General features: G+C 42.6%; 4 protein-coding genes and 1 long non-coding RNA gene across 8 annotated transcripts; 4 read left to right on the forward strand and 1 right to left on the reverse strand.

Moving 5' to 3' along the window:
* Window positions 1-3,382: 3,382 nt before the first annotated feature.
* LOC127545837 (zinc finger protein 665-like) lies at window positions 3,383-23,358 on the forward strand. Of its 2 annotated transcripts, none has more exons than XM_051973330.1 (4): window positions 3,383-5,692; window positions 7,284-7,363; window positions 15,554-16,273; window positions 20,531-23,358. In XM_051973330.1, exons 3-4 carry the CDS (start codon window positions 16,240-16,242, stop codon window positions 23,272-23,274), a joined length of 2,778 nt encoding a protein of 925 aa, XP_051829290.1. In that variant the 5' UTR covers window positions 3,383-5,692; window positions 7,284-7,363; window positions 15,554-16,239; the 3' UTR covers window positions 23,275-23,358. The 2 variants fall into 2 exon arrangements, with proteins under 2 accessions (XP_051829290.1, XP_051829289.1); XM_051973329.1 differs by having other exon boundaries at window positions 7,287-7,363.
* Window positions 23,359-25,987: 2,629 nt separating this feature from the next.
* On the forward strand, window positions 25,988-81,103 carry LOC127545840 (zinc finger protein 420-like). 3 transcript variants are annotated; one of them, XM_051973335.1, is made up of 5 exons: window positions 25,988-28,576; window positions 29,177-29,245; window positions 33,065-33,191; window positions 33,696-33,788; window positions 72,541-81,103. In XM_051973335.1, exons 2-5 carry the CDS (start codon window positions 29,210-29,212, stop codon window positions 74,727-74,729), a joined length of 2,445 nt encoding a protein of 814 aa, XP_051829295.1. In that variant the 5' UTR covers window positions 25,988-28,576; window positions 29,177-29,209; the 3' UTR covers window positions 74,730-81,103. The 3 variants fall into 3 exon arrangements, with proteins under 3 accessions (XP_051829295.1, XP_051829293.1, XP_051829294.1); XM_051973333.1 differs by lacking the exon at window positions 72,541-81,103 and adding an exon at window positions 41,860-44,522 and having other exon boundaries at window positions 26,877-28,576; XM_051973334.1 differs by lacking the exons at window positions 25,988-28,576; window positions 72,541-81,103 and adding exons at window positions 28,590-29,039; window positions 41,860-44,522.
* On the forward strand, window positions 52,124-68,567 carry LOC127545845 (KRAB domain-containing protein 5-like). The gene is made up of 4 exons (XM_051973339.1): window positions 52,124-56,973; window positions 65,865-65,991; window positions 66,459-66,551; window positions 67,467-68,567. Exons 1-4 carry the CDS (start codon window positions 56,926-56,928, stop codon window positions 67,493-67,495), a joined length of 297 nt encoding a protein of 98 aa, XP_051829299.1. The 5' UTR covers window positions 52,124-56,925; the 3' UTR covers window positions 67,496-68,567.
* LOC127545846 (uncharacterized) lies at window positions 79,161-92,176 on the reverse strand. The gene is made up of 2 exons (XR_007949843.1): window positions 86,506-92,176; window positions 79,161-85,228 (listed from the first exon to the last, which is right to left on the reverse strand). It is a non-coding gene; the product is annotated as an uncharacterized LOC127545846 (long non-coding RNA).
* Window positions 92,177-109,725: 17,549 nt separating this feature from the next.
* LOC127545838 (zinc finger protein 184-like) lies at window positions 109,726-139,024 on the forward strand. The gene is made up of 6 exons (XM_051973331.1): window positions 109,726-111,740; window positions 114,324-114,417; window positions 119,480-119,606; window positions 120,059-120,154; window positions 122,401-122,565; window positions 124,404-139,024. The coding sequence occupies exons 2-6, from the start codon at window positions 114,382-114,384 to the stop codon at window positions 126,761-126,763; spliced, it is 2,784 nt and encodes a 927-aa protein (XP_051829291.1). The 5' UTR covers window positions 109,726-111,740; window positions 114,324-114,381; the 3' UTR covers window positions 126,764-139,024.
* The last annotated feature ends 4,368 nt before the right edge of the window (window positions 139,025-143,392 follow it).

The raw sequence follows: 143,392 nt of genomic DNA on the forward strand, positions 1-143,392 counted from the left end.
GGTTTGTTTTGATAGGTATACTTTCAGGTATTTCATATACTCTACAATTATTTTAAATGGGGCATCTCTTACTGTATGTTCTTGAAGAGTTTTGTTGGTGCTATATAGGAATGCTGATGATTTATGTAGATTTATTTTATATCCTGCTATATTGTTTAAAAATTATTTCAAGTAATTAATTTTTAATTGAATTTCTAGGATTTTTGAGTATATCATCATATCATTTGCAAAAGGAGATAGTCATTACTCATTGTCCATTCTGATTTTTTAAATTTCTTTATCTTCTCCAATTACTATTGCTAGAATTTCTAATACAATATTCAAAAATGATGATATCAATGGGCATCCTTGTTTGACTTCTGTTCTTATTGGGAAGGCTTCTAGCTTGACTCAATAACAAATAAGTAGGTGCTTCTTATTTTAAGGAAAAATCCATTTATACATAGATTCTACTTCAATCCTTTATTTTTACTCTATGTGTATTTCTTGTTTTTAAAAATGATTCTTATTTTAAAAAATATTGTGGAAAGATGTGCGAAATAATGAAAAGTGAAATAAGGAGAAGACAAAATAAGCAAGAATATATCACATAGAAGTTTTTATTTTAAGAATATTTTTAAGAAATATTGGGTTTTTGTTTTTATTATTTGAAGAATATTTTTAAATTTTATTTTAAGAATAATTTTGCACACACAGTAATTACATACATACACAAATATATGTTCTTACATCTGAAACATCTTCAGGTTTTTTTTTTACTTGCCAATTAACTATATGTGTATTTGTGTGTGGGTGTAAAATTTTTCCCTGATTACATGTTCAATTAATTTTTAACATTAAGTTATATGTGTAATTCCTCTTCTTTTCTCTTCTCTCTTCCTTCCTTCCAGAGATAGTAATCAAGCAGATATAGGTTATACATGTGCAATCACATAAAACATTTCCTTATTAGCCATTTTGTATAAGAAGACTCAAATAAAAGAAAAAGAAAGGAAGAAAGTGGAAAAAAGCATGCTTCAGATTGTATTCAGATAGTATCAGTTGTTTCCTTGGAAGCAGAGTGCTCTGTGTCTGTCCCAGAGTGCTCCGTGTCTATCCCAGAATGCCTGTGTGTTTGTCCCAGAGTGCTCTCTGGCCTAAGAGCTTCTTACTTATATGAGCTCTGTAAAGGTGTGAACACAAGCTTTCTTTCTCAGTTCCACTTAGTATCTTGTTTCAAGTTCTGGCCCATAATATCTCCTTGAAAGATCAGATCAATGATACTGAACCATGTAAATTAGATACTTATTGTCTCTAGCAACTCTAATGACTTGACAGTTTGTAAGGATTCCAACAACCTTGTGAGGACATTCCCTGTGAGTTCTCCATAAAAGTCTTTGGCAAGCATATATTTGGCATTTGAATAATGTGGTCAACCCAACAGAGTTATGCTCAACCTTGGCCTGATTACCACAACAGGAGGGGATCCCACCCTGCAGTCCAAACAGTAAAAACTACACAAAAACTTATACAAAGATGATTCCACTCACCATCAATACATGGAATGGGCACATAGAATAGACAACACAATCCCATAGACCTGAGAGATAAACTGCTCTTGTTGCAAGAAAACTCAACAAGTGTCCCATCCAAATAGCAGCCCTCAGTGAAACAAGGTTGGCAGATGAAGATCAGCTTACTGAAGTCAGAGCTGGATATACATTTTTCTGGAGTGGCCACAGTAAAAGGGAGCGCATTGAAGTTGGTGTAGGTTTTGCGATTAAAACTAATATAGTAAAAAAGCTCATGTGCCTTCCCAAAGGAGTGAATGCCAGGCTTATAACAATGTGATTGCCACTTGCAGGAAAACGCCTGCTACCATCCTCAGTGCCTATGCTTCCACCCAGACAAATCCTGATGAGGCCAAAGAAGAAAAAGTTCGCATACCTGGAGACCCTTATGATCAATATGCCAAGAAAAGACAAACTAATAATTCTGGATGATTTTAATTCTAGAGGAGGATCAGACTACTAGACGTAGCAGGGAGGGATGGAGTTGGAAACAGCAACAGCAATTGTGACTTATTACCGAAGACTTGTGCATCATTTTATTTCTGAGAATAGCTAAGTCATTCATCAAACACTACAGCTGTTGCTGTGGACAATATTTGTCTGGTTCTGCCTATATCACTTTGCATCAGCTGATGGGTTTCCATGTTTTTCTGCTTGTCATTTCTTATGGCACAACATTATTCCCTCACAATCATTTACCACTGTGTGTTTAACCACTCCCCAAGTGATGAGCATCCTCTCGATTTCCAATTCTTAGCCACTGCTATAATTTTTTAAAATCCTTTTCACTCCTTTTTTATGTCTTTGGAATATAGTCTAACATTGGTATCACTGGACCAAATGGATAACTCTTTGGTCAAAGTTCCAAATTGTTCTTCAGAATAATGGATCAATTCACAACTTCACCAAAAATGAATTAGTGACCCCATTTTCCCCTCCCATGTTTATCATTTTCCCTTTTTGTCATATTAGCCAATCTGATAGGTGTGAAGTAATACTGCAGAGTTGTTTAATCTGCATTTTTCTAACCAATAGTCATTTAGAGCACTTTTATATGACTAGAGGTTGCTTTGATTTCTTTATCTGAAAACTACCTGCTCATATCCTTTGTCTAGACAAAGGATATGAGCAGGTAGTTTTATATGAGCAGGTAGTTTTCAGATAAAGAAATCAAAGCAACCTCTAGTTGCTTTTTCAATAGGGAAATGACATATGTTTTTTTATAAATTTTACTCCATTCTCTATATATTTAAGAAGTGAGGCCTTTATCAGGTCTCATTTTTACATTTAAAAGAAATTTTTATTATTTTACTACAAAAATTTCCCCCAGTTTTTTCATTTTGATTGCATTTGTTTTGTTTTTGCAAATCTTTTTACTTTTGTATAATCAAAATGATGTTTTACATTTTGTACCATTCTCTATATTTTCTTTGGTCTTAAATTCTTCCTTTATTCATAGATTTAATAGATTATTCCATGCTCTTCTAATTTGCCTATAGGTTACTCTTCATGTGCAAATCATGTACTCACTTTGACCTTATCTTGGTATAAGGTATAAGACGTCAGTCTATACCTAATTTCTGCCATACTGTTTTCCCAGCAGTTTTAGTGAAATAAATGTGTTTTTGCTCCAAAAGTTGGATCTTTGGATTTATCATATACAAGATTATGGCCATTTACTATAATGCAATATGCATCTAATCTATTCTACTGACTAGACCATCTTGATTATTACTGCTTTATAATACAGTTGATCTGGTATGGCTAGACCACCTTCCTTCACATTCTTTTCATTGATTCCCTTTTTATCATGGACCTTTTGTTCTTCTGGATGAAATGTTATTTTCTAGCTCTACAAAAATCATTTTTGATAGTTTTATTGGCATGGAACTGAATAGATTTAAGTAGAATTATCTGTTTTATTTTAAAGAAAAGGATTAATCTTAAAGGAAAATAATTTATGGAATATCTTGTGCTGCCTCAAAGGTTATTCCAATTGATTAGGTTTATTATTTAATATGAGATTAACACTTTATATAGAGCATGCTCTGAAATACAGTTTGTACACCGATTTTAAAAGATTTGAAAGTGACGGTCTATGTGGGTATAATATCCAGTTCATTTGAGTATGGTTAGTAACTAAATATATGTTGCTATAAACAGCTCAGTTGATCTTAAACTTTGGTATAGAAGTCACCCACTTATAGTGTTATTAGATCCTTAGCATATCATTCTTCTTGGGGGTGAATGAGTTTACATAAGCTTTACAGATATTTTGGATTTTTGTGCTCTTGGCATTCAAATGTTATTATAACTCTTTTATTCTCTTTCACTGCCACCAGGTGCTTTCCATTAATATTTTGTTCGCATCTTCATACAAGGTGACTTCTGTCAGATCCAGCTTTGATAAGGCACCCTCTGGCTTTCCTTTTTCTTTCCTCTCTGAAAGATCAGACCTCTAAGTCTTCTCCAGTCCTGAATTACAGAGAAGCAGCCCTGGTAGTATGTATACCTGCATGAGACATTTCTGGTGATTACTGTGACAGTTAATTTCTAATGCAAATGTAAAAAGATGCTGCTAAAATCGTTATATTTAGTTAAATCAAGATGCCTAATGAGATTTCACCTCTGCTCAATATTCACCAATGCCAAATTTTTTACAAGCCATCAAAACATTTTAATCGGTATGAAAACTTTTAGCCTCCATAGGCAAAAAGCGCCTTCAAATGCATGCCTTTTATTGCCGACAACATGGATCACTTAGGTTCACTGAGTGTCTCATAACAATTTAAAATCGAGAGCATATATTTAAGATTGGGGAGTTCAATATTTTTATAATTAAAAAAAAATTTAATATTTTATTTTCCCCCAATTACAGGCAAAGACGGGTTTTAACAAAAGTTCACTTTTGTTTTAGTTTTTGCGTCCCCTTTGCTTTCCCTCCTCGGAGAACAGAACCGCCTCCGGCTGCCGCAGCCCCTTCGCCGCCTAATTCCCTAACGTCGGGGCTAACGTGCCGGGCAATTCTTTGATTCTCCCGCCTGCTTCCCCCGCACCGTGACCCACGGTTCCTTTGGCAGCGCCCCCTTTTCTCTGGACGCCCAGCTGCGGTTCAGAATCCAAGTCTTTGGTTTGTTTCACAGAACGTGTAACTGTGGCTTGCTGAGCCGGGAGCTCCTGGGCGGCCGCGCTCGAGGCTCCTTCCGATGCCGTCGGCGCCTCCCCTCGGTTCCCGGATCGGTTTCCAGGCCGCCCCGTCGGTGTCCGGTTCTCTGCCCCCGCAGGCGGGAAGCAGCTCTTCTCCCTTCTTGGATCCCTCAGGGTACAGAGCCGGGCCGACCTGCAGACACAGCCCAGGAGTCACACTCTGCGGGGGCAACAGCCGGCGCCCGGCCCGGCTGCTCCCAGATCCGCTCCTCCTCCGGCACGGGCCGGGGGCCAGGGGGGGCCTCAGAGCCGCCTTCATCTGCATTTCTCTAAGGAGACGGTTTAACAAGCTTCAGAGAGCTCTGGGCAGCGCGGCTTCCTAAATCAGAAATCCTTAATCGTTTCTCCTCCCGGGAACGGCTCTAGAGCGTAAACGTTCCAACGCGTCCTCAGACAGCTCAGAGGCGAGCCCGCTAGCGAGCAGAAAAACTCCGTTTCCCAGAAGTCTCTGCAAGCCTCCAGGAGCCGCCTACAGCGAGGCTCCACCGCGGTAGCTATGGAAACGGAGACAAGCCCGCTCCACCGAGAAGAGCCTTCAGGGGATTGGTGGAGAGAGAGAGGCGCGGCCGGAACAGGCGGAATTAAGACAGTCTGTTGATGCGTCACTTCCGCACCTTCGCGGGCTCTCCCGTTGTTCAGGGGGCGTGTTCGGAAACGTCTTAACTCCTCTCCCAGTTTGGCCTCCTCCTCCGCCGCCGCCGCTGACGGGGCCCGAGTTCCGCTCCTCCGCGGAGGCGGGGCAGGGGCTGAAACAGGGAGGAGCTGGGAGCCTGCTTTCGGCGCTTCTGGGAAAGGGGCGGGGTCGAGAGAAGGCGGTGCTGGAGCTGCTCTGAGAGCCGCGCGTGCGCAGTTCCCTTCTCTCCTAAGCACCTCCCCGGCTCCCAGTTGCCCCCCTGCGGCGAGATCCGCTCTGCTCTCGCATCTCGCCTGCGTGGGTACGTATGTGCGCGCGTGTGTGTACGTAACATGTGCGTCTGTCAGTATTCGGGAAGCCGTGCGTCTGCGCGCCTGTGTGCGTGCGGGTCCATCGCACAGCGCTAGCAGGGGCTGTCTGGGCTTCTGTGGGGATGTACCCCCGCGCGTGGGCTGCTGCGACACTGGGGCGGGGCCCCGGGGGCCAGCGCGCCGCCCTGAAGGGAGACGGGCCCAGCCACGCGGAGGAGGAGGAGCCTGGAAGGAGCGCTGGCCTGGGAGAGAAAGGCTGGGAGGGGGCAGGCGAGGTGGGCAGGAGTCCTTCCGATGGCAACAAGCCTAGAGGAGAGAGGCAGGAGTTTGCTCAGGGTCTTGAGCAGAGAAGCGGCTCCCTTCTCCTTCCCCAGCGCGGCAGCAGAAAACAGTCCCTTCGTTGTTCCAGGGATTCCAGACCAAGTCCTGACGCACTTGTCCAAGTCAGCTGCAGTGTCCCCCAGGCCTGGACCTCCCTCCCTCATCGGGACTTTTTGAGATCCTTTCTTCTTCCAGGCTCAGCTCAAGTGCCTCCTTCACTGCAGTAACCCCCCTACTCTTGTACTTTATCTCACAATCCTTGCCTTCAGGGGTTCCACCGTATTGCTTGCATATTATAGGCGCTGATCAATTTATTCAAAAGAAATGCATTCTGGGAAAAGCTCATTAGCTCCTTTTTTAAAAATCACCACCTCAAGTATGTAATATTCTCTCTAAAATGTAACGTTCTCCACTGGGAAATGAATGTAAACTGCTTGCATTTGGGGTTTTCTTCCCGGGTCATCTTTACCTTCTGAAGTCAATTCTCCCCGTGCCACAAGAAAACTGTTCGGTTCTGCACACATATATTGTATCTAGGTTATACTGTGACATATTTAACATGTAAAGGACTGCTTGCCATCTGGGGGAGGGTTTGAGGGAGGGAGGGGAAAAAATCGGAACAGAAGTGAATGCAAGGGATAATCCTGTAGAAAATTACCCTGGCGTGGGTTCTGTCAATAAAAAGTTATTAAAAAAAAAGGGAAACTGTTAAGACTCTGAGAAAGATTAGACTTCATTAACAAATAAATGACAGTGAAAAAAAAAATGTAACGTTCTCTTGTTGGGGTATTCTTGAGGTCTCTGGAGGCAGCCTTCCTTCCAGTTCAGTAATCACCACAAGGGCAGCCAGGGATAAAGTCCAGATCCTTATTGTCTCTTTCCAAGTCTTGTCTCCTTTCCTGTGGCCCAGTCAGCTTTCTTAGAGGCCTTCTGTAGTCTTGGTTCCAAGAGCTTGAGCTCCCGCCTGCCTTCTCTCCTTCTGAATCTCCTTGACTGAATCCTGGTTGAGGCTCCTAGCTTATATGTGCCCTCTTAAAGGTGTGAATCTTGTAGAACTATAGTAAGTACTAAGTACGTTAGTGAACTAGAGAACTGTTAAGCACCAGGCTAAATAACCACTGTATCAATTCCCCTGAGTTAGTACCTTGTTTCAAGTTCTGGCCCATAACAAAGTAGAAAGGCGTATGGGACTTCCTAGCCTTTGGGTAGGGGATCTATAGGAGAGGGCCAATGTCTTCCTCATGCTTTTTTTTCCTTCAGCAGTTCTGCCTTCTGACAACCTGATTCTTAACCAAACGCAAAGCATGGCCCCTGTGTTCCTGACTGCCAGGACCCGTCCGGTGAGTGGCAGTTTGCTCTTTCTTGAGATGCCATCCTAGCATTTTATACTATGTCTGCTTATTTCCCTTTTCTTTAAGATGATTTTTATTGTTTCTGTGATTGTTTTTCCTTTGGGTTCCCTCTTAGAGTATATCTTTTATTCATATTTCTTTCATTACAGTTTTTGTATGTTTTGGTATCTAAAAGTTCAGCTCTAAGAGTTCTTTGTTTCCTAACAAGTCAATAGTTTGTGTTTGAGTACCGTGACAGCCTGAGAAGTTTTTGTGCTAATAAAAAGTCTCTTTCAGAAGTCTCCTTTAGTCTATTTATTTCTCTAACATTTTATTTAAATCCACAATCTCCTCCTTTAACTTACTTTTTGGTTTGTCAAGTCTGGCGGGTTACTAGTCTCAGAGGGTCAAAAACATGAGTCCCTGCCCATAAGGAGCTCACAATCTAATATGGGATGACAGCATGTAAACAAATATATATAAACAGAGCTATATATAAGATAAGTAGGAAATAATTAATAATTAATTGAGATAAGGCATTAAAATTAAGAGGGATTGATAGAACCTTAGAATTTCTTTAATTATTAGTGATTTAGAGTACTTTTTTCTTGCTCTGAAACCTGCTTTTCGTTTCCTTTGATTTATCAGTTGGAAGATAGCTGTTATTCTTAAGAATCTGAATCAATTCCTAATATGTCTTAAAATTGAGTACTTAATGAAAGAAATGATTATTTCCCCTCTTGTATTAATAACTAGTTATTGAATCAGGACCAAAGTTTTCGCCCTTTTCTATTTCTTCCTCCAGAAATAACTGGGGGATGAGGGGGAAATCTTTCTCAAATATTTGCCTAAGCCAAGATCTAATCAAAAATAAGGAAGAGAAAGAAATAAGCATTTATATAGTGTCTACTATGTGCTAGGCACACAGGGTATCCAATTTGGGATACAAACAAGTTATGTTAGCTGGAGTAAGGGAGGAAAGGTCATCCTTGCCACATTCAGAGCCTCCATTGTGCTCTGGGCCCGGTGTTTCTGGGAAATTTGGCACCTCAGAAAGACAACTTTAGGGGACCCCTTAACATGAATCTTTCTCCTATTCAGAGATCTAACAAGGACAATTTCCTTGCTCCTCTAATTTGTTTATGATGTCACCTTTCACCCTCCTTGGTTAGAATTTCTTTTGCTTAGAACTAATCCTTCCTTCATTGTACCTTCCCTCTCCTTTCTCCTTTTTCACTCCTGTCCCCATCTTGAATAAACTATTTGTGTACCCAGCTCTATGCGTGTATTTGTACATGTATATTGTCAAGTGACATGACATCTGTAAAGCGCTTCCTTGGCACAGTGCCTAGTGCATATAGACATTCTATAAATGCTTCTTTCCTCCTCTCTCCTTCGCACACCGCCCATTCCCCCCCAAACAGTGCCAACCCTTCTTTCCTTTTACCAGCTTAAATGTAGCCTACTTCCTCGCCCACTCTCTCCTCCTCGTTGTATAAACTTCTGCTTGCATGTCTTGTTTATGGGTGTCTAGAGGGTGCAGTGTATTGAGCACTGAGCCTGGAGTCAGGAAGACAAGGTCAAAACCAGCCTCAGACGCTCACAAGTTGTGTGACCCTGGGCAAGTGACAATCTCTGCTTGCTTCTGTTTCCCTATCTGTAAAATAGTGTTAATAATAGCACCTGCCTTGGAGGGTTTATATACTATTTGCAAAAAGCATTTATCATAGTGCCTGGCACAAAGTATATGCTATGTAAACCACCACCATCATCTTCATCACAGATGATTTCCCCTAAGCTTTCTCTGTCTCCCTTTCTTTCTCAATGTATTCTTCTTCTCTCTCTTTCTAGTTAAGAACTATAACAGAGCTACTCCCAGGCCTTTTCTAATTAGATTGTTTCTATTTTTTTTTCAGTCATTTGACTTTGTTTCACTCTTTCTTGTCTTATTGAATAATTTTCATTTATTGGGTCCATTCTAATTTTCAGGAAATTTCTCAGATAAAATTTTGTACTTCTTATGCCAAACTGTGGATTCCCTTTACAATTTTTTCTTCCATAGCCCTCATTTCTTTTTAGTTTTTCTTCTTTTACTGTCATTTCATTTATAAAAACTCTCCCCCCCCCCCCCCAGGCAAGTGACTTGCCCAGAATCACACAGCTAGGAAGTGTTAAGTGTCTGAGGTCACATTTCAACTCAGGTCCTCCTAAACTTCAGGGCCAGGGCTCTATTCACTGCACCCCCTAGCTGCCCCTATAAAAACATTTTTAACCCTTGCTATACCTCTTCCAGGAATGAACTTGTCCCCAAGTTGTATTTTCCCTTGAGTCTTTGCTTATAAATATTTTGTACTCGTTCTTATCCTGGATTTGTTTCTTGAGTGTTCCTGTCACCATACTAGCTTTTTATGGTAGGGTTTGGTTTTTTGTTTGCTTATTCTTCCTTGACTCGATTTTATGACTAGAGGCCGAACATTTCTGGCAAGAAGGTCTGAGGTGATTCTTTTGTTGCTTTCTCGGGGTTGTGTTATTCCATCCTTTCAGAGTTTGCTCAGGCTGGGGACTAGCACTCCCCAAATGGTCTAACCGGGACCGGGGATGATGGCCGTCCTCCTGAGCTGAGCTTTGCAGGCTCCCGGGCTGTGTTCTGGTATGAGCGACATACCTGTGGGCTTGCCCTGGTCGGAGTTCCAGGAAACTGTTGCTGGTCTCACGCCCAGCGTCAGCCAGCAGGGATGCTCTCTCCCCTTTGATCTGGGATTCCGGCCCTGGTTATTCCACTGCGGGTTTCCACCGGGGCTGGAGCTGGACCTGAAGACATCTCTGGGCCCCTGGGTTCAGAGCCACATTGCTGCCGCCTGTTTCTGAGCTTAACTCCTTGCTCAGGACACAGGTTGGACCACACTTTCTCCTTACCTGATCACCACTCGGAGGCTAAGGCCTCTTCTCAGAGCCCTCCGAGTCTCGGCCCTGGCCTGGGTAATGAGTAGGAGAACGACCACTAGACCCATTTCCAGACTCAGAGAGGTCAGGCCCTTTTTGCTGGTTGCAGCCTCCTGGCCCTGGTGTCCAGCTACCGGCTGCCCTGGATGCTGACCCTGGTGTCCACACACCTGTGTCTCCATGCCAGACCTGACTGGAAAAAAGACTTGCTGGGTGATGGTCTTTTTTCCTCGATTCCCCAATCAGGCTTTCTGCATCTTGTGAGGGAGAGGAGTGGGGTACTCTGCCTTCTTCCTGCTGCTACGCCAGCTACCACCAGGATCAGACCCTGCCCCTCAGTGATTCCCACAGGTTCTCGGGAGGAACCCTGTAATTTTAGGACAGGCCCTGGATCACAGAGGTCTCTAGCAGAGGCTTCCTGGAGTCAACAAGAGCCTTCTCCACTCACACACTTCATACTGTGCCTTCTCAGCGGGGGTGCCCATAGATGTTGGCAAAAACGTTTGCCCGTCTCCTCAGGGCTACCGGCATCCATGAGCACGCTCGTTGTGTGTCACACTGAGGCAGCCTGGCCACATTCGGATCTCCTTCGCCTGGGCTCCTTGAATGTCTTTGTAAAGAAAGGAGGAGCTGACGGCAGCGTTCCTTTAGCTAATGTTGGGGCCTGCGGGCGGGCTTGGGAACAAAACCCTTGTTCATTTCTGTGGCCCACACAGCTTTGCTCAGCTTATGTGCTTTAGAGCGTTCTCTTTGGGCACCGGCCACGGTCACACTGTGTCTAAAAGGGGGAAGCTCGTTGGCTTTTAGAACTGCCGTCTTACTGCCCACACACAGCCACCACACAGCCTCCTCCCCGACACCACATTCTTCTTTAAAACTCCGGCTTTTATCAGCCTAAGACTTTTTTTTGGCCAGGATTGTGATAGAATTTTAACTAAAGTGTAAACTGAGGCAGATCTCCACAATAAATAGATCCATGGCTAGCCTCCTTTAATACCAGACCCCAAGCAAGAGGAGTTCCCCTTCTATAGGGCTTTAGGAAGTAGATAACAAAAAAACAGAGCAGAAAAGATGACATCGTGCAATTTAGGGCAGCATGATTGGTTATAGAGCCGAGGCTCAAGGAACAACCTGATTGGTAGAAAGTTTAGAAAGGGACACTAGCAGTGAACCCCCTTCTTCTCTCTAGAGATCAAGAAGTGCACACTGCGAACAGGTGTGGCGTAGTGGCCCAGACCTTGGGCAGCAAACCAAACATCCTCGAAGGATAGCTTGGTGGAATAAAGATGTCGGGTACAAGTGCCCTCACTTTCTCACACATTGTCCGAGGTCAGTTAAACTCCCTGGGGCTGGATTTTTAAACTCAGCCCATGACAAGTCAAGTCCAGAATCAATTACTTGAAGCAGTTACAGGAAAATAGCCGGAAAATACCGGAAAAATCGCCGGAAAATACCGGAAAAATCGCTTATAAATAGGAGTAATAAAATGATATGGGATCAGTCATCATCTTCTCACCAGTAGCACACACAGATCCTCCATTCAGCATTAATTGACATCATCTTTTAGGATTTATGTTCAGTGTGTTTACCTGATCATACATATGAGCAGGGTTTAAGAATGATCCATCGTACATTGTTGCCACTTCTTTACCACAACAAAAAGTGAAGCGGCTGCTAGCACAACGGACAGCGCGCTAGAGCTGGTGGGAGGAAGCTCGGAGCTCTAATGTGGACTCAGATGCTTATTAGCTCTGTGACCCTGAGTATGTAACTGAACTTCTGTGCATCTCAGTTTTCTCATCTGTAAAGTGGGAATAACACCTCCTGTCTTGAGGGTGGTTCTGACGGTAAAATAAGATATTTGTTTAAAAAGTGTTTACACAGTGCCTTGCACATAGTAGGTACCATAGAAATGCTTCTTCTTTTCCCTATAGATATTTTGGTTTCTCTGCAGTCATTCTTTTGACTCTAGACCTCCTTGGGGTATATATTTAGCAGTGGGGTCTCTGGGTTCAAGAACACAAACACTTTATTTGCCTAATTCCACATTGCTTGCCAGAAGGGCCATTGTAGTTCACTGCTCCACCAGAAATGTATTTTTGTTCCAGTATTTCCACAATTCTCCTACACTGACTATTCTCATTTTTGCCAGTTTCCAGGTAAGAAGTAAAACCCTGGGGTTGTTTTGATACTGGTTTCTTTTATCAGTGTTTTGGAGCATATTTTTTATATGGCTGCTAATATTAGCTTAGCAGTTAAAGCCATTAACATCTGAATCCAATCAAAATACATAGTCCCTATGTGATGATTCCTTTGACCCAGAAACCCTGTTCTCTGGCCTTCTTATCTCAAGGAGGTCAGTGAAAAAAAGAAAAGTTCTGGAGTATTTTCAGCAGCAATTACTGTGATGGGAACAAACTGGAAAAAAGTACAAATCCATCTACTGGAATGACTAAACAAATTGTGGTCTGAGAATGGCATGGGATATGTGCTATAAGAAACAATGTATATGATGGAATACAGAAAAACATACAAAGATCTCCATAAACTGATGCAGATGGAAGTAAGCAAAGGCAGGAAAACTATCTACAGAGTACCTACAATAATAGAAATGGAAAGATCCACCACAGAATAGTCAACAGTGACATTTGGAAAATATAAAGAATAGGCTTGGTTCCAGAGAATTTTGAGAAACCACTTTCCTCTTCCTCCTCTGTAGAAGTCAGGCTCCTCCCATTTGGAATATTGAACATAACATCTGGGTTGTTTGTTTTTTTTTAAATATGGTATTGGTCTTTCTGAATTTGTTTATTCTCTTCCTCTTTTTCTTTTTTGGAGAAATTCTTTGTTAAAGATGGCTCTGTGAAAGAAGGGAAAGTTGGAAGGAGATAGAGAAATTCTCGTTATATAAACACAGAATTTTATCAATAAAAATACATTACCTAAAAAAGAATGACCCATTGTTTCTCTGCTCCATCCAGCTCCTAGCTTTCCATTGTGGAGGCCAAATGTTAAATATTCCAAACATGTCATTTCATTTCTCCTGCTTAACTGCTTCTTTTTATAGGATTTACCATATCAAAGTCCTAGTTTTGGGGTTGTGGAAGGAATGGTGGGAGGATATGGGACAGATGCTAGATTCCCTTACCCAAATTGACTACCCAGAGGCATTTTTAAGATACAAGCAACATTTATTCATTCCTCACAAGGAGAGGTCCACGCAACCAGACACAGAGACTCTCGGCTCCCATCTCCCAGCATTGTACCTGGCCTGGTGAGCTGGAAATGTTGAATAGGTTAAATAGCAAAAGACTTAGGTTCAATGGATGGACTAAAAAGGAAGCAGCCATTGAGCCATGGTCAGCAATGCTGTCTAGTTCCTGTGGGTCACATAACTTCCTGAAGCTTAGACCTAGGGTCTTACCTATTCTGCCCTATAGCCCTCTGAGAATAGGGATCATGTGACTTCCTGAAACTTAGACTTAGGGTCTGATCCCCTCCATCTCAGAGACTTTTTGAGAAATCTTCACCTGACCCCATTCAGAAGTAATTGATATATTTTGTTGCGATACTTCAGTCACTTATAAATACCTCCTTAAAACCAAAAAAGTTTTCATTTTTAAAAAGTTAAGTAAAACCACTTAATGAAATTCAGGTTATATCTAATAACAGTTCGTTTTTCTTTTAATATATAATTCTAATAAAATGAGCAAGTTGCCCTTGCCCTGTAGGAACTTATTATCTTGTAGCCGGGGGAAATGATACCTGTTTCTCTTGGGTTCTTCCCTCACATCCCTGGGAGCCTATGAATGTATTTCTGGGAGTTTGTGAATATAACTGGGGGGGAAATTACATCTTTATTTTCATTACCCTCTAACTTCCTTTAATTATTCATAAACATTCCAAAACCAAAGTAAGTCTATTTCCCCAGACTGCTGCCCAAGGGCTTCGAGTAGAAGATGACACATAATGAGACTTGAAACTGAACAGTGGAGGTGAGGAAGGCACATGTGGCAGACTCAGGAAACCAGATGCAAGGAACTGTATCTATACAATAAGGCCAGTTTGCCCGAACCATAGTGGATATGATCAGCCTGGAAGGGGAGGCTAGGACCACCTTGTGAGGGAGTTTAAACATTCAAGCACTAATTTGACATTTAGAACACACTATTCAATGCTTCCTGTGTGTCAGGCATTGCTAAGTAGTGGCAACACACCTGCAAGCAACAAGAAAGCCCCTTGCCCTCCAGAAGCTTCCACTCTCATGAGAAAGATCTTTCCTAATAGGGGCCGATAGGCTAATGTTGGGGAGAAGAGGTGGTTGAAGGACAGTGGAGTATTCTGGGACTCAGAAGAGAGACTAGGGCTAGATATACAAAGCTGGAAATCGTCAGAATAATGATGATCAAGTAATGGGATGAGGTACCCAAAAGGAATATGGCTCCGAGCTTTGGATAGACCCTCGGCTGTGGGTGAGATAAGATTGATCCAGGAGACTGGGAATGAGTTGTCAGGCAAGTTGGATGGAGGAATAGGAGATGCCTCATTTCGATGAACTGTCAAGTAGTAGGTAACATGATGTATATAAAATGGCAGGACTGGAGTTCTGGGCTTGTTTCTGGTACTTATTAACTATGCAAATTCACTCCCTCTGCATTTCTGGGCTTGTTTCTGGTACTTATTAGCTATGCAAATTCACTCCCTCTGCGCCTCCTCCTCTTAGAATCCCCAACTTCCTTCATATCTCTACTCAGTCCCCACCTGAGACATGATGCCTTTCAGGATCTTCCCACCCCATCCCCTAACTTTAAAAAAATTTTGTATCTATTCGTTCAGATGCATGTTCTTTCCCCTATTGGAATATCGGTTCCACAAATACAGGGACTATTTTTTACTTTGTGTTGGTAGCCAAGCCTCTCCCAGTGATGTATGCTATAAAGAAGCACTTAAGTGCTTGAGGATTGTGGCCCATACTGTCTTTTTCTAGTCTTTTCTAGATTGAGCTTTTAAAAATAGAGATAATGAATCATCATATATTCCATACAACCATATGGTCCTGGGTTAAGTCCTTTGCAGAACAAAAAGGGAAACTGTTGTCTCCCCCATTTAGAATATAAAATACCGATCCTGACCCTTGTATTCCCTTCAGCACTTAACCCAGTGTTGGACACATAGGAAACATTACATACATCTTAGTTACAGAGCTCAAAATCTAGAATTGGTTCATGATCAAGCACAAATTTATTCTCTTTTCAGGAATCGGTGACATTCAAGGATATTGTTGTGGAATTCACCCAGACAGAGTGGCAATACCTAACCTCTTCTCAGAAGGAGCTGTACAGAGACGTGATGCTAGAAAACTATGGAAATCTGGTCTACCTGGGTAAAGATCACTTCCTGCAATGATTCAGATTCTGCCATCTTGGGATGGAGGCAGTGGGCTCTTCCTCAATAAATGTCGAGGACTATCTCTAATGTTGGACAAGTATTGTTTGGAACACAGAGACCAGAAATTATTAATCCTTTTCTAAGAGATAGAATAATTATGAGATTTTTGCTTTACACTAGTTGAAACTGGATTCTGGATTTGTTGCTACCAAAGCTGTATCTCTCCATTCTCTGTTCCCTATAATGCATAGTCCACTGACTGAAAATGTGAAAAGTTCTCTCCTTTTAACAGGTCAAAGGAAGTAGGAAATGACTTTTTTCTGAGACCAATTCTACCATGTGACCCACTTCCCACATCCAATTGACCTTTGAAGGTCAATTATGGTACTGCCTGCGCCTTAAGATGCCTGTTTTTCTCCCAGAGGTAAAGGGAGGAGGGGGAAATAGGATTAAATTCTGGAATGTCTCCAGTAATTTCCCTTTTCCAATGAATAGGACTCGCAGTTTCCAAACCAGATGTGATCTCCCATTTGGAGCAAAGGGAAGCACCATGGATGCCAGGAGGAGCCCAGAAAAGTAACTGTCCAGGTGAGTGGATCATTGTAAACAGCAGTTCACTGGACAAACATCAAGAAAGCTTTGAATGTAGATATCTCCTATTGGCTGCCCAGGCCTTGGGAGAAGAGCTGGGATTGCCTGGCATTAGCTCCCTCCCGGAAACTCATGTTGACATCAACCACTCAGTGTCCTGACGTCTCTCCCCTCTTCCCGCTTCCAAAGAAGGGAATGCCTCGGCGAGGCACAGGACTCCTTCTGGTCTCCTGACCCCTCTCCTAAAATCCTGCTGTTTTCACGAACAAGTGAAAAGAAGGCGATCCATTGTGTATTTTCTAATTTTTGAGGGGGAGCACTGCCATAGCCAATTAGGTCATGATCAAGTAGTCACTCTCATGGTGACCAGCTTCTCAGTACTTAGATAGGTTCATCCCAAGGCCTCTCATTGCACCTGATCTCTGGAGAATGGTCGTAATTGCCGGGAAGTCTTCTGTAATGTCAGGCCCTGATCTGTCTCTAAGTCCTCTCCGTATTAGGGCCAAACAACACATTCAGCTCATCTCCCTGTAGTGTGTCAGCCTATCACAGACTCAACAACATGATGTTCTCACCTGCCCCAGATCTTCTTTTTCCATTGAACACCCCCTTTCAATGCGGATGGCATTTCTTATCCAAAGTTTATTGGGATTGCCTTGGATAATTGAACTGCTGAGAAGAACCAAGTCTCTCAGTTGATCATCACACAATCTTGCTGTTGCTGTGTATGATGTTTTCCTGGTTCTGTTTGTTTCACTTAGTATCAGTCCATGTAAATCTTTCCAGGTCTTTCTAAAATCGGCTTGTTCATCATTTTTTATAGAACAATAATATTCTATTACCTTCATATATCACAACTTAATCAGCCATTCCCCAATTGATGGGCATCTGCTCATTTTCCAATTCTTCACTACCACAAAAAGAGCTGCTACAAACATTTTTGCATATATGGTCCTTTTCCCTCTTTTATGATTTATTTGGGGTACAGACCCAGTAGTGTCACTGCTGGATTAAAGGGAATGCACAGTTTTATATCCCTTTGGACATACATTTCAAATTGCTATCCAGAATGACTGGATCATTTCACAACTCTACCAATAATGCATTGGTGTCCCAATTTTCCCACATCCCCTCCAACATTTATCATTATCTTTTCCTGTCATCTTAGCCAGTCTGAGAGGTGTGAGGTGGTATGTATCTCAGTGTTATTTTAGTTTGCATTTATCTAATCAATAGAGATTTAGAGCATTTTTTCATGAGTATAGATAGCTTTAATTTCTTCATCTGAAAATTGTCTATTCTATCCTTTGACCATTTATCAATTAGAGAATGACTTGTATCCTTTTTTAAATAATAGTTTTTTATTTTTCTTAATACACACAAAGATAGTTTTCAATATTCACCCTTGAAAAATCTTATGTTCCAAATTTTTCTCCTTTCCTCCCCTTTTCTCCCCTCTTCTAGACAGCAAGTAAAACAAATTAAACATGTACAGTTTTTATCAATTGGAGAGTGGTTGTGTTCTTATTTAAGTCAATTCTCTACATATTTTAGAAATCAAAATCACTAGCTGTAAAAATTTTTTTTTTCTTAGCTTTCTGCTTTACTTCAAATCTTGGCTGCACTGGTTTTGTTTGCACAAAATCTTTTTAATTTAATATAATCAAAATTATCCATCTTGCATTTCATAATGTTCTCTAGTTCTTCTTTGGCCATAAATTCCTCCCCCACAAATCTGAGAGATAGGCTATCCTTTGTTCTCCTAATTTGTTTATAGTATCACTCTTTACACCTAAATTATGGTACCTCCACATTTTGAAGGACCAAAATATTGATGAACTTTTACTGTTCTGTTTTAGAAGTCAGAAGGGATTTATTAAGTGCCCATTATGTACAAACAACTGTGCTAAATGCTAGGGATACAAAGAAAGGCAAAAGACAGCCCCTGCCCTTGAGGGATTCACAGTTTAATGAAAAAGTGAGGAAGAGAAATAGGAGGAGGCATAAGAAAATCCAGAATGGAGCCAGTCAGAAAATGAAAAGTAACTTCTCTGGGCATACTTCTGGAGTGAAAGATCCTGGAAAAGCTTTCCGCTGTCCACCCTAGTCAGAGGGAGAAAGGGCCCCAAGGAAGGGGGTGCTGATGAGAGATGTGAGTTTCAGATTTAATGTGATCTTGCAATATCATGAGGTACTGTTAAACACAATAAAAGTCCAGAAAAGTAAATACAGCTGAACAGGAAATGAAGAGGTGGCTATTCTAGGCACCCTTCTTATGGAAAATGTAATTTTTTTTGGTTCCTCTGAACTTTCAAAATAGTAACAATCTTAAGCACTTCCATATACATGGAAGAATAGAAAGAGAATTCTATATGAAACCTTAAATTTTTATTATACCCCAGGAAATCTTTCATTTCAAAGTAATATTCAGGTTTCAAAGTTGTCTTGTCTGTGCTTTCCTTTCTATCTCTTTTCTTCTATGTCTTATAGAAAATAAAGCTGAGCAAAATATTCAAACTTCAGACCATGTCTAAAAGCATATGTATTACTATACTTTGAGTACCCAGTAGCTCTGTCAGGCTTTAGGTAGCCATTTTATCTTTTATTGTCAATTACTCATTTATGTCTTCCCAGATTTCTCATGTTCCATCCTTTTCTTCATTTCTTACGGAACATATTTCATTATTTCAGATATCATTTATTCATACATCCTCAGTTGATTCACATGTTATTGTATTTCTACATAAAAAGTGATATTAATATTTTTTGTACTTGTAGATCCTTTCTCTTTAATCTCTTTGTGATATAAGCCAATTACTCTGTTAGAGGATTATGCCTATTTTAATGATTTTTTGGCTATAGTGCCAAATTGTCTTTCAAAATGGCAGATGGTTTCACAGCTCTGCTTCCAATGCATTAATGTACCTGTTCTCCTTTGGCTTCTCCAACAAATGAAATTCTCCATTTTTGTAAGCTTTCTTGCCCGAGAAGAGATGTAGCCTTAGAATTCTTTAAATTTGTTTTTCCAATTATTTGTGATATGCAGCATTTTTTTTCATAGGGTTGTTAATAGTTTGGACTTTCAGGGGCTCTTTTTCTTATAAATTTGAACTAGTTCTTTTTCTGTCTTAGATCCTTTTCAAAAGAAATTTACTACAGAGATTTTGCCCCAGTTAACTAATTCCCTTCTGAGTTTACCTGCGTTGATTTTATTTACAAGGAAGCTTTTCAGTGTTATTTAATCAAAATTATCCATTTTATATTCTGTTATCTTTAGTTAGCCTTTCTCCATAGTTAGGAGAAGAATCTCGATCCTTGTTTCTCTAATTTGTTTATCATATGACTGTTTTAATCTTAAGTCATGTATTCATTTGCAGCTTGTTGTGGCATATGATCTGAGATATTAGTCTGCTTTTTATGGGATTGCTTTTAGAAGTTCCCTCTAAGGGACCACAGCCTATCCATACCAGTCCATCCATTTCAACTTTTCTTCCTGTCTTCGCAAATGTTTACTATTACAGGTTCTCAACATTATGAAGATATATCAGTAGAACACAATAGGTATTGAAATCTGGTATGGACAGGCCAAACATGCTTGAAAGATTATATCTCTCCTCTAAGAGGCTCTGCAATATCTTGGAACTTGATATTGTCATCTGCAAATAGTAACATCTGGAATATGTGAATTAAATTAAAAAATTTATAAGTAAACTCATCAAAACATATGTAAGACTTGTAATTAAGAGTAAAAAAGAAAAGAAAAGAAAAGAATTAAATGTGTACATGGATGCTATATGCCAGCATAATACAAATAGTAATACTTTCAAATTAATCTTCAGATTTGATCATTTAAATTACCAATGGAATATATATATTTAATTAGACTAATACCAATTCATATGGAGGTGAAAATGTTTTTAAGATTGTCGATGGAAATAATGACTAAAAAGGGTCTAGTGCTGAAAAATCTCAAAATCTTATTTTCAAATAGTAATCAGACAATTTAATATTTATTCAAAAGCAGAAAAGCAAATAAGTGGAAGGGATTAAATAAAACCCAGAACCATAATCTTTGACAAATCAAAGAACACACCTGCTTCTGAGATTTTATTTGATAAGTAATGCTAAGAAAAATAAAAAGCAGCTTAATAGAAAATAACTTTTCCTGATAGGGAATATAGAGAATATTACACATATGTCTACCATGAGTAAAAAAGAAGATGTATGTATATATATATTTTTATCTCATTTCAGATTGGGAGGCTACTCCAAAAACCAAGCAATCACTTCAGAAGTTGGGCATTTCAGTAAAATATTTATGGCAAGAAAAAGGCACAAGGAAAAATCTCTGTTTCTCCACATTAAAAAAAGCCTGGGGTTGTGATGCCATATTAGAGAGGCATCAGAGCAATTTAGAAAAACATTCTCAAAAAGAAAAAATAACTGAAAATAAACCTACAAATAAATCTAGAAGCCACAAATATAATAAATGTTATAGAAGCATCACTCAAGGGCAAGTTTTTTTGGCACCACAAATATTATCCCTAAAAACAAATTTTTGTAAACGTGAGGCCCAAAGAAAGAGCATGATACAATCTAAAGAACTGATGAAATGTAAGAAAACATATTCAAAAAAAATATTTTCCAAGTATAATGAATATGGGAAATGTTTTAAGTATAATTCCTACCTTACTGAAAACCACAGACTACAAAATGGAGAGAAACATTATCAATGTAATGAATGTGATAAAGCCTTCAGCAAAAGGGTCAGTCTTATTCAACATCATAGAATTCACACCGGAGAGAAACCTTATGAATGTGATATAAGCAAGAAGACTTTCCGTCAGAGCACAGGACTTACTCAGCACCAAACAATTCATACAGGGGAAAAATATTATGAATGTAATGAATGTAAAAAAACCTTTTGTCTGAGATCACAACTTATTCAACATTGTAGAATTCATACCGGAGAGAAACCTTATGAATGCAATGAATGTAGAAAGACATTCTGCCAAAATTCACAGCTTATTCAACATCGGACAGTTCATACTGGAGAGAAACCTTATGAATGTACTGAATGTGGAAAGACCTTCCGTCTGAGAATAGAACTTAATCAACATCATAATATTCATACTGGAAAGAAACCTTACAGGTGTAATGAATGTGGAAAGGTCTTCCGACTCAGTTCTCAACTTATTCAACATCAGACAATGCACAGTGGGGAGAAGCCTTATGAATGCAATCAGTGTGGGAAAGCTTTCTGCCAGAGCACAGGACTTACTCAACATCAGACGATCCATACTGGAGAGAAATGTTATAAGTGTGATGAGTGTGAGAAAACCTTCCGCCTCAGAACACAACTTATTCAACATTACAGAATTCATACTGAAGAGAAACCTTATGAATGCAATGAATGTGGGAAGGCTTTCCGCCAGAACTCACAGCTTATTCAACATCAGACAATTCATACTGGAGACAAACCATATGAGTGTAATGAATGTGGAAAAGCCTTCCGCCTGAGAATAGAGCTTACTCAACATTGTAATATTCATACTGGAAAGAAACCTTTTAGATGTAATGAATGTGGAAAGGTCTTCCGCCTCAGTTCACAGCTTATTCGCCATCAAACAATTCATAGTGGGGAGAAGCCTTATGAATGTAATGAATGTGGTAAGACTTTCCGCCAGAACACAGGACTTAATCAACACCAAACAATCCATACTAGAGAGAAACATTATGAGTGTAATGAGTGTAAAAAAGCCTTTCGCTTGAGATCACAACTTATTCAACATTATAGAATTCATTCTGGAGAAAAACCTTATGAATGCGGTGAATGTGGGAAGGCTTTCCGCCAGAACTCACAGCTAACTCAGCATCATACTGTTCATACTAGAGAGAAACCTTATGAATGTATTGAATGTAGAAAGTCCTTCCATCTAAGAATAGAGCTTACTCAACATCATAAAATTCATACTGGAAAAAAATCTTACGGGTGTAACGAATGTGGAAAGGCCTTCCGCCTGAATTCACAGCTTATTCAGCATCAGATAATCCATAGTGGAGAGAAGCCTTATGAATGTAATGAATGTGGGAAGACCTTCTGTAAGAGTGCATATCTTACTCAACATCAAAAAATTCATACTGGAGAAAAACATTTCAAGTGTAATGAATGTGGAAAAACATTTGTTCAGAAGGCAGTTCTTACTCAACATTATAGGATTCATACTGGTGAAAAACCTTATGAATGTAATGAATGTGGGAAGGCATTCCGCCAGAGCACAGGACTTGCTCAACATCAGGCAGTTCATACTGGAAGAAAACAGTATGAGTGCAATGAATGTGAGAGTGCCTTTAGTCAGAGAGCAGATCTTATTCGACATCATAGAATTCACACCGGTGAGAAACCTTATGAGTGTAACGAATGCGGGAAAGCTTTCCGTCTGAGTACACAGCTTACTCGGCATCAAAGAATTCATACCGGAAAGAAACCTTATGAGTGTAATGAATGTGGGAAAGCCTTTCGCTTAAAGACACGTCTGAATGAACACCAGACAGTTCACACGGGTGAGAAACGCTTTGAATGTGCTGAGTGTGGGAAGGCCTTCCGCCAGAAGACACATCTTACTGAACATCTCTCAGTTCACAGTGGTGAGAAGCCCTTTGAATGCAGTGACTGTGGGAAGGCCTTCCGCTTGAGAACACAGCTTACTCAGCATCACATAATTCACACTGGGGAGAAGCCATACGAATGTACCGTATGTGGGAAGGCCTTCAGTCAAAGGACAGAACGCAATCGGCATTATAGGATTCACACTGGAGAGAAACGTTATGAATGTAATGAGTGCGGGAGGGCCTTCCGCTTGAGCACACACCTTACACGGCACAAGAGGATTCACACTGGGGAGAAACCCTATGAATGTGGCGAATGTGAGCTGGCATTCCGCCTGAGGGCACAGCTTACTCATCATCAGAGAATTCATAGGAGAGAAAACAGTTAAGAGAATTATCATTGAGGGGAGGGTGTTCTCCGGAACAACTGCATCATTTACTAGCAAATAAATAAAACTTGACTATGTACTAAATATGTAATGACTTTTACAGGACTTTTATGAAATGCCAAGTAATAAATACCAAGAAGCCATAGGTATAACTACTCCAAGGATCATTGCCAGATATATGCTCTAAAGAATTTGAACTAAAGGGAAAGCCCACATCTGAAGCAGCTATTCCAAACCTTTTTTTCAGATTTCCTCTTCTTCCTCTTCAGATTCCCTGTTTTTCCTCCCCAGACTCCAGTATTTATTGAGATTGACACAGTTCTATAAGATTTTTAAAAATCCAGTTTCAACCTAATGGACACATCAATAAGTGTGGGCTTTTTCCTTGTTTATTCTAATTTATTTAACTTCAGAGTGGTTTTAGGCTAAAAGAAGCTTTTTCCAAATACATTGTAATAACCTTCAGTCTGAAAACTTTGGTTTATTAATTGAGCTTTACCACCTTCTAAGAAGAACCTACTTCTTTAAGTCTTTAATTGTAAATGCTGACCCTAGAGGAATTTCTTCTCCATCTTCCCTTATGGGGCAGACTAACAACTTTGTCTCCTTAACTCTCACTTTTACCCATTTTACATATGATGATAGATAGATAGATCCTTTTATAGACTTAGGCTACAGATACCAATTTCCTGGAAAGGATATGGAAAAGAATAAAAGACAGGGTTATCTATCCCTACCTTAGGAGCTGTAGAAAACTCAGCTTTTGGGGATATCTTCCTCCAGCCTAGCTTTTCCTCATGCTTTTTACTGTATATGAGATATAAATTCTCACGGTCACAAGGGGAAAGCCCTATAAGATTTACACTTTGTATTGTCCCTGTTTCTTCCTTAAGTGAGTTAAGGGTTGACAAGATGTCCTTTGACACCATTGAGGAAAACTCACGTTTGAAAAAATTATTTTCCTTATGGGCAAAACCCTGCCCAGATCTCTGCATTAAGTGGAAGAAGTCCAAATGCAGACCTTGGCCTCTGGGTGTCCCAGCTTCATGGTGGACATAAAAATAAAGACCATTCTTCTTGGTGCAGGGCAGAGCTGTATCCTGGCTGAGGGATGGAAAGAGGGGTAAGAAGAAAAAATGTATTGGCAGATAACGTGGTTAAGAAGTCAAGTAACAAAAGATTTGTGGAGTAGCTGACTTGGTAAGGGTTATTATAGATAATGAAAAAATTCAACGAATGGTCATGATTGGCCAAGTTCGAACAGAGAGGCCAAGGTTAGAATTTCAGGGTGATTAGGGTAGTAAGGAACCAGACTTCTTGTTGTATGCAGGATGTATTCAAGACAGACCCCACAGGGAAAGCTAGAATGACACTGGCTTCAATGTAATTCAAAAATGGCTGTGAACACAGTTCTATGAATCAAGACGGGTACTCTGATACCATAATGGTCAACTCATACTTGAACAACAGTCTCATACCACAACCCACAGCAAGGAATTGTCTAACTTTTGCTTGAAGACATACTTTGAGTATTAGCCCATCCCATTTTTCAACAGTTCTTTTTTAGGAAGTTTTTTCTTCCATCAAACTAAAGCTGCCTCTGAAGTTTCCTTTCATTGTTACTATCTGGGCCTTTTTAGGACTATTCTGGGACAGACCTAGGGAGAATCCAGTGATTCTGTCTTGGGAATGGAATGCAATGAGAGGTTCAGGGACTATATAATGCAGTCAGGCATACAACTAAAGAGAAAACATTATTCCTTTCCTCTATGCCTTAACCATGGCAACAGCCAGACAATCTGGGAGATATAAATCTGGTAGATGTCCTTGCAGAGTTAAAATAAAACTTTTACACCAACTCCCAGTAAGGTAAACCTTTTAAGCTTCAGGTACCTAAGGATTCCAAGTCAATGATAATCCTCAGAATAGCCTTCTTTTCTCCCAAAGGGAAACCAACCCAGCCTACATAAATTAGATGCTGCTCCTACTACATCCCCCCTTTTTCCACCACTAAATCTTCAAACAGTTCTGACCTCAGAAGGAACGCTACTATAACATTGGAGGGGGCACTTTAGAAATGATAGTACAATTTTCTAAAAAGTATAATTACCACAATGTGTATAAGGGAACCTCAGAGTATGTTGCTAAAAAAGCATGGGTGATCCAGAGCAGCATCAGCATCATTGGGTGAGTGATATAATGAACCTGGGTAATGGGCACAAATACCCCACAGGCCACTGAAAAATAAGCATAGCCCTTCACAGTGAGTGGATAGTATTGCTGCAAGTGTTCACTGATAAGACTGTAATTCTGCTCAAAGCATAAGCCTCCAGTTCTGTCCCAGTATCCTACCTCCTTTTGTAATCGGCTCTAAGTCTACAAGGATCCAGTTCCTGAAGATCAAAGTTTTGCTCAGTTCATCCAGATCTTCACTCTAAATGTACATTCAACTGGTTCTAGCAGTCTTTGAATCTTAACAGATTCTTTGGGACTGTCAAAATCATAAGTGGATATGGTCTTATGACTATAAATTACATAATAATGCCTTACCATCTTTTTTTGCCACTGCATGGGACCTTGCAATTGAAACATTTCTGTGTGCTACTCAGGAAGCTAACTTTTTTTGAAAAATGGAATAGGCTCTTTAAATAATCGTTTCAGTATCATGGCCAGATACTGGGACTGCCTCTTTTCCTAGAATTGCCATCTCTGTAGTGACTTAACATTCCAGGAATGGGGAAAGTTGTCAGTTCCAGTTGATTTTTGGATATGGTTTTTAAAATTTATCTGACAGTTAGGGACTGTGAGACATAATTCCATCAACAATGCAGAGTCCTAATCTTTGAGGTCTCTGCTCCCTAAAAGAGCTCTTCATACCCCAAGAAATGGCTCAGGTACCTTATCTCCACTGGCAAGTTTTCTCCTAGGAAGTGGTTTGGACAGCTCCCCAGAGAGACTTTGAAGACCCAAGGGATTGATTTTTCTTTTCCTTTTGAGGCTTGGAAAGTAAAATGGGGGAAGATGAGAGGTGAAGCATTCTAACCAGATGAGTTTTTTGCATATTTAGCAGTAAGATGTCATTTCATAACTAAAGTGAATTTATCCTGAAGAGATACTGTAGGCAATTTGGTGGTAATGACCCTTCATACATAACAAACTAAGGGGGCTCCCAGGGACTAAGAGGTTCTGGCTACTAGGCTCTAGAACACTACATGATCTTCAGGCTCAACTTGGGCCACAGCATGAGTTGTATGCAGAGAATGTATGTTATTATAAATCAGCCAGCAAATTCTGACCTGTCGGAAAACCATTCTTAGCTAATTCTGTAAAAATAGGTGGCAGATTTAGCCCATGAACTATAATTCATGACCTCTGTTATAATGGTGACCCAAGATTAGGATCAGTGATGATTTAGAAAGTATCAGTGTTGCACCCCAATTAACCCAAGCTCATGATTTTGAATCAGTAAATCATATGTGAATCATGATTTTGTATCAGTAAATCATATGCGAACTGCCCTTTACATCTCTCTCACACACGCAGCATTAAGATCCAGGACATAGTCCTTCAGAAGTGGCAATAACTGCTGGTCTATGTGGTCTTTAAGGGTCCATTCTGTACTTTTTTCCTCCATTGATATCTACATCAGACTCTACATCCCAGAAGTCAGGGTACCTATTAAATACCATACAATCAGGCTTTGCGAGGATAAATGTTGAAAACTATCTTTGCATATATTTTGAAAATAAAAAGCTATCATTTAAAATCAATACAACACAAATCCCCTTAATACAATATAAGCTTATTGTCAGCAGGGACTACCAAATGGTAGACTCCATAAATGTTTGACTAGATGACTGCTAAGGGAACTTCCAGTTCTAAATGTCATATGGAACGATTAATGTGAATTCCAATTCAGTTATTTTTCAGTAGTATCCAATTCTTTGTAACCCTATTTAGAGTTTTCTTGGCAGAGATGCTGGAATGGTTTCTCCATTTTAAATCTCCAATTTACACATAAGGAAACTGAGGCAAACTGAAGAAAGAAGTGTCTGCAGCCAGATTTGAACTCATGAGTCATCTGATTCTAATCCCAATGCTCTGCACCATCTAGCTGTTCCCAATATGAGTTCCATCTACTTTTCAGAACATTTCCCACCACAACTTAATAGCTCTGTGATCCTGGACAAGTCAAGTATCTTCTCTTCATTGGTTTCCCCGACTGTTGAGCTGTTTTATTCTCCCCAGTAGCAATGTGTGGCTGTGAGAGCTGAGCCCCACAGAATCAATGCTTTCCAGGTGTGGTCCTGGAGAACACTTTGGAGAGTCCCTTGGACAGCAAGGAGCTGTTAATACTTAAGTTCATTCAGACTAATCACTGGAAGGAGAAGGCAGGGCTCCTTGTGGGGGAGAAGCCTCTGATTCTGGTTAGGATTGAAGGCAAAAGGAAACTGGGATGGCCGAGAAAGAGATGAATGGCGGGTGTCGTGGAAACAACGACCATGACCCTGGCCTGACTTCCCATGGGGTCCATGAGGTCGGCAAGAGTCAGACGCCACTTGAGAACAACAAAGGTGCATTAATGATACCGCCCACTTTGCAGGGGACAGAATTTGACCCTTAAGCAGAACCTCAAAGAAAGGGCCGCGAGTGACCACGGGGAATAAGAGCATGGCGAGCCTGGAGAAAGCCGGGGGGCTGGGGGTCATTTCTAAGGCCACGGGTGAAACGAGCCTAGAAAGACGGGCTGGTTGCACATTAGGAAGAAGAGCTTGCAGCTGATGCCGAAGCTTCCTCGGCCGGGCTCAGAAACCCCCAGGTCCCGATTCTGGTAGGCGGGGATTTGGGGCGGAGTGAGGGTGGGGGGCACCAGACACGGGGATCGCAGTTCCAGAGCTGGGGACGCGACGGCCTCGCTCGGAGCGGGTCTCGGGGTGCTCTGGAAGACCCTTTTCCTTACAAACCACGCCAGGAGCTTTGCGTTCGGTGTGCCGAGAAAACTCACCACAGGACCCAGAAACCTTGCTCTGCAGGCAAACTACATTTCCCAGGAATCTCTGCGGCGGACAGGCTCTACCTGTAACCATGGAAACGGGAACAGACGGACCCAGCAAAAGAGACTTCAGAGGATTGGTGAGGAGAGAGAGGCGAGGCCGGAAGAGGAAGGGCCAAGTCAAGCAGGTACTTAGTGTCACTTCCGCTTCCACGTGATGCTCGTGTCTCAGACGCGCCTCTATCTGCTTCGGGCTTACCTCTGATTTTTAGCGACCACCGGGATTGGAGCCGCGCATTCCCGGTCGGAGTAAGACCCGAAAGACGGGGAGGGATGGGTCGGGGTGGACAAATGGGAGACCAGAATACGTTTGCGGCCAGTGTCGGAACCCCTGGGGATGTGTCTAGGGAAGGCGAAAAAGAAGGGGGAGCGGCCCAGAAGCGTCGCGCATGCGCAGATCCCCGGCGCCTTTAGATAGCCACGCCCCATACGCAAGGGGACGCTCCGATAGGCGAGATTCGAGCCGCAGCCCCGCCCCTCCCGCCCTGCCTCCCTCCTCCAGCTCCCCCTACCACGGGTCTGTCTAACCCTGTCTCACGACCCCCGGTTCCTACCTGCCTCCACGAGCATTCATCGAGCACCTACTGTGTGCCTGGCAGACGATTCAGTGCCCACTGTGGACCCTGCCACCCTCCTGGAGCGCACGGTCTAATGGGTGCAGGACAGTCCTAAGCCTGCCTCGGACCCTCGGTGGCCCTGCCGCCCTGAGCCGGTCAGTTCCCCCCTGTGTCCCTCCAAAGGCCCGTTATTTGTGGGGCTCGAATCCGGGACCAGAGTGCTCTTTGGGGCCATCGCCTGTGGGCTCCCCACGCTTCTCCCCCCCAGCTCACAGCCCCCCTTTTTCTGCAGCTCCGCCTTCCTGCTCCTTCTCTGCCGCAGAGCATGGCCCCGGTGCTGCTGACCGCTCAGACCCCGCAGGTGAGTGTGCAGCTTTCGTGGTCCCGGAGCTGCTGGGTTCCGTCCTCGGAAGGTTCCCTTTCCAGGCTCTTTGCTCCTCGCCCGGCAGGTCCCCGGCCTGGGAAGCGCCGGTTGCCGCCCCTGCCCCCCTTGTCTGACGGCTGAAGCTCTGTGGTCAGGAGCTTCCTTTTGGGGTTGAGTCTGACTGGGAGGCCTAGCGGGGGGGCTCGGGTCTGGCCATTTCCTTACTGGTCCGGCCAAGAAGCCCCATTCCGCCTCCGCCTCCCCGCCTTGAGGGCCTGCCTGGCTGCCCTGTGGTAACGACTAATAAAGTCTTATTATCAGTTGGCTGATTTGTCTTTGACTTTAATGTACTTGCCTTGCTCTTAAGAGGAGATCCGGCATTCTGGTGCTACCTGGCCCACTGCTTGTCAGGACTGGGCTAATTCAGAGTGGGATTGATTCCAGCCTTTCCCTTTTCATTTGTATGGAACCTTGAGCTTTAAATAGGTTTTTTCTTAAGGAAAAAAAAAGGTTTGATTTGGTTTTATCTTTCATTCTCTTATCTACTCTGTATTTATGATGTTGCCCCTTTTGTTTCTACTTTATTACACATTTATTTGCTTGTAGAAATCTTATTTGCTCCGATCTGTAATAATTTTCCCAGGGATCTCTTTGGTTGCTAATGGCTTGTTATTGTTACAACTTCAGTGAGAGTGATAGTTCACATGAGTAACATTTTATATTATATATATATATACATATATATAAAACATGTTACATAATATATGTAATATAAACACAATATATATAAATATATGTTAAGTTCCTTCTTTGTGGCAGTCACTCTTCTAAGCACTGAGGATTGAGAAAGAAGAAAAAGAAGATCCCAACCTTCAAAGACCTCAGTCTAATGAGGAGATCACAAGGAAATAAATTATGTGCCAGTAGATCTTATGCAGACTAGATAGGAAATAATTGAGAGATAAGGCACTGGTATTAAGGGAGTTTAAGAAAGAGGATTTTAGCTGGGACATGAGAGAAACCAGGAGGCAGAAATGAGGAGGAGCACATTATATGAATTTGTCATTTCTTGTAGCACATTAGCGTTACGTTCATATTCCGTAATTTGTTTAGCGAGTCTCCAGGCATTGAACACATAATATGTTCCCAGCTTTTTGTTGTTGCAAATGCTATTTTTTAAAAATTTGGGGTATTTGTTGAATTTCTCTGTTCTTAATGTACTTTGAGAATAAATCTAAGAATGGATTCCTGGATGAAGGAAATAAGCATTTATTGGCACAACTACTATGTGCCAAACACTGTCCTAAGTACTTTATAAATATTATCTCATTTGATCTTTCAACAACCCTAGGAGAGAGATGCTCCCTTTTTCACAATCAAGAAAACTGAGGCAAAGGTCAAACAGCTTGACTCAGGGTCCCATAGCTGGTATGTGTGTAAGGCTGGATTTGGACTTTGTCTTGATCCCAGACTGAAGGCTCTCTGCACTGAACCACCTTAATGCCAGAGAATCTGATATGTGAGTGATTTGCATTTCAGAATGTTAAATTGCTTCCCAAATGAATGACTCACAGGGCCTCCTACAAAAAGGAGCGGGTTCCTGATTATGTCCAGGTTCTTCCCCTTCCAATCCAAGATCAGATGGGAAAAAGAATAATGGATGAATATTTGTTGGTCTTGTATTTCTGAATATTAATTTCCCAAATTAGTATGTATTAGAAGTGATTTCTAATTTGTTTATGCCCAGTTTCTCTTTCTTCCCAGCCCAACCTAGAGGAAACAAGAACTAATGAATGTTTGTTAGTCCTCAATGTATGAATTATCCATATGAATCACTATAAGAAATACAGTGTGTGTCAAGAGAAAGATGTGTATAGAATCTTATCTTCTCTAACTTTGTCGCTCTTTGCTCTTGGGATCCCTCAGGGTTAGCTTAGGCTTGCTGAGAGACTGTGGGGAGAACTGCAGTTGGAAGGAGTGATCAGGCCTTTTAGAAAGATTCTTTGACAACCAAATGGAGGCTGGACCAGCCCAAAGAGAGGCCGGCTGCAGGGAGGACAGCCCAAGAGAGAGGTCCAGTCACAGGGAGGACAGCCTAAGAGAGAGAGGGGCTGGCCACAGGGAGGACAGCCCGAGAGAGAGAGAGAGAGGGGCTGGCCACAAGGAGGACAGCCCGAGAGAGAAAGGGGCCATCCACAGGGAGGACAGCCCGAGGTGGGGGGGGGCACCCACAGGGAGGACAGCCCGAGAGAGAGAGGGACCAGCTACAGGGGGACAGTTCAAAAGCTGTTGCACACGTGGGCGGGATCCTTCATGCAAGAGGTGTCACGATTGGGCAGAGGAGAGGAGGATGACTCCAAGATTCAAGCCCAAGGGACCAGGAAGATGGCAGTGCCCTCAGCATTGGGGGGGAGAGGAAGAGAAGAGGAGGGAGTGAGTCCACCTTTGGACCGAGGAATTTTAAGAAATCTGTGGGTCATCCCATTGGAGCTGCCATGTGCACTTGAAGGCTTGACACTAGAGAGATAGACACGATAATTGGATCTGTGGGAGATCACTGAGTGAAGTAGGACGGAGGGAGAAGAGAGGAGGGCTCAGACCTGAGAAGGGCAGGAATGGTTAAAGGTTCTCATCTGGAAGAGGATTCTCCAAAGAAGGCAGAAAAGGAGGATGGAGAAGAGCTGGGAGAGAAGGGTATCACAATAGCCTACAGAACAAAGGGTGATCATAGGGTTACAGCTTATTTTTGTTTGTCCTCCATTCTCCAAGAGGACCATGATGTCAGGGAGGAGATGCTGTGACATGTAAGGGAGGGAGGACTGGGCAGGGTCATCAGCCTCACTTTCCCCTCTGGAGCCATCGGGGTCCAATAGCCAGATATGAATCACAATGATTGGAGATGGCCCAAATGCTCTGGGAGACCTCCGCCTTTGTAAGCTGAGGTCCTCAACAGGGCTCAGTTTGACTGAGGTCACATTCTCAGTGAGTAAGGCTGAGGAGCAATTGAGACAGAATTTCGTCTTTCACCTAGTCACAGGTCTCTGTGAATACAAGAAGATGCAAAGAAGAAGAAAGAAAAAGGTTTAAGATGAAAGCTTGTTTGCTACTTGGGCTAGGTGGAAGAGACGGGCCACTTTAGAGGGGGACGTTGGGGGCAGGGTGGGCATGAAGAAATATGGGAGGGGACAGGGACCCCAGTTAGAACGCACCGGCCGGCCAGTCAGGATTCCTGGGTGAGGCAGGTGTGAATTTGTTAATCTACCTGAACTTCATTTCTCATCATCATCCCAATGAATTTGGATGGAATGAGTGGAATAGCCCCCAGGACATCAAGGTACAGTTTTTAGCTGAGAAGTTGGGAGGGGAAGAGAAAGGCTGGCCCAGGAAAGCTGTAAGACCCCTGCTCCCACTGTATAATGTCATATTTTGAGGGCCAGCAGAGTTCTCCTTGGTGAGGTCCATTATAGCACAGAAGTACAACTGATTATGAATCATAATCACATTGATTGTATGTTACTCATGAGAAGTATTAGAATTAGGAGCATTAAAAGGTGGATTCCTTGAAGGGAGTGACTTTTCAATTCTTGTTTGGATCCAGTATTTAACAGTGTCTGGTACATAGGAAACACTTATAAATATCTGTTGCAGTGTTGACGGTTTCATAACCGAAGGTCCCACAGTTGTTATTCTGCTATTCTGGATTCTGCTGAAAGCCAAATCCTCTTGAGAATTCTACCCTCCGGTTGCTGAGCAACCCCCAGAGCTGGTGTTTAAGGGCTGCTCCTGCGACACACATCCATTTGTTTTCTCTTTAAGGAATCACTTACATTCAGTGATGTCGCGGTGGAATTTACGTGTGAGGAATGGAGACACCTGGCCCCCCCTCAGAAAGAGCTGTACCGGGAGGTGATGCTGGAGAACTATAGGAACTTGGTCCGCCTCGGTAAGGACAGCTTTCTGCAGCGATTCCGAATCTGCTCTCTGGAGCAGTGGTGCTGGGGAGGAAGAGGCGGGGAGTGTTCTCCGTAAACGATCGCTGTTCTCTTGGGCAGCTAGTGCTTATAGTGCAGAGAACAGAATTATTAAACCTTTTGGAGCCAAGAAGGGATAGATTTGTGAAATGTTTTGCTTTGGATAACTAGAAACTGGCCCCGTGGGTATGTTGTCCCTGAGGTTTTATCTCCTGTCTTTCTATTCCCTGAAGTCTTAAGGTCAGACAGTTGTATGAAAGGTTCCATGCATTTAACTTGGGTCAAAGGAAATTATTTTTTGAGGTCAGATCCACTGTGTTGTCTATTTCCCTCAAATTCATCATGTTTTGAAGAGTTTTTTGTATAGAACTTTCTGGACCTTACTAGCTAGCACACCTGCTTTTTTGCAAAGGGCAGGGACAGTGATTAAAGTCGGGGATGGCTCTGCCCCTGATCATTTCTTTGTTCCAACACAGGACTTACGGTTTCCAAGCCAGAGGTGATCTCCCAGTTGGAGCGAAGGGAAGCACCCTGGACACCAGGAGGGATCCCGAGGAGTAGCCGCCCAGGTGAGTGGTCACTGTAACCAGCCATTCACTTGGTCATTCTAGGCAGACATTGGTAAACTCTGAACCTTGAGGTCCCCATCGGCTGCCCTTGGGAGCAGCTGGGCTTGCCTGGCCTTGGCTGATGCTGCAGACTCACGGTCATCGGCCCCCGGCGTCCTGACGTCTCTCCCCTCCTAACGTCCCTCCAGCGCCAGTGAAGGGCCAGCCCGCAAGACTAGGGCCTTTCTCCTCCACCTTGTGCCCCTCCCCCAGATGCTCTGCTCTGGTCACTGAACGAGCCGAGGAGGCCCCCGGGGTTGTCTCCGCTTCCTTCGGCGCGGGCTGCCACGGCCGACTAATTCATGACCGATGGGCAGCCTGGTGGTGACCAGCCTCTCACCGCCTCTGACCTCCCTGGGGATGGTTGTGATCCTTAGGAAGTTTTCTGTAATATCAAGCCTCGGTTTGCCTCTTTCCCCAAATACTCATTGCTCTTCCTTACGCCCCTGAGGCCAAACAGAACAGGGCAGTTAAGCTCTCTGATGACCTGATGTTGTCACCAGCCCCAGATCTCTTCCCACTAAACACCCCCACTTCCTTCATCGAGTTGTGTGATGGCAGGAACTTAAGCCCCTGGGGCCCCCCAACATCCTGGTTTCCCAGCTCTGGGTGCTTCTTGGCTGAACATGCACACGGACAGCAACTTCCCTGATATCAGAAAATAATTGGGAAATGATCCAGGGCTTTGAGTGGATGCAAGCTCAGCACAGTCAGCATTAAGGAAGCACAGAGCTGAGAAAGGGGAGGTGAAAGTCTCCTTGTATCCAGCCCTGACCAGATCACATCGGGGGGTGTGTTCTGTTTGCAGGATTCAGAGGTAAGTCCCTGCCCTAAAGTTTGCAGCATCCATTCGCTTCCTTTTTTGTTCCTTAGATTGGGATAACATTCATGTGACCAAGTGACGTCTCTCCCCTTCACCCTGGTCTCAGAGGTCACTGGCAGTGGTTCAGGAATGACCCCTGCCGGCCCTTTCTGTCTTTAAGGATGTCCTGCACCTGAGTACTCATCGAGGCAGATGGGGCCTCTCTTAAGAGCTCCGTAATTAAATATCCCTTCCTTCTGTTCCCTCTCATTCAATCCTTTCCAGCGCCGAGGTCATGCTGAGCTGCTTTATCTTTTTCCCGTCCAACTTTGGAATAGTCTTAGCTCCTTCTGGATCTCCTTTGCCCTGAGCTAGTCTGAAACAGGCCCCTGGTTGTTACTCTGTATTTAGCAGCACGCAGGACATTCTGAGCTTTAGCATCCTCCTGCTTCCCTTTTTGGTGCATGTGTTTTAACTGCCTCCATTGAGGGTGAATTCTTGTGCATACAGTTCTGTCTCTTGAGAAAGCTCCTCCCCACACTTGTTCACTTGTAATAAATAATAACCATTAGCACTAATGCTTTGAGGTTTGCAGAATCCTTATCGGTAGGACAAATAGCTGTATCCATGTTACAGGTGGGGAAACTAAAGCACACACAGGCTAAATGACTTACCCAGATTCACATAGCTAGGAAATGTTTGAAGCCAGATTTGAATCCACATCTTTTTTATACCACATCCAGCAGTGACTAGACCACCTAGATATGCCTTGAGAATGTCATCCTTGAAAGCTTTTTAACTTTAACGGATTGATAACTTCATCTTGGAGAATTTTGGTTCGTGTAATCCTTTTTTTGGCTCATGTAATCCTTTTTTTTTTTTTTTTCTGAATCCCTTAAAATCTGCTCTCCTGAAGTCTACGGTTCTTAAAAGGCAGAAGTAGCCTTTTCAGTTACAATTTGCAAGGCAGAGTATTCTTGTCGTCCCAAAATCTTCATCATTTCTATCCCAGCAACCAGTTCTGCTTCTTGGCCAGAAGTTTTGTTGGTATAGCCACATTTTGAAAGATGGAATTTTTAAAGTAGTCAGGAAACCATTAGTTATATTCTCTTTGGGGTAGGGAGAAAATACCAGCAGATGTCTAGATAATTAAAGTTTTTTTTTTTCATTGCCTGTATCATGCTCTGTGTCAGGCTTGCCTTTGTTTACTTTTTTTAAATATAGTTTTTAGTTTGTTATTTTTAACATGATAAACATGATCATTTCTCCACAGACCCATCAGGAGAAATAAGTTCATACTCAGCTCTGGTCTTTTCATGAATAGTGTTTGCCAGTCTTCCATTTTATTTTTCCCCCTGTAGATTTATATCCATCTTTACTGCAGGATAAGTTATTCTTGGTAATAATATTCCACCTTTGGTCTTTTGTGCATATATATTACATGATCTCTTCTCATAGTCATATTAGAAGTTAACAGAGCTTTTAATCTTAACTTTAGTTCTTAGGTAATTGAATTCCTTCATTCACAATATATGTCAATTTTTTAGATCTTAGTAGTGCCATTTCTGAGATTTTGATGGCTTATTGAAGGAGATGATTGTTGAATCCTATCTTTATTTTGCCTGTAGTTTTAATGGATGTGGGCAGTTTTTTTCATGATGTCTTAAAATAATAGCCAGGTTTTTGTTTTGTTTTGTTTTTTTCCAGGGACTCCAACAGTTTTAAAATTCCCTCTCTTTAACCTATTTCCTGGGTCATTTTTTTTTTTTTTTTAAGAATCAGCTTACATTTGTTATTTTTTCAATGTTTTAATTTTTTTTAATTTCTTACTATTCCTAAGAAGCCATTGATTTGTATTTGTGCTATTCTTGTTTTCAGGGCATCTATTACTTTTCTAAGCTATTTTCTTTTCCTTTAATTCTTTTCATCAGAGCTTTTATTTCATCTTTTTTAACCTATGGCATAATTTCTAGATATTCATATAATCTTTGTGGAAAATTCATTTTTAAAATATCTACTTTTTTAAATTTTTGAAAAGATCAATGAGTAATAGCATTTATTTGGCATTTTTTATGGTTTCCCAAGTACTTTACAAATATATTTATCCTCACAAAAACACTGAGAAGTAGGCTCTGTTATTATCCCCATTTTGCAAGTGAAGAAATTGAGGCAGAAAGAGTTTAAGTGATTAGCCTAATTTCACACAGATAATTGTTATCTCAGATTGGATTCAAACTTTAGTCTTCCTCTCTTCAGGTCCAGTGTTCTAGCACTACATCACTTTGCCTGTTCAGACCCTTTGATTATTTCTCTGTTGGTTAATGGTCTTAGATATTTGATCACTTCACTATATATCTTGGATGAAACTTTTATTAATGAAATTTGCTACAGATTTTTTCTCAGTAAACTTTCTAAGTTTAATTGTATTGGTTTTGTTTCTGTAGAAGCTTTTCAATTTTATATAATTAGAATTGCTAGTTTTATCTTCTGTGAACTATATGGTCCTCCTAGCCATAATTGATATGAATATTCCTGTCATTGCTCCTCTAATTTGTTTATGAAATTACCTATTCGGATAATAGATCTTCATCTAAATATAATTTTTGTTAGACTACATTTCCAGTTTTCCTGGCATTTTTGCAAATCATCCTTCCAACAATGTAGAACATAACTAATTTATTTCTACTTATAGTCTTCTCTCTAAAATGTATTATTCTCTGTTGAGGTTTTCTTGGGGTGTCTGGAGGCAGTCTTCATTTCAGTTCAGTAATCACCACGTGGGTAGCCGGGTTTTAAAGTCCAAATCCTTTATTGTCTCTTTCAAAGTCACTTCACTTGGAGCTCAGCTAGCTTTCTTAAAGGCTTTGTTTCGAGAGCTTGAGCTCCTGCTTTCTTCTCTGGCTTCTGAATCTCTCCAAATTCTAAGGGTTTGTGCTTCAGCCTCCAGCCACCACAAGGTGGATGATGGAATGAATCTGTCTCAGCTTCTGAGAGCTTCTAGTGCGCTTGTCTTCTTTGGCCCTGAGAGCTTCTCCCTTATATGCTCACACTGAGTATACACCAATCATTATATCACTAGAAAACCATTATTTGTTGTACGATTAAATTAATGCTAAACTACATTTAAATTAAATTAAATTAAATACAATTAAATTAATGCTAAACCCATCGTCTCCTCAATTCTACTTTGTGCCTTGTTTCAAGTTCTGGCCCATCACATCTCCTTGTAGGATTAAATCAATCATACTGAATCATGCTAAATGAGATAACTATTGTCTCTATCAATTCCACTGACTTAGTACTGTGTAAGAATTCTTTGTTTCAAGTTCAGAGTTCTGGCCCATAACATCTACTCACTATGTGAAACTATGGTACATGTTCTTTGATATGTTTACCACCTAATGCTCCCAAAATGCCTTGTTTTTCTCCCAGCACCAGTAGAGTATTCTGTCTCTGTCATATTTACTCTTGCCATGTGGTTAACCTATGATAAAATATAGGTTTTTGTTGTTTTTTATTACATATATATATATATGTATATATATATGAAGAGCTTTTATATATATATATATATATGAAGAAGAATATATATATATTCTTCAGAGTTCTTCTTTGGTTTTATATTGCATGTTCCTCTGCATTGTTCTTTGGGTGATATTCACCTTTAGTTACTCAGAGGCAACGGTGGCCCATAATTCCCTGCCATAAAGGAATAGCAACAAAATGCTTGTATTTTTTAAAAGTGCCTTTGTTTTAATAGGACATTAGGGTCACTCAGCCGACTTGTTTTCCAAAGATCATCCATATTGTTCACCTTTTCAATTGAGGAATCAGCTCATTGTCAGTATAGTCTGTCACTGATATATATCCTTTTGGATACATTCTATAAGGCACCATCCAAATGCATGCTATTTTTTTCCTAGCTTTTTTAGTTGTATGCCCAATTCATTGATCTCCTCTTTATTTTATTCATATAAGTAGTTAAAAATAGAAAAATTTTTCCTAAGAACTGCTTTGGCTGCATCCCATAGGTTTTGGTATGTTGTCTCATTATTGTCATTCTCTTGGATAAATTATTGTTTTTATGATTTATTGCTTAACCCATTTATTCTTTAGCATTAGAGTATTTAATTTCCAATTGGTCATCTATCTTTCCTTGACCCTTTATTGAGTTTAATTTTTGTTGTATCTTGATCTGAAAGGGATGCATTTACTATTTCTGCCTTTCTGCATTTGATGTGAAGTTTTTATGCTCTAATAAATGATCAGTTTTTATGTAGGTATCGATGTACTGCTGAGAAAAAGATATATTCCTTTCTGTCCCCTTTCTATTTTCTTCAGATGTCTGTCATATCGAATTTTTCTAAAATTCTATTAACTACTCTAATTTCTTTCTTATTTATTTTGTGGTTAGATTTATCTAATTCTGAGAGGGGGAGGTCAGAATTCCAAGTATAGTTTTACTATCTATTTATTCCTGTAACTGTCTTGACTTCTCTAAGAATTTGGATGCTGTATCCTTTGGTGCATATGTATTTAGTATTGAAATATATTGTCTATGGTACTTTTTAACAAGATAGCTTCCTTTCCTATCTCTTTTAAGTATATCTATTTTTGCTTTTGTTTTGTCTGAGATCAGAATTGCTACCTGCTTTGTTTGCTTCAGCTGAGCATCATATATTCCATTCCAGCCTTTTACCATTATTTTGTATCTGTCTTTTATTTTATGTGTTTCTTGTAAACAACATATTGTAGGATTCTGTTAATTCACTTCTATTTTATGGGAGAGTTCATCCCATTGATATTTATAGTTGTGATTACCAGCTGTGTATTTCCCTCCATTCTATTTTCTCCTCTATATATTTTTTCTTTCTTTTCACTCTGTCTCTCCTCTCTCAACCTTCCTTTCTGTCACTCCTCTTCTTTTTCCATACCTCTTTCTCCTCCCACTTCTTTATAGGGGAAGATAAGTTTCTATACATAATTGAAAGTTCCTTCCTTCATTGAAGGTCCATCTCCTCTCCTGAAAAATGATGCTCAGTCTCTCTGAATACTTGATTCTTGGTTGTAACCCAAGGTTCTTTGCCTTCCAGGATATGGTATTCCAGGCCGTCCGATCCTTTATTATAGAAGCTGCCAAATCCTGAGTAATCCTCGTAGCTCCTCAGTACTTGAATTTTTTTTTTTCTGGCAGCCTGCAGTATTTTTTTCCTTGAGATTATAGTTTTGGAATTTTGCAACAATGTTTCTTGGAATTTTCTTTTTGGAATCTCTTTCTGGAGGCGATCAGTGGAGTCTTTCAATGTCTGTTTTGCCCTCTGGTTTTAATATATCAGGGCAGTTTTCCTTGATGATCTCTTGAAGAATACTGTCCAGGCTCTTTTTTGGTGGTGGCCTTCAGGTGGTCTGTTAATTTTTAAATTGTCTCTCCTAGATCTGTTTTCCAGGTCAGTTGTTTTTCCAATGAGATATTTTATATTTTCTTCCATTTTTTCCCAGTCTTTTTAGTTTAACTGATTCTTGATATCTCATAGAGTCATTAGCTTCCTTTTGTCCAGTTCTAGTTTTTAATCTGTGATTTTCTTCAGTTAGTTTTTCTCTCCTTTTCCATTTGATTATATCTTTTAAAGATGTTGTTTTCTTCAGTGGATATATATAATCTTTTGCATTTGGCCAATTGTATTTTTTAAGGAAATGTTTCCCTTTTCTAAGCTATTGACTCTCTCTTGCATATCTCTACTTTCTTTTCCCAATTTTTTTCCTACATTTCTATTTGATCTTTAAAATTATTTATGAGCTCTTCCAAGAAAGCTTTTTGGGCTTGAGATCAATTCATATCCTTCTTTGAGATTTTGCATGTGGGCATTTTGTCCTCTTCTGAATTGGTGTTTTGGTCTTCTCTGTTATCATGGTAGCTTTCTGTGGTTAGGGTTCTTCTTTCTTTTTTTCTATTTTGCAACTTTTAAAGTTGAGCTCTGCTCCTGGGCACAAGGGGTGCTGTCCCAAGCTTCTTGTGCTGCTCTGAACTTTGGCTTTGAGCAAAGGCGCCCCTTGTGTTGGGTGGCTTGCTCACAGCAGGGGTTAGCCCAACCTAATCCTGCCTGTTGTTGCCTGGTTTCCATGGCTGGCAATTTGCCTTCTGCACTGGGAGTGGAGGCTGCCCCACTGTCTGCTCTGCTACCATTTTACTGAATTAGGAATGAGGTTCTTGGTTGCTGTTCTACTGTGATTAAGTCCCTCCCACTGGCTTTCCCAAACATAGTCTGTGATGTTGGCTGCACACCCCTTTCACCCCAATGAGATGAAGTCCTTCCAACCTATCTTGAGTTGGAAAATTGTTTCGTTCCATCTCTACGTAGGCATTGTGATTTCAGAATCTGTTCAGAGGCTTGGTTTCATGTGATTTTCACGGGAGACTGGGATACCTCAAGGAACTTCCTGGCTTCATGTTTCAGTCACTTCTCTTGATGACTAAAGACCCATATGCATATTAGATCTGGGCAATATACCTTCATTCATTCACTTGGGTCTTTCTTTTGTGGATGAACAGGTCAAACTTCTTTAAGTGATTTTAAATCTCTTCCACAAGGCTTGATACTATCATCACAAATGTTACTTCCACAATTCTTAAAATAATTAGATGTGAACATATCAAGATATATGTAGATCTCATAATTAAGACTTGAAAATGATTTTGGCAGAAATAAAAAAAGACTCAAATATTCAGGAGTGGGAATAAATTTTTGTGGATAGGATATATCAGCATAGTAAAAATGACAATACTTTCTAAAATAATTTATAGAGTTGATGTTATACAGTCATTTTATTTATAAGATATATAGATTTAAATAAAACAATCAAAAATGATACTTGGAAGAACAAAGGAGTAAGAGAAAAAATCAAGATTTTAATAAATGGGGTCTAGCATTATCATATCACAAAATTATTTTGTAAAAAATATATCTCAAAATTTCCAGCTGCTTGAAATAAAATAATGAAATCCAGTAAATGGGCCTAAAAAAGTAACACTCAAAAGCCAATGTGTAAGAAGCTGAAGAACACAAACTCCTACGGGAGGGACTTTATTTTTAGAGGGAATACTGGGGGACAAAATAGATTGACAAAGAATATTTAGAAAGTAATTTTTCTTAATAGGGAATATTAAAGGCAGGTCTGCATGTATAGCAAAAGTAACAAAGAGCAAAATTACATTTTTGTTTTCTCATTCAGATTGGGAGGCTGCTCATGAAACTAAGGAGTTTTCTCTAAGGCTGGGGATTTCAGTAGAAGAATCATCCCAAGAAAAAGGCATGGAAGAAGATCTCCATTTATCTACCTTACAAGAAGCTTGGGAACATGGTGGTGCTATATTAGAAAGGGAAGAGAACAGTGAGGGAAAACATTCTTGGAAAGTAAAAATAACTCAAAAGAAAAGTGCATATAAGTCAAGAAGCCATAAATATGACAGAAGCTTCAGTCTGGGGCACATTTCTTTTGTGCGACAGAGATCTTCTTTAGGAATGAGCCTCCTGAAACGAGATACAAGTAGAAAACACTTCAAAATTTCTACAGACCTAAGGAAATATAATAGAATGTATTCAAAGAAGATATTTTCTAAATATAATGACTATGGGAAATTTTTTAAGCATAATTCAGACTTTATGGAAAATCATAGTCTGCATAATGAAGAGAAACGTTATCAATGTAATGAATGTGGGAAAGCCTTCAGCCAGAGGGCCAGTCTTATTCAACATCATAGAATTCATACTGGAGAGAAACCTTTTGAATGTAATGTATGTGGAAAGGCTTTCCGCCAGAGCACTGGACTTAATCAACACCAGACAGTTCATACTGGAGAGAAACGTTATGAGTGTAACGAATGTGGAAAGGCCTTCCGCCTGAGAAAACAGCTAATTCAGCATTACAGAATTCATACTGGAGAGAAACCATATGAATGTAATGACTGCGGAAAAGCCTTCCGCCAGAGTTCACAACTTACTCAACATCAGACAATTCATACTGGAGAGAAACCTTATGAATGTGCTGAATGTGGAAAGGCCTTCCGCCTGAGAACATTACTTATTCAGCATCATAAAATTCACACTGGAAAGAAACCTTATCGATGTAATGATTGTGGAAAGGCTTTCCGCCTCAGTTCACAGCTTATTCAACATCATACGGTTCATAATGGAAAGGAACCTTATGGATGCAATGTATGTGGAAAGGCCTTTCATCAAAGAGCTCAACTTAATCAACACCAGGCGGTCCATTTTGGTGAAAAACCTTATGAATGTAATGAATGTGGGAAGACCTTTCGCAACAGTACTTGCCTTATTCAACATCAGACGATTCATACTGGAGAGAAACCTTATGAATGTCGGGAGTGTGGGAAAGCCTTCAGGTTGAGCTCTTATCTTACAAGGCATCAGAGAATTCATACTGGAGAGAAGCCTTATAAATGTGATCAATGTGGGAAGGCCTTCTGCCAGAGCTCACAGCTTACTCAACATCAGACAATTCATACTGGTGAGAAGCCTTTTGCGTGTAATGAATGTGGGAAGGCCTTTAGTCAGAAAACAGAACTTACTCGGCATCAGACAATTCATACTGGAGAGAAACCTTATGAATGCAATGAATGTGGGAAGGCTTTCCGCCGGAAAGCAGGACTTGTTGAACATAAGATAATTCACACTGGAGAGAAAACTCATAGGTGTAATGAATGTGGGAAGGCTTTTCGCTGGAAGACAGGACTTACGATTCATCAGAAAATTCATAGTGGAGAAAAACAGTATGAATGTAATGAATGTGGCAATGCCTTCCGCCTGAAAAGACAGCTTACTCAACATCAGAGGCTTCATACTGGTGACAAACTTTGTGAATGTGACCAATGTGGGATGGTTTTTAGCCAGAGTAGAAATCTTATTCGACATCAACGAATCCATAGTGGAGAAAAACCTTATGAATGTAATGAATGTGGGAAAGCCTTCCGTTTGAAGGCACGTCTTACTAAACATCTGACAGTTCATACTGGTGAGAAACATTTTGAATGTGGTGAGTGTGGGAAGGCCTTCCGCCAGAAGACACATCTTACTGAACATCAGACAATTCACAGTGGCGAGAAACCCTTTGAATGTAATGAATGTGGGAAGGCCTTCCGCTTGAGAACACAACTTATTCAACATCATAGAATTCATACTGGTGAGAAACCATTTGAGTGTAATGTATGTGGGAAGGCTTTCAGTCACAGGACAGAACGCAATCGGCATTATAGGATTCATACTGGAGAGAAACGTTACGAATGTATTGAGTGCGGGAGGGCCTTCCGTTTGAGCACACACCTTACACGGCACAAGAGGATTCACACTGGGGAGAAACCCTATGAATGTAATGAATGTGAGATGGCATTCCGCCTGAAAGCACAACTTACTCATCATCAGAGAATTCATACAAGAGAGAACCTTTAAGAGGGTTGTCATATAGGAAAGGCTTTCTTCTGGAACAATCAATATAAATATGGAACAAAAAAGTTTGCATTACAAATATAGAATGAATTTTAGTTAAACCAAATTATGAAATACTAAGAATTTTTTGCTAAGGGGCTATGTGAATAAAAGGAAAGGAATAAAATTAAAGAATTGAACAAAAGGAAAACCCCATATGTGAAGCATTGTTTTATTTTTTCCTACCAAACACCTTTTTCTTTCTCTTCAAAGCCCTCTCCAACTTCTTCCCCAAGTTCCCAACACTTAAATGATTTAGATTTTTAATTGTCTTAGACATTTATATTTTGGAACCTCAGCTTTATCTACAACTCAGCAAGTATGGATTCTTTCATTCTGTCAAACTCCCTAAAAACATTAGTTTAGAATAAAAAAACCATTTTCCATTGGAAATAGTTTGTTATTGTTGTTCAGTCATATTAGACTCTTCATTACTCCTTTTGGTAGTTTCTTGGCAAACATACTAGAGTGGATTATTGTTTCCTTCTCCAGTTTATTTTACAGAAGAGGAAACTGAGGTAAACAGGGCTAAGTGACTTGCCAGGGTCACACAGCTAGTTTCTGTAGCCTGATTTGAAATCAGTTCTTCCTGACTTCAGGCCTGGCATTATCCCCTGAAACATTTCGCTTTCCTGAAAATATTGTGTGTATAAAATTCAATCAGAAAACATTTTCAACAAATATTGATATGTTTGCTCATAAGTCAAACTTTGTTTCAGGACAGTGATACTATGCCTTGACCTTGGAAAATAGTAGTTAGATAAGTATATGGCAAAATGAGTTCTTCATCTGCCAGTGTGGGGGAAAATAGAGATGGGTAGAAACCTCCAAGTAGATCCTAGTTCTCTGGGCCCTTTATTGTGAACACTGGACTCAATACTGTTTCTTCTCTCCCCCCTCCTTTGGGCCATACACAAAGTTTTGCTCATTCTGATTTATGACTGGCCTTTATGATTCTGCTTCTGACCTTAATTATATGAAGGTATGTGGAGAGGGAAAAGAGACCCAAGAATTCCCAGCACTTCCTTTGTGACCATAGAAAGCTGAACTCTTAGAAACATGTACCCCAGCCTATCCTCTTCCTCCAACTCTAAACTGCGAGTAAGACACAAGTTTTCATGGTCTCAAGGAAAGGGCTTCTCAAAGTCCATGTTTTCTACTGACTTCTTTTTCCTTAGCTCAGGAATAGGTGGGAATGGCTTGCCCAGTTCACTGATCTAAGCATATAGAGATATAAAATTTCCCCTAAATACTGCTTTGGCTGCATCCCATAAATTTTGGTATATTGTGCTTCATTGTCATTCTCTTTAATGAAATTATTTGTTTGTTTTTGTTCTTTGACCCACTCATTCTATAGGATTATTTAGTTTTCAGCTATTTGTAATCTGTGTCCATGGCCCTTTTTAATTTAGTTTTTATTGTATCATAGTTCCAAAAGGATGCAATTAATATTACTGCTTTTCTGCATTTGATTATGAAGTTTTTATGTCTAATATCCAATCAGCTTTTGTGAAGATGCCATGTACAACTGAGAAGAAATTAACACTCTTTTTTTTTTCTCATTCAATTTTCCAACTTTTCTAAATTTCTATTCATCTCCTTAATTGCTTTCTTGCTTACTTTATAGTTAGATTTATCTAATTATGAGAGGGGAACGTTTTTACTAGTAGTAGGTTTACTATTTTATAACTCATTTAAACTTTTCCTTTAAGAATTTGGATGCTATTCCATTTGGTGTATATATTTTGTACTGATATTACTTCATCTTGTAAGTTACTATTCAGCAAAATATAGTTTCCTGCTTATCTCTTTTAATTAAGCCTTTGTGTAAGGCCTTGCTTGCTAACCCCTTTTTTTAAAATCTCACCCAAAGCATAATAGATTCTGTTTCAACCCCTTAGTTTTATTCTGCATATCCCTATTTCAAGTGTGTTTTTTGCAAACAACATAGTGTTGAATTGTAATCCATTTCGCTATCCTCTTCTGTTTTATGGGAGAGTTCATCCCATTCATATTCAGTTATAATTACTGTCTTTCTCTCAATCCTATTTTTTCCTCTGTTTATCTTTTCTTTTTCTATCCTATCCCTCTTAAAAAGTCTGTTTTGCTTCTGACTAATCTACCTTAATCTATGCTCTATTCTATCAACCTTCCTTCTTTTCTCTTATCCCCTTTTCCTACTTCCTGTTGGGAAATGCCAATTCTGATGAGAAAAATGTAAACATTGACTGCCACTCCTCCTTCATCTTTCTCTCCATTGTAAAAGCTCCCAACTGTTCTGCCTCTTTTATGTCCATTCTTCCTTCCTTTTCTCCCAATACATCTCTTTCTTATTCCTTAATTTTGCTTTTTGAAATCCCATCATGTTCAACTCACACTCATGCCCTTCATCTATGTATGGTTTATATATTTTTTTCTGGCCAATGTAGGAATATAAATAATTTAATCTTATTGATTCCCTTATTTCCTTTTTGTTTACAATTTTATGTTTTTCTCATATTTTCTATTCATCTCTGGCCTTTTCACCAGGAATGCTTGAAAGTCTACAATTTCACTGAATGTCCATTTTTCTTTCATAAGGATTATACTCAATTTTGCTAGATAGTTTATTCTAAATTATAATCCTAGCTCTTTTACCTTCCAGAATATATTCCAAGCCCTCTGATCCTTTAATTTGGAAACTGCTAAATCTTGTGTGATCCTGCCATTGACTTACAATATTTGAATTTTTTTCTGACTGCTTCAGTATTTTCTCCTTGACCTGAGAGCTCTGGAATTTGGCTATAATATTCTTGGGAGTTTTGATTTATGGATTTCCTTCAGGTGATGATCAGTGGATTCTTTCAGTTTCTATTTTACTCTCTGGTTCTAGAATATCAGGACATTTTCCTTGATAATCTCTTGAAAGATAATGTCTAGGTTCTTTTTTTGATCAGGGGTTTTAGGTAGTCCAATAATACTTAAATTTATCTTTTCTATTTTCCAAGACAGTTGTTTTTTCATTGAGGTATTTCACATATTTTTCTATTTTTGTCTGTTTTTATTTTATTGGATTTTGGGGGGTTAAAGGGGGATTAGTTTGTTGGGGGGGGGGGTTTGGTTTGTTTGTTCATGTCATAAAATCATTAACTTCCACATGTCCAATTCTAATTTTTAATGAGCTCTTTTCTTCATTGGACTTTTGTGCCTCTTTTACTATTTGGCCAGTTCTGGGGTTTATGATGTTATTTTCACCAGTATTTTTTGTGCCTCTTTTTACCAACCTGTTTATTCTTTTCATAATTTTCTTATATCACTCATCTTTTCTCCCAATTTTTCTTCTCCCTCTCCTATTTGATTTATAAAATCCTATTTGAGCTCTTTAAGGCATTCTTGTATCCAATTAATAAGTTTTTTTTTTTTCCTTTGAGGCTTTGACATTGCCTACTAGATTCAGTGTTCCCTGTCATAGTAATTTGTTATGGTTAAGTTCTTTTTTATTGTTTGTTCTTTTTCCAGCCTTTGATGTTCAAGTTGGGTTGTGTTCCTGGGTTGGAGGAGCCACTGTCCCAAGCTTCAGGCCTTTTATGCTACTGTTTCCAAAGCTAGCTTGGGAGTCTGTAAGTTTTCAGTGCTTTCAAGGTGATGTGATCTTAGGAAATGGTCTGATATTGGTGGTAAGTTTCCAAAAATAAATTAAGACTGGGCCCATCTTTAAGTTTGGCTTGGGTGGCAAGATGACTTTGAATCATAAAACCAAGGTTTGAATCCCTGGGGTATAACTTAGTACCTATGTAACCCTGAATAGATCTTCACCTCTCAAGATCCCAATTAATTGTTTTTGCACTAAACTCTATTAATAAATGGATTCAATTATTTAAAAAAAAAAAAAAAGAGTAAGGGCTAGTTTAGTCCAAGCACCCCTGGGATTAGAATAAGATGAAAAACTTAGGGACCATAGAATGCAATTAAAATTTTTAGATTTAAAAGGCTGCAGTTCAAAGAAAACACTACTCTCTGCCTCTGTATCCATCATGGCAGTGGTCATGCTAAGTCAAAAAGATGTCTGAGAAAGTAAGAATTCTCTTAAATTTTTGCTTTATCTGAAAGCAAAACCAGTGACCCACAACACACTTCTTTTGTTGATAAGGTCAGAAAAATTCTGCACAGAATCTCTCCCACTAAACATTACTTTGACTCCAGGATGAAACCTAGTGTAAGCGGCATTGGACGTAATGAGACAAATAGTCATCTAGTGTAAAGGGCTGAAACTCTTGAGTTGATACACTGAGGTCAAACAACAGAGCACTTAAGGCTAATTACCAATTGGACAATATTAGCATATGCTTGAAAAATGGCCCTTCCCACTATTCTGTGCTGGCTCAATAATTATTTCAGGAAGCCCAAGAATCTCATTTTAAATATCATCAGGCTGCTCGAGCTTTACGTTTACAATTTGGAATAATAAGAGAGGAAGCTAGGAGCATAGTAAAAGTCTGTACGGCTTGCATTGGGTGGGAGATGAAGAGGAGAGGTCATGGAGATCCTGCGTCCATCCAATTCACTTCTACCCCTAAAGACCAAGAGTAAAGACCAAGGACTTTTGCTTATCCCGACTCCGGCTGATTCTAAGCCAGCCAGGGTGCTAATTCGGTCTTCACAATCTAGAAAGTAAGATTCCTAGAGTGGAGACAATGTGAAGGGCAATTAAAAGAATGTCTCTTCTTACAATAGTAGTGATGACCAGGAGCAACACCGAAAATAACAGGCTCACAGCCACTTAAGGTGTGGTGTTCTTTTTTATAATATAATCATTCTCTCTGGGAGCAGGTTTCTTGGGGAGGTTTTCGGAGGCAGCCTTAGTTTCAGTTCAAAGTAATAATCACCTCAAATGCAAACAGCTGATAAAATCCAAACGTTTATTTTCTCCTTCTGAGTCTTGTCTCCTTGCCTGGGGCTGGGCAGCTTTCTGGAGAGCCTTTCAGACCAGCCTTGGTCTCAGTGGGGGAAGTGCAGGAGGCCAGCCACCCCGGTGGTATGAGACGAAGTGAATGAATCTGGTTCCACCTTTGAGAGTAGGCTTCTTCTGAACTGACTTACACTCCCCTCTCAATCTTTTCAACTGGCCCTGCTGACTGAGCTCAGCTGTTTTTATGCTCTCACAAAGGTTGACTCCTCCTCTGAGAGAGTGGGATTGTGGGTTTCTGACTTGTGAATCTCATACTGAATACTGACTTGTGAATCTCCCAAAAGTGTGACCTCCAATGAGTACTTAAATACTTTAGTGAGCTAGAGAATTTGCTAAGTACCGTGCTAAATTAGGCAACTGACTTATCACTTTGTAAGGATTTTAACATTAAGGACCATAACTTGAGTGCTATAACTTCCCTCATTTATGTCATGAATCTCATAAATGCAATCTGATTTGAGATGGTACCAGCATTAAACCCCTACTTATTAATACATGTTCCCTGCCTCACCAGCCAACCATCCCTGCTTGGAAGACCCATTATGGAGGAGATAACAAATTAGATTTTATATTCTCCTGGGGCAGTTGTAGAAGTCTAATAATCCTAATCATTTTTACAGGTCATTTCCTAATATGATTATAAAAAGAATTTCATCTCATAGCATTAAAAAGCAAGGCAGCTTCCAATAATTACATGCCTCTGTTGTCCAGAAGGCTATTCTATGAAGTCTAAACTACCATTTAGGGGAGAAAAGAGGCCAAACACATATGAAAGTTAAAGGGGGAGGACCAACCTTTTCCATAGGAATTTAAAACTTTTGAGATGACTGTAGCCTCAAACCTGAGTAACTGCACAGGAATGAGTAAGGAAGAGATAGAAAGAGTTAGGTGACTTCATATCTAAAAAATAAAAATTAAAAATTAAAAAACCTTGTTAGGTGACCTCCTGGATCAGAAAGCTCTCCTCCCTCTGGATGTTGAGACACCCAGCCCTGGTGTTATCAGAAAATGGGTTATCATGTTATCAGAAAAGGGTTCATCACATTTACTAGCTTCCAACTTTCATACTATCCTTCAGGTGGTTGATTTTAGCATTCCATTCTGATAACATGAGTGCCCTGATGAAAGGTAATAGGATCCACATGGTGCCAAATTCGGGCTCATAACAGATCCTAAAGAACAAGGATGTTAACATCCTTGTTCATGACTCCAGTCTGAGCCTTCCATGTAGCTTGTGACTGCAGGAGCCTAGGAAAAGAGCATTCTCAAGGTAAAGTGGGACGGGTCCACTATATCACTTGTGGAGGTCAACAGCTCTTGAAATAGCTAGTTTAAGCTTTCACCTAACCAGAGAGAGAAGCTCTGGGGCAATATTATGGTTCAGGTAAACTCAGAAAAACAATCAACCATCATTTCAGATAAAGCAACAGTAAATAGAGACAAGATAAAGTGATAAGGGGGGAATTTGCATTATGCTTGAAAGGCAGTAGATAATGAATCAAAGTATTTTCATCTAATAACACTGAATCTAAATACTCAAAGGAAAAATCAAATTGTAGGGAGAAATAGCACAACTATAACTGGTGGGACTTTTAATATATTCCTTCCAGATCTAGACAAATTAACCAAACTAAAAAACCTGAATAGAAAAATTAGAGATGATAAGACTTCTGGTAATTAATGAGAAAAGAAAGACATTTACATCTTAGGGGCTTATGGTACCTTTGTCATGTATTGGGACATACCTCATCAAAAATCTTTCCCTCCAAAATGTAGAAAAACAGAAATACATATTTACAGATCCCAATCTAAGTGGCCAGCACATAATAGGTGCTTAATAAATGCTCATTAATTGACATTCAGTAACAGGCCTTTAAAGAATTTAAAAGTAGTGGGAGAATAACAATTCAAAAATCTGATGAATTAAAGAACAAATTATAGGAACAATAGAAAATTTCATAAAAGAAATAAGATAGCTTATCAAACCTTTTGAGATGCAACTAGCATAGTTTTGAAGAGTAAATAATAGAGAATAAATCAAATTGAGTGTAGTTTTTAAAAGGTGAACAGCATCAAATTGAAAGCTCCCGACTGAGTAATAAAGAAATCCTGAAAATTTAATAAAAAATGAAAGCAAAAAGACTATTGAGTTGATAAAACTAGGAGCATTTTTTTTAACTAATATAGTTAAACTGCTTTAAGAAAAGGATGGAAAATCAAATTGGTAATATCAAAATGATAAAGGAGGACCCAAAACAATATAGTAGAGATGACGTAAAAAACAATAAAAAGCACTTCTCCATTACATTTAATGTTTGCTCTGGATTTTAGATAGATACTATTTATATTAAGGAAAACCCATTTTAAACAGAAATGGGTCTTAGATTTTTCCAAAATTAATTGAAGCATTTATTGATATATTTGTAGCAAAGCACAGCAGATACTAAGAGATTTTTTTCAAAATATCTTTCTGGTCATATCAAACACTTTTTCTTGTCCTTTTTTTCCCTCAAACATTCTTTTTCAACAGTCCAAAAGGTGAGTCTTCACATGGACATCATCAGATAGTCAAATACATGGTCAATATATAATCAGATTTTGTTATATATTTTACAGTCAAAGGTGGCTAAACTATACAGTCAGTTAAAAAAAAGACCCAGAGTTCACTGTAGCTCAGAGCTTGAGTTTCTTTTTACAAAATTCAGACTTAAATTGAAAAAAGTAGGGAAAACCATCAGACCATATAAGTATAATCCAATTATTATCCCTTATGAATATGAAATAGAGGTAATGAGCAAAATTAAGAAATGAGGTCTGGTATATAGAGTGCACATGTGGGTCCCTTTCCCTCCTTTCCAGTTAGCTTTTTTCCCTGTTTTTGCATTTGGCCAATTGTACTTTTCTTTTTCTTTTTTTTTTTTTTTTAAATTTTATTTTATTTAATAATAACTTTGTATTGACAGAATCCATGCCAGGATAATTTTTACACGACATTATCCCTTGCAATCACTTATGTTTCGTTTTTTTCCCCTCCCTCCCTCCTCCCCCCCCCCCCAGGATGGCAAGCAGTCCTAGATATGTTAAATATGTTGCAGTATATCTAGATACAATACATATTTGCAGAACCGAACAGTTCTCTTGTTGCACAGGGAGAATTGGATTCAGAAGGTAAAAATAACTCGGGAAGAAAATCAAAAATGCAAATAATTCACATTCATTTCCCAGTGTTCCTTCTTTGGGTGTAGCTGTTTCTGTCCATCATTTCTCCAATGAAACTCAGTTAAGTCTCTTTGTCAGAGAAATCCACTTCCATCAGAATACATCCTCACACAATATCATTGTCGAAGTGTATAATGATCTCCTGGTTCTGCTCATCTCACTCAGCATCAGTCCATGTAGGTCTCTCCAAGCCTCTCTGTATTCATCCTGCTGGTCATTCCTTACAGAGCAATAATATTCCATAACATTCATATACCACAATTTACCCAGCCATTCTCCAATTGATGGGCATCCTTTCATTTTCCAGCTTCTAGCCACTACAAACAGGGCTGCTGCAAACATTTTGGCACATACAGGTCCCCTTCCCTTTTTTAGTATCTCTTTGGGGTATAAGCCCAATAGAAACACTGCTGGATCAAAGGGTATGCACAGGGCCAATTGTACTTTTCAAGGAATTGTTCTGTTCGATGAATTTTCCCCCCAATTTTGCTACTTCTATTTTTTAATTTTCTTTTTCCATTCTGCCAATTCTATTTTTTAAGGAGTTTCTTTTTTCAGTATTTTTTTTTCCATTTCATCAAGTTTATTTTTTAAGTTGTTTTCTTCAATTTCCAAGATGTTGGCTTTCCCCAAAAAACTTTCATAATTCTCCTGCATAGCTCTCATTTCTTTTCCCATTTTTCTTCTCTTTTAAAATCCTTTTTGAGCTCTTCTAAGAGAGCCTTTTGAGCCTGAGACCAGTGTTAGAAACTTTCCTTCTGAGAATTACCATGTATGTCAGCTGGTAGGGTGGCCCCAGGAGGTAAAAAAGGGGCTTGGCCTCTGAAACAGGAGGTTGTCTTTTACAGGTATTTCCTTGAGAAGTCGAGGGGTGTTGTCCTGTTGCTAGATCTCCACCTAGGATGCAGCTCTAACTCTAGGTGTCTTCCTTCTGCGGACCCACCCACCCAGCACTGAGTGGGCTGGGCATGATGCAGTCCCAGAGGAGAGTGAATATAAATGGCCAGCTTTGCCATAGAAGAAAGAGAAGGATGTGGAGAGAAGTAGAGTGAGGCAGAGATGTAGAGAGATTCAGAGAAGCAGAGACAAAGACACAGAGATATACATACACTTGCTCTTCCTTCCTGCTAATCCCTACTGACACTATCAATAAAGAAAGGCTATTTGGCACTTTTACATTAGTATCATCTTCATGTCTTTCCGGGGAAGATTAGTATGTATGACCCTGGCAATCAGTAACCCCTTGGTGGGAGCTTACTAACCAGTTCACATCTCCCTTTGAGACTTCACCTGTAGGCATTTTGCCCTTGCTGTCCTCTTCTGGGTTTGTGTTCTGAACTTCCCTGTCACCATAGTAGCTTTCTGTAGTCAAAGCTCTTTTTGCTTTTTAATTCATTTTTAAAAGTTGAGCTCTGCTCCTAAAGTACAGGGGAAATTTTCCCAAGCTTCTCTCCCTCCTCCTCTTCCTCCTCTTCTTGTTCCTCCTTTTTTTCTTTCTCCTCCTTCTTCTCCTTTTGTTTTTTGCTTTTGCAGGGGGACAGGGGCCTCTCACTGACTTTTCTCTGTTCTGGGGCTGGCTGTATTGAAGGTTTCCTCATTGTTCTGGGTTGGTTTGGCCTAAGCCTGCCTGTGATACTGGGATTTAGGTATTTACAATTAGCCATCTGTGGTTGCACTGGTGGTCTGCTCTGATGATTCAGTGGCCCTCTGGACTAGGACAGAGGCCTGGGCCTCCCCACACTACAGCTGTGCTGAGCTGCATTCTCCCCTGTCCAATTTAGATAGAGCTTTCCTGAAGTCCTCCCAAGATATTTTAAGCTAGAAAAGTATTACTCTCTGAGTGATTGTGTGTTGTCACTCCAAAATCCCTTCAGAGGCTTGATCTAGCATTGATTCTGAGAGAAGGTGGGGAGAGCTCAGGTGATGTCCTGGCTTCTCTCCAACACATTGACTCCGCCCCCTCAGAACAAGCTGGTTTTCAAAAAGGCAGAGGAAGATCTTGTCAGTTGGTCCCATCCTTAGCTGGCAAATAGAGGGAGAAATGGAAGCAATGGCCTGTTCTAGATGCTTGGGCTCAAAGAGCTCTGCAAACCGAGAATGAAGCTATGAAATTAAAAGAAATGGCCATGAAACTGAAAGATGTTGCTCCTTGGAAGGAAAACTTGACTAGTCTGGACAGCATACTAAAGCAGAGACATCCTTTTGCCAACAAACATCTATGTAGTCAATGTAATATATGATTGTGAGGGTTGGATTGTAAGAAAGCTAAACACCACTGAATTGATGGTTTTGATTTGTGAGACTGGAGAAGATTTTTGAGGGTCTCTTGGACAGCAAGTAGGTTGTTCATTAGAAGATCAAATACTGAAGCTGAAGCTTAAATATATTGGCCATATAAAGAGAAGATGGGACTCACTGGAAAAGACCCTAATGTTGGAAAAGATCAAAGGCAAAAGGAAAATGGGATGACAGAGGATTAGAGGGATAGATAGTATCATAGAAACGGCAAACATGAAGATGGATAGACTTGGAGACTGGAGGATAGAAGATGTGTTATGGTCCATAGGGTCACTGATTGACCGAACAACCATCACAACAAGGAGAACTTTAATTACCCTGGCCTCCACTGGCTGAAAGCCAGATATATTACAATTCATACCTTCTCCAGACTTAGTACTTCTTTCTAATTGACTCTAGATCCCATCAATGGCATATCCTTGAATTCTAGCTTTCCTGCATTTCAGTTTCATTTAACTACTTCATGGATTAACTTTTACAAAAAAAAATTTGCTTCAAAAACCTAACAAGACCTCAGTTTCTAGAAAAGAGAAAATTCAGCTCACTGCTTAGCTCATTTCCTGAATAGGAACTTCCAGCTCCCTGGTTTCTCAGGGTCTTCCCCCTGACCTGACTGCAACATCTGACCTGGAATCCTGCTTCCAAAATCTCTAAGGTCCAGGAATTCCCAGAACGTACCAAGACAAAACCCAAAGCCTGACTCTATAGGGTAAAAGGAAGAAACCCAAGTGTAGCCTTTCCTCCCTGCCTCTGATACATGGGTGAATTAGACTTTCGCATCTCTGAGCACTGAGGGGGGAAAAACATATCTGAGTCTTGTATATCATAAAAGGTTTTTATTATTTTTAAAATTACCTTTTCTATTGACTCATTCAAGGAAATTTAATTTGTGAGGAAAAAACATGTACTATTTAGCTAAATTTAACTGAAACTTCCAATAATTAACTCAACATGATTGAACTGGTTAAGAGTGGGGAAAAAAAGTTTTGTCTCTGGTTTCAGATGATGAACTTTTGTGAGACTAAGTTTTGTATCCGTTCACCAGGTGCCTTTTCCCCCTTATGTTTGGTATGTAAAACCCCTTCTCCCCACTTGCTGCTGTACATTTAAAAGCTATCTCTGTACGGAAATCCTAGCTGCATTTTTCTTCCAGATGGTGTAACTTTAGCTCTGGAAGGATTCTGTATGTTGCTTAGGGAACCCGCGGCTGTGTTTAGAGAACACAATAAATCTGGTTTTAAACCGTCTCGGGCTTGATAAACAGGCTCGGTGGCGGTCCGAATCCGGGAGTCCTCGCGTGGTTCCGTGCCCGGGGGTTTTACGGCACAGCCGCCGGCAGTCGCGGCAGGGAAAGGCCGGCTGCCTTCTCCCAGAAGCACGGCCCCAGTTCCCTTCCACGGTCCCCGCTGTAACGCGCTGCTCTGCCCTCCCGGGGGCGACCACTTTCCCGTACTGTGCCCCGTTCGCTCTCCGGGGTCCTTCCCCGCTCTCGCCGCCCAGACCGCGCCTGCAGCACAGAAACGCGCTGTCCCTTCTCCTTTGCTTTCCAATCCCTTGTGCCCTTGAGGCTTAGGAGAATTCCCTCGAGCATCCATCCATCCCATCGCGGGGCAGCCTCGCCGCCAAGCACCGGCGGTTAGGGCGGAGCTGATCGGTCGTGGAACTGGGGGACGGCCGGGAGCCCCAAGCTCCAAGGTCTTCCTTTTCCTCCGGGACCACGTGCGAGAGCCGGGTCAGGATCCAGAGGGCAGAGCAGAGGGCCGGCCGGGCATGCGCAGACATCGAGCTCCATTGGCGAACTACGTTTCCCAGCTGGCTCTGCAACGTCTAGGAACAGCTGTCACCTCAGCCGGTGGCCATGGAGACAGGACCGGTTTGTAAAATGAAGGGGCGCGCGCAACATCTCTCGGGGATTGGTGGGGAGGGGGAGGCGGGGCCGGAAAGGGCGAGCCCCGGCGGCCCCGGCGGCCCCTTCCGAACTGTCCGGGCTGCCCTGTTGCTGTCCTGAGCTGGCGCGCTCCTTGGTGCCGGCTTCCTCCTGAGCCCGGCTCCTGCCTGACCATCGCGGTGAACGCGCTCGACCAGGTCCCGGATGGGCCTTAGCGCCACGGACATGGACGAGGAGCGCTGACCGGGGCCGCTCGGAGACCCGCCGTGGCTCCCCGGGACCAGGCCGCCTTCCAGCTTAGCCCAGCCCAGCCCAGCCCAGCGGGCTGTGGGTCCGGAGTGCGAATCCTCCCTCTGTGAGCCTGGCCTAGTGTTTCGAGCCCTTGGCCCCCGGGACTGGGTTCTCGACTCCATGCCCGAGCCTTCCGCTCCTGCGGGCCGACCATGGACCCTCGGCCCTGGGCGGGCACTGCCCTAGGGCCCCGCCTGCAGGTGAGGGCGGGGCCAGGATAGGCGTGTCCTCTAGTCAGCGCTTTGCCCCGCCCCTCCAGGTGAGGAGGGGGCGGGGCATCCACCAAGCTCCCCAGCCCCTTGGGCCCTCAGCTCCTGAGACTAGGGGTGTCCCAGTCCCATTTCTAGAATCCTTTCTGAAAATGAAGGTGACCCCCAATTCGGGATGCCCCCGAGGCCCTCTGTGACCTCTTACATAGGATAGGGGCGCTTCCGTGGATCATGCAGAGCAGTCACGAGAGGAGCCCCCCTAATGGGAAGCACCGCCCAGCACCCCCAACACCCCAGCCTCAGATCCTCACCCCGACCCATGGAATGCCCTGCCTCCAGCCCAGCCCCTCCCAGGAGCCCTACTTGCTGGAGCAGGCTGTCCCTGCTTTAGAACTGGGCTGGAGGAGGCTGACCCTGGCGCCCCTTTGTCTTTTTGTCTTCAGCGCTCGCTGGCGCGTGAGTAACCGCTTCTTGGAGGTGTTTGCTCGGCGGCTGCTGCGCAAGAAAATTCTATTCTAGCTTTTCCCTGGAGTTTGTGGGAAACCCGGACCCCATTGTTGGGCTGGCTTTGGAATTATTTCTGACTTGCTTTCTTTACCAGTAAATTCAGCCCGTTAACATTCAGCCTTATCCTTTTAAAATATTTTAACATCATAGAGGCTAGAAGTCAGATATTCCAGAATGTGTTTTCTTTTCTCTCCTTTCACCTCTAGCCTTTTTTAAATGGGAATTTCCTCCCAATAACTTAGCTCTGGTAGTGTTGAAGGTGTCTGCTGGTATTAATTGCTACATTTTGTTTTTATATTTCATTCACTTAGAGGTGCTAGTCTTCCCCATTTTACTCCCCCCCTCCTCCATTTTTAAAGTTTAATAATACTGCCTAACATGTTGATTACAAATAATAGTACATTTTTGTAGTTTATTGCTTAACTGGAAAAATGTTTTAAGTTTGTTTTTTAACTTTGTAAAACTGGTGAATTTGATCTCAGTTTTCTGGCCTTTTGCAGTTTGCTTCCATTTCCATTTATTTCCATTGTTTTTGTTGGGGATGGTGTTCTTTTGCTTTCAGTTCTGAACACACATTTATTTATACCGGCTTCTGTCAGGCATTCTGATAAGCTTAAGAATGAAGACAACATTGAACCCATCTGGCTAGCAAGGGCATGTGAAGGAGGCATAGACAAAATAGTTGCAAGGCTGCTGGGGAGGGGGACTTTTTGACCTGAGCCTGAAAGGAAACTAGGGAGTCTGATCCTTGAAGGTAAAGAGAGTTCATGATCTAAGAATATGGGCGGTGAAGGTAGGAAGTGGAGTATTGCATGTAGGGAACGGAAAGAAAACCAGTCTGGCTGGACTGTAGTGTCCCTGATGGAGAAGAATATGTAACAAAGTTGGAGAGTGAGCTCAGGGAATTGGAGAGCCCAGGGCTTTAAATGCCAGAGAAAAGAGTTTGTATTTCATCTTTCAAATAATGAGACCACTGGAATTTAGGAGTTTGCTTTCAGAAAAAAAATCACTCCACTTAGCTTCAATTCTGAAGGTCTGGAAAACCAATGAGAACTTTATTGCAATAACCCAAAGGGATAGTGCATAATTGTATCAGATAATAGCTCTTTGAATGAAGAGGACAGATGTAAAGGATGCTGTGGAAGGATTTTAGACTATCTGGGCTATGTGGGATAAGTAAGAAATTAAAGGGTGCAGTGGATAGAGCACCAGCCCTGAAGTCAGGAGAACCTGAGTTCAAATTTGATCTCAGATGCTTAACACTTCCTAGCTGTGTGACCCTGAGCAAATCTCCTAAACCCAATTGCCCCAGCTCCCCCCCCCAAAAAAAAGAAACTAAGAATGATCTGAGTTTGAGAACCTGGATGACTAGTATCTTCAAGAGAAATTAGGGAAGTTGGGGGAAAGGGTGGGAGTATTGGAAAAGATGCTGAATTCTGTTCTGGTTGTGTTATTTTAAACACCTTAAGCAATATCCACTTTGAAATGGCCAGTGAACATTTAATGATGTGGAACTGAGCTCAGGGAAGAGGCTGAGGCTATATTTATTGATCTGTCATCATAGAGATAATTACTAAACCCAGACCGGAAAGGATGGTGAGGTCACAGAGATAATAGAGAATGAAAAGGGAAAGAGTCTAAGGTAAGGCTTTAGGATACATCCAGAGTCGGGTTGGGGGAAGGTAAGTGTTGATGATATATTGAAGGAATCCAGAAGGAGGATTGGGAGAAAAGAGAATCAAGAAAAGATCCTGAGAGTTTGGTGTTCAGTGTTAAATGCTATAAAGTGAAGGAAGCCATTATTAAATTTGGTGATTATGAGAGAGATCATTTGTGACTGAAAAGAATGTTTTCAATTGAGAGGAATTGTAGCCCAAAAGTAGAAACAGCTTCTTCTAGTTCTCAATAAAGCCATGTAAGTCTTCTCTTTCAGAATTTTCTAAATTTGTTGTTCTTTACAATGCAGGATACTTTCTCTTCCACCCTTCCTGGAGTCATGTTACTGCTCTGTCATTCCTAAAGGCCACTTTGGTCTGTCACAGATAGAGTAGGGGTCTTGGAATCAGAAAGCATTAGTTCAAATCTGGCCTCAGACACTTGTGAGCTATGATTACTAGCTAGCTGTGATTAATTTTTAAAATTTTTTTACTTATTGGATATAATTTGCTTTCAGCCTTTTACTTAAATCTGTGGTGGTAATTTGGGTATTGTGGACTTTTCTGCCATAATATTTCTTACATAGCACCATTATACCATATATTTTTACATACACATTCTATAAAGGAATCACTGAATGATGGGGTATAATCAAGTTAATAAAATTACTTTTTATGGAAAATAATTTGATTTTTGATAACTTTTTGTTTTAATACCTTATTTTTAAAAGGAAGTTAAGTAAAACCATTTAATTTAGCATTTGTGATTGATAGCAGCTATAAAAAGCTATAAAAGAACCTTTGTTCTCTCATTCCTTATATAAAGGAAAAAAACTTGGTCGGACCTCAGTTATCTGAACCCTGAATTTTTGCTGTTTTGGTTCAGTCTGGTTCAACTTTTTGTGGCCCCATTGGAGTTTTCTTGGCAAAGATACTGAAGTAGTTTGCCATTTGTTTCTTTAGCTCATTTTACAAGTGGAGGGAATTGAGGCAAACAGTTAAGTGACTTGTCCAGAATCCCACAGCTAGTAAGTGTCTGAATGATTGAACTTAGGAAAAGAATTCTTCCTGACTCTAGGGTCCACATTCTATCCACAGAGCCACCTCAAACCCTTGATGACCCCACATTAGCCTATGTTTTTGTCCTGAAGCTGATTGTCTCTTGGAAGTGTATTCATTTATGTCGCGGTGGATATAATATATTTCTTTCTTTTGCTCCTTCTATCACTTCATATAGTTTTTTCCTGGTCCTCTGAAAATTTTTTTATTTATATTTCTTATAGCATAGATTTTTGTATTCATATGTATTCTATAATTTCTTAAGTCATTACCAGTCATTGGTAATCTTTGTCAGCCATTGTTGTAAAGTTGAAAGATTTGCCCCGATATTTTGGTACATCTGGAACCTTTCCTAGATGGCCTTACAGAAAAAAAAAAAAAAAAACAACCCACTCAGTAAATAAATTGCTACATGCTAAATCGTTCCTGAATGAATGAATCAGTTCGCAGCTCCACCAATCATATATTGCCACAAAAACTTTTTCAACTTGGTCATTGAAATTATCTGTTTGAGCTTTAGTGATCACACCACACCTGATTTCTCTAAGAATTCTCCCCCTACCTGTCAAAGATACCTCTATCCACTTTCTGCCAACATGTAATGATATGACCTTTAATGTTTAGATTGTTTATATTTCAAGATATGTTATGAGATGCTAATTATAACTTACCTTTTGTCAAACTGTTTTCCAGTTTACTTATCAGTTTTTGTCAAATAGAGGTCTTGGATTTCTGGAATCTGCAGTAATGTGTTTATTTGTTTCTTATTCTTATTGATCTACTTTGTTCTCCTGATTTATGTTTCTTGGTTTTCACCAATATAAAATAGTTTTGATAACAACAGTTGTGCATATAATGTAGTTTGGGTCCTGGAAGAAGGCATCTCAGCTTTACCCAGATCATATTGGAAGAGCTTCTTATTGAAAGTCCAGCCCTCACAGCTCTTCTGAGCTGTTATGTTAAATCTCTTTTATCTGTTACAAAGAAAGCTACTTTTTATTACATTTATTACATTAAGGAAAAGGCATTCCTATACTTTTTAGTGTTAAACATAAATGAAGTGTTTTCTGCATCTTGATATGTGGTTTTTAATTATCTTTGTTATTAATGTCTTTGTAGTTCCTTCTACTCTATATCCCCAATCCTATTAATAGTATGAATGTACTTAGTATATTATGATGTACTTAGAATGTACAGAGTAAGAATACCTATTTTTTCATCATTTTGAATACCACTCATGTCTGATAGAATAAAAGGTTAGGCATAGTGATTTGTCTTTGTCACCTCATTCCTAATGATATTTCATAATTTTGCATCAAACTTGGTTATTTTGTCTCTCATTTCCTTTCTCTGCTTTATTTTTGTTTGTTTTGCCTATCAGGCAAATGTTTGTAAAGAGTCTGAAATGCCTTTCTCATTTTCACCAGCACTTTATGTACCTATGTGTTCTTTGAATACTTGATAGAATTCATTTATAAAACTTTGTACTTCAGAGGAATACAGCTTTAGGATTTCGCTTATGGATTGCACAGTTTTTTTTTCATCATAATATTTGTCTATTCTGTTCATCTTTCCACCAATCATTTATTCCACTGCATATGTGAAAAGCATCAAGATTCCTTGAAAGTTACACCCCAATGGGTCAGCTAGGCAGCACAAAGGATAGAGCACCAGCCCTGAAGTCGACCTGAGTTCAAATTTGACCTCAGACACTGAACACTTCCTAGCCGTGTGACTCTAGGCAAGTCACTTAACCCCAGTTGCCTCAGCAAAAACAAAAAAGAAGAAAGAAAGAAGGAAGGAAGGAAGGAAGGAGGAAGGAGGAAGGAAAAGAGAGAGGGAGGGAGGGAGGGAGGAAGGAAAAGAGAGAGGGAGAGAGAGAGAAAGAAAGAAAGAAAGAAAGAAAAAGAAAAGAAAAGAAAGTTACACCCCTACCTCCAAAAAAATAAAATTAATGACTTTGTTCTGTGACTCTGGGTTTATGAGCAATCATTAAAGATAAAAAGGGAGGTGAATGCTTACCTGAACTATTTGCCACCATCTTGGCAGATGCCCAGTAGAATCTTGGTAGAATTCTGCCCTGCAAAAAGTGAGGTCCTCCCAATGCACCTTGTTTGCACATGATCTTATGCTGAATGCATCCACATCAAAAATCTTGAAGATCTCCTGAATGAGATCTTCAGTCATGCAAAAGGATTTGACTGAACTCTATGCATAAGAGGGGAAAAAATTTATGAAGAACACCTGTTTAGATGCGATTAGATGAACAGTCCTTAGAAATTGCCCATCAGTTGAGGTATAGATGAATGGGTAGATATTGCAGATGGCGAATGAGCTAAGCACAGAATTGTACAGGAAGGCTGTAGTGGGTTTGGTTGACTTTGGGAAAGGGAGCTGGTTTTTTAGCATCCATACACCTTCAGTGACACATGGCAACAAATCGCGGAATGCTACTGAAGAATTGAAGTTGAGAATGTCTTACAGTACAGTGGAGGCACACATGACAAATGAGAACCAGGATGTCTTCAAAAAATGTGTAACCCCCCAAAAAAGGGAAAGGAGGTTCTTGGAACACCTAGTTCCCCCTCCACATTTCTGTTGGGTAGCAACATTGGTGGAGCCCTCCATCTATGGTTCTGGAACCATATGGTTCTCCCCTGTGCTCCCCTACTAGATTCGTTTTGTTTGTTGTTGTAGTGCCTAAGCTAGGACTTGTTTCTCTGTCCCCTTAATGACTCTTAAACAAGAAAGGTGTTGGAAAGAACCAAATCATCACTCAGCCCATTAAACTTTTCAGAGTTGTTTATTAGGTTTATTTTATTTTCTGGGTTTCCATCCATTGTTCTCCCCTCTGATACGCGGTTGTTGTTTTATTTATTACGTTTATCATTGTTTGGGGGGTAGAACATTGGGCAGGATGGGGGTGTTGGGAGTGTTGGTCATAAATACACAAACATTTTGCTTAAAGTCCCAGTGCCAAAGAAAGGCATTGACAGGGAAGAACCAGAGGCAGGAAGTTAGGTGCAGAAACCACAGTTCAGAAAGACCAAAGGAGACAAAGAATCACTGAAGAACATTTGTTAAATTTGGCAGTTCTGTATGGATTTCCTAAAGAAATCAATAAAGGAAGTATTTTACATGCTCAGAGAGACAAAGTACAGAGTGTATAATCGATCTCTCATTTATCCCGTCCATCAACCTTTTCTCCTTGGACTAATTTAGTGCTTAGGGAGAATGTGGGGAGATTGAGCCACATATCAAGGCTCTTTTTAAAAGACAACAACAAGCAAGCCTTAAATTCTCAGCAGTCTGAGAGGTCAGGTAAGATCTAGGTGGAACAAGAACTAGAATTATGTCTTGCCTCTGAGGTAAGAGTGGAAAGAAAGGCAAATTACAGCAAAACAAGCTGTTCTGCAGGAAGGAGGTCTGTCCCTGAGTTCTGGCTAGTGCTGTGTACTTGAAAAGTTTCGAGGTAAAGTGTGAAGGAAGAGTTTGAAAACCAAGTATCTATAGCAGAGCTGTCATCCAGAATAAAATGTAGGGGTTGGGCAGCTAGATGACCCAGTGGATAGTCAGGAGGACACGAGTTCAAATGTGTCCTCAGACACTTAATACTTACTTGCTACATGACCCTGAGCAAACCATTTAACCCCCCACCCAAAAAATATAATTGCAAAATGTTTGACAAAATAAGTAACAACACTGCACAATATAGCTCATGTTAAGGCATGGTTTTCTAAGTCAGTGTGCGGCCAGAGGCACTGGGCCTGAAATTATGTTTACGATGACCTTTGTCTGAAATCCATCTCAGATACTCCCAGAACAGGTGATCTTGGGCCTCAGTTTCCTCATCTGTAAAATATACTCTCGTTCTTTTCTTCAGTGGATTTTTGTGCCTCTTTTTCCATTTGGCCAATTTTGCTTTTTTAAGGAGTTCTCAAGTGAATTTTTGTATGTAATTTTCCATTGTAATTTCCAGTTCTGCTTTTCAAGACATTCTAATCTTCATTGAATTTTTGTATCTCTCTTACCAATTGGCCTGTTCTGGTTTTTAAGGTGTTGTTTTCTTCAGTATTTTTTGTGCCTTCTTTACCAAGCTTGGTGATACTTTTTTCATGATTTTCTTGCATCACTTTCATTTCTCTTCCCAGTTTTTCTTCCACCTCTCTTATTTGATTTTTTAAAATCCTTTTTGAGCTCTCCCATGGCCTGGGGCCAAATCATAGTTTTTCAAAACTTAGAGGCTTTGGATGTAGGAGTTTTAACTTTGTTGTCTTCTGAGTTTATATTGTGGTCGTCCTTGTCACAATAGTATCTTTCTATAATCAGGAACTTTTTCTGCTGTTTGAAGCTTATTTCTTGACTTTTAATTTAATTTAAATTTAAATTAATTTAATTCTGAAGTGGGGCTCTGCTTTTGGAATGGAGAGGCACCATCTCAAGCTTCAGAATTTTAGTGCAGTTGTTTTCAGAGATAATTCTGAGGACTTTTCAATTCTTCCAAGTCTGTATGATCTAGGGAGAGGTATATTTATGATTCTTGTATTGAGTCACTGGAATTTGTGACCAGAACCCCTGCCCCCCTATAGCTAGCTATAAGCTCTGCTGTGCTAATGCTCCTCCCCACACTGAGACTGAGATCCAGGACTGTGCACCAGACCCATGACTAGGCAGTGCCAGAGTCTTGCCCCTGTTCCAGAGAAGGGCGTCCTGACATCTCTTTCTGGCCACTTACTGTCCATGGACTGAAATCGCTGCCCCAAGGCCTGCTCCTGAATTGCTAGGGCCCAGCCTGTTGTGGACTGTGCTCCTTCTAGAACTTGTTTTGAGGCATTCTTTTAAAGGTGTTTAGATGGATTTGGGGAGCAGCTCAGGCAAGTCTATGCCTTTTCTCTGCCTCCCTGGATCTGTTCCCTGTTTTTTATTTTAGATGAATGATGTGTTTGCATGTTTGTACATGTATAAAAAGGAAGATCCTTTTCCTCCTTTTTTTTCTTGTAAGTCTCATTTGAGGTCCAAGTAGTGCTGTAAGAGGATCAGAGACGAAGCACAGTTTGGGCACATAGACCCAAGCACTTTCCAGAATGGCTAAACTGACTGGCAGCAATACAACAATATGCCCATTTCCTGTAGCCCCTCCAGTATTCACCCTTTTACTTTTCTGTCAATTTTGCCACCCTGATGTGGGAGGTTGAACCATAAGTGTCCCTTTGATTGGTATTTCTCTGTGATTTGAAATATTTTTTCGTGTGGCTTTTGATCATTTGGATTTCCTTCTTTGAAAACTGACCCCTCTCTTTCCCTGTTTCTCATTTAAGATTTAGATTTAGCAGCAATTGTTTTCATCTTTTCTTTTTATTCCCATTATTTAATAGTGTCTGGTGTATAAAAAGCACTTAACAAATGCCTACCCATTGTTCAAATGATTTGTAAAACACTTTGTAAAGTGTTTAGCAAGTGCTTTGTACATAGTAGGCACTTAATCAGTGCTTGTCCACTCAGTCATTGTCTGACTCTAGTACAGTTCATCTGTGCAGCAGTTGCTCAGACAATGGACCTGGAGCACAGCTCAGGCTGCGGGTGTCTTGAGAAACTCTCCTTCACTGACCCTCTCAGGCCTTTAGGAGGATGGAATAAGCACAGATTCATTTTCTGCTTCAGGTTTCAGTGACGTTTAAGGATGTCGCTGTGGAATTCACCCGGACGGAATGGCAGCACTTGGTCCCTTTTCAGAAGGAGCTGTACCGGGATGTGATGCTGGAGACCTACGAGAACCTGGTCTGTCTGGGTAAGGACGGGCTCCTGGGGGATTCAGAACCGACTTTCTAGGGGAGGGGGTTCACATCTGTAATTGTTGGGGCTTGTTTGCAAAGGAAAGCAGCTAGTTTAGTTTGCAAAGGAAAGCCTGGGAGGCTTAGCCCATTTGTGCTCAAGAGATGGGAGTCCAGGGACTTGTTTTGCTTCATACAATTAGAAACTGGCAGCTGAATTGCGTTGCCCTCGAGGTTATACTTTCTTGTTGTTTGTACTCTAAAAACAAAGATCAGATGATATAAGAGGTTCCCATCTCATAACTGGAAATGAATCTTTTTTTCTGACACTAAATCTATTATGTGACTCAATTCCCTCATTAGCTTCCTTCAGAGATCATTTGTAGTGCTGTCCTGAGCTTCACCTGCATTTCCTCCAAAAAGAAGGAATGAGATTAAAGTCGGGGATGGCTCTGCCCCTGATCATTTCTTTGTTCCAACACAGGACTTACAGTTTCCAAGCCAGAGGTGATCTCCCAGTTGGAGCGAAGGGAAGCACCCTGGACGCCAGGAGGGATCCCGAGGAGTAGCTGCCCAGGTGAGTGGTCACTGTAACCAGCCGTTCACTTGGTCATTCTAGGCAGACATTGGTAAACTCTGAACCTAGAGGTCCCCATCGGCTGCCCTTGGGAGCAGCTGGGCTTGCCTGGCCTTGGCTGATGCTGCAGACTCACGGTCATCGACCCCCGGCGTCCTGATGTCTCTCCCCTCCTAATGTCCTTCCAGCGCCAGAGAAGGGCCAGCCGAGCAAGACTAGGGCCTTTCTCCTCCACCTTGTGCCCCTCCCCCAGATGCTCTGCTCTGGTCACTGAACGAGCCGAGGGGGTCCCCGGGATTGTCTCCGCTTCCTTCGGCGCGGGCTGCCACGGCCGACTAATTCATGACCGATGGGCAGCCTGGTGGTGACCAGCCTCTCACCGCCTCTGACCTCCCTGGGGATGGTTGTGATCCTTAGGAAGTTTTCTGTAATGTCAAGCCTCGGTTTGCCTCTTTCCCCAAATACTCATTGCTCCTCCTTACGCCCCTGAGGCCAAACAGAACAGGGCAGTTAAGCTCTCTGATGACCTGATGTTGTCACCAGCCCCAGATCTTCTCTTCCCACTAGACACCCCCACTTCCTTCATCAAGTTGTGTGATGGCAGGAACTTAAGCCCCCGGGACCCCCCAACATCCTGGTTTCCCAGCTCTGGGTGCTTCTTGGCTGAACATGCACACGGACAGCAACTTCCCTGATATCAGAAGATAATTGGGAAATGATCCAGGGCTTTGAGTGGACGCCATCTCAGCACAGTCAGCGTTAAGGAAGCACAGAGCTGAGAAAGGGGAGGTGAAAGTCTCCTTGTATCCAGCCTGACCAGATCACATCGGGGGGTGTGTTCTGTTTGTAGGATTCAGAGGCAAGTCCCTGCCCTAAAGTTTGCAGCATCCATTCGCTTCCTTTTTTGTTCCTTAGATTGGGATAACATTCATGCGACCAAGTGACATCTCTCCCCTTTACCCTGGTCTCAGAAGTCACTGGCAGTGGTTCAGGAATGACCCTGCCGGCCCTTTCTGTCTTTAAGGATGTTCTGTACCTGAGCACTCATCGAGGCAGCCGGAGCCTCTCTTAAGAGCTCCGTGATTGGACATAAGCAGCTACACCCAAAGAACGAACACTGGGAAACAAATGTGAACTATCTGCATTTTAGTTTTTCTTTCCGGGTTATTTATACCTTCTGAATCCAATTCTCCCTATGCAACAAGAGAACTGTTCGGTTCTGCAAACATATATTGTATCTAGGATATACTGCAACATATCCAACATATAAAGGACTGCTTGCCATCTAGGGGAGGGGGTGGAGGGAGGGAGGGGGAAAAAAATCAGAAAAGAAACGAGTGCAAGGAATAATGTTGTCATTATAAAGTAATCATTAAATTTAAAAAAAAAAAAAAAAAGAGCTCCGTGATTAAATATCCCTTCCTTCTGTTCCCTCTCGTTCAGTCCTTTCCAGCGTCAAGGTCATGCTAAGCTGTTTGATCTTTTTCCTGTCCAACTTTGGAATAGTCTTAGCTCCTTCTGGATCTCCTTTTCCCTGAGCTAGTTTGAAACAGGCCCCTGGTTGTTACTCTGTATTTAGCAGCACGCAGGACACCATTTTGTGTCAGTGTCACAGGTCCATGAAAATCAGAGGTAGTCGGACTTCTCTTTACAAACTCTTAATTGGAGTACTCTCTTCTTCTTGCTGTTTCCACTTTTTCTACCCCAACAGTTTGTTCTGCCTTCTTGGTGGGAATCAGTTCCAGAGTAGCATTTCCCTTGATGGGGGAAGCATAAAATTACCAAGATAAGTCAGGACATCACTAGCGCCTTCCTTTCAGCGAGAGTGCTGGCAGAAGCCTCATTACTAGATCGGGCTTTTGCCAGGCTTATGTTCATTTTTAAAATATATAGAATTTTAATTTTTAAATTATTCCAACTTTGAGAAACAGAAACAAACACAAGTATTTCAGAATTCAAAGAAAAAATGTAAAGCTTGCATCAAATACCCCGTATGTTTCTTGACAAAATTAGCAAATAAATTCAAAGTATTAATTTTTCCTTTATTTTTAGGCTCTTTTTTTTCTTTTTTTTATATTTTCTTTTATTTTATAATAATTTTATATTGACAGAATCCATGCCAGGGTAATTTTTTTACATTATCCCTTGCACTCGTTACTGTTCCGATTTTTCCCCTCCCTCCCCGCACCCCCTCCCCTATTTGGCAAGCAGTTCTATATATGTTAGATATGTTGCAGTATATCCTAGATACAATATATGTTTGGAGAACCAAATCGTTCTCTTTTTGCACAGAGAGAATTGGATTCAGAAGGTAAAAATAACTCGGGAAGAAAAACAAAAATGCAAATAGTTCACATTCATTTCCCAGTGTTCTTTCTTTGGATGTAGCTGTTTCTGTCCATCATTTATCAGTTGAAACTGAGTTAGGTCTCTTTGTCAAAGAAATCCACTTCCGTCAGAATACATCTTCATACAGTATCGTTGTTGAGGTATATAATGATCTCCTGGTTCTGCTCATTTCACTTAGCATCAGTTCATGTAAATCTCTCCAAGCCTCTCTGTATTCATCCTGCTGGTCATTCCTTACAGAACAATAATATTCCATAACATTCATATACCACAATTTACTCAGCCATTCTCCAATCGAGGGGCATCCATTCATTTTCCAGTTTCTAGCCACTACAAACAGGGCTGCCACAAACATTTTGCCACATACAGGTCCCTTTCCCTTCTTTAGTATTTCTCAAAGTATTAATTTTAAAGCTATCCCGTGCTTACTTTCTGAATCTTTTTCTGCTCACTCTTATTCCCTCTTTTGGCATCACTTGCAATTCTCACCCTCTCTTCTGACATTCCTCCTCAGTTAAAAACAAAGCACTCGTACCTAGTAACCATAATTAAGTAGAACATCCATTTGTTCATCATATCTGGAATCAGTGTCTGAATTTATACTTCTAGTTCTTTATCTTTGTCTCAGAAGCAGGCTTCTTTACCTGTTTTACATAGTTGTTTTCCTAAATGTCTCTGAATGCGTCCTCTTTCATCTTAAGATTCTTATGGTGTAACATGTACTATTCAACAATAATATACTATAATTTGTCTAACCATTCCTTAGTTGAGGGGTACAATGTTATTTATAGATCTTTGCTATAACAAAAAAAGTGTTTCTGTACATATTTTTCTAAAATAAGTCCTTTCCCTTTTTCTTTGATTTTTTTTAGTAGTATCTCTTGGGCAGAGGCCATGTCAAATTTAGTGACACCTTGAACATATTTCCATATTGCTTTCCATAATGGCTTGGCCACGGTATAATTCCATTGTCATTATATCTGTGAGCCTGTACTCCTGAAGGCTCTTTGTCAATTGTCATTTCCCTTTCTGCCATTCTTATTATGAGGTAGAACCTCAGAGTTGCTTTAATTCATGTTTTCTAGTTCTTTGTTGGAGCGAGTTCTTTGTGATGTTGAACATTTTTTTTGTCTCTTAAGAGATTTTTTTTTCCTTTGGGAAAAGATTCCTCAACAATTTATCTACTGAAATGTAGCTCTTGTTCTCAAAACTTGAATCATTTTCTGGTTTATTAGATATAAGAAGTTTATCTGCAAAGACTTTTTTTTCCTCCAGTTGTTTCCCTTTGTAGTTACTATCAGTGATTTTTTTTTTTTTTGCAAAAACATTTCAGTTTATATGGTCATAATTGTCCATTTTATTTTTTGTATTCCTCAGCATCTGTAGTCACAGGAAATATTTTCTTCCTTATTCCTTTAGTTTGTTTATAATGTCACTTTTTATATCTAATTCCTAAACACTTTGGGGGCTTCTTGTGGTATATGTGAGAGATATTGATCTAAACATGATTTCTACCCAGTTCCTTTCAGGAATTTCTTCTCTTGACATAAATGCCTGCTCATGCTGTTCAACTCTTGTCCATGTTCTCCCAAATGTTCACCACAGAGTGTCATTTGAACATGTTAGAGGCCTTCCTTGCTTTTTCCTAATATCTCAAGGTTACCATTAAAGGTATCTTGCTGTCCATTTGTCATGTCTTGTTATGTAACCTGTGTATGTGTGTGTCTCAGTCCTTGACAAAGACCTTTACTCACTAAAGTACCTTGTTGGGTCTATGTCATAGCCTAATTGCATATGCCTTTTCATTACCTTCAGGGTGATATTGGTTTCTGCTTCTTCACAGCTACTTCTAATATCCACTTAAAAATACTAGGAAATTGTTACCTTTGCAGCTTCCTCAGAGCAATCCCACTTCCCTCCTTTTTAAGTCAATGCCAACCTCATTATTTTCTCTGCTGTCTATCCCCAATGTAGATACTGTTCAGCAAGCTTTCTGGGACAGTTTCAAGATATACAATGACATCTGGATGATAGACATTGTTTATGCTCTCGATGTTTTTTTACAAGGTGGATGGGCCAAACTCTTGAGATTTACATAGATTTCTTTATGGTCATCAGCATTGTCAGGAGGCTTTGATGTAATGTGTAAATGAAGTATCTGGAGGACATTAAATAATTAGAGAATTCTAAAAAATATCTGAAAATGAGTAAATCCCAAGATATATAGAGGACCTACATAACGCAAAAAAATTTGAATGTGGTGCTAGGTGAATAGAATACCAGCAAGTCAGGAGGACCTGAGTTCAAATCTGGTCTCAGACACTTAATACTTCCTAGCTGTGTGGCCCTAGACAAGTCACTTAACCCCAATTGCCTCAGGAAAAAAAAAAAAGAAAGAAAGAAAGAAAAAGTTGAATGAAATGAAAAAAGACCTAAATAATTAAGAGACAAGTAAAACATTTACAGATGAGATAGACCATTACAATAAAGAAGACAATACTTCATAGATTCATTCTCATACTTGATATTGTACCAATTTAATCATAAAGGGGGATATTTTATGGATTGATATAATAATAACCAAATTCATAGAGTAACAAGGTGAAGATTGTGGTATTCTCTTCTTTAAAATATAATGGTTCTCTCTGGGAGCAGGTTTCTTGGGGAGGTTTTCTGGAGGCAGCCTTAGTTTCAGTTCAGATTAATAATCACTCTAAAATGCAGCCAGCTGATAAAATCCAAACATTTATTTTCTCCTTCCAAAATAACCTAGTTAGTTTTCTTAGAGGCCTATCTCTCTGCTTGGTTCCAAGAGGTCTTGCCACTAATCTTTTGCCTCTGCCAGCTTCTGCTTCTCTTCTTCCAAATATCTCCAGCCAGCACCAAGGTGAAAGTTGGAATGAATCTGTCTTGCCTCCAAGAGAGGGCTTGTGGGCTTCTGTATCTCCCAGAGTGCCCTCTTGGCAATGTTCCGAACTGAACTGACTTTGACTGACTCACTGAAGCTCTTTTTATGCTCGGTATAAAAGGTTGATTCCTCCTCCGAGAGTGGGATTGTGGGCTTCCTCCCAGAGTGCTCTTTGGCCCTAGAGCTTCTTGCTTATATGAGCTCTTTAAAGGTGTGAACACAAGCATTGTTTCTATCAGTTCCGCTTAGTACCTTGTTTCAAGTTCTGGACCATAACATCTCCTTGTAAGATCAGATCAATCACACTGAACCATGCTAAATTAGATAATTATTGTCTCTATCAACTCTAATGAGTTAACACTTTGTAAGGATTCCAACAGAAGATTATCAAGGGAAATAGTGAATGAACATTTTAATAAAAGGAATATACCATTATAAAACATCAGTTAAATTGCAAAGCAATAATTATCAAAAAAAAAAATTTAGTACCAGTTAACAAATAGAAAAGTCAGTAAATAGATTCAGAACCCTGATTTTTGATAAACCCAGAAATATAAACTCCTGAGAGGGGGGCTAATTATTTAGAAAAGAATTCTGAGAAAAATATAGGCACTTTGGTAGAAATAGATTTATTAAATTATTTTTTCTTGATGGAGAATCCAAAAAGCAGGAAGATGTGTGTGTACAACAGAAATAACAAAAGAGGACATTGATTTTTTTTATTTCATTCAGATTGGGAAACTGCTCATGGAACCAAGGAGACAGCTCTAAAACTGGACATGTCAGTAGAAGAATCATCCTGGGAATGTAATGCCATGTTAAAGAGGCACCATAACAGTGAGGAAAAAAATCCTCAGAAAGGAAAAATAACCCAAAAAAAACCTGCAATTAAGTTGAGAGGCTGCAAATATAACAATCATGACAGTAGCTTCAGTCTGGAGCACATCCCTTTTGCCCAACAGAAATTATCTGTTAGAATGATTCTCCATAAATGTGATAAAAACAAAAGGCACTTCAGACTGTCTACAGACTTAAGAAAACATAAGAGAATACATTCAAAGAAGATATTTTCCAAGTATAGTGAATATATGAAATTCTTTAAGTACAACTCACACTTTATTGAAAATGGTAGGCTACAAAATAGAGAGAAGCATTATCTCTGTAATGAATGTGGGAAGGCCTTCAGCCAGAAAGCCAGTCTTACTCAACATCATAGAATTCATACTGGAGAGAAACCTTATGAATGTAATGTATGTGCGAAGACTTTCCGCCAGAGCACAGGACTTAAGCAACACTGGACGATCCACACTGGGGAGAAATGTTATAAATGTAATGAATGTGGGAAGGCCTTTCGTCTGAGAGCACAGCTTATTCAACATTATCGAATTCACACTGGAGAGAAACCATATGAATGCAATAAATGTGGGAAGACTTTCCGCCAGAGCGCACAACTAACTCAACATCAGACCATTCATACCGGAGAGAAACCTTATGAATGTGCTGAATGTGGGAAGACCTTCCGCCTGAGAACGTTACTTATCCAACATCATAAAATTCATATTGGAAAGAAACCTTATCGATGTAACGACTGTGGGAAGGCTTTCCGCCTCAGTTCACAGCTTATACAACATCAGACAATCCATACTGAAAAGAAACCTTATGGATGTACAATATGTGGAAAGTCTTTTCATCAGAGAGCCTTACTTACTCAACATCAGACAATTCACAGTGGGGAGAAGCCTTATGAATGTAATGAATGTGGGAAGGCCTTCCGAAATAGCACATGCCTTACTCAGCATCAGACAATTCATACTGGAGAGAAACCCTATGAATGTCATGAGTGTGGGAAGGCCTTCCGATTGAGTGCTTATCTAATACGGCATCAGAGAATTCACACCGGAGAAAAACCTTTTATGTGTAATGACTGTGGGAAGGCCTTTACTCATAATGCAGGACTTTCATTGCATAAAAGAATTCATGCTGGAGAGAAACCATATGAATGTGATGAATGTGGAAAGGCCTTCCGCCGAAGATCGGGGGTTGTTGAACATAAGATAATTCATACTGGAGAGAAAACTTATAGCTGTAATGAATGTGGCAAGGCTTTCCGCTGGAGAACAGGACTCATCCAACACCAGAGAATTCATACTGGAGAGAAACCTTATAAATGTGATATATGTGGGAAGGCCTATCGCTTAAGCAAAGGACTTACTCAACATCAGAAAATTCACACCGGAGAAAAACACTGTGTGTGTACTGAATGTGGGAGTGCCTTCCGCCTGAAAAGACAACTTACTCAGCATCAAAAGCTGCACAGTGGGGAGAAGCGTTACGAGTGTGATCAGTGTGGGATGATCTTCTGCCAGAGCAGAACCCTTATTCAACATCAGAGAATCCATAGTGGAGAAAAACCTTATGAGTGTAATGAATGTGGGAAAGCCTTTCGCTTAAAGACACGTCTGAATGAACACCAGACAGTTCACACGGGTGAGAAACGCTTTGAATGTGCTGAGTGTGGGAAGGCCTTCCGCCAGAAGACACATCTTACTGAACATCTCTCAGTTCACAGTGGTGAGAAGCCCTTTGAATGCAGTGACTGTGGGAAGGCCTTCCGCTTGAGAACACAGCTTACTCAGCATCACATAATTCACACTGGGGAGAAGCCATACGAATGTAACGTATGTGGGAAGGCCTTCAGTCAAAGGACAGAACGCAATCGGCATTATAGGATTCACACTGGAGAGAAACGTTATGAATGTAGTGAGTGCGGGAGGGCCTTCCGCTTGAGCACACACCTTACACGGCACAAGAGGATTCACACTGGGGAGAAACCCTATGAATGTGGCGAATGTGAGCTGGCATTCCGCCTGAGGGCACAGCTTACTCATCATCAGAGAATTCATAGCAGAGGGAATGTTTAGGAGAATTATCCATGAGGAGAGGGTGTTCTCCAAAACAAATGCCTTTCTCACATCTGTTAATAATGAATAGAGAAAACTTGTCTGTATAACAAATATGAGAAGCCTTTGAGCTAGAGCACAGAACTTAGGAAATATCAAGTCATTCATATCAAAAAAACTATATGAATATAATGAATGTGAGGGTTATAACTAGAGCTACCAACTTTTACTAAAAATTAAAGATCTTATTTTAAAGATTGCCTTTTTTTAAAGGCAATCCTCCTCCCAACTTGAGGCAGCTATCTGCCCAGTCTGCTTTATCCGCAAGTTTCCTACCTACCTTTCTACCTAAAAGTTTCTTACACCTTTCTTCCAAATCTCAATGTTTACTGCAGTTGACTTAGATACTTAATAAATTCTCTAATCTTAGCTTCTTTCATACTGAAGCTAATGTGGATGGATTCTAACTTAATTCTTTCCTCTCCTATCTTATTTCAGCCTATGTACTATCCTCCATGCTGCCCACAGATAATCACAAATGTTCTGTATCCTTGAGAAACTTCATTAAATTTACCATCCCTCATAGCTCTTGCCCTATATCTTTCCTCCCTTTGACAGCTACTACCTTCTCAAAATATATGCTACCAAAATGCTCCAAAAGTAACTCCAAAACCCTGGATTGTCTCCAATATTCCTCTCACTCATCGGTCGCTTTCAGTGTTGTTTCCAACCTTCTTTGTTAGCTGATGTGGATAACTCCAAGATTACTAGTGATCTCTCATTTGTTACCTTGGCCTTTCTTCAATTCTCAGCATTCTGTGGACCCCAGACTCTCTATTCCACAGGTCTTTGTGACACTGGATTCTCATTTTGTTCCTCGGTCTCATTTTCAGAATCATCATCCATGTCCAACCCTTATCTTCATGAGAGTATAACAGTGATCTGTTATCTAGTTACACTCTCTCTTGGATTTCTCATCTCTTGCATAGTGAATTAATAAATCAGTGCACATGATTCCTAGATACCTCTTGAATTCCTTACCATATCTCTAACTGCATGTTACACTTTTCTTATTGGATTCCCTATAGATCTCATAAATTCATTAACATGTCCCAAACAAAATTTCATTATTTTTCCCCTAAAACTCTTCTTTCTAAGCTCCTCATTTCCATTGAGAGTATCACCATGCTTTGGGGGTGTTTAATTGTGTCCAACCCTTTGGCGTTTTCTTGGCATAGATACCAGAGAAGTTTATCATTTTCTTCTCCAGCTCATTTTACAGATGAGGAAACTGAACCAGACAAGGTTAAGTGACTTGCTCAGATTTAAGCTTGTGACTATGTGTCTTCCTGACTGAACTTATTGCTCTATCCACTGGACCACCTAGTTGCTTCATAGACTGCCATTCTTAGTGTTAGCCAAATTCACAAACTATCAGTCAGTTAAGCAGTTTTGGCATTTCTAGCTCTATAATATCTCTCAAATCCTCCTTCTTTGAGCTCATAATGTTCAGATGATGAACTCTTGGTGAAATCTCCTAATTGGTATCCCTGCATCCCTGAAGCCCTTTCCCATACAGCTGCCAAAATCCCAAAGTATAAAGGTGCCCACGTCATTCACCTCTCAAGGAGCTCTGGTGGCTCCCTTTTCCTTCCAGTTTCAAATACAGACTCCTTGTCAGAAAACCTTTCAGGCTTCTGTCACATTATTCTTTTGGATTTAAATTATGTGTATTTTTCTTTTGTTTATTTCTGTGCATTTTGTTTTCTACCTGGTAGAATGTAAGCTTCTTTAAACAGGATCTGTTTAATTTTGGTTTTTTTACTTCCAAATTAGAATTAGTTGCTGGCATGTGCTATGTTCTTGATGCTTGAATGACTGAAATGAGGAAATGGCAAACATCTGCCCCCTCAAACGCTCTAGATCTGTTAAAATTGTCCACCATTTTTTCTGACTTTGGGTCACAGAAATATCCCTTAACTAAAGTGAATTCATTTTTCTGCAGTCTTGATCCCTCCCCTTCTCCATCTTCATTTTCCCTGTCAAATGGCCCTTTCCCTTCTGCTTGTATTTATTATTTAATTAGGCCAACATTTAACTTTATTTTTTTAATTTTTTTTTTTTTTTGGCTGAAGCAATTGGGCTTAAGTGACTTGCCCAGGGTCACACAGCTAGGAAGTGTTAAGTGTCTGAAACCAAATTTGAACTCGGGTCCTCCTGACTTCAGGGCTGGTACCCTATCCACTGCACCACCTAGCTGCCCCAGACTAGTATTTTAAGCTCTGTAGCCAGCAGGTAGGTCCTTGTGATGGTCGATCCCTCCCTTCCCACTCCATATAAAGACAGGAATTCTTGGTTTGATTTGGTATGATTTTGTTGGGCTTTTGTCCCCACTTAGTTCTCAGCACACTGTGTAGCAGGTTCTTGATGAGCATCTGATACATGTGTTCGCTTCCCTGAGCAGGTAGAAAAGTTCAGGATCCCTTGAAAAAGAAGTTGCTCCAGTCAGGTCTGTACTTTTAGGAAGACGACTCTGGCAGCTGAGTAGGGCTTAGACTGGAGTAGGGCGAGACTGCTGGAGGGGATACCAACCGATAGCCTCCCGCAATAGTCATAAGGTTTAAGGTGATGAGGATTTGTACCAGGGCCGTGAGGAAAGCAGGGACGTCCATGAGAGAGACCGTGGAGGTGCTCCGGAGACCTTAGCAACAGCTGAGATATGGGATGGAGGATGATACCCAGGTTGCAAGCTTGAGTGATTGGGAGGATGGGCTAACATCAACAAGTAAGGGTAAGGTTTGGAAGAGGCAGAAAAGGGTCGAGAGGAAAGCTAATGAGTGCAGGTTTGAATGGATTGAGATTTAGATGTTTTTAGGATAACTCATTCAAGAAGGCGAATTGGCAGTTGGAGATGGGAGGCTAAGCGAGAGACTAAGCCCGTACAGGTAGATGTAAGAATGATCAGAATAGAGCCGATAATTGAATTCATCCCTTTTGGTTACTTGAGTACAAAATAGCTACAAGGGATAAGCTTTTACACGAAGTTTCTGGACTCCAATAGACAACGCAGAAGCATGGGGGCTTTGCTCCACTAAATTAAGGTATAAATCCTACTGTTGCTAAGTAAATCAAGTGTGTTTAAAAAAAAGAAGAAGAAGAAGAAGAAGAAGGAACAAGAGAAAAGGAAAAAAACCGTGCTCATGGTCACCCAGAAGGAACCCCACCCCCCAAGCTGAGACTTGAAGGAAGGTAAAAGTGAGAAGGAAGCACAGCTCAGCGCTGGGAGCAACAGCTTCAGTGAGAAAAGATGAGTGTTAAATTTGGCGACTTTGGCTGGAATGTAAAGTGCTTGAAAGGGTGTCATGGGCTGCTGAGGTCGGAGAGTGGGTGGGAGTCATCCTGCACAAGAGGAGAGACCCAGCAGTAAGCATTAATTTGGCACCTGCTGTGAGCCTGGCCTGCTAGTATCAGCAGATATAAAATTCCACCTTCAGGGGACTCTCAACCTAAGGGGGTAGGGGAGAAAACACAAAAGGGCCGCTGAAAGAGGGATGGAGAGGTAGCTGGCAGGCCAGTCCCTAAAGGGCTTTTGCTCAGCAAAAAGTTAGAGGGACTGAGGATGTGTCTCTCCCTAGACTGACATAAACCTACAGAAGGAGGAGATTCCTGGCCTCCAGAAGCAGCACATTCAGACAGTTTTATCCTAGGGTCCTTGGCCTCTTGTCCAGTTGGTTTTTAGCCAAGTTCAGCTCTTCATGAGCCTCTTGGGTTTGTTGGCAAAGACACCCGAGTGGTTTGCTGTTTCCTTCTCAGCTCATTCTACAGATGAGAAAACTGAGGCAGGCAGGGTGAAAGGCCTTGCCCAGGCTCGCCCAATAAATGTCTGGGGTCACATTTGAGCTCAGCCCTTCCTGACTCCAGGGCAGGCTCTCTGCCCAGCTGGCGTCTCCCTAGAGGATAAATTAGAGAAGTGGTCCAGGTGGGACTGGACGAGGGCTTTGGGCAGGATGAGGAAGGGGAGAGGATGGGACATATGCCAGAGAGGCTGTGGCAAGCTCCAGATTTAGTCAGGCTGCCAGCTGTCCCTGCCCGCCTGACTGTGTCACTTTGCTGATTGGGAAAATCGGAGCTTTGGACTAGATTGCCTCTGAATCCTAGACCTGCTCGTGCCTAACTCTGACCATTTTGTGGAGGAAGAAAAATAACAAGCTGTGCTCTGCATTTTAAAGTCTGTCAGGGACGCTGATTTATGATGAACTTCTGGGAGACCTAGCATTTCTCTTGGCAGTCATGTGACTGCCTAAAGCAATTCTCAATGAACATTTTATTAAAATAAAGTTTGATGGATGCCTCTTTTTATATCTTCCATAATTTTCCCAGTATTGCTCCCCCTCTCAGAGAAACATCCTATATGACAATTGTGGTGGTTTGGGGGTTTTGTGGTTTTTTAAGAAAAAAAAAAAGAACCCAAAACAAGTGATTGCTACATAGAAAAAGTCAGAAAAGATAAGCAGTGTTTAATGGCTGTGGACTCCCACCTCGGAACGGTGGGTCAGGCTGCCTTCCCAGGCCTCTCCAGTGCAGCTGCTCTGCTCGCCACTCACTCTTTTTAATAACAGTGGAATGAAGCACCGAGATTCCATTGTCGGGGTTGCCAAGCATGATCCCCAGGGAACCTTTGTCATTGCGGGGTTTCTTCAGAGCGAGTAGCGTGGCTAGTGGGTAGCAGGCTTTCTCTCCAGTTGTTCTTAACGCCTTTTAGCTAACGAATACACAGGCTGTGAGGGCTTGCATTCCCCCTCGCTTCGGAGACTCCCCCAAATCACTAATTCTGTAGCGTTGTCAGGTTTACAAAGCGCTTTAGGATACTTGACCCATTTGAGCCTTACAGTGACTTTATGAGGTAGGTACATTATTATTTCTGTTTTTCTGTGGAGACCCCAGCTCCAGCCTGCGTCCCCCTGTACCAGCCGGTGATTGTGAGCCTGGTATTCACATCCCAAGTGTGGCGCAAAATTCCATCTGAGTGCACTACAGAGAACATGCTCTGACCCTCCCGAGGCTTCTTGCTCAGTTCTCAGGGCTTCTAACGCTCTCTGTAGCACTGGGGCTGGTGAGGTTCTAGAATCTCTATTGCTTGTCAAAGCTTCGGTAGTATACGAATTACTCATGATCGCACTTCTGTGCTGCGTCTGACTCGAGGCCGTGTCGTGGTTAATGATCTTGTCCAGAGGAACTGGATTGAGCTGCCTTCTTTCCTCTTAGGGAGTTCTTGCGTGAAGGCTGAGTTTCATATTCTATACAAATTTATTGCTCTCCTGTTGTGTTTCATGTTGTGGTTTTGAAGAATGGATATGATCTCCAAAAAGTGTGCGACACTTGGAGCTTTTAAACGAGATACTTTGGTGGCTCTTCATGACGTGGCAGAAGGTGTTTGGGGAAATTGAAGCATTTCCGCACTCGTTCAAGTGCACAATGAATAGGATCGATCACATGAAGCTCGTGAATTCATAACAAGCAGAGTGAGCTGATAGCTGAAGGAGCTCTGATTCCTCCACGGAAGGGCTTCTTGCTGCTGCAACAACAGCAAAAAAGCTAGCAAAAATGTGAAAACCGAAACTGTCAACTACGGCTTGGGAGACGTTGCGAAGACTAGAGAACTGAGGGTTCCAAAAAGGTGATTTTTACAAAAGAAACACAGCTCACGTTTTCATGCAAAGTTAAACCCAACTTTTGTCATAAAAACTCTCGGAGACTCTGGGTATCTTCAGAACATCTAAATAGCTGAAAATATCTTTGGGATTTTTTTTTAACTCTTCATGGACCCAGAAGTCTTTTGCAGATGAAAGGAATGAGGAATGTTGATGAATAGGTTGCTATCCTGAAAAGCAGAATTCTGGAAGAAATTCCTAACAGAAAAAGCAACATAGTATTATAGCGCAAAGTCATCCAAGAGATGAAGATAATAAGCATATTTTAGTGGCCTGGAAATCTGATTGCTAGAATTAAGACATTCTTCAAAAGTATATTTAAGTGCAGTGGATAGAGCACCAGCCCTAAAGTCAGGAAGACCTGAGTTCAAATCTGGCCTCAGACATTTTAACACTTCCTAGCTGTGTGATCCTTGGGCAAGTCATTTAACCCCAATTGCCTCAGCCAAAAAAAAAAAAAAAGTATATTTAAAATGCAATGGGATTTAAAAAAAAAACAACATGATTTTCTGATGAAGACTTAAAGAATGTTTAAAATCTCATCAACGAGATATGGAAATGATTTAGAGCAAGCAATTATGGCCATGAGATATTGCATATTAAGATGACTTAAGATGTAAAACTTTGTAAAGGTTTATACTATATATGTCAATAAACTTAATTGCCTTATTTTGTCCCAAGTAATTTGCACACTCTAGTAACATTTTCTTGACTAGAACTTGTTCTCAGAGATAGCAATGATGATTTGACAAGTGATTGGGTTGCTGGGGTGTGCAGAAAAGGAGTAGAGTGGAGTATATACCAAAATTGTGGACTGGGCGACTGAAAGAATGGTGGACCCAGGACGCCTCTGCTGCTGACTTCCGATTTATCGTGTACATTCCTTGTTTGTACATAGCTGTTTGCAGGTTGTTATCCTCCTTAGACTGTGAGCTCCTTGAGAGCTGGGTCTGTGCCTTTCTTTGTATCCATAGCTGACACTTAGTAGGCATTGTTGACTGTGAGTGACAGAGACATCCTGATGAGTTTGAGATCCAAGTCAATGACGCAGGGCTGGGGCTCACGAAAGAGACTGAGGTGATCATATGAGGGACCAGGTAGGGGGGAGAGAGCCGAGGATAGACACATCTAGGATGGGACATCGAGGAGGCCCAGCCAAGGAGACAGATGGGAGGAGGGAGAGCCACAAGAACAACAGAGTCTCCGCACTATCAGAGAGGTCAAGGATGGAGACTGAGGAAAAGACATTGGGTTTGGTTATTGTTATCACAGATAACCTTGAACAGAGGTGTTGCTACTGCGTGAGGAGGTCAGAAGCAAGATGGCAGGAGGTTTAAGCATCGGGGAAAGCAAGGGGAGACACCCGGGACAGGTGGTGATTTCAAGGCCTTGGTGAGGGTCATCTCCCGATGGGGAGCAGACTTGTTTCTAGGCAAGAGAGAAGGAAACAGCAGATAGGGAGGGATTGGAGCCAGGATGGGGAGCAATGAGATGATGAGTAAGCTGGGGTGGGGCAGGGCTTGGAGAACAAAGAGAACTAAAGAGGGCACAGGGATTGGTCAGGGCCATGGGAGATGACCTAGATTTCCTGGTAAATTAAGATATGAGGGCCCAGCTGAGAGGGGAGAACCCTGGGGGAAGGGAGGCATTAGGTCCAGCAAGAACAAATGGCTGTGTTCCAGAGAGGAGTTTCCATAAAACGGAGGTACCCGAAGCCAGATTTCAAAAGGCAAGTGAGTGACTAGAGAGAAGATGAGGGCTTCCAAAGGACAAAGGCCATACTGGGACTGGGCAGAGCTGGGAAGGGAGTTTCCATCCTACAAGTTACAAATCTGCTCCCTTGTCAAATGTATTTGAAGGTCTATCCTCGGCCTCCTTCCCTTTCCTCCACCTTGCTACCGAACATCTTGAGAAAGCCGTTTCCGCCCAGTTTCCCCAGGTCACCCACTCTCTCTCAGAGATGGTCCCTCGGGACCCAGGTGATGGTAGGTTCTCCCTATTGCTTGCCACACATTGGTGCAGAATTACCTGAGTTATTCTATGCAGGGATGCAGAGTGAGCCGGGGCTGTGGAAGGATGGGGTCTCTCTTAGGTAGGAAATGCATCTGATTGGATTCTGACCCCCAACAGGGGCACAGCAGGGGGCCCTTTGCTGTGTGGAGATAGTCAGGGCAGGGTGAGACTGAGGTGGCTGCAGACTGGACAGTGACTGAAGAGCCTTCAGTGGTTCCCCGTTGCTTCTAGGGTAAAGTGCAAAGCCCTGGACAGTCTCTGGCAGCTTTCTTGTCTTACAAGCCGGCCTGCTCACTCCTCTCCCTGCTTGGTGCTCCACAGGAGGCAGGCTCTCCCTCCACAGACCCCAGACCAGCATCTCTTCTTCAGTATTTTCATCTGTAAATGGGGCCCTTCCTCCTAGGGCCCTTTGCCCTGAGTAAAGCCCTTTGCCCTCCCGCCTTTGCTGCTGCAGCTCAGCAGCCATCATGTATTTGTACAAGTGACATGTCCCAGCCCACCCCCAAGAGTGCAGTTCCTTGGGTCTCCAGAACCGATCACATTTCGGTGACCCAGACATGCAGTTTTGTCCCCATAGAGAGTCTCCATTGTTCTGAGATGAAGGAAGCTCCCAGCTAGTCTTCAACTCCTGTGGATTTTAGGTCGTTACAGGCTTGACTGGAACATCAGGAAATTAAGTTAGCTGCACATGGCCGCCCAGCCTGGCCCTCCTGGCTGTCTGTTGCCCCATGTGACTCTGGCGCATAGGAGGCTCTCCATTTCTGGTTAGACATGAGCCAGCTAGGAAAGACATTTGTGTTTTTTACATCTTGTGTCTGTATGTGGGAGCCAGACCCGGAATGCCAACCTTTGGCCACTCTGCTTGTTAGTCTCAGGGCCCCAGCCCGCAGTGAGCTTCTCGCTCTCATTCTTTCAAGCAGACTGGACAGGGACGGCAGACTGGAAAGAAGTCACTGAGGGCCTATGGATCACAGAGAAGGCAAAGGAGCCTTTTTCCCAGGGTCCCTTCCTCCAGGGAGGGTCAGTCATTTGCTAAGTGCCCCCTATGTGCCAACGACATTCCATAGAGCAGTTAGCCATTGAACCACTGGAGTCTCTTCTCCAGAACCTGAGCACAGGGAACCTTTTCCTTTTTCCCGTCTCCTCCCCCCTTTCTCTCCCTCCCAGCATCTGGCGTGCTCTGCACGCAGTCAGCAATAAGGAAATGCTGCTTGGAGTCAGTGATCCCACTTTTATTGCATCGAGGGCCTTCAGCTGGTGGCCTGGGATAAGAGAAGCCTGGGGCTTTCAGCACCAGGGAGAGTTCCCAAGGCTCTGATCTCAGCTGGAGGCCTCCATGGGCTCCTGGCTGTAGCCTGGCTGCCCCCAAGCCCTCTGGCAGAGTTGTCCTGGCCATCAGCTCCCGGAACTCCAGCACTGTCTTATCGATTTAGAACTCAAGGTAGTTCTCTTCAGGGGAGCTTTGTTCTTCGGCCAACTGCTATAAAAATGTCCCAACTAAAATAAGAAAATGGAGATTTCCAAGGATGGGATCATGCATTCCTCTCATCCAAAAATGCCACTTGGAGCCACCTTACATCCATTAAAGTGACGAATGGTTTAAGATAAATGTGTTGATTAGGTTGTGAAAAAGATACTCTGCTGTGCTTGCTTAATGTGGACCCCAAGGAGGCAGGAATTTTCTCTTTTCCCTGGGATTCGCAGCAGCTCAGTGCATAGTAGGTGTTTAATAAATCTTTATTAAATTTCCGGTTAAGATATCTTTATTGTATCTTTTGATAAATCTAGTTTTACAAAATCAATTTTCCATCATGAACTTTGTGATGACTTTAAAAATTCAACATGAAAATGTAGATTTAAAAACTACATTAAGCATGATTAACAACTAGGCTCCCAAACCCCTAATGTGTAATCCCAGTTTAAATTCAGGTTTCGGCTGGCCCCACCGTGCCCCAATCTCTGAAACCCGCCCTTGGGCCTGTATTTTGTGACCATGTGGAGCTTACTTTGCCTTTGTGGGGACTGGGAGTGGGGGATGGGGGCGGCACTTCATGGAAATTGGAAACCAACTGAGAGGATTCTTATTTTCCAAGGCCTCGGGGGTGAATATTGGCCCCAAACTAGCCTCTCCAAGCCCAGGCCCTCCAGACTAGTGTCCCTTACCCCCTTTGCTCAGTCCCCACTTTATCAATAGCCCTCCTAGAGGCTCAGGGCCCCAGCTGCTGATTTCCATGAAAGCCAGTGGGAAGGGAATAAGAGACTCGAGGCCTTCCTAGACTAGAGGATTGGGGCGGGGGGAGAGTGAGGGTACTAATTCTTGTGGGTACAGGCCTATTCTTTCTATGGATCTCTCCTTCCCTGAGTGAGGGGTCTGATCTGACACTTCTTGGGCCCTGGCTGCTCCCACTTTGCATATTCTTGGGCCCAAGTTCAGCAGTGCAGATTTCCTGGGTTACAGCTTTCCAGGTCATCTGATCTGTTCTTCATTCACTCCAAGCAGGGGTAGCACTAATGCTCGGGCAGGGTGGGCTCTGCCCTCCTCGTTGGGATGAGGGATTGACCCCCAGAGCAGTTCTCAGACTTTCAAGGCTGCTCCACCAGCGCCACCACCCGGACCTCCTCTGTCCTGTGAGTTCCACTGTTTCCATCTGCCATATGTCCCCTTAGTGTGGCTCAGCCCCTGGGTCAGGGAGAGAAAGCACAGGTGCAGGCCCGCCTCCTGGAGCGTGCAGTCGTCCGAGCCAGGCCCCGGGCTGGGAGGCAAAAGGCAGCTCCTGTCCTCGAGAAGTTTAGAGCCTAGTAGGGAAGACAACATGGGAACAAATATAGACAAAGCAACAGCATAGAATAAATGACCAACAGAAGGGCAACCAGATGGCACAATGGAGAGGGAAGTCTGAGGCTTCAGACACTTCCTAGCCATGTGACCCTGGGCTCGCCACTCAGTCCTGCTTGCCTCAGTTTCCCATCTGTAAAAGGGACTGGAATGGAAAATGGCCAACCTTCCAGTATCTCTGCTGGGAAAACCCAAATTGGGCTCTCAGAGAGTCAGCCACAAATGAAGTGACCAGACAATTTAAGAAAAGCGTTGGTTTGTGGTGCCCATCTCCCTTGCAATGGGGAGCTGTGTCACACCCCAAGGGATAGGGGGACAAAACAAAAGGAAGGCTTGTAATGACAAGGGCCAAAAAGCTGAGGAAGGCTTGGGGAGAAGCGGGTGGTGACAGAGGTAAAAAGAGCTTGCTCAGACATCAGAGACGCCCAGTGTCATCCAGTGCATCTCGAGCCATCGCCACTTGACCTGAATTTTGCACCGTTGGATATTGATGCAGGAAAAGGTCATGACTTTATTCAATTCTGCCTCATTTAAATAACCTTCACGCATAAGACATGACCCTGTGATACCAACTTCCAAAAGTAAAGGACAGGGGCAGCGAGGTGGCACAGTGGGTAGAGCACCAGCCCTGGAGTGCAAATCTGGCTTCAGACATTTAACACTTCCTAGCTGTGTGACCCTGGGCAGGTCACTTAACCCCAATTGCCTCAGCAAAAAGAAGAAAAAAAAAAAGCAAAGGAAAAACAACAGTCCAGTGAGTCTCAAATCTTTTGTTCTCAGGACCCTTTATGCCCTTAAAAATTTTTGAGGCCTCTCCCAAGAGTTTTGTTTATGTGGATGATATTTCCTGATATGTACCAAAATAGAAAAACAAAATGCTGGAATATTAACTCATTAAAAGTAATAATAAACTACAGACCTGTAGTTTACAGTAGTTATATTTTAATGAAAATAAGTTTTCTGAAATAAAAAATTAATGAAAAGAATGGTATTTTTAATATATTTTTGCAAATCTCTTTTTCATTGTCTCCTTAATAGATGACAGTTGCATTCTCATGTTTCTGCTGTGATATATTGTTTTGGTTAAATTTCATGAAGAAAATCTAGTCTCAGATGACAGGGCCAGTGATATTTTAATATTACATAGTTTTGATTTGCAGACCCCCCTGAAAAAATCTTGGTGTACCCCCAGTTGTCTGCAGGCAACACTGAGAACCCCTGATGTAATCACTTTTACCTGCACAAGATTCTCTGTCATCTTCAACAAGTAGTCATCCAGCTTTTGCTTGAGAGCCTCCTGTCCATAGTCGTTCGGTTCCATTTCTCAGTAGCAATTTTTAGGGAAGATTTCCTTAATTCAAAGCGAAAGGAAAGCAATTTCCTCCCCTTATTACTATTTTTACCTAATTAACTCGCTTAGACCAGTGCAATGATTCAGGCTTGGAATTATAAACTTGCAGCGCATAAAATGCAGTGAAAACTTCGATAGGGTTTCATGTAACATTGTTTATCTCCGAGTCAGAATGGCAGCCTTCCGGGGCAGTTTGGCTAAATAAAGCCAGGCATCGAGAAAGCCAAACCAATGATAATTCTCAGAATGGCATCCCTCTCCTTAAGGAGAAACCCGCCCAATCTGCACAAAGTAGATCCTGCTCCCAACACAGCCTACACCTTGTGGCCAAGGTCCCCAGCATCCCCTTAGAGGACCTTTCACTTTTTCTATGCTCTTTTTTCTTAGTTATTCACCAGTGTTTTTTCTTGATCGATTTTTAAACATTCCGTTTTATTTTCAGATATGAATTCTGCCTCTCTCATCTTCCTTTATTTACCAACAAATATAGTTAGCATTTGTTCAGTGCCAACTATGTGTCAGATACTGGCTTAAGCACCAGGGATACAAATGGAAGGTGAAAGCCAGCCCCTTCGCTGGAGGAAATCGCATTCTAATGGGGGAGGAGACAGTAGCAGGTACAAAGAAGCCTGGCAGGATAAATGGGAGCTAACAAAGATTTCCTGTAAAAGGTAGAATTTATCTGCAACCTGAAGGAAGCCAGAGAAAGCAAAAGGCGAAAATGAGGGAGGGCATTTCAGGCCTAAAGGACAGCCTGGGAGAAGGAACCCAACAGGGAAGTGGAGTCTGAGGCTGCAGAGGCCCTAGTCGTGAGGACCAAGCACGGTCCCAGAGGCTCGGGACCAGAACTTTCTCAGTTCTGGCCCAGTTTGGCCAGCTTAACACCCCAGAGCTCAGCAGAACCCTGCGCTGAAAGTCTGAAGTTTAGAAATGAGCTGGGAAAAGCCCCGTGTGTCGGTCACCACTGCGGCCTCTGAAGCAGAGACACACTCGGCAAAGTGCGGACTGAGTCTCTGCCGCTTGTGCTAATTTGGGCCTAACAATCAACACCAAGACAACGGTTCTCCGTCAGCCAGGGCCACCCCAGCCGTCCGGGAACCATCAGTGAGAGCACGGGGCGAGAGCTGTGCATCGGTTCACTTAGGGATGCGATCCGGGGATGTGCACGTGGCTGGAGGTTGATGCACGAGTCGCCAGCTCAGTGTCTGGGGGGCTCCGAGGGAAAGTCCAGGAGAGCAGAAGCATGAGGCTGACGACCAAGGGCTCCGGAGCCTCGGGGCGACCTCACTGGCCTACGCTTGTGAAGCCTGAAGCGTTCACCTGTGCCGTCGCTTCCATTTGAATTGTCTTAGCAAGAGTCTGAAGATCCCCTGGCAGGTAAAGCTGCCAGACCCCGAGGTCCGTGAGCTAAACCGCCGAGAACTCCCACGCTGCGGCAGTGAGCACAGCCCCTGGGCTGGAGAACTCACCCGGGCAAGCAATTCAAGGACACTCTGTGGGCTTCATTTGGGAGAACCCTGGGACGTGGGAGAGGCTGGCGCAGGACTGACTGCCCGCCCGATCTGCCCTCGCAGAGAAGGGGCTGGGCCGGGACTGAGCAGAACCCCACTTGCTCCAAAGAATTACAGAACGTCCGGATTTAGAGAAGCCACCCCCAAGGTGGGGTGCCTGAAACGTTCGAACATTCCAAGCCCATAAGTCTGATCAACCATAGTCAGACACACTCTAACTTGACTCTAAGATAGCGACGTCCTTTTGGTCCTCTGAGAACACAGGACAAACTCGGCCACCAAGGACCCGTCATCCTCACATGTGGAGGCCTTTTCTCATCCTCCTTGGACACTCACTCAGCCACGTTTCTATCTGTCCGCTGCTCTCTCCTGGTTCCCCTCCCGACTCTGCTTCTCCTTCCAAGTCTCATTTTCTTGATCCTCCTCCGGATTACCCTGCTAACCCGGGCGGCTCCCAGGGCTCCGTCCTGGACCTCTTCTCTGCTAGACTGGGTTGCTACGGGTTCCCATGGATTTGATTCTCATCTCTATGTTGCACATCCTCAGTGGACTTAGGCATTAACCCTAACCCTAAGCCCTGCATATCCTGGATGTCCTTTTTTCTCCACTTTGGGGATGCCATTCAGGGCCCTCATCTTCGCGCTTGGGCCTGCTGGCTCCCCTTCCCCTTCAGGCCTGACAATCTTACTTCTATAGCACCTTCCGGGACACCCCTTTCTGTCTCCTGGTTGGACTCCCACCACGGTCCTCCATTTGTCAAGTGGAGCTTCCTCCCTAAAGGATCCAGCATTCTTTTATTCAGGCTCCTCCAGACCAGGGAAGAATCCTGCGCCGGACGCCCCAGCCCCTCCCTCCCTCCCTCCCTCTCCTTCCGCGAAATGGGCCCCCCGGAGGCTGGCTCCCTGCACTGTGCACTTCCACGGGGCCACCTTTCTGGCCCAAATCTCCCTTTCTCCACAGCAAGCCATACCCAGGGATTATAGGAAGAACAGGAGAGGGTCCTAGGCTTGGGGGCGTGGGGAAGTTTCCCGGAGAGACGTTTGAGGTGGGATTCGGGGGAAGCCGCCGGAGCTTCCCAGGATGGAGGGTGCCAGGGAGAAGGTCCTGGCAGCAGAGACCCCGAGGGGCTTGTGGCAAGGCGGGTCCGATGGGTTTCGGCGCCAGCCAGAGAAATGATACGGAGCCACTGGCGTCTACTGAGGGGGAAGAGACGGGCCTTAGGAAAATGACTCTAGTGGCGCCAGGAGAGAGCCCCGCCTTGTTGTGCGGCCGAGCCCGCGGAGGGTCGTCCTTGGCCGGGAGGCTGGAGGCTCGGCCACCAGCGTCCCCCAGCTAGTCGGGGCCAGCCGCTCCATCCCTGCGCTGAGGCACCCGCAGCAACTGCACCAACGCAGGGGCACGAGGCGGCCCAGGTGGAATCCACGGGGGAGGGGGTGGGCAGAGGGAGGGTTCCGGGGGCTCCCAGGAAAGGCCGCTGGGGCGGGGTCTGGGGGCCAAGGGAATGAGTCTACTTTTCAGCACAGGGAGTTTAAGAGCCACATCCCATTAGGAAGCAGTGGTGGTGAAGGTGCAAATGCGCAGGCGCGCGTGTCTATCCTGCCCAAGAACTACCCTTCCCAGAGGGCTTTGCCTTCCCAAGCGAGTCTTCCCCGGCTCGGTCCGGGGATCGGTTGTGTCACTTCCGCCCCCTCCTACGTTCTCTCATTAGAGCTCGCAGCCGCCTTGGTTTGGCTCCGTCCTCTCCTCAAGGGGAGGATCGAACCCCACCCACGTGAGGGTCCGAGTGAACTGGGGGCCCAGGAGGCAAAAGGGGGTAAAGTCCAGCCTCTTTCGTCAGCGCGCGTTCCTATTGGTTATCGCGGGGGGAGGGAACAGGCCCCGCCCCGCCCTTCTATCGCTTCTCCCCTCCCCCTTCTGCCCAGGATGCCCGGGGGAGGCCCCTGGGTGCGTCGCGTCGTTCTCCACCCTCCTATGGCTCCCCTGTCATTCTCGGGAGGCGGAGCTGCTCCCAGCCTGCCCCGGCCGTTCCCCGCCCTCCCCAGGTACGTGTGAGCCCCGCCCTTCTCTCCCCTTCCTCTCCAGCCGCCTGCAGGTTTTCTCCGGTTCTCCTTGGTTGGGGTTCAGGCATCTCAGGCGCCTCTGACTCCGTGACTCCATGCGGAGTCTTCCTGCAGGTCACTTTACAGATGAGGAAACTGAGGCAAACAGGGTGACGTGACCTGCCCGGGGTCACGCCCGGGATTCGAACCCCCAAAGATGCGTCCTGGGGGCCCCGCCAGGCCCGGAGCGCCTGATCGCCACTTCCGCGTTGTTCGCATTTAGCTGAAGCTGATAAAGCCGCTCAGAGCCTCGTTTTAACTTTGCCGGTGTCTGTTCCGAGCGCGCTTCCGTGTCAGATTCTGCTTTCCCAGTCTGTGGCGGCCTGTTTCCCTCCATCGTATCCTCCTGCACTGTCTGTCCTTATTTATAAAGAAGGTGAGGCGTGAGAGAAAGGGGCGCCCAGGTCAGTCCCCCTCCCCCCCGCCATAGAGGCCCCCTCCAAGGCCCTTTCTTCCTTTTAAACCTCTTCTCCCACGGCCAGCGGAGCCTGCGCGTCCTGCGAGGGCTTGGGGAAGTGGTTCCTGGGCAGACCTGCGGATCTTGGGGGTTTCCGGAATCAGGGACCCGCGCAGGAGGAGAGGGGCTCTGCCAGCGGCGGGGTTGGAGAACTATAGGAACCCGGGCTGCCGGGGGGACGTTCCTCCGGGCCCCACGTTCTCCCCCTGCAGGGCTTGCTTGCTCCCTTAGCTGATACTGTGGGGAGTCTCGGTGTTGAAGGGCTACTGCGTGCAGACACAGAGAATTCCCAGGCAGCCTGTCTGGAGGCGAACTTCATGGCCCTCCGCTTGGGGTTTACGTTCTTTGCCTCCTCCTGTCCCCTGCCAATGTCACAGCGACATGATTTCCTCCTTTCAGCGGGGAGCGGGTCCAAATTCCCACCTTGTTCTGTGACCCGTGGACACAAAATACCGGCTGTCCTTTAGATCCCAGCTTCTTCAACTGTGACCCCCATAGGGGGTCGTTTAACCGAATGTGGGGGTCTTGAAATTGATTTATTTCAATGTTTGACATTTCATATATCTACATACCTGGGGTCAGGAGTAGAAAAAGTTTTAGAAGCGCTGCTTTCGAAGCTCTTGGTACTATCTCTGAACCTTCCCGGGGCGACCACTCCTTCCCAGGAAGAAAAAGCCTGGGGCAGAAGTGGACAGGGCAGGATGGCGCAATGGAAGGAGTTGCAGGGTAGGTCCCAGCTCTGGCTGGCTCCCTATCCGACTTTGGGCAGCTTGTTGGATCTCCAGAACCTCAGCCTCCTTCTCTGTAAACCGCCCTCCGAGGTCCCTTCCAGCTCAGGGAGGGATCGGGTGCATCCTAAATACTTTGGTTCCATCACGCCTTCCTTAAGGGCAGGGGCCACCGTTAAGTTTTTGTCCACGTGCCCAGGACCCGGCAGAGTCTTTGGCCCCATCTTGGCCCACGAAGCAGAACCAGCAGAAGTATCATCAAAGCAACAAGCCAGTTGTGTCAGGTCGGGAAGCACTTTTAAAATCTGGTGGGAAAATGCTTTGCTTTTATATCCCCTTCCTGAATATTGCCTCGCTCTGCTCCCAGCCCAGCAACCGTGGCTTTATAACAAAGAATGAAAAAGGAAAAACCCCGTTCCTCCAAATGGGCCAGATGAATCTAACGGTGTCTTCGGGGTCCCCACCCTAGTCCACTGTCTCAGCAAACCAAGGAAGGAAGTGCATCTTCTCCTGGCTTTTCTGGCGCAGTCTGGGTCATAGCAATGGGACACTATTGTAGTTGTGTGTGTTTTGCAGGTTCTGCTAATCCTCCATCAGTCCCCTCATTTTCCCATGCTGCTCTGAATTCTTTATTCATCACTTCTCAACTCGCAAGAATGTTTCATTGCATTTATGTCTGCAGTTTATTTAGCCCTCCCTCAATCTGTGTGCAGCTGCTATTTTCAGAGAGTAGGGAAGAACTATTACAGGGTTGGAAATAATGTGCCACATTCAATTATATTTTAGCAAAATTAAGGATTTAAATAAAATGAAAATGAATGATTGCTTATAAAAATATAAAGTGTTCATGGACACAAGTGTCCATGGCACATTATTGCCATATCAATACAAATATATATATATGATATATGATATATTTATATGTAAATATATATAAATACTATATAAATATGTGTATATCAATACAAATATTATATAAACATGAATGATTGCTTATAAAAATATAAAGTACCCAAATTAAGAGAATATCAAATGATCAAAATATAAATCCAAACTCAAAGTAAAGATGAACTAGGCAAAAAAGAAGTCATCGAGGGGAAGGGTGTGGGCTTCAAAGGAATTCATAAGAATTTACAATAGCAGCTAGGTGGCACAGTGAATGGAGCACAGTAGATAGGTCAGGAGTCAGGAATATTCATCTTCCTGAGTTCAAAGATGGCCTCGGAAACCCACTATGTGAGCCAAGACAAGTCACTTAACTTCTATTTGCCTTCATTTCCTCATCTGTAAAAATGGGGATGATAGTAGCATCTACCTCTCAGAGTTGTGAGGATCCAATATAATAATATTTGTAAAGTGCTTACTACAGTGCCTGGTACTTATTAGGCACTATATTTTTTAATTACTGAGATTTTTCATATTTTATAGCAGCTTCATTTTTAAATATTCTCTTCTACTTCCCCTACACACTTTCCAACAAAAAATTTTTTAAAAGTTCAGAACTAACCAATATTTCAACTGAGTCTGGCAGTGTATACAATATTTCATATCAATAACCCTATGCTTCAGGAGGGGCATATTCTCAGCTCTTTTCCAGGGCCACATTTAGTCATTTGGATTACATATTCTTTTTTTGTTCTTTTCATTTGTGTTGTTATATTCATTGTATATATTGTTTTCCTGCCACTATTTGCTTCACTATGTTGGTTCATACGCGTTTTTCTGAACTCTTTCCATTTGTGGTTTTTTAAAATTGCCTTCCTTCTCTCTGGGACTTGTCGTTCCTATTAGAATGTAAGCTTCTGGGGGTCAGGGACTCTCTTGCCTGCTTGGGTTTGCATTCACAGTGTAGGCACGGGGTCTGACACATAACCTCCTAAGTGATGTTCCTCTTCGTGCCCTGCTATGTCCCGTGGGCATTGATGCAGAGTGGCAGAGGCAGGCTCAGCCTGGGCCTGTTGCCAGAACCTGGGACTTTGAGGCCCCTGCACTTTGGTGCCAGTGTTCACTGACCATGGGACATCTCCTTCCCAGGTCGGGGTTGGAGGGGTAGAGTGGGAAGGAGAGAACGAAGTGTGTGCTTGTCATCCCAGAAGAAGGGAGGTTATCTGGTGTTCTGCTCCCCTTCTCATTCAGAAGGATCCTCAGTGTCTGCCTGGCCTTGGAATAGTCTGAGGGCCGGCAAAAGGGTCAGTTTCTTTGCCCTCTAAGCCACCTGAGGATCAGCATTCATCCGGTGGTACCATCTTCAACATTGTAGCTGGTGTTTCTGCTGGTTCTCACTGCCCCACTAAAAAACCCCGGCAAACTGCAAAGATCTGGGGGTGTTCCACACATGCTCCATATTGTCCTTCCAGAATGGGGAGCCAGAGCCTGGGTTTTCTGATCTGTCTCCTCCTCCACGTTTGACACTCCTCCTGAGGGCTGTCACAGTGCTTGAAGGAGTATTTATCCTTTTGCTTTTTTTTTTCTTTCCTTTCTCTAGTGTTGTATATGCCAAACTTCTTGTGTCCACTAGGGCCAATCAATCATGGCCCTAAAGTAATTTGAAATGTTTGCAGGTCCTCTAGAACAGAAATATCCTCACTGATCAGTGACTTACTAGAGCCTAGCTCAAACCAGATTAACATATAATTGAAAATTAACAAAATAAATAAAATAGATAGTATTATATTTATTTTTTATTACTAAAGCTTTTTATTTTCAAAACATATGCATAGATAATTTTCACCATTTACCCTTGCAAAATCTTGGGTTCCAGTTTTTTCCCCTCTCTTCTCTCCATCCCCTCCCCTAAATAGCAAATAATGCAATATATGTTAAACATGTGGGATTGTTCTATACATATTTCCAAACGTGTGCTGCATAAGAAAAATCAGATCAAAAAAGAACAGAAATGAGAAAGAAAAAAAGAAAACCACAAAAAAAAGAGTGAAAATGCTAAGCTGTGATCCATACTCAATTCCCACAGCCCACTCTCCAGGTGTAGATGGCTTTCTTCATCACAAAATCATGGAACAGACATTACATTTTAAAACAAAGTCTCCCTGCAGCATGGAAGGATCCTTCTGTATGGATTGTTCACATTCCTAATTGAGTTTAACATCACTGCTCTAGAAAGCATTTAGGATCTTACTACCAAGGGGTAGCATGTGTCAGGACTAATTTTTATTATGTAGATTATTCCGTTTGTTCAGTGAAACTCTCCTCAAGACTTAATTGACTTAGGGGACTAAAGTGCCTTCCAATGATACAGCTTCCTGGTGGCCTAGGTCCAAAAGTCAGTCCATAAAGAGGGAGGAGGGGCTATCTTCCTTTGGGTTTCTGACTGAAGGCCCAGGTGGCCAATTAGTCTAATCTATTAAGCATTTAATAAACAGCACTGTGTTCTAGTACTTCCCCAAGTACTGGGGCTCTATCCACTATGCCATCGGGCTGCCCCATACATCTTGATTTTTAAGTAAATATATAATAAATGCAGCATGTTACCTGCAAAGCACTTTTGCTCTGCTCTTGTCTCTGATTCTTTCTACCTTTCCTTCTGTTCTCACCCAGGAAACTGCCAAAAGTTCTCTCTAGAGACATTTGTCATGTCTGGAATTTATATGCTAACAAAAACCTTAGGTGACAATGGCCACGTGATGCTAGTATCAATTCTGACAAATTCACCTATTTGGAAGGGCTTGGCTTATGGAAGTTGCCCATTCTAAGCAGATGCACTCTTGGTATCTTTGCAAAGCAGAAATTGGAAAAAAATGCAAAAAGAATCTTATTTGTAGCTTAAAAGACTCTGGAGAAAGAAAACAAGATGATCATGCAAGAAAAAAATTGAAACTTTAAAAAGTCCTAAAAATTTCCTGACTCCAGCCTCACCCTATATCCTGGGACGCCTCACTTTCCCAAACTATATATATTTACTATAGATTTTATACTGTAGATTTTTAATGAGTGAATACGGTTTTGTTTTACGTAATGTATACTGTTAGCATTAGCTGCATTGTGTGACCTGGTAAATTCAGCTAAAGAAAAACAAGAGAGAATTTTTCTGTTAAAAGTTTCAAAGTGGTCAAAACATAATCTCATCCCTAGGTTGCTAATTATGGCCAAGTTGGAAATGCAGAGAGAGATGCTGATAAGAAGAAAGATCTTTTCTCCATTTGCAGAAATCAATGGAATTGCAAACTAATTCAAGGTTAAATTTGTGACTGAAGTGTAATCTGTTTAATATATTTTTCCAAGTTATGATGGGAGTGTGATTTTTGTTGTTTTATACATCTGAAATAGTTTATGGGTTTTAGTGCAGTTCTAAGATTGTTCAAAGTAGAAAAACTGTGAAATTTCCATACAAACAGCACTCCGATTCTTCACTTTCTTCTTTCCCTGGAGAGTGAAACATTTTATTTTAAATGGAACTGATATCAGTCTAAAAATTTTGTCCCTAATGATTCCAAAAGTAAAGGGGAGGTATAATTTTGCAATTTGATATTCCAGAGCCTTATTGGCTGCTTGAGAACAGCCTAGCATAGGCGTCCATCTCGGGAGGGGGGAGGGAAAATTTGTAAAAGTGAAAATAACTAGTTTGGAAAAACACAAAAGTATCATGTTGTTAAAATGGGTAATAGTGGTCTTCTAAGAATGTAGTGAGAATTTAATTGCCTACAAGCAAATGCACCTTGAAGGAATTAAATAGACCATGCATTTACAAACTCTTAAGAAACCAAATTGGAAACATTGTACTTGACAAAATGAGAAACTATCTATAAACCTTGAAGTTTCTATTTCAATCAGGGAAAAAGTGTAAGATTTACTGTGAATTTCAATTGCATGAGAAAATGTGTGCTAATTTGCAAGGGAAAGATCCAATATAGGAAATCAATTCTGAAAACGGATTGAGAAATTTTTGGTAAATAAAGAGGTACAGTATTATGAAAGTAGCAGTAAAGTGAAATGTTTATTGCTACACCTAGGATGATGGAATAAAAAGCCTATTATCTAAATGGGCATCAAGATCCATTCTCTGGTACCATCTGTTTTTCTAATTTCAGTTATATTTACTTTCAATTATCCTCATCCTTTTAGAAGGGCACTGAGGTGTCAGATTTAAGATAAAAACTGGAAGTTAAAACTTAGGTCTTCCATATTCCAGTTCCTCCTAAAATTACTGGTAATAATGTCTCAGTCGGTGGTTAGGAATACTTTGTGTTTCAGCCACAAACATGCTATTCCTGAAGTCTAGGTTTCCTCACCTTTCTAAGTATGAATAATTTTGCCAAATAGATACTACCATTTAAAACAATAGCTCCAAAAGCTGTGTGGGAAAAGACTGGGTTAAAGAAATTATGCTGACCCTCCATTCTTGCTAAGAAGCTTTGTTCAAACTGCCTTTTTTTTTCCTTCCCAGATTTATTGCGGTACAAGTGACTAATGTTTGTCATTTAGTATTTAAGAGAATGTTTGTATTTCATATGATTTGTACTCCACTATAAGTCTTTGGATTAAGATTCTTATTTTATTGTACAAACAACTGACTTTCTATATTGTGAATAAGACACTTTGAGTAGTTCAGAGCTAATATTTTTGGGAAGTATCAAAGGGGAAAATTGTGGAGAAGTGTACTGTGAGTTTGGGGAAAACATCTTCTTCCTCAAAAAAGTAACCTCAGAGCTCAAAGAAAGTGTTAATGAAGATAAGACTCTTGGGTTATGTTTTATTCAATAAAAGGATGATTCTATCTTAAAGGACTCAAATTTCTTGAAAATATCTTGCTCCCACCAAGTCTTATCTCTGATAAGATTGCAGAGAAATGCATTATCTCATTGGAGCAGACCTATCTTTGACATATTCTAACCCTAATGTTAACACATTCTCCTCAAAATCTTTTAGCCCTATGAGGGAAAGTTTCTGGTCAGTATAACATAGGTCCTGAAGTAACAGATCTGGTTTCTCAGCCACAAAGGGCTAAGTTCAAACACTGAACTCAAGATTTCCCACTCTGGACAGAAAGAACATTTTACATAACAACAGTAAGATCTGATTGACTTAGCTCTTGATCCAAGACATTTCCAAAAGATTCATCATGAAAAATGCCATTCACATCCAAAAATATATCTGATGGTCTCCAAACACATATCAAAGTAGTCTATTTTCACTTTCTTTGTTTTTTTTCCTTTTGTTCTGTTTCTTCTTTCACAATATAATTAATGAGGAAATATATTTGACCTGATTGTACATGCATAACCTATATCAGATTGATTGCTGTCTTGGAGAGGAGGATATGAATGGAAGGAGAGAGAAAAATTTGGAATTCAAAGTCGTTCAAAAATTAAATGGTATGGCTCTTTTCAACAATGACGCGATTCAGGCCAGTTCCAGTGGTCTTGTGATGAAGAGAGCCATTTGCACCCAGAGAGAGGACTGCTGGAACATAATATTTTCACTCTTTTTGTTGTTGTTTGCTCGCATTTTGTTTTCTCATTTTCCCCTTTTTGATCTGATTTTTCTTGTGCATCGTGATAATTGTGGGAATACATATAGAAGAACTGCACATGTTTAATATATATTGGATTACTTGCCGTCTGGGGGAAGGGGTGGAGGAAGGGAAGGAAAAATTTGGAACCCAAGGTTTTGCAAAAGTGAATGTTGAAAATTATCTATGCACATGTTTTGCAAATAAATTTTAAAAAGTGTTAAAAATTATCTTTGCATGTAATTTTTTCCATTTAAAAAAACTGGCTGGGTGGGAAGAGAGTGAAGGGCACCTCAGAAGTCCCGACCAGCTGACTGGAGCCACTAGAGCTCTGAGGAGGATCTGCGCGCAGCCGGCGCACTACACTTCCCAGAAACCTCTTCCCGTCTCGGTGTGGTTACCAGGGAAACCGGGACAGAGATCTGACTGGAGGAGCGGGTGAAAGAGTTCGTGGATGGATGTCACTTCCGCTCAGTCTCGCTCGTCCCACATCCACTCCCCCTCTCGCAAGCCCAGCCTTCAACTCTATCAGGACCTGTCCAACCTTCTGGCCTCTGTCTCCTCACCCCACCCCACCCTCCCACTGCCGGGGCCCGAACCTGGCATCCCCGCGTCCCCAGACGGGAGTAAATGCGAGGCGGCCGGGCTGGGTCCAGAGGGGAGGCGGAGCTCTGGGAGCCTTGACTGAGAAAGGAGAAGGGGGGAGGGGCAGGGAAAGGAGGCTCGCATTTGCACAGTGCGCTTTTGCCTGGTGTGGCCACGGGCCCCTGGGGAGAAAAGATGCTCGTTGGTCTACCGAGGGAGATGGGGAAGAGAATTATCCAATAAGGGGCGTCCTTTCCCCCGCCTCCTCTCTGCCCGCCCCACTCTTCCCCCTCCCAAACTCTAGGCTTTCCCCCTGTCTCCCCCGTGGGGAATAGATAAGGTGAAGAACTTACAGGAATGTATGAATTCTTTTTCTGTATTTTATTATTTCTGTGTCTCCTCTATGATCTGTTTAATATGTGCAGGCTCATATCTACTTGAGCCTTGGCCAGCTAGAAACGTATTTACTTAACCTGAGCTGATGACATTTATTGATATTTGACATTTATCGAAAAAAATGCTTGATTAAGCCTGAAGGCCTGATTTTCTGTTTCCCAGAAATCAGGAGATTTCAGGGAAACAGAAACCTTCCATTCCAATCTCCCCAAATAGCAAAAACCAATTAGATGCCTCCCCCTCCCCTTCTCAATGCTCTCTTACTTGGGATGTGATTTCTTGTATAAAAGCTATGTATCTTTACTACTTCTTTAGCCCTCCTACCCCGAGCTTTCTCTTTCTTATCTCGCGATGGATAGGCTCATCCTCCGGAGGTTTTCAATAAGCAACTTTTCTGCCTTCTACTGAGTGATCTCTGAGTAGTCATTTTGGGTAAGGGTCTTCTACATCCCTCACACTCCCCACCCCTTCCCCACCTTGCTAACAATAACCACCACCGAGTCTCAACTTAGAAAGGCCCGGCTCCAATTCTTCCTCTGACTTCTCCTGCTCCGTGTACCCGCGCGTGGCTCTAAAACTCAGAGCAGCACATTGACCTCAGGAGCGGGAGTTTGCTGTTTACACTATTGAAGTTGGAGGTGTGGTCCAAAAATAACGATAATAACCAGGGTTTCGGGTTCAGCGCTGTGCCCTAGGTTGTGCCCAGCTCTCGGTGCGGAGCGCTGTCCTCGGTGCTGGAGGAGAACCCCGGGGCTGAAGAAGCTGGGGTGTCCTCTAATAACCAGGGTTTCGGGTTCAGCGCTGTGCCCTAGGTTGTGCCCAGCTTCGGTGCGGAGCGCTGTCCTCGGTGCTGGAGGAGAACCCCGGAGCTGGAGAAGCGGGGGTGTCCTCTAATAACCAGGGTTTCGGGTTCAGCGCTGTGCCCTAGGTTGTGCCCAGCTCTCGGTGCGGAGCGCTGTCCTCGGTGCTGGAGGAGAACCCCGGAGCTGGAGAAGCGGGGGTGTCCTCTAATAACCAGGGTTTCGGGTTCAGCGCTGTGCCCTAGGTTGTGCCCAGCTCTCGGTGCTGGAGGAGAATTCTGGAGCTGGAGAAGCTGGGGTTTCCTAATAATCAGGGTTTCGGATTCAGCACAGCGCTCTTGGCCGTGCCCAGCTCTAAGTGCAGAACGCTGTCCTTGGTGCTGGAAGAGAACCCCGGGGCTGAAGAAGCTGGAGCGCCCTTCTGCTTCTAGTTTAGATCCACACAGGGACAAGAAGGAACATTGCGGGGGTGTCCAAAGTAACTGGTCCCCCGAGAAGTTGGGCAGAGGTCCACTGGGTCCTGGGTCTTCCCCAAACTCCCATTTAAAATGTAGGTCTTTGACTAACACTTCCTCCCTGCCCTCATGAAGCTGACCAGCTCTCAGAGGATAAGACTCCAAATATGACTAGTCAACATTTATTAAATGACTTCTATGTGCCAGGCACTATGCCAAGTTCTGGGGATACAAAGAAAAGCAAAGAGCAGGCTCTGTTCTCAAAGGGTTTCCAATCTGACAACATTCAAACACCTGCATTCACACAAGGTTTCAGATATTATGGTCCTCTTCGAGAATGAGGGATAAACAACTTGTGAGGAGGAGGAGCTGCCCCATTGGGGACCCAACTGACCAGTTCCAATTGGACAATGCAGCTTCTTCTTCCTTCTTCCTTCCTTCCTTTCGTCCCTCCCTCTCTCCTCTCCTGTCCCACAGAGGAAACCATACTCTTTATCTGGGCCCAAAGGAATATAAATTTTGATTGCTCAAGATACCTTAGGTTTGACCAGCTAGATTTCCTTTTTAAAGATCATGTCATAAATCCAAATCACTCTGGTTCTCATTGATGAGCCACAATAGGTCCCAGCTCAAGCCTCACTTGGTCCTTGTTTGAATCTTGATGGCTCTGAGTGTAAATGGCCAGAAATCCTGAGGGTTTTTCCTACCGAGTTGGTTTTGATGTTGTTTTTTGACTAAGAGAAATAATTCTTTGCCTTATTTTTACCTAGTCTTAATCATTGAATGTATGTTGACTCAGTCAAACTGAGACATGTTAAAGACCTTATCTTGAAAAGGCCAAGGTATCCCATTGCATCCAGGGCCATCTCCAGTTGTCTCCATCTATATCTTGCCACTGGACCCAAATGACTTTAAAGAGTGAGGCAGGTGATTTTGTACAGCCCTCCCTTTCTTAAATCCAATTCACTTGCAAGTCATGATATCCCCTTCCTGATGTCATTGGTCCTCTTCAAGAAAGAAGGACAAGCAAAAAGTGAACAATTTCTGGGGAATGATTAGACATTTTATATTTCACCTCCATTGTCCAAACATTTCTGCTAGTAAAAGGCTAGCTTTGGGTTGCTGATCCACTTGCTAGTAGCCATTCTCTTTAATGCAGGATTTTCTCTGTAATCAGTGAGCTCTAACTTGATGGGATCCAGGTCTGCTGCACAAACTGTGTCCCCTACTCCTCTTACAATAAAATATAAACTCCTTTGCTTATTCACCAGATTCCTTGCAAATCTGGACATTTTTACACCAAGAATAATGTAAAATGCCCTACCCAGAACAGAAACACCAATTGTACAGACAGCTGGGGGCAGCTCCATGTGGGAGAGGCAGTGAGGAAGAGAACACCCACTAGTCACCATCTAACCCCTCCTTGGAAATTCTAGAAGGAGGGCTTACTCTCAGCATTACCTGCTCATCCTTAAGGGAGTCAGCAAAATGGTGAGCCTCAAGTTGTTCCTTCTTTTAACCGATACTCAACCCAGCCTCCACTGATCTAAGAGACCAATCAGGAATGGTCACCATATGGCCAGAAGAAGGCTCCAAAATTGCATTCAGCCAGAACCAGGAAGGATATCTCTGAACATCCTGTGTGGATGGCAGCCCTTGCTACAACTAGATAAAAAAAAAACTTTATCAAAAGAATATTAAAGAATTGTAGAATAGATACTATAAGCAATTTAAAAGAGCAAGGGCTGTTGACCTATCATACCCATCAGATATTTGGAGAAAGGAGGGATTTATGATCAAAGAAGAACAGAGAACATTATGAAGTGCAAATTGGACAACTTTGATTACATTAAATTAAAAAGGTTTTGCACAAACAAAACAAACACAGCCAAGATTAAAAGGGAAGCCCAAAGCTGGGAGGAAATGTTTTCAGCCAATGTTTCTGATAAAAGTCTCATTTCTTAAAAATATAAAGGACTGTGTGAAATTGATAAGAATACAAGTCATTGCCCAATTGATAAATGGTCAAAGGATATGAACAGATAATTTTCAGATGAAGCCATCTATAGTCATCTGAAAAAATGCTTTAAATCACTATTGATTACAGAAATGCAAAGTAAAACGAGTCTAAGGTACCAACTCATACCTCTCAGATGACAGGAAAAGATAATGATAAATATAGGAGGGGATGTGGAAAAACTGGGACACTAATGCATTGTTGGTGGAATTGTGAAATGATCCAACCATTCAGGAGAACAATTTAGAACTATGCCCAAATGGCTATAAAACTGGGCATATATTTTGAACCAGCAGTGCCATCACTGGATTTGGATATTCCAAACAAATCAAAGAAAGGAAGGAAAAGAACCCACATTTGCAAAAAATATTTGTAGCAGCTCTTTGTGGTGACAAAAAAAAAATTGGAAAATGAGTGAATGTCCATCAGTTAGGGAATGGCTGAATTAGTTGTGGCATATGAAGGTAGTGGGATATTATTATTCTATAAAATATGATGAAAAATCTGATTTTAAAAAGTCCTGGAAAGATTTATATGAACTGCTGCTGAGCAAAACAAGCAGAAGCAGGAATAATTGTACATAGTAACAGCAAAACTGTGCAATGGTCAGCTATGACAGACTTGGTTCTTCAATGGTTCAGTGATGCAAGGAAATCCCAATAAACTTTGGATGGAAAACATAATCCACATTCTGAGAGAGAATGTAAACCAACCCATGCTGTATTCATTTTTTTCTTCTGTTTTATTTTTCTCATGGTTTTTCCCTTTTGTTTTAATTCATAAGGAAATGTGTTTTTAAAAATAGATGTGCATGTATAATCAAAAAAATGTTTTTATGTGTAACTGGGGAAAACAAAAATAAATGAAATTCAATTTAAAAAGAATTGTAGAATAAAGATAAATGCAAAATAGTCCAATGCAATCCAGATTGAAAGTGAGAATATTAGAAGTACTCTAGCAGAAGAAATCAGGAAAGGCTTCATGGAGGAGATAATGTTTGTACTGCCTCTTAAAGCAATACAGAGAAGGAAAGAGTACATTCTAGGCAACAGAGATAACAGGGCACAGAGAACAGACCAGTGTGGGAAGGAGGAAAATGTATAATGAGGCATCCAAATTCGGAAGAGCTTTGAAAGACAACCGAGGAGCATGGATTATTGAATGACACAGCTAGATCTGAATCTCAGGAAAAATCACAGCAGTATAGAGAATGGATTAAAGAGAGACATGAGGCAGGTAGGCCAATTAGGAGACTAAAGCAGTTGTCATTTAGAGGACCTGCACTAAAGAGACAAATCCATGAATAACAAAGTGACTGATGGGTGTGGGGAGTACAGGGTGATCTGGAGGTTGGGAGACTCCAAAATGAACACTAGGGGTGCTCTCCATAGTGACATGGGTTTAATAGTGGGAAGGAATATTCTTTCAAAGAGTTCTTTTCCTCCCTCAGTGCTGCCTCTGACTTCTCCATTCCACCTGCTGCACAACTGCCGAGGTTATCATTCCCTCCCTGAGATGTATTTCCCATGAAAGTTGTTCACCAACTCTATTCCCCAAACCTCTATACTGCCACCAGGTTTTCTCACACATTGTAAGGAGGAGGGGCTACTCTTTGAAAGCCTTCTCTTCTCTTCTGCCATTTGCAGGATCCTGATCTTCTGGGACTAGCTTCAGGGGTTCCCCACTCCACACAGGTTTCCCAGTACTTCCCTCAGTTATTGATTATTCTTTCAATTTATTGGTTTTCCCAGTAGAATGTGAGGTCCTTGACAATGGTGTCGATCCTCAGCACTTCACACATAATCAATAAAAAGATACGGCACTGAAAAAAGTTTGGGAGCCAGATCAACAGGAAGGCGGGTGAACATTTCTGGCCCTGGCCTCTCATGGTTTCCATTTTCTTCCCCAACTCTGCCTTCCTCAAGAAGAGATAACTTGGAAGAGAAGAGGATAGCCCCAGTTCTCCTAGCAGCCAGGGCCCACCAGGTGAGTGTTTTTTTTTTCTTTTTCTAGAATATGAACTCAGCAGCTCATATATTATCTCATTGTTACTGTATTCTTTTTTTTTATACTTATAACGTTTTATTGACAGAACCCATGCCTGAGTAATTTTTTTTTACAAAATTATCCCTTGCACTCACTTCTGTTCCGACTTTACCCCTCTTTCCCTCCACCCCTTCCCCAGATGTGAAGCAGTCCCATACATGTCAAATATGTCACAGTATATCCTAGATATAATATATGTGTGCAGAACCAAAAAGTTCTCTTGTTGCACAAGAAGATTGGATTCAGAAGGTAAAAATAACCCAGGAAGGAAAACAAAAATGCAAACAGTTTGCATTCATTTCCCAGTGTTCTTTCTTTGGGTGTAGCAGTAGGGCAAGGACTCTGCCTAGTTTGTTGGGAATTGAGCGGAGGACTGTGTATGCAAATAGGAAGTATCATTCTGGTTTGATGTGGGAAGGGGTGTTTAGTGGGTTGGCTGGTGAGAAGTTGTCTGGTCCATCATTGACCAATTGGAATTGAGTTAGATCTCTTTGTCAAAGAAATCCACTTCCTTCAGAATACATCCTCATACAGTATTGTTGTTGAAATATATAATGACCTCCTGGTTCTGCTCATTTCACTTAGCATCATGTTACTGTATTCTTTAATGAATGTTTTATTCTTTTTAAATGATGTAACTGTTTAATTCCCCAAATTATACACAAAGGCAATTTTTAAATTTTGAGTTCCAAATTCTCTCCTTCCATTTCTCTCCTCCCTCCACATTGAGAGGATAAGCAGTTTGGTATCAGTTATACATGTATAATTATACAAAACCTATTCCTACACTAGTCATATGGGGAAAAAACATCACCCTCCCAAAAAGGAATATCTATCTATCTATAGATATAGATATAGATATATAGATATAGATATAGATAGTTGCTTATTTAACCCATTTTGATGTGAGTAGATTTTCAGAACTAGAACCCTCCTCCCTTCTCTAATCCTTTGTATCTATTCTTCCTCTGCACCTCATTAATATAACAATTACTTTTTTACCTCAACTGACAAATAGCGATCCGAAAAGGTTTCTGACAGCATAGGCCCCGGGGTCGATGCTTCGGAAGGTGACACACGGAAGCATGAGGACAGATTGTGAACTACCAGGTCCCCGGGTGTCAGGATGTGGGGGACGGCGGGGTGCAAGCCCGCAGAGGGGAGCCTGAGGAAACTGCACCCGTGGGCTTGGGCCTTTGGGATCCCAGGATCGGAGAAGATCCCGTGAGCATTTCCAAGGCTAGCATCAGCAGGGGCAGCCGGGCATTTTTCCACAGCTTTGAGGAGTCTGGAAGGGAAAGGGAAGAGCTGGGATCGCAAAAGCTGCCGTGTTAACAGGAGAGAAAGCCCGCCAAGATTGGCGGGGGAGCCATGGGAAAGGCATTGATGTGCCCCATCCAGGAACAACGCCAGAGCTGACTTAAGGGGGCTTGGAGTCAGGGGCGGGGGGGAACCACTCTTACCTCTGCTACCATGGGCCAGCTGCTTAGAGCTCCGATTTCCTCGTTTGTAAAATGGGGAGAACAAGTCTGCTGAGGGGATCAAATGGTGAGCTAATGTGTAAAACGCTCCAAAAAAAAAAAAAAAAAAACTCTTAACGTGTGTCATAAATGCCGGCTGTCCTTACTCCAGGGACATCTAGCTGGCTCGGCCGGAGTCAGGAGACCCGTGCTGGCTGTGTGACTCTGAATAAGTTACTTCACCTGTTTGCCTTGATTTTCTTCAATAGATAATAGGGATGCCCTTGTCTCATCCAATGGGATGAGCTCAGCCTAGAGCTGACGCCGTGTGACATAGGGTAATGCTAAACAGTAAGCAAAGTGAGACGTCAGACAATATTCATTCGAATTCCTAATTCTTGGGAGTAAATTGTACTTGACTGGCATAGGACATTCTTTATGGGTCTATTTCATTCAGACGAGGAAGGATGAGTTGATGGGAGTGAATGAGGGGCTGCCCCCAAGCTCTCCCCCTCTCCCCAGTCTTCAGTCTCTTCCCATCCCCTTGCTCCTTCCCTGAAGCCTACAAATACACCTGAGTGGCCTGGTCCCTAAACACCCTCCCTGGCGCTATCACCCCCAGGCACTGGCTCTTACTACCTCCCCCCTCCCCTGGGGCCATCACCCTCAGGTTTTATCTCTAAATACCCCCGCCTTTCCCTCCTGCTCCTAAGTTGCTGGGAAAGTGAAATATGATGACAAAATGCTTAACACCGATCCTGGTGGGCGCCATATGCATGCATTATTCCTTTTTCTTCCCCTTCCTGCTTCACCCCTTTCTCAGCCAGACTCCCCGGAAAAGCTGGCGCACTTGTGGCTCCCACATCCTTCCTCTTTACAAATCTTGATTTTAGCACTGAATGCATAAACGTGTTAGATGTTGAATTTAACTAACAGCAAATAAAGTGAGCATTTCCATATCAAAGCAAAGTTAGAAAAGACTTTAAATAGGAAATCTTGATTCTGTATGGCGTTTTTCCTTTTAAGTATATAATCAATCCAACTGCTTGTGTTCTCTTATGATCTTTTGTGCATTTAACATTAATCATCTTTCCTTTTCTTTTTTGGAAGGGAGGCGCAGTCCTATCTATTGACTGCTCAGTCATTCTCCCTCTTCCCACCTTCCCTCCATTAAACAAAGACAGAATTAGGTAATAAGCACTCGTGGTGGAGCAAAACAAATCCCCGAATTTGACTTGGCCAGAAATGCCTATTTCTGCACTTTGAGTTCATCATCTCATTGGTTCTCTGGAACCATTGATCTGGGTTCTTAAGTCTTTCAAAGTTGTCAAATGAGCTTTTCATAAGAAAATATGAAATTGCAGTAAGAACAACTACAGAATGTATAAACATCTGGAAGTTTTCCTGCTAAAACACTAGAAAGACAATAGAGATTCTGATTCTAAAACTAGAAAACACTTGGGAAACAAAAGAAGACATATAACCACAGAGATCTTAATTGGTCATGGTTGAGCCATGCTAATAAAATAAAAACAAAAGGATACCTGTTGGGATACACGGGAGCCATCTGACGGTGGCTGCTGGAGGTCCAACCCAGAATGGATCTCCTCTTGTGAGAGGATAACACAAGGAGACTGAGAGGCAGTTGCTGTTCCCTGACCTCTCCGATTGAAAGGCCATTGCACTGTCTGACCTCTCTCCTCCTCCCTCTACTTACAATTTATCTCAGTCTGCAATACCTTGTGTCAGCAAAGGCTGCCCTGCAATTCCTTCAGATGCTGTGATCCACAGCTGTGAAGGCTCTCAGAGAATTGATCTGTCCTTTAACAGATACCCAAATTAATTCCCAAATTTGTTCTCATAGCAATCAATATGCCAAGTGATTTCTTTATAGAAATGGACAAAATAAAATTCATTTTGATGGAAAAATCAAGCATCTTAAGGGGAATGGGAGGAGTCATTATGAAAGAGACTTGGGTGCACCAGTTTTCTTTTCTTTTTAATAGCTTTTTATTTACAAGTTATAGGTATGGATAATTTTACAGCATTGATAATTGCCGAACCTTTTGTTCCAAATTTTCCCCTCCTTCCCTGCACCCCCTCCCCTAGATGGCAGGATGACCAATAACTGTTAAATATATTAAAGTATAAATTAGATACACAATAAGTATACATGACCGAACCGTTATTTTGCTGTACAAAAAGAATCAGACTCTGAGATATTGTACAATTAGCCTGTGAAGGAAATAAAAATGCAGGTAGGCAAAAATATAGGGATTGGGAATTCCGTGTAATGGTTCTTAGTCATCTCCCAGAGTTCTTTCGCTGGGTGTAGCTGGTTCAGATCATTACTGCTCTATTGGAACTGATTTGGTTCATCTCACTGATGGCCAGGTCCATCAGAATTGATCATCATATAGTATTGTTGTTGAAGTATATAATGATCTCCCAGCCCTGCTCATTTCACTCAGCATCAGTTCGTGTAAGTCTCTCCAGGCCTTTCTGAAATCGTCCTGTTGGTCATTTCTTACCAAACAATAATATTCCATAACATTCATATACCACAATTTATTCAGCCATTCTCCAATTGATGGGCATCCACTCAGTTTGTAGCCCACTACAAAGAGGGCTGCCACAAACATTTTGGCACATGTGGGTCCCTTTCCCTTCTTTATGATCTCTTTGGGATAGAAGCCCAGTAGTAGCACTGCTGGATCAAAGGGTAGGGTGCACCAGTTTTCAAAGACAATGATCATGTAAAACTTTAAAATAGAAAAGTTGTTCAGTGGAGTGAAAAGGCAGACAAAACCCACAAGCAACCTAACTCACAGCTTAGGGTTCAATAAAACCCAAGCACAATGGGGTGAGGACATCCTGTTAGATCGAAAACCAGTAGAAATCAGGCAGAAATCGAAAGCATTGCCTTAAATCCGTGATCTTTTAATGGACTTTGCCTTTTATATGTTCTATTTTGCTCCTGCATCCTTCCTTCTCTGGACTTTTGTTCTGCTATTCATTCCTGATTCTCCTCTGTCTCTGTGCTGGACCCACGTCCAAGTCATAAGCATTAAATAGGGATCAGGAAATTAGCACCTACTATGTGCCAGGTCCTATGTCAAGCACTAGGGTTGAAAAGGCAAAAAACAGCCCCTATTCTCAAAGAGCTCACAATGTGCTGGGAGAGCCAATATGCAAACAACTTTCTATCCAGGATAAAGTAGAGATTCTCTCGGAGGAAAAGCACGAAGATTGAGGACTGGGAAAGGCTTCTCTCACAAAAGGCTGGGAAACTCGGGGGCAGCCAGGAAAGAGAAGAGGAAGAGATGAGAGGGGACCAGGCTCTCTCTCCAGGGTTCCATCATATCTGTGTGCGGATGACTACAGAGAGATTCAGCCCCAGCCTCACCTAGTGCTCATTAAGCATGCTCACCTGGATCGGAAACCAGCAGGTCCAGAACAGAGCTCTCTCCTCTTTTCCCCAAACTCCAGCCCTGGTCAGTCATTGCTCTCTCCCCGTGGCCCAGGTTTAAGCAGACTCCTCAGCCTCGGTGTATGTATCTGCCAAAGCTTATCCTTTCTCTCTCTTCTCCATTCATCCAAGCACCTTTGGAGGGCGGCCCAATTGCAAGAGTGTCCTCCTGGACCTCCCTGCCTCCAATTTGCTCTCTCACCCACCCTCCACCCAGCTGAAGAAGTGGGTTTTCCTAAAGTACCTCCTTGCCCTCTATGCTAGCTCTGGAAGTTCCAGTGAATACGGATGAGAGCTGCATTTTGGCCTTCGCAGCCCTCTCCCACTTGGCCCCATGCTCCCTTTCCAGCCTTCCCACAAGGCTTCTGCCCTCTCCAGCTCAGCCCCATGACCTGCCTGTCTCCCCCACAGCTGAAAAGCGTTCCCCCCTCACCTGCACCCCGAGGAACCCCTGATTTCCTTCAGGACTTGGCTCAAACATCACCTGAGACAAACTAAAACCCCAAGAGACAGTTTCTGGGTAATTAATAATTAATGTGTTCATTAGGGTAGCCAACAACCCACAGACGGAGGAACAGTGGTCTCTCTCTCGGTAACCTCAGACAAAGACCAGGAAGAGGGAGTGCCTTAATACTTTTGGAAAAGTGGGTGGCCCCGACAGGTGGAGATCGACCCTGACTGGTGGAGAGTGGGGGGGGGGGGTCCACATTTATGAGGGAAGCCAAATGAGGAAGATGGACGTTTATTTGTCTTTAGAACGCCCAAACTTGACGTTGGAGAAAGGATGGCCAAATGCTGCCTCCTATCATAGAGGATGGAACCCTGGGAAGTGGAATGCTCCATGCTGTCAGAGAGTCTTAAGTATGGCTTTCTCGGGCTTTCTTTTCCCTTTGTTCCAAGGAAAGTCTCACTGCCCAGGGTAAGACAGACAATTTGTCTGAATATATTTGTTAATCAGTGTGAGCTAAAAGCAACAACTTTTGATGACTGGCACCTTACAGACATTAACAGTTGTTTTTAACTTTTTTTTTTCAAAGCAAACAGTGGAAGTCCTGGATGGCTGCCATGAAAATTTTCCTCCTTGTGCCCCCAGGCCCTGATGTTTATATTTTGAGTATATTTTATTTTGGGTTATTTTTGCTTGGCAGTTCCCCCCCCCCATTTTAATTTAGAAAATTACTTTGGCACAAATATAAAAAGTAGTATACACATAAATATACAAATACACATTTATATTTACAGTCACCAATAAGGTCAAAAGCATAAAGAATCTCCAGGTAACTAAATATTCACGGACAGTTCGTGGGGTTTTCTTGGCGAAGATAATGGAAGGGGTTTCCACGTCATTCTCCAGTGTGACCCCATTTTACAGAAGAAGAACCGAGATGAACGAACTAAGTGACTTGCCCGGGATCCCACAGCTAGTGAGGGCAGGAGGTCATTTTGGAGCTTCACATCCCTGTCCAAGCCTGGAGCGCTACCTACTGCCCCACGCACCTGCCCTTACAGTGACTTCGGGAAGGAGAATGTTATAAAGCACAGGCAGCAGCCTCGGTCGCAGAAAATGGAGCACTAAGTGTGCACCCTTCTTCCTCCCCAGCCACGCCCCCCAAAGGATGGAGAAGGCGGAGGTTCAGGAAAGGCGGCTAATCCTTGCCTAGCTTTCCCTTACTTGTCGGCCCGACGGGGAAGGCAGAGGCCGCCCGGGGGGCGGGAGGACCACCAGGAGGGAGGGCGGGGTGGGGGTTCACGGGAACACCGCCCCCCCCGGGGTTAGGCCAGCGGGGTCATCCCCGTGCCCCCCGGACCACCGGCACCGCGGGCGGGCAGTTTGACCCGAGCCGCGCTGGCGTCCCGGAGGGGCCGTCCCGAGATTGCTGTGGGCCCGGGGAAGGTGGGAGTCAGGACGACCCTGCGACGCTGGGCACGTCACCGGGCCCCGGAGGGGCTCAGTTTCCTCCCCGACCCTGGCACACGTTAGGCGCTCTGCTCTCGTGCTCTTCTCGCCCTCGATCCGGGCTCCCCCGGGCGGCCACGCCCAGTCATCTCCTAGCCCGAAGAAGGCTCGCCCCCTCCGGGAGATCCGGTGCAGGGGCAGCCTTCTCCGGCTGGGGCCGTTGGGGTCTCCCCGCCCCGCAAGCACCGAGGCAGGCTCCCGGGGTCAGGAAAGTGAGCGTGTCAGTAGGGAAGGGGGAGACGTGACTCCCCTGAAAGGGCGGGGACACGCGGGCCTCCCGGGTCCAGAACCGCCGGCCCCGCTACCGGAGGCAGCTGTGCCGGGCATGAGCACACGGCGTCCCGGGCCTGCCTACTACATTTCCCAGAAGGCGTGAAATATTCAATCGGTGGTTACCAAGGAAATCGGGGCGAGAGGGAGGCGGTCAGAAAGACTCTTTCCCTGATTGGTCCAGAGGCCGTGACGGGCAGGACCAGAAGGACCGTGAGGAAGAGTAGCTAACGTCACTTCCGCTAAGTCCCCATCCTCGGCGGCTCCGCCGTCAGCTCCGTTCCTTCGGGCCCCGCCGTTCTGGGCTTCTGAATTCCTCGGTACGCTCGCAACCGTCTCGGCTGCACTCCGACCTCAGCCGCCATCACCGCCGGGGCTGCAGCCCTGCGTCCGCCCTGGGCTGGAGTGAGTAAGGGCCCGAGCCTAGGCTAGGGGGCCGGGCGGCGGGCTGGGGGGCGGGGCGGGCATCACTTGGTTTCGGAGCCCATTGGTCAGCCGGGTGGGGGAGGGGGAATGGTACAATAAGCCAATCAACAGTGCTGCTGCCCCCCCCGCCTCCTTTTTTTCGGCGCGCATGCGCTCTTCGGAAGCTAGCGCTCTTTCTGGGCCCTTCCTCTGCTGGGTGAAGCTGCGCCTGGTCCCGCCCCGGCGTCCCCTTTCATCTGGGTTGGGCCTCGCAGCGGTCTGAGGCGGTCCCATGAGGCTCCCCCCGACTCGTCCTGGCGCCTGGACCCGAGGCGTCCGGTCCTGCGAGGTGTCCCCTTCCCCCCGCCCCAGGGACTGCCGCGGCCAAGGTCACGTGCTCCCGGGCGCTGCCAGGCTTGGGCAGTGACACCTCCGCTAGCGAAGGTCACGTGGCTCCAAACCCTCCCCCCGGGGCTGCGGGACTCCGAGGATCGGCCATGGGATGGGGTGTGGACCCTCGGGGGCGGAGGACCCCGGGGGGAGAGGGGGGGGGGGGAGCCGAGGAGGCGGAGTCCTGGGGAGAAGAGCCCGGTCCTTTAGGAGTTAAGTATGTTAAGTGCGAGGAAGGCCCCTCCCCCGTCCCTCCAGTTCTGGGAAGGCCGAGAATAACCTTCATCAGCCGGGCGTTAGCTGGGCCCCGGCCCGGGCTGCCCATTAGCGTGCCCTGGGCCCCGAGCTCGTGCCGGCATTAGTGTGCCCTGGGCCCCGGCCCGGGCTTGTGCTGGGCATTAGCGTGCCCTGGGCCCCGAGCTCGTGCCGGTATTAGCGTGCCCTGGGCCCCGAGCTCGTGCCGGCATTAGTGTGCCCTGGGCCCCGGCCCGGGCTTGTGCTGGCCATTAGTGTGCCCTGGGCCCCGGCCCGGGCTGGCCATTAGTGTGCCCTGTGCCCCAGGCCAGGCTTGTGCTGGGCATTTGCTGTGCCCGGATGCTGTGATTAAGAACAGTTGAACCCGCTGTCCTGTGGGGTTGGAGGGAGCAGCGTGTCCATCGGCGTTGCCGGCGCTGGGGTCAGGACGGAAAGGAGCCTCGCGGAGCGGGCTCTGCGCCGGCCCCCAGTCGGCCTCTGAGACCCCGCCCGGCACTTTGGCGGGACTCCTCTGACCCAGCCCTAGTTTGGGAGTTGGGGGTCAGGTGACCTTTGTGCTGACCCCAGGGGAAGCAGTGGCTTCTGGCGTCCCTGCCCCGCGGTCCCGACTCTGCTGCTGCGGCCGAGGAGACCGCCCCCCCCCCCCCCCTCTGCACTTTGTGGCTGGCGCCAAGCAGAATCAGGCTCCCCACGGCCACCGCCTGGCACCGCCAGCCTCCGTGGGTGACCAAGCTCAGAGGAACCCCCCTCTGTCCCCCAGGTGCTCCCTGCAGCCCCGCCTCCTGTGTGGGCAGAGCCCCGCGGGGTCTCAGGGCGTGAGCTGCCAGGCTGTGCCAGAGCCATCTGTGGAGCAGGGGAGCCCGGCTGTCAGGGAGCCGCTGCTCAGGGCCCGGCTGCTGTGGCCGCGACCTCAAGAAGCGGGTGTTTTATTCCTGCATTTAGACCCGGGAACCTCGCCTTCCGGTGCCCATGCTGCCCGCAGCTCCCCCGTCCCACAGGCCCGCCGTCCCCACCTTCCTTTTGGGGCCTTTCCCGTTCTCTCTCTCCTCGGGGTTCAGCTCCGGTGCCAACTCCTCCGGCCAGAACCGCCATCCTCGCCGACCTCTCCCATATGTCACCTTATTTTGGCTTATTTCTGTCAGGTTTCGTCCCCCAGGAAAATGCCCACTTGCCTTCCGGCTTGGGTTCAGCCAGCAAGGAGTTAACTGTTGCCGTCCTTTTGAGGGTGGCCTCCCCCAGGCCACTCGGCCCTCTGGCAGACGGCACAGAAATGGCTGAGGGACCGACCCCTTGTTCTCGTTTCCCACATCTGGGGGTTCCCCTTTCTGTCCTGCCCCCCCAGGACCTGCTCCCCTCTCGCCTGGACAGTTGGAACAGCCGCCACTTGGTCTTCCTGCCTCATGTCCATCCCCATTCCACACTCCGAGTGAGCAGGGAGCTCCTCCCAGAGTGACCCCGGCCCCTGTCCTGTGCCTCCCTCAGCACCACCTCACTTGCCACCGCCCCAAGAAGCCTTTCCCAGTCCCACGTTCTGGCATGGCCGCTTCTGCCTCTCGCCTGAGCTTCAGAGCAGGGCCTTGGCTGCGGTTTCCCTGGATCCCAGGACTTCTGCACGTGGACCTCCGTCTAAGTGCTGACCGGGAGCCCCGGCCGCAGACGTCCCTGTCGGGGGAGCCCCATTTCTAGGAGGACTCGGGCGCTTCCTTTTATTTTTCTGTGCTAGTGAGCCCTTTTCTGTTCCTGATTATAGTTGGAACATTTTTGGTCTGATGCCAGTTTGGGCCTTTTTCTGGGGGAGAATGGGCCGCCTGCTTCTGCTCTGCTCAGAGCCGGTGGTGGACTTGAAGCTCCCTGAGGGCCAGAGTGAGTGGGGCCAGGGGAGGGCCCATGGAGTACGGGGTGGCCGCTTTCTCTCTAATCACTCCCTTTCTTTGCCAGCTCTGCCCTCTGACCAAGAGCCCTTCCTCAAGAAGCAACGACTCTTAAGGGGAAAGGAATGGCCCCTGTCTACCTGACCGCCCAGACGCAGCAGGTAAGGGGGCTCCCTCCCGAAGGAGCTATACGGGCGGTCGTGGCCAACCCACTCGCGCTTGGATGCCGTCGTTCTCCGCGTTCCGTCTCCTCATTGGTCGACATGTTTGTCACATCTGTTGGACATGATCCTCCCTGCCGATCTGCATCGCTGTAAACACTCACCAGCATCTCAGGGGGTCCCTGAGGAGGCGGGGATGGCTCAGTGGGTAGAGCAGTCGTTCCAGTGCTATCCAACTGTACAACCCCATTTGGGATTTTGTTTTCTTTCTTTCTTTTTTTAATTAAAACTTTTTTAAAAAAACACATGCATGGATAATTTTTTGAAATCCTTTGACCTTTACAAAACCTTGTGTTCTCCTAATTGGGGTTTTCTTGGCAAAGGCACTGGAATGATGGGCTGTTTCCTTCAGATCTGAGTTCAAATCCAACCTCAGACACTTCCTAGCTGTATGACCCTGGACAATCACTTCACATTATTTACCTCAGTTTCCTCATCTAGAGAAGGAAATGGCCAAACTTCTTGAGTATCTGCCAGCAAAACTGCAGATGGGGTTCTGGCTGAAAGGACAACAGCAGTAGAGTTGTATTTAGGCAATCTTCAGGATTCTCATTTAGAAATCTTCATTGGGGTAGCAAATCTAGGATTCAACATTTATTCATCTGTAATGTCCTTTTATCTTTTCATTGGTCGTGTCAGATTCTGAGAGGGGGAAATTAAGTTTACCTGAATTTGGTGTCTTCCCAGCTACACGTTTTTTCATTTGCTACTTTCTCCTTTTACAGACAAGTCACTTTTAGCATTCTGTACCTCTTAAGAGCATTTCATCATCTATAAGACTTTTAATCATAAGACATTTTGCCTGCTGTTATCCCTTAATATTTTCCATGGTATCTTGAAAATTGTTCCAAATCACTAACGGAAAATTTATAACAAATCTAAGGGGTCACAAAGTGACCAAAACCAGAATTGTCAGTGCTATAAGGGCCTCAAGAAGACAGTCACCAGTTACGCAAAGGACATAAAAATGTCCTGGAAAAGAGTTTGGAATTACGTAATAAAGGTCTCATATTTTGTAACCTTCAACCCAAAAATCTGATTTCAAGAAATGCTTTTTTTTTTAACCAATTCTTTTTCTTCCTTAACTTTTCCATTCGTATTAGAGGTGATTCTTATCCTGTTTGTTTCCTCCTTTCAAATAATTCCTTCATGTAGTTCCCATCCTTTGTCATTGTTTTATTTTTTATCAAACATTATATTTTGATAAAACAGTTCTTTGATTCCCATATTTCTTTGCCAAGAAAAAAAAAGCTGAGCAAAATTCTACATTTCCATGATTTCAACTTTTCCATTTTAATATTTCACTGTTTGTAACTGGATAGGAAGTTCGTGTGCTTTAATTTGGCACCAATGTTGCATTTGAGCCAAAGGTTTTGTTGCCTTTTAATGTTATTTTTATATTGTTTTTGCCCCCTGAGGCAATTGGGGCTAAGTGACTTGCCCAGGATCACACAGCCAGGAAATGTATAATATCTGAGACCAGATTTGGACTCAGGTCCTCCTGACTTCAGGGCTGTACCACCCAACTGCCCCTTATTGTTGAACTCTTAATGTTCTTTTGTTACTTACTTTTGACTGCATCAGTTCATAAAGTCTTCCTCTATTTCCCCAAATTTATTATATTCATCATTGCTTATAGCACAGGGATAGCTCGTATGAAGTTTCCCCTTAATTGGGCGTGTTATTTGTGTCCAACCTTTTGTTAATACACACAGGGCTGTTAGGGCTATTTGCTTCTATATGGGAGCTTGCTTTCTTACTTTTTTTAAATTATAGCTTTTTATTTACAAAACATACACATGGGTACTTTTTCAACATTGACCCTTGCAAAACCTTCTGTCCCAACTTTTCCCCGCCTTCCTCCACCCCCTCCCCTAGATGGCAGGTAGTCCAATTCATGTTAAATATGTTAAAGAATATGTTACATTCATTATATGTATACATATTTATAAAGTTTTCTTACTGCACAAGAAAAATCGGATGTAGAAAGAAAAAAAACCTGAGAAGGAAAACAAAAATGCAAGCAGACAATTATAGAAGGAATGGAAATGCTATGTTGTGGTCCACTCATTTCCCATAGTTCTCTCTCTGAGTGTAGCTGATTCTCTTCACCACTAAACAAGTGGAACTGGTCTGAATTCTCTCATTGTTGAAAAGAAGCAACGTCCATCAGAATTGATCATCATATGGTATTGTTGTTGAAGTATATAATGATCTCCTGGTCCTGCTCATTTTATTCAGCATCAGTTCATGTCAGTCTCTCCAGGCCTTTCTGAAATCATCCTGTTCATCATTTCTTATAGAACAATAATATTTGATAACATTCACATACCACAACTTACTCAGCCATTTCCCACCTGATGGGCATTTACTCAGTTTCCAGTTTCTTTGGGGCTGCCACAAACATTCGTGCACATACAGGTCCCTTTCCCTTCTTGAAGATCACTTTGGGGTATAAGCCCAGTAGAAACATTCCTGGGTCAAAGGGTATGCATGGTTTGATAACTTTCTGAGCACAGTTCCAGATTTGGGAGCTTCCTTTCTACTGGCAGTCAATGGCAGCAGGGACTCCCCTCTCAGATTGAGTGGGCCACCGTCCTTCCCTCATGTACTGGGAAGGCCTGGACCTGTCTCCTGACAACTTTGCTTCTCTACCCACCAGTTTTTCCCCCTCCATTGATTAGCATCTCAGTTCCATTTATCCACTTTACATCAGTTCATTTTGACAGAAGAATAGATAAGGCTAGGGCAGAAGCATGAGCATTTTCCCCAAAAATCTTCCCTCTTCCACCTCAGGGTCTCAGACTTAGGAGAATTTCTACATAGCATTGCTCTCACCATGTTCATGTCCAGATGAGGAATGGTACCTTGAGGTAAAAACCTGGAATTGAGATGGCTACATCAAAGACTAGGAACACCTTAGTTATATTTTTTTGCATAATCCAATTTTGCAGGGAGGTTGGACCAGTAATGATTGCGTGCACAATCTGCTTCCAGTCTCTCCAGCATTTCCATTTTCTGTCATCATCCTTTTTGCTGCTTGAATGGATTTGGGTTTGAAATGATACCTTAAAGATGTTTTTAATTTTTATTTTTCTCGGTAATGACTTGCAATAATTGTTGATAATTTGTTTCTTCATATACTCCAGCAGCCTGTCTAATGAGAATGACTTAATCTATTCATGGTAACCCTATCTTTTTTGGGTATCTTGGGGTATTATATATATTTTATCTATATTAATATTATATGTTACATAATATTACTATAATTATATTAATATTATAGAATAATAATATATAACATTATATATTATATATATTAATATATATGATATATTTATACACATACACACATACATATATATCAAAACTCTTAGAAAATTACATTTTCTTTTCATCCATAAAGGTTTTTTCCATATTATGCTACACTAATTTTTGTTTGTACGAATGCCCTTAATTTCATATTAAAAAACATTATCTCATATAATGTCATCTAACTTTTGCCCATAAATGAATTCTTTCCCTTTTCACAGGTTTCTGTCACATTTTTCTTCAGCTTTTTTAATAGTATGTTTTTAAAAATAGTTAGATCATTTATCCATTTGTTCACATATTATGCTATTTAATGTTAGGTACTGGCCAGAACATTTTGTTTTCTGACAAAACATTTTGAGTAGCACTGGAAAAACAGAAGAACCTATTTCTTCAATGATCGTGATACTAAATGTGTCTTAAAAGCAGCCATAGATTTCCCTACTATCCCACATTAACAGATGATCATACACAACTCCTATTTTTAAGATAAAGATGTGACATAGAATTGGTCATTCAGCATATCCAGATCTGCCTGATTCTGGAGTTCTTATCAGTAAGGAATTAAAGTTGTGACTTAATTGAAAAGAAAAATGCCCCTTAGCAGTGTATATTCAGCTTTGCAAAATAGTTTTCTAATGGTGAAAGCCAATTTTCCTTGATTTTCAGTGTATCCTACCTAGGATAAGTACCTCCTTGTCCTACTGGGATATTCCTGTGAAATTCAAGTTGGTGCTTACTCCTAGCTGCTTTTAAGAATCCCTTCTTGACTTGAAGCTTTGAAAGTTGATGATTGTATTTGTGGGGGAGTCAAACTCAAGATTCCTCTTAGCTAGTTCTCTTTGCACATTACTTTCTATTCCATTATTTCTGGGCAATTTTCTTACATTACCTAGGTTAAAAATTCAGATTTTGTTTCATCATAATTTTCTGAGATTTCAGAGGTATAACTGGTTGATCTTTGTCTTTCGGTTTTATTGCTTTATTTTATAGAGATTTGAAATCATTACCTGGCTATGCCATTTAAAAAATGCCTTCTGGTTTTTATTCCATTTTTGCCATTTTAAAAATCTGCTTAAGCTGCCATTTTTCTCAGGGAAGCCACTACTTCCATGGGATTTCGCCTTATTTTTCTGCTTTGTCAGTTCTCCTTTTTGTCTTCTTGAATTTCTCATTTTAATTATGTGATTGATGGCTGTTGATAATCTCCGGTGTATGAACTGGGAGTTTAACAGTGATGTGCTGGCTCCATCTTTGTGAGATGACAAGATATACCATCGGACTTGGAGTTAATGAAGCAAGAGATATTATGGAGTAGAGGAAAGATCATAGATTGGGTTTTTAACCCAGCTCTTGTGTTGTCTGGATGATTGCAGGATGCAAAAGATTTCCCTGTTCGTCATCTATTATATGGGGATAATGAATGAAGGATGTGATTATGAGATAAGCACGTTGTAAATTGAAAAAGTGCATTAGAAACATGAGCTCTTCTTCCTATTATTATTGTTTGGTCTGATGACGCAGAGTCCAGCCAAGACAAAGTCCCACTGTAGGAATCCATGTCTGTCTGTCTCCCTTGGGACGCGCCAAAGCCTGGAGCGTCTTGGGAACAAAGTCGTCTGTGCCCTTGCTGCCAGCACCATGTCTTCAGGAGGTCCCCGGGTTAGCACACGTGTGTCTGTTGTTTCAGGTGCCAGTGACCTTCAAGGATGTGGCCGTGGACTTCACCCTGGAGGAGTGGGGGCACCTGGACCCCTTCCAGAAGGAGCTGTACCGGGACGTGATGCTGGAGAACTTCAGGAACCTCGTCTGCCTGGGTGAGGAGGCTGTCCTCTGAGGGCTTATGTATCCCTCTATAATGAAGTGTTGAGCAACTGTAATTTTGTATGCAAAAAACAGAGATGGCTAATCCTTTTATGTGTGAGAGAGATAGGACACATATATTATCTGTTGGCTGCTGAAAACTTCTGCTTTAAACATTTAGATTCTGTTGGCCTAGAGATGAGCTCTTCTGCACCCTCTTCCCTGAAGAATTCTCCCCAAGAATCCCAGTGCAGAATCCCAAAGGCAGGAGTGTGTGTGACAAACCAACATTCTCCTTCGGGGCCCAGATCCGTTGTCCAGCCCATTCCTTAATACTTGCTGGCAGAACCACAAGAATTACCCTTCGGAGGCTGGCTTGCTGCATCCCCACTGAACCCCAGAGGTGCAGGGCCTTATTTTGAATTCTCAGTTCTTTGCTGGTTCTCTGTCCCGTGTCAATGAACAGGACTTACAGTGTCTAAGCCTGAGGTAATCTGCCAGTTGGAGCAAGGAGAAGCCCCTTGGATCCCAGAGGGAGAAAGCCCAAGAAACAGCTCTGCAGGTGAGCAAGCCCAGCCGGGCGTGCCCCGGCCTGGGGGGTCCCTGGGGATGCTCCCCGGGCCGTCGGCCTCCAGGGTCTCCTCTTCCCCTCCACTGCATTCCCGCCCTCTCTAATCACTCACATTAATATGATGCATCACAACTTTTGACCTCTAAGTGGTCCCCATTTCACAGATGAAGACGCTGAGTATTTGAGGCAGGATTGGACCTTGGGTGTTCCTGACTCCAGTCCCAGCACTCTGTTCCCTCACCATGAGAGTTTCTGTATATATTTCTCTCTTAGCACATTTTGTGGGATTCCTCCTCCTTTCTCATAGCTCAGGGATATTGGTCCCTAGAAGTGGCTGGGGGGCCTTGGAATCAAAAAGCTGCCTGGAACCCAGTACCACCTGGCTAAAATGGCAATAGCCAATGGGCCTTGTCTGAAGTGCCAGGTCCCTGGGAGGCTTCGGGGTGGGTCTTAGGACTTCTGAGAGTGCTCCTGGGAGCACTCGGTGCTCAGCATAGCAGCAGCTATCAGGAAAGCCTTCATCCACATTTGTTGAGTGATTCTTTGGACCTTGTCATGGCAACAGAGACCAGATGAGTTACTAACGTCTGTCTTCACTGTCCCACCTTCCCATCATTTGTATGAGAATCCCATGCACCTGGTGGGGAAAGGGCTCAGAGAAAACTGAGGTGGGAGCAGCCAGATCTTTATATGGGTGGGATGGTTTTTGCTTGTGTGGGCTGGCCCACAGCCAGGGACTTGTAGTGCACAGAGTGCTTGACCTGACTGCAAGAAGATCTGAGTTCAAATCCAGCCTCAGACACTTCTTAGCTTTGACCTCTATAGATCATTTCCTTTACTATCATTTGATATCTACAACAACCTGGGGAGAAAAGTGCTATTATTACCCCCATTTTATATACGAGGAAACTGAGGCAAACAAGGATCATCACAGAACTAGGAAACCTTGCACATAGTAAATGCTTGTTTTCTTCCCCTCTGCCCTAATTGTCTCAGCTTTCTGAAGCATAAAATGATGAACAGACAAAAAACTTGGTGGTCTGGAGATTTCAGTGCAGGTCCCTTTGCTTTGTGGGAGTTTATTACTGACTCAAGAGTTGCTGTTGCTATGGAGATGGGGGAGATAGCCTTTTATTTTAACTAGGAATTATTTCCTTTTGGTAATTTCACAAGTAGTTAATTATTTGTAAGGCTCATTACATACTAGTGTCTCGCTTGGCTCATCGGACTGGTCTGAGCTAGTCGTGACCAAGAATATTTGGCATTGGTCAACAGCTAGTATGCAGGGACTAAGGGATCAATATCTTATTGAAATGGGAGATCAATAGTGTAGGAGAAAGCAGCGCGTTGGACATTGGCAGTAAGGAAAAAGCGCCATTGACCCTGGAAGAGAGGAGAGGGGCAGAAGAAGCTCACTGTGAATGGTGTGAAAAGCTGAGTCACTACTGCAGGCGGAGGCAGCCGAGGTCGAAGGCCAAGGACCATCTGCCGAGGGCTGCAGGGCGGGAAGGAGGTCTGGACCCCAGCAGAAGATGAAGAGGACGGGGAGTCGGGGGAGGCTGGGGCCTGGGCCAGTATTTTCCCCTTCCCGTTCCCACTCTTTCCCCCAGAGGTTGGCCAGCAGCTGGGTGGGAGAGTTTGAAAGAGCAAGCTGACAGATCATTAGAAGGGGTAAGAACGGTGGTCCAAGTCTGCAGGGAGCATGTACAGAGGGCTGATTTTTGCAGAAGCAGCTACTGCATCTGGAGGAAGAAGAGGGAGGAAGGCAGGTGCATATTTTGGCCCCACAAAGAGGATATTTGTAGCCATTTTCCTGATAGGAGAAAACAAGGAAGAGCATGGAATCCTCAAAAGAGAAGGGTTTGGTAGACTGAGTGAATAAGTGAAAAAACAATTAGTATTTACTGTGTGTGACAAGCCTGTGCTAATTGCTAGGGGTTTAAAAAGTTGTTTGTTTGTTTTTTTTAAATAGTCCATAGCTTCAAGAAACTTTCACTCTAACAGGGAAAATTAATACCCATAGAAAAGTGGCAGCAAAGAAAGAGAGTTTTGTCTGGGGTGAGGAGTGGGAGGTGGGAGATGGTGGAAGGTAGAAAGTTTTTCCTTCTAGAACATGAGCCCGCCCCTGCGGGCTCCTCACGGTGGAACATTGCTCCATCATGTCAGTGCCCTTGTCCCTTTGGTGAGTTCCTTTGGGAGAGAGGCCCAGTCTGGCCAACCTTGATTAATCCCCTCAGGCTGTACTTCGGACTTCCTGGACCTCAACACCGTACCCCAGCTGCAGTCTCTCCCTGAAATCTCCCTCGGTGCCAAGGGCATCCTCACTTTGGAAGACCCATCAACCCCTCTGAGCTTCTCACAGTGGAACGTGCCTCCGCCATGCCAATCCCCTCCTCCCATTGGTGAGTTTTCAGTCCTCTGACTTTCCAGACATTAAGACGTAAGGGTACCTCTCCTCTTCCCTTTTTGTGTGTTGAATTGCACCATGGCCCTGTGACCAAAGGCTTGTATTTGTCTCTCGGCACTCTCCCAGTTCCAAGCACATAGTAAGTGCTCAATAAGTCCTTATTGCCGTGCTTTGTTTTGCCTCATTTCTTGGGGAAGAGGGGACAGGAAAACCTGAGCTGGCAGCTGATGCAGGGTCTGGATGGATGACTGGGATACAAAACTGGAACATGCCATGGGGGTCTCCAGTCAGCCAGTGGATAACAATGATGTCACTGGCTGGGCCTGACTCAGACTGGTCCTCTCCTATTTAGGTGTGCTTTTAGGACAAATGAGGCGATCATAGGTCATTCAGCAGTTTAGAAACTGTGTAGCAGAGGCATTGGACATTGATTCAGTTGAACATAGCTCTCCTACCTCTGACATGTTCCCAGTGGTCCACAAGTCAAGCATCAGACAGGGACAAGAAGAGCTGGGATATCCATGGCTCCAATCTTTAGTGCCTTAAGCCAATTAATGCTCTCAAAGATAGGTTCAGTGCTTTTTAAAGGAATAGCTAGCTCATCCCGCATGGCAAAAAACTTCAGTAGCTCTTTTACTAAGTGGCCTAGTTTGCTTTTATTCAGTCACTAATCATTTGATTTGTGCCCTAGCTTCAAAAGTTAGCTTTAAAGATGAATAGCTTTACTTCATCAGGGACTGTGTGTCTGAATTTTGGAAAACCTGGAGATCCAGGTCTCATAGAGGATGGTATCATTCTAGGTGGAGAGGTGGTCAGTGACAGTAGGTTGGCAGATAGCATGAGTAATAATTTTATGCTCCTTCTCCAAGACCCCCCACTCCCTTTAATCAATATGCTTTGGAGTTCATTAGTGAATGCTTTTGGGGTGGAACGTCATATCAAACTCTTTAAGTAAAGAACCCTCCCCACCTTCTCCCTCTTTACTCCCCATTCTAAGATTACCATACAGGCCTGGGTAGGCAAATAGGACCTTCCGCATAAATGGATACACTAGAGGTGATGAGAAAAAGCACCACGTGGATCCTGCCAAGAACAAAAGTCATGATACTCTTTCCTGTAAGAAACTTTGGGCATAGTGTTTGAAATGGTTTGTAAAAAAAGATGATTGATGGTCAGCCTGTAGAGGTGGTAATAAAATTACAACAAGATACCCAGAACTAGAACAGTGAGGATTTTTCTTCCTTGACCAAGCTTAGTATATTTCTGAAAGCCTCTGCCTTATGCGACTTGATCATTTGGAATGAGTCAAGTCTTTGTATCCATATTTGGGGGACTGTTAGGATGAATCTCTTAGGGCAAGGGCCAAAGACCAAAGGAGAATCAGAAATCATAGGCCCAGATCACTGGGACTTACTGGGACTTAGAAGAAGTGGAAGTTAGTTCCAGGCATATAAGGCCTACCAGATACCAGCAATCAGATTACTATTATGATCAGAAATCCTTTATTTCAGCTTCCAGTATGTATTAAAAGAAGTCAGAATTATATGATAAAGCAGTAATTGCAGAACTGTCTGCTACTACTTAAAAATTAGAAAAGGACATAAATGGAATGAATTGTATAAACTAGGCCCCAAAGAAAATGAATTCAACAGCTTCATAGTGGATTCAAAGTACATAAGCACATGGAACAAGACTCTTTTATTTTGACAGAAAGTGCTAGGAAAATTACATAGAAATTGGCAGAAAATAGTTACTTGATAGAGAACAAAGATGAGTGAACTTTGTGTGCAATAGGGACAGCAGATATGTTTACATTTTGAAAATTTCTTTCAGATTGGGAGACAAATCATGAAACCAAGGAGTCAGTTCAGGAGCTGGATATTTCAATGGAAGAATCATCTCAAGAAAAACTCACAAAGGATGGTTCTTGTTTCTTGAAGTTACAAGAAGCTTGGGATTGTGTTGGCAGTTTAAAGAGAAAGCAGAACAATGAGGTGAAACATTCTCAGCAAGTGAAAATTTCCCCAAAGAAGCATTCTAATAAATTGAGATGGCATGAATATAACTACTGCAGAAATTTCAACCTAGGACCAGTAGGCTTCTCTCAAACAAGAGTAGGAAAGAGTCCCAGTAATTGTTTTACACAAGGAAAGAGCTTCAGAGTGTGTTCAGACTTAAGAATACGTAATACAGCTTGTTCAAATAAAATATTTTGTAAGTTTAATGAAGGTGAAGAGAAACTTTGTGAATATAATGAATATTGGAAGGCCTTTAGGAACAGATCAGAACTTACTCAATATCAGACAATGCATATTGGAGAGAAATCTTACAAATGTAGTGAATGTGAGAAAGCTTTTAGGTACAGATCAGAGCTTTCTCAACATCAGACAATTCATACTGGTGAAAAACCTTATCAATGTAATGTGTGTGGAAAGGCCTTCCGTCTGAAAGCACAGCTGAAGCAACATCAAAAAATTCATACTGGTGAAAGGCCTTTTAAATGTGACGAATGTGGAAAAGCCTTCATTCAAAGCCAAAATCTCAAACAACACTATCGAATTCACACTGGAGAAAAACCTTTTGAATGTAATGAATGTGGAAAGGCCTTCACCCAGAGGATAGGACTTATTCAACATCAGAGAATCCATAGTGGTGAAAAACCTTATGAATGTAATCAATGTGGGAAGGCTTTCCGCCTGAGAGGAAAACTCAGCCAACATCAGACGATTCATACTGGTGAAAAACCTTTTAAATGTGAGGAATGTGGGAAAGCTTTCATACAAAGCCAAAATCTCAAACAACATTATAGAACTCACACTGGAGAGAAGCCTTACGAATGTAATCAATGTGAGAAGACATTCAGCCGAAGAATAGGGCTTTATCAGCATCAGAAAATTCATGGAAGTGAGGCATGTTATAAATGTAATGAATGTGGGAAGATGTTTAGGTACTTGACAGAACTAACTTATCATCAAAAAAGTCATGCTGAAAAGAAACCTTATGAATATAGTGGATGTGGACAGGCCTTCAGTGAGAGAAAACAATTTATTTCACACTATCCAGTTAATAATGGAGACAAGCCCTATGAATGTAATGAATGTGGAAAGGCCTTTGGCCAAAAGAAGGAACTTAATCGACATTATACAATTCATACTGGAGAGAAACCATATGAGTGTAATGAATGTGGGAAGGCCTTCCGCCAAAGAATGGGACTTACTCGACATCAGACGATTCATACAGGTGAGAAGCCTTATGAGTGTAATGAATGTGGGAAGGCGTTCAGTCAGAAGATCGGACTTAGTCGACATCAGACCGTTCATACTGGTGAGAAACCATATAAATGTGGTGAATGTGGGAAAGCCTTCCGCCTGAGTGCATTGCTTACTGCTCATAAGAATATTCATACAGGTGAGAAGCCTTATGAATGTAATGAATGTGGGAAAGCTTTTCGACTGAGAGCGTTGCTTACTACCCATAAGAATATTCATACAGGTGAGAAACCATATGAATGTAACGAATGTGGGAAATTCTTCCGATTGAGAGCGCTGCTTACTGCACATAAGAATATTCATACTGGAGAGAAACCATTTGAATGTAATGAATGTGGGAAGACCTTCCGTCAGAAGACGGGACTGACACAACATCAGACAATTCACACTGGAGAGAAGCCCTATGAATGTAATAGGTGTGGGAAGGCCTTCCGCCAGAGAATAGGACTTACTCAACATCAGACAATTCATACTGGTGAAAAGCCTTATGGATGTAACGAATGTGGGAAGGCCTTCCGCTTGAGAGCAGAGCTTACACAGCATCAGACAATTCATACTGGTGAGAAACCTTATGAATGTAATGAATGTGGAAAGACATTCCGCCAAAAGGCAGGACTTACTCAACACCAGAGAATTCATACTGGAGAGAAACCGTATAAATGTAGTGAATGTGGGAAGGCCTTCAGCAGGCGGGTAGCCCTTACACAACATCAGACAGTTCATACAGGTGAAAAACCTTATGAATGTAATGAATGTGGGAAAGCCTTCAGTCAGAGGATAGCCCTGTCTAAACATCAGACAATTCATACTGGTGAGAAACCTTATGAATGCAGTGAATGTGGAAAGTCCTTCCGCCTCAGAGCACAGCTTACCCAACATCAGAGAATTCATGCTGGTGAGAAACTTTATGGATATAGTGATTGAGGAAAGGTGTTATTTCCAAAGTAAATAACTTTAACTATTTATGCTGTTGGTGGGGATGGTATCAGTTGACTCATTCATCCTACCTCACCTTGCTAAAAATATTAATATAATTCTCCAGTCTTGATAGTTTCATTAGTTGAGAACTGCTCTGTTGAATCAATCTGGCATTAAACTAGTTGCCAAAAGTCCTTAATCAGTTTGGAAGGAATGAAATTCATTGGATGAAGTGACTTGATGTTTATTAAATGGGAAGTTTATTGGCACTGCCTAAATAAATTCAGTCATGAACTTGAATAAAATAGCAAGCCAATTCTGAATCTGGATTATTAAGTTTTAGAACATTTTATTGAGGGAAGCTGCTTTGGCCAAGACCCTGAGATAACTCCAATGTGAGGAGACAGCTTCTATTTCCTTTTTCCCTCCCTATTAACCAGAAAAAAGGCCTCATGAACTTCCAAAAGGTCAGAAGATGTGTGACTTTTCACCTTTGCCCTAACAAGATTCCTGGAAAAGCAGTCATTAACAGCGATATCTGCGTGGGGAGACAAATCTTAAAGTAGATACATTTAAAAAAAGATGTCTTCAGGGCTCCACAGGAAGCCTAAGGGGAACTTCATTAGGACACTGTAAAGGGTAGGGAAGGATTTCTAGCAAACAGGAGCTATAAGTTACTGCTTTGCCACATGGTATGTGTTTTTTAAGCTTGAGCCCACCTTCCCCTGAAGTCTGCTTTTGTGGGAAAGTGTGTCCTCAGTTTGGGGGAGTATTTTACACCAACTGTTCTTAAGGTACCACTTTAGTAAATAGACCTTTCTGAAAGCTAAGTATGGCTAGCTAATTTATATCACCTATTTTAGTCAATAGTCATGGTAGAAAACCAGTGGAGGCTCATGAACAATAGTACTGGAATGTCTCAGACCTTCACCATTTTCCTTGTAACCCTTGAGTTAAGAAGTAGCCAGCTGCCCTTTGGGGACTCAATCTGCTAGTACAAAATGACAGTTATTATGCCATGATTGTTAAAGGAAAAAGTGGTATACAATGAATGTGGAAAGCTCTTCAGGGCACAAAGCTTACTGAAAATCAGTTAATTGTATTGGAGAAAAGCATAATGAATATAACAGATTTTCAATCAGAGTTATGGTCCTTTATTGAAAATTAGAGACTTGAAATTTTAAATGAAGGAAATTTATGTCTGCTTTTACTCAGTAAATAATCCAAACAATTTCCCCTTCCGTGCTCCTTTCACTTCCACCATTCATTTGTAATGCAAATACTATTTATTTAAATACTTAATTTGAGGAAATTGAAGCAATAAAGCAGCTGTTCACTTTCTAAATGCCACCCAGAAAAAATTGACAGTTCTCATCTTTCTGATCAGTAGAGTTGTTAACCTAACTCCTTGAAAACGATCATTGCTCTTCTTGTGCCTTTATTCCAGTCTCCTCCTTCCCCCTCCAGCAATCATCTTCTATCTTTAATAAATCATCAATCTATTCCTCTCAGTTAGCTTTTTGTCATTTCCCTCAGTTGATTAAATACTCTCTTTCTACTTAACCAGGTTCACAGCCTTGGAATCTTATTCAGTGTCTCCCTTCTTTATCCCATATTTCATCAGTTGCTGTGTCTTGTGGATCTTACCTCTATATTATCTCTCATATCCATATCCTACAACATTGCTAGCCTAGTAAACAGGATTTCCATCATATTTCCTGGACTATTACAGCAAACTTTTAGTTTGATTTCTCTTTTCTACTCTACAACTTATTCTCCCTGAAGTTATTAAAATTAACAGAACTGATCATGTTACTTTCTTACTTTAAAACTCTTAACATTTTCTTATTACTTCAAGAATAAAACACAAATTTGACAATTTAGCATTTAAAAAAATCCCAACTCTTTCAGGCTACCTTTATATTTTCCCCATCATGAACTTCAGACTCAAATCCATCTCCTTGAAGTACCCTGAATTTGATGTTAATATCCTCTGCATCAGTTCTTTTGCATAGTCTCATAGCCATGTCTTGACTCTTCTTCTTTGTTTCAGTTGTTTCATATGCCACCCCTTAAGGTAAGAGGTTCTTAACTTTTTTGGTGAAATGGATTGGTTTAAAAGTGATGAATCTCATGGGACCCTCCTTAGAATAATGTTTTTTTAAATACATAAAATAAAACATAAGGAAATAAAATTATATTGAAATAAGATGCATTTTTTCCCCTCACCAAAATTCATGGATCCCTTGAAATTTATATATGGAAGGCCCCTATATTAAGAACCCCTGATCCAGAGGATCTGAATTGTATATCTTCTAAAACCTTCATTTATTAATGTATATAAATGTATAGAATATAAAGTCCTTAAGGGCTTTGAATTCTGTCTTTACATTATCAGTACCTAGCCCTAGTGTCTGGCTCAAAAGAGATACTTAGTAAATATCTACTGAATGGCATAGATTCCTTGAAGTATTGAAGTATGACTTCTCACTTTCACCTTTGTGTCTTCCACATTTACCCTTCCCACACGTCCCCCTCCCATTTTCATATATAACAAGGCTCCCAGAGTTACTGATTGACCCAGTCAGTGTACTTGTATGACTTTGTCCATCAGTATTCAGTTGAACATGAATAAAAGTGAGTCACATCATGAATTTCACTTCCATTTGGCAAGTCACAGGTAGCGATTAAACGAGGGCAAAGGATTCATTTTTAGACATTTCTAGAGGACACTAGAACTGAAATTTGGCGTCAAAACTGTGAAGGTAGGAAAATGAGATGATCAGGGAGAGTAGAATACCTTGGTCACAATGATGATGAAGAACAAAGTTAGGCGGAACGAAGCAAACAAAATGAACTAGAGTTCTTCACAAAGTATGAACATTGGGAATTCACTGAAAATTGAAATGAAATCCATGAGTGGAAGCTGGCTCTGTACTGGATACTTGAGAGAAACGAAGGTAAAATGCTTGACTTTCTAACTCTGTATTAAGAAATTGTACATATGAGGAAATCCAGAAACCAGAAAAGAGAAGCATAGTGGAGAACATTCTGGCGAAGGGCATTTGACAACCAGTCATTGCATCATTGAAGTCAACATTTGGACAGAACGAGGATATTAATGGAGAACTTAAATTATCCAGCCATATACTGGAACTCTCTGTCAAAGTAGAGTAAATTATAATTTTGCAATTTACCTTAATAATAATTTAACTTGCCTTAGGTGGATAAGAAATGACAAATGATTCCAGTGCCTTTGCCAAGAAAAACCCAAATGGGGTCATGAGGAGATGGATAAGACTGAAAAATGACTCAACAACAATTAGTGGGGAAATTGGTGAGGGGAATACTGATGATCTGATTCTAATGGGAAAGCACAGATTGTTTCAAATAGATGTGATGAGAACTTTGTGGCAAGGTCACCATTGTTACTTAGAGTTTATGATAGAACACTGGTATCAAACTCAGAAAAGGAAGTCACTAACTCATACAGAAGGATCTCTATGGGCCTCATATTAACTTAGAATAACACTTTAATATTATTTGTGTTCTATTGTGTTTCTATTTTGTTAAATATTTCCCAATACCATTTTAAATTGGTTCTGGAGACTTTCTATTTGATATCTCTGAGAGAATGAGAGGAAAGTCAGTTAGCAAAGACTTGCTATATACTAGGCACTGTACTAAGTGCTGGGAATAAAAAGAAAGGCAAAAAGCAGTTCCTGCTTTCAAGGAGCTCAGAGTCTAATGGAGAAAACATGCAAATAATAAGAGATAGTGGGTATGAATTGAAGAAAATCAATAAAAGGAAGGCATTTAGTGTTAAGGTTAGGGAAATTGGGAACAGTTTCTATGTCAAGTGTGAATGCTAACTGCAGTGAAAAGATTATGAAGGGCCAAGTGAAATAAAACAAAATTTAATAGTGATAAATATAAGGTTCTACACTTTGGTTTTTTAAAAACTGACAGATGTAAGATGGGAAGACATAAGGAAGTTTCTTTAAAGAGGCACACCTAGATTGCTTTAATTAAATCTTTTTTTCAATTCCAAATTACTTTTTCTCTCCACTTACTAAGAAGTAAGAAGAACAAAGCTTGTATTTCAGTCACGCAAAACTAAATTTTTCCATAGCTATGTCCAAAAGAAAGAAAAGAAAATTGACACTCTGAAGCCATCACTTTTCTCTCTGGAGATAGATAATCATGTTTTGTCATGAATCCTTTGGCATTGCAATTGGTGATGTTGATCAGAATTCCTAAGGCTTTCAGAGTTGATTGCTTTTGCAAAACAGTTTTTAGTTTTTAAGTTGTTCTTTTAGCTCTGCTCATTTCATTTTTATCAGTTCGTATAAGTCTTCTTAGGTTTTTCTAAAAACCGTCCCCTTTTCGAGGGATTTCTTGTAAATAACATTATTGAATTGGATTTTTGATCTATCTGCTATCTTTCATTTTATGAGTGAGTTCACATTCACCATTATGGTTACTAAGTTTATTTCCCTCCATCCTTCTGTATACTTTAACTTCTATATACTTTAACTTCTCTCTTACTTTTTTTTTGGTCCTCTCTTTAAGACACTGTTTTGCTTTTGACTAGTGTTTGCTTTATTCTACCCCCCTCTTGTTTTCTTTCCCTTCCCTTTAAATCCTTTCCTTTCTTCTTTGTTGGTTAAGATAAATTTCTGTACACATGTTGTGTGTTCATACCTCCTCTATTCAGTACAGATGAGAGATTCATGTGTTACCTGTTCTCTCACTCCATTGTAAAACCTTGTACACCTCATTAATGTGAGGTGATTCCCTCCATTCTTCCTCCCTCTTACAGTTCCATTTCCCCTTTCCCTATCCTTCCATTCTTTTTTTGAGATCATCCAAACACAATGGAATCCCAATCTGGCCCTCTTTTCTAATTAGATTACCTTTAATATCCTGTGATGACAAAGTTCTAAGTGATTACACATATCATTTCCCAAAAAAATATAAAGCTTAACTTTGTATTATAGTACCTTCTCACTCATGTTCACTTTTTTTGTACTTCTCTCAACTTCTGTATTTCTATTCCAGATTGTCTACAGCTCTGGTCTTTTTATCAGGAATGCTTAGCAGTCCTTTATATCATTAAAGATCCATTTTTTCTCACCTGTAGAATTATATTGTTTTTCTGGGTAGGTTATTCTTCGTTGTAAGTAAACTTAGATTCTTTGCCTTCTGAAATATCTATTTCAAGTTAAAGAAATAGTATATTTAAAGTGGTGGCTGTTAAATCTTGTTTAGTCTAGACTGTGACTCCTCAGTACAAGATTTGAATTGTTTCTGGCTACTTGCAGTATTTTTGCCTTGACCTGGGAGCTTTGGATTTTGGCTGTAATATTCCTGGTATTTTGATTTGGGGGTTCTTTCAGTAAATGACTGGTAGATTCTTTGTCCTTTGGTTTTTTGCCTTTATCTAACTGATTAATTCTTAGATATTTCAACAGTTTTCTTGTATGATTTCTTAAGTATGTTTGAGCTCTTTTTTTATTCATGATTTTCTAGTATTCCACTGATTTTTAAACTTTATTTCCTCAATCTGTTTTCTAAGTCTTTTTTAAAATAATGACGACAATACTAAAAGTAGTAGTAATAAGTAGCATTTATATAGTACCAGGCATTGTGCTAAATGCTTTACAACTATTTCATTTTATGCCTACAACAGTCTTTGGAGATATAATCTTAGTATTTTCATTTTATAGTTGGGGAAGGGGTAGCTCGGGGTACCCTTGGATAGAATCCAGAAGACCTGAGTTCAAGGGGCCTCAGAGACTTAATAGCTTTGTGACCCTGGGCAAGTCACAACCCTGTTTCCCTCAGTTTGCCTCAGAGAAGCTGAAGAAAGAATTGGAAAACCATTCTGGTACCTTTGCCAAAAAAAATGGAGTCATGAAGAGTTGGTCACAAGTGACACAACCAAGCAATAATAATAATAAGTTGAGGAAACTTGAGTCAAACAGAACTTAAGTGACTTGCCCAGCTAAACACATCCGTTCAGAATCAGGATTTGAACTCAGGTCTTACTCTCTCTAGATGCAGGGTTTTTATCCACTGTGCCATCTAGCTGCCTTTCTCCTGTGATATATTTCATATTTTCTTTTATTTTCAGACTTTTAAATCTGTTTTATTATTTCTTTATTAGTTTCCATTTGGTTTATTCGAATTTTGAAGAAGCTACTTCAGTAAGCATTTGTATATTTTTTTCCAAGTTGATAATTATAATATATATATTTATAACGATAATAACTAATAGTCTTTTTGTATTTTCTATAGCTTTCATTTAGTTTTTAAAAGTAGTTTTTAGCTCTTTAAAAAAAAAACTCTTCTAAGAATTCTTGTTGAGCTTCTGTTCAAGCTTCATTTTCCTTTGAGGTTTTACTTGTAGGTGCTTTGAGTCTTTTGTGTATCTTGATCTTTGTCGCCATTAGTGGGATTCTGGGCTTGTTCTTGCAGCCTGTTACTTGATTTTGCCTTTTGTTTGTGTGGTGCTCTGCCCCCTGGTGTGGAGCTGGTAGCCTGAGCCGCTCTCCTCCTCTCCTGCTTCTTTGCCAGCTCGGTCTGGAGGCCTCGAGGTTCTGGCTCAGGTTTGGGTTAGTGGGGCCCCGGCCTCCGGGAGACTGCAGGCCGAGAGGTGTGGGTGGCTCCGGTCACTCTAGGGCTTGGGTGCTGGCCTGGGCCCCTGTTGCTCTCCTCTTGGGGCCAGAGCTGCCCAGCTGTATTTGTGGACCTTGTTCCTTGTGCAGGACACATGAATGGCCAGGAAGGAGTGGCGGGGGACAGACAGAGCCTGGCGATGACACTTGTTCCTGCCCTCACCCCGGATCTCGTTCCGTTTGTGGGCTTCTGGCCAGACCCCCTGCCCACCATCTGTGCCCCTCTGTCTCCCTAGGCTGACCTGGTGGGAGAAAATGGCTGGCTTTGCCTTGGTGTTCCTGACCAAAATTTGGGTAACTTTAGATTGTTGTGGAGAAGGGAGAGTGGCAGGGGAGGCTCTCCACAGGAGAGTCATAGAAGTAACCCCAGGGGTAGTGGGTGTGCAGAGCAGAACATCCTGCGTCGTGGGAGTGGGGAGTCTCCAGGAGGAGACCCCACTAATGGGCCAGTGGTAGCTTAGTTAGAGCCGAGGCACTGCTGGGGGAAGAAGGGGTCTTCCACTCTGCCCCCAACAAGGAAAACTGTGATTTCGGAAGGTTGGGATGCTGGCGTGGCAGAGGTTGGGGTGGCAGCTCAGCCAAGGCCTGGTTGGCACAGGGAGGGCCCTCAGAGCCCGGGAGAGGGGCACAGGGCACAGCTCCAGGGAATGTGAGGATGGAGACTCAGGAGGAGCTGTTTGATGTTGGTCAGCATTCACCACACCACTTGAAATGTTAAAAGAACTGTAGATTCCTGCCTTGGGACCCTCACTGCCCTGATGCTTAAAATTCTGAGCATAAATTCACAGACTCCTGTTCTAAAGAGTCCTATCCATGCTTCCCGTTCAGTCCTAGCCATCTTATCTGTCCACTCCCACCATCCTCAGCTTGCCACACATCTGACCATAATGGCCGGTTTCTGCTGTAAAAGAAATATTGCCCAGCTCCTGTAGCTCCGCTCCCCACCTCGTGGGATTTTGGAGATCAGAAGGTCCCTTCCTTGCCCCCTTTCCTCAGTGTGTCTTGTGTGTTCTCGAGCACAGTGCTGGGCACAAGGACTTGTTCGTTAATTCAGTTAGGAGAAGGAAGCAAGGAGCGGTAACAAGATGAGGGCAAAGTCGCAGACAATCGGAATCTTCTCAGAAGCCCTAAAACTCGACGTAATGGGACTGGTGGGGGCAGCTGAAGACAATGAGCTTGTTTTTGTCATGGGGGAAATTGGGTCAGAAAAGTCCTAGGACTGCACTGCTGCTCGGAGTGGATGGGGCAGGGGGCATCTGGAACAGACCAGCTATAAATGGCCAATAGTCACTTGATGCACGAGTTACCAGGTTTAAAAGGGGGTAGAGGAATATCGCGTAGCTGATAAAATTGTCACTGAGTCAAGGCTTAAACTATTCAATAAACCAGAGACTTGAGAATAAATTTGGAAAATGCTTGGATAAACTAGGGAGATGGACAGGAAGATGTGCAGACTTCCTCAGGGAATTTGGTCACACTCTGGACTGTCCCCCAAATGTCGAGCCTGCTCAGGCCTGAAACAGTGCAAGCAGAGAGGAGGGTCCACTTGGACCCGATCTCTAACAAGGAGCCATTCGGGCTAGGAAGGTGGGTTCGTCCCCCTCCTCATCAGCATCCTTGCAGCCTCTGCTGCAGAGAGAGCCCTTGAGACAACTCTGCCCTCGTCCTGGGAAGCATCGGCTGTGGTCTGTGTGCTCTCAGAACTGGAGTCCATTTCCACTGGACTTGGTCTATAATTGTGGGACAAGGCAACACACTTTGAAAAGAAGGTTTTGTACCAACTTTTTATTGGAGCACTAAAGTAAATGTGTTTCTAAAATCCAAGTCTGGATGTCTAACGCAATCAACTGATAGTCAAGTCAAGAAGAGTATCTGTTGTTGAGCTATTTCCAAGCATACAGTGACATCCCAAACTTTCAGGGTCTTAGAGAGCCCTGAGGGAGAATAGCAAACACTCTCTGGGGCCCTAACTCACTTCCGAGCACAAGCTGTGGCAAGACTAAAAATATTCAACATGCTGACCACTAGTCAAAGTGGTGTTTTGGGTTTTTTATGAAGTTAAGTGACGTCCAGGCAGTTGAGGGTAACAGGTAAGTCTAAAGGATTGCTTCCATTCTAGTCTCCTTTGTGAAATTCTCAAGGACAGTCAAAGGTTTGAAGAGAGCATCAGGCCTGGAGTAAAGAAGAGTAGTTCAAATGCAGTCAGACATTTATTAGTAGTGTGACCCCAGTGGGCAAGTCACTAAAACTGAGACAAATCTCAGTTTGTCCATCTGCAAAACGGGGATAATAACACCTACCTCCCAGGGGGGTTGTGAAGATCAAATGATCTCATGTGCTTATTAAGCGCAGTGTTTGGCACATAGTATTATATAAATGTTAACTTATTATCTCTTATCCAAATGATTATTTGTTAACCTGTTATATGTTGTGTAATTTCTGCCATTTTATTACATAATCTGATCAGGAAATCCAGGCTCTGTAAGGGTAACTTTTCTATAATTTCTAGTGATGTAATCTCGAATCAGTATCGTAAACCCTTTGTTGCCAGAAAATTATTATAATAATAAAAGGTAGCATTTTAAGATTTGCCAAGTACTATGTGTGTTATGTCATTCAATCTTTATGAGAATCCTGGGAGATAGGTGCTGTGATTAGTCCCATGTTACGGATAAGAAAACTGAAGTGATAGATTACAAATGACTTGCCCAGTGTCCCACAGTTATGTAAGTGCATGACTCGTCCATTTGTTTGATGTTTTCTTGTCATCATATTGTTGGTTATATTCATGTGGTTATTATTTGCACTTTTGCAATAAATGTTTTCCAGTCCTTAATGCTAGTTAGTGCTTTCCTTCTGAGATAATTCAAAGTGATCTTGTATGGATCTTGCTTGTCCATAGAGACTTGGATGTTGCCTTTTCCTTTGTGAGCTTCTTGAAAGCAGGGTCAGTTTTTGCCATTCTTTGTATCCCTAGCACTTATCCCAGTGCCTGGCACCCAGTGGGCATTGAATACTTACTGATTTGACTTTTGATGATTACTGATGACTTTTGAGTGACAAAAATAAATCTGCATTAATAAATATATCATTAATAAATAAATCAGCCAGTTAGTGCTACTTTGACAACATTGTTCAATAGAAATAAAAGAAACTTATGTGTTTCGGAAATTTTTACCCAATATCTTCTAACACAACTGATAGTTGAAATGATAAATACATGCAAAAAATAAAAAATAACATAAGTAGATATTTTCCAAATAATTAAATCCCATAAAAAGAAACTGAACACGTCATAAGTAAACTCCCAAAGGAAAAAATTACAGAATCCAAGACTTAAAAGTGAATTCTATCAAGCATTAAGAAAACAAGTAACTCCAATGTTATATAAACAATTTAAGAAAAGAGAAACTTTCAGATCTCTTTTGTAATACAAATATAGGTTTGATGTGTAAGCCAAGGAGAAATAGAATAGAATAAGAAAACTACAGACCCATACTGCTAAGGAAAAGTGACATTAATATTATAAAATGTTAAATAAAATATTTACAAATAGAATACCACAGCATATGTGCTACTATGGTTTGATAATAAAACCTAATAGTTATATTAATAAAAATAAAAGCCATAGGGATAGGAGCTTAAAATGACATAATCTGACATCAGTTTCTTTAAAAAACAAACTAGGAAGCATGAAAATAAAAGGAATTTTCCTTCATATGGTAAGTCATATCTATCTAAAACCAAGAGCAAACATTTTAGGTACTGGAGAAAAGTTAAAAGCCTTTCCAGTATGATCAGAAATAAGGCAAGGATGTTGACTGTCTTTCCATGCTATGTTAGGGAAATGCTTGTTTTATTCCATAAATTAAAAATAAAATAAATTTTAAGGAAAAAAATAGTCTCCACGGTCACCACATCTATTTGATATGGTACTAAAAATGCTAAATGTAACAAGAATAAATTGAAAGCTATGAATAGGCAAAGATGAAATCACTTTCTGCACATTTGTGAACTCTAAAAAGTTAAATAAAAATTAATTGAACTAATCAAATTTAGCACAGTTGCAGGATATAAAATAAGTTCATATATATCATCAGCATATTTATCAATAAAAACCCTGCAACAAGAAGTAGAAAAATAACATTTAAAATAACTACAAAATATTTTGGAGTCTATCCACCCAAACATACCCAGAAACTATATGTATGTGTCTACAAAATGTTTACAAAAATAAAGCTGGGTTTAAATAGAGAAATTGTTTTTTCTTTGATAGATTTGCCAATATGGTTAAAAAAAAAAAATGACAAAGCTACCTAAATTGATTTAGCTATTCAATGACCAAGCAACCAAAGGATTAATTTTTTATAATGTCCAAGGAATATGAAGAGTTAAAAATTTCAAGGGAAAAACTGGGAAAGAAGGGACCAGTATCAGTTCTCAAATTAATACTACAATGTAGTTATCTTAAATCAATTTAGCAGAGGTATGAACACATTAGGTACACAAAAGTATCCAAGGTTCACAATGGGACAGAAACTACTGGGGAAACTGGAAAGCTGTCTGAAAAGAAATTAGTATAGACCGATACCTCACATGTACCAGGATAAGCTCTACATGGATAAATGAAGAAATGGAACTTTTGGATCTATGGATAAGGGAAGGATTCTTGCTCAAACAAGGGATAGAGAAGACGAAAGATAAAATGGGCAGTTGTTATATAAAGTTAAGAGCTTTATAAAATCAGTTCACTTCAAATTGAGAGTGAAACAGGAACCAGAAAAATGTTTTCTACGAGTTTCTTTAATATAGATCTCATACCTGCTAAATACCCAGTTCTCATTTACCAAAACACAAGCTACCCTTCAATAGACAAATAGTAAAAGAATATAAATTTTCAAAGGAAACCAAAGCTATCAATGAATATAAGAAAAATTGCTCCACGTAACTAATAATTGGAGAGAACAATTTTGATATTCTACCCCACAGCCATCAGAAAAGCAAAGATGACAAAGAAAAATGAGATGTTGGAGGAAATATGGGAAAAGTGTGTGAGAATGGGACTCTGGATTAATTCAGCCATTCTGGAAAACAATTAGAAACTAGTCCCCCAAAGTCTATGTATACATGCCTTTTGACCCAGCAATGTTCTAGGCCTAAACAGAGTAATCATAGAATGAGGAAAAGGACTCATAAAAATGTATAAAAGCTCTTTGCGTAATAGCAAAAAACTGGAATTTGAAAGTGACCATTTATGAAGACATATACACATTATGGTAAATAGGATACTATTGTGCTTTAAGAAATGATAAAATGCATGGTTTTAGAGAAAAGAGGCTTATATCACATGATGCTGAGTAGAGTGAGCAGGACCAGGAGAACAATTTATACAGACATAACTTTGAAAGACCTAAGAACTGTGATCGATGAAGCAACCAGCCTCCACGGAGACGGGGCCCAGCGGACTCCAGGCAGGAGGCCCCTTTTTCCATGTGGTCAGTGGAATATGAATATTTGTCATGGGTTTTTTTATCTGCCAAGTAGGAAGATTGGTAGGAGGATAAAATAAATACTTGTTAATTGAAAACTTGTTTCAAACATTCTTGGTTGACTTATATGGCTGTCACCCATGCAGCTGCTTTTGATTCCTCTCTTGAGCTTTGGCTTTCAAGAACTCCATCTGCAGAAAAACTTTTGATTAATCAAAAAAAAAAAAAAAATTGGTTTTTGCTGACAAGAGCCGTCGCCAGCCCTTAGTGTTGCTTTGTAAAGTGATGTTTGTTCCACCAGTGTGTCAATGTTTGTGGTGGGTCCTGGGACCCCCTTTTTCCTTTGTGACTGAGTGATCCCGGCGGTAGTAAGCTCAGCCTTTGGACATTCGCTCTGTTCCCGCCAGAAGGATGGGGATCTTTAGCATGCCCGGCCTCCACTGGCTTCTGAACGCCTTCCGTGGAGAATTTCTTCCCTGCAGACCGACCCAAAGGTGACCGCCCCCTTCACTGCGCACTTTCCCGGGACCTACTCTTGGTCCACTCCAGGGGCCGTGTCTCCCCGCAGCCTGGGACACGGAGGATGGCTCCCTTCTCCTCGACCCTCCTCTCTGGTTTTGTGTTGATTCCCCCAGCTAGCAGGTGTCCTCCGTCGGCTTTGCTAGGTCCCCGACCGGGTCCTTCCGAGTAGCTGGAGGGTCTCGCATAGCTAAGGACTGGATTTTGTCCACTTTTCTAGCTCTAATCTCTCTCCGGACCGCCAGTCTCACATCTCCAAATACAACCTGGGTCTCAACCACAGATCTAGGAAATGTCTAAACAACACGTCCAACTTTGGATTCCTCCTCTCCTCGTCCAACTCTGGAGCCCCGTCCTCCCGGCTCCCCATCGGGACCGTCCTGGACTTGCCCCTCTCTCCCCCATAGTCCTCCCGAGTGTATGTTTGTGCCGTGTCCCTCTCCCCCTGACCCTGCCGCCACTCGGGTCCAAGCCCTCCCACCGTACCCGGACTGTGGCCATGGCCAGTCGGTGGCCCTGCCTGCCTCGGGTCTGTTCCGGCTCCAGTCCGTGCGGCTTTCAGCTCTCTGAGTGATCTCCCTAAAGAGATCCTCCCCACGCCCCCTCTACAAAGCGTTAATGGCTTCCTGGGGGCTCCAGGTTCCACCATAAAATCCCGTCAGGTGTTCGGAGCCCTTTAGGACCTGGCCAGTCTGAGTCAGTGCTCCCCGACCCTCTGTCCTTTGCAGTCTAGTGAAATTTTCATTCGCACAGGATTCCGCTGTTGTCCGTGTCCTGGACATTCCCCTTTCCTCATTTCTGCCCCCCCCCCCCATCTCCTGACTTTCTTGGGTCCAGGGAAAAACTTACTTTCTTCAAGAAGCCTTTACCAGCTTTCCTTAATCTTAGTGCCTTCCTTCTGTTGACTGTAGCTAACTTATCCCATCCCTACCTTGTATATGTACATAGTTTTGCATGTTATCTCCCCCTTAACCTGTAAGCTCCTTGAGAGCAGGGTCTGTCTTTACCTTTCTCTGTATTCTCAGCCCTTAAGCCAGTGCCTGACAAACAGATGAAGGTGCTTAATAAATGCTTGTTGGCTGACTAACTGGTACTGTTCAGTTGTGTAGGGTAGAAGTTAAAGGGACTAGGAGACCTAGTTCCTCCTCTTTGGCTGGCCCCTAGCCTTCATAGGTGAGAGCCCCCGATCCGATCTTTTCTCATAACTGGGACTTTCTCTTTAATCAAAGATTACTCTGACCCCAGTGGTAGTTTCCCTTGACACCTACTAGGAAAAAGAACAATGGGATTGGAGAAAATGCCAGAGGCACCTTCTGTTTACCTAGGGGCACCACAAAAATGTAGCTCGGGGCCTCGAGGGTCTTGCACAACCCTAGAACAGCTGGGATCATCTCCACATAGAAATCGGGAGAAAATAGCATTTCTTCTAGGAGAATTGTGATGGGGTGTAAGGAAAGGCACAATGGATCATGACTGGAAGGGAGCCATTCTGTAATGATGATCACTGCCACATGCTGGAAAGGAGGTTCTTGGCCTTCTCTTGGGAAAGAACCCCATTCTCTGGAGAGGTATGTCGAGGCTAGAGCCTCCCTCAGTATCCCCTCACTGCAGAGTCTGGGCTTGCGACCAGCGCAGCACTGAGGACTTCTGAGAAAGACCTTTGGGATGGACTCAGTGGGAGCTGAGAGACCTGCTCATCCGACATTCATGTCAGGGGTTGGTTCCAGGGAGGTTCCGGGGAGACACGGGTGGCTTTGAGCTAGACCCTCCACCCACCTGGGGAAGGATGAGGTGGGAGTCTGCTTTCCTGGGGGTGAGGAAATGTTTGTCTTCGATCTTAAGTAGCCCTTTCCTAAAGCACAAGTCATATTCAGTGCTCAAATGAGCCAGGGCTAGTTTCTGGCCTCCCGCCAGGTCCCGAGGGGACTTTGGCGGACTGCAGGGAGATCCTCAGGACCTTTTTGGTTGCCTGAGAAAATGCGGTCAGAGGCAGCCATCTTAAAGTGCTGTTCTAGATTTACTTCTTGTTCTTAGCTCTTGGAAAACTATAAAAATAGGAATCAATCAGACTCTTGTTTTTTCTGACTTTCTAGCCATAATGATGTGGGTTGTGGTCCCTTTAAGAAACATTAATTTATTCCTTTCTGATTCCCAACCCCAAAATATCAGTTCAAGAAGCTAGGACCTTTGATTCACAAATCCTGGTCCCTTTGAATTCCAATAGAAGATCCGGGCTTGTCCCAGCCCCCATCGGATCTGAGGCAACTTGGGGCTCCATCTAGAGCCCTTTTAGCGAAATCTCTCATTATAAAAGAGCCAAGCTGGAGTCCTCTCTTTGCAGAGGGTGGAAACATACCAGCACCATGCTCAGTACCCCAAGGACCTTCTGTCCACTGGAATCCTGTTTCCGGTGCCCTCCTCTCTCTACCCTCACCTGTTTCCTTAACTAGACTTTAGCCTTACTTCCAAACCCCATAATAAACCTCTTTTATCAATCTAGGTTTTCGGGCCTGTACAGGGGACTCTTGCTTAGCTACTAGACCTTATTTAACTCTGTATCCTTGCGCCGAATCCAAAGGGGTTTCAGGGGAGCTCTATTTGACTCTCTGTACCTCAATTAAATCCTAATTCCATTTAGATACCCCATATCTAGACCTCATTAATAAGGTCCCTGAAATTAGAAAGAGGATCTACTTCTCTAGTGAATATATATATAACAGTATAAAATCCCCTCCTCCTCATGTGCGTTCTACAATCCGTCATTCCCTCCCTCCCAGATACAGTTAGCCCCCAAAATAATACATAAAACAGTATATCAATGAATGATAACTTGAACAAATGGGTTTCTTAGAAAACAAATGACAAAACAAGGTAAATTCCCAAAGCCAACATTCTAACTGTAGAGGGAACGGCTCTGTCCCGTCCCTGGAATGAAAAGGTAGAGCCCTGGTCAGTCTTGTTTTCCATAAGAGGGACAGAGACGCTGTCCTGCCGCCGCCCCACACTGGGCTCTTGTATCTTCATGGCTTCTCACGCTGGAGCCACGGCACTGGCCACGGCTCCTTCTCTCTCACCCCTTTCTCACCTACATCCAGACTTCAGCGACCTTATGGAAGGCTTCTCATCTCGCCCGCCCCTCAAGGGATGGAAGGGAGCTACCTCCCCCACCAGCCCTCTGAGTGCCCTGGTCTGCCTGCGGGGGTAAGTCACCTCACCCTCTGCCTCAGTTTCCCCATTTGTACCAATGAGAAGAAAATGGCAAATCATTCCGGTGTCTTTGCCGAGAAAACCCCTAGTGGGGTTTGGACACAACGAGGGTTACGAGTCTTCCAGTGAGTCTTCCCAGCAGAGAAACATTGGGGGCTTCCTGCCGGCAGACACAGGTCTCCGCTACAGCTGTTCCCAGTGAGTATTGCCTTCATCCTCTGGATCAATTTTAGCCCCAGGTTCAAATTCAGTCTTTCTTCTCGGTTCTTTGGTGCACTTTATAAATAGTTAAAATCAGGCGGTCTTTGGATGCCACGGGATGACATGGCATCCTTCCCCCCCCTTAAAAACCAAAAGCAACCCCCCTTTTCCTTTTCCTGATGGTTCCCAAACTTTCGGGTCCCCGAGCTTTAAGGGGGGGGGGGGGGGGAAGGATGCTTAAACTGGTACAAAGACCCAGAGCGTAGCTATTTAAATTAGACCAAAGAAAACATATCTTCATCAGTTAGCAAATTCACATTTGCTGAACTCTACCATCTTATAAGTTAGTATAAAAACAAAGTGGTGAACTATTCAAAGTCCTGAGTTTTCTTAAGTGAATGTTAAACTGTTGGGGCAAGGGAGATCCAGGAGACATTGGTAGAAGGTCACATGGAATATAGCTCAAAATGGAATCGGTTATGTTCTCCAAAATATGCACTTTTGACAGTTCTGCCACTAGCCTTGGATTTAACTATTTT

This window comes from Antechinus flavipes, chromosome 1 (genome assembly GCF_016432865.1).
Source record: "Antechinus flavipes isolate AdamAnt ecotype Samford, QLD, Australia chromosome 1, AdamAnt_v2, whole genome shotgun sequence".
NCBI classification, from domain to species: domain Eukaryota; kingdom Metazoa; phylum Chordata; class Mammalia; order Dasyuromorphia; family Dasyuridae; genus Antechinus; species Antechinus flavipes.

Bases quoted from the DNA above. Each gene is read 5' to 3' on its own strand.
- LOC127545837 (XM_051973330.1), top strand. From the start codon at position 16,240: ATGCCAGGAGGAGCCCAGAAAAGTAACTGTCCAG. The intron at 16,274-20,530 runs GTGAGTGGATCA...ATCTCATTTCAG, and splicing joins CCAGAAAAGTAACTGTCCAG to ATTGGGAGGCTACTCCAAAA.
- LOC127545840 (XM_051973333.1), top strand. From the start codon at position 29,210: ATGGCCCCGGTGCTGCTGACCGCTCAGACCCCGCAG. The intron at 29,246-33,064 runs GTGAGTGTGCAG...TTTCTCTTTAAG, and splicing joins TGACCGCTCAGACCCCGCAG to GAATCACTTACATTCAGTGA. The intron at 33,192-33,695 runs GTAAGGACAGCT...GTTCCAACACAG, and splicing joins TAGGAACTTGGTCCGCCTCG to GACTTACGGTTTCCAAGCCA.
- LOC127545845 (XM_051973339.1), top strand. From the start codon at position 56,926: ATGGACCCTCGGCCCTGGGCGGGCACTGCCCTAGGGCCCCGCCTGCAG. The intron at 56,974-65,864 runs GTGAGGGCGGGG...TTTCTGCTTCAG, and splicing joins CCCTAGGGCCCCGCCTGCAG to GTTTCAGTGACGTTTAAGGA. The intron at 66,552-67,466 runs GTGAGTGGTCAC...TTTGTTCCTTAG, and splicing joins CCCGAGGAGTAGCTGCCCAG to ATTGGGATAACATTCATGCG.
- LOC127545838 (XM_051973331.1), top strand. From the start codon at position 114,382: ATGGCCCCTGTCTACCTGACCGCCCAGACGCAGCAG. The intron at 114,418-119,479 runs GTAAGGGGGCTC...CTGTTGTTTCAG, and splicing joins TGACCGCCCAGACGCAGCAG to GTGCCAGTGACCTTCAAGGA. The intron at 119,607-120,058 runs GTGAGGAGGCTG...GTCAATGAACAG, and splicing joins CAGGAACCTCGTCTGCCTGG to GACTTACAGTGTCTAAGCCT.